Consider the following 140,566-nt stretch of genomic DNA (forward strand, 5'->3'; position numbering starts at 1 on the left):
CATTTTAGTGTGTGTTCTTTGAATTTTTTTGGGGGGGAGAAAGTGCCTTTTTCAGCTTTAGATTTCGCCACTGTCAAATGAGAAAAAAAAAGAAAAGAAAAAAAGATCAACTTTATTATTTATTTTTATTTGGGGGGGAGGGAGAGAGGAGGATGGGGTGGGTTTAATGTCAGCAATTGCTGCCAATATGAAGAATTTATGTTGATTTAGAACATGTAGATATGTACATTTTCTTTTTTTATTAATCATTGTGTATATGTGATTTATTAATTTAATAATCAAGAGCCTTAAGATATCATTCCTTTTTATTTATATGTTCTGTCTAGTTTGAAGGTTTTGATAGCTGTGGAAGCTTACCATTTCTTTCAATGACCGTTTTCTTCCAATGCGTTCTATAAAGCCAAATGTCAGAAACTACAGGCACTTTTGGCCTAAGACTTATTTTTTACACATTTGACATTTTGTTCATTTGTTGCCAGGACATTGACTGAAGGCAAGGGCAGATAAATAAAGGCTGCTTGCTGTGAGGGATGGACATGGTGGCAGACATATTGCTTGCCATCAGACAGTAAGGGAACAAAAATGTCCGAACGCAGCCTCAAAAGTTTCACTCTCACATTTCAAAGGCTGTCGAGATCCGGCAACATGACAAGGCAGGTCACATGACTACGTCAAGCAAGGATTCCCATCCGCATTAGTCAGCATGATATCATAAGCTAGACTGTGAGTACTTGAAGAGTAGATTGGCGATGGGAACACTGTAGAACCACATTAAAGACACTGCCTCCCTTGACAAAGTTTTTGATTTGATTTGTTTCTGAGCACACTTTTTAATGAGGCTCCTAAGACAAACATGTTAATCTCATTTGTTAACCCTTTTGAGATCATGGCAACATTTTTGTCCATTTTTGACTTGTTTGAACTTGAGAACAATGTGTTGATCTGGCAATATATTTTTGAAAGTTGTATTTATTAAATATTTTGTATGAAAAGAGAATTAAAGATGTCTTTGTTCTAGATAGCATGTGTGTGATGAGCGTGAGTCTCTCGGGCATTTGGGCTTTGAATATATTTAAGTGCTGGACAAGGTAAGGCTTACTTCTGCACTCGCTTAAAACATTTCTATTCTGTCAGTTACAGATTATTCTTTCAGTGCCAGGTCGAAATAGCCGACTGGTTAGTGACGTGCGCTCTTGCTCGGAAAGAACTTGGTTCGATCCCAGGTGTGAGCATAAACCTAAATGTACTTTTAGAATTGGATCCTCACTTTGTATGCGTATGCAAATATTTACGTGTAAATACATAAGGTGGCCCCACCCCCAATTTAGCGGAGCTAATGATCAATCAATGATCCGTTGATTTGTAATAACATGTCATTCGGACACTCTATTAGGTACACCGCCATTTTCAGGTGTACCGAATAACAGGCCACTTTGTTAGGGAAATATCATGGTCAAAGGACCTTTTGACTTTGACTTAAACTTTAAGTGAAAAGTGCCACGCCCGCCCTCACCCCCACTTTCTGATTGGCTGGTTGATCTGTGACTTCACTTGGACACTCCATTAGGTACACCGCCATTTTCAAGTGTACCTAATAACAGGCCTCTTTATTAGGAAAATATCATGGTCAAAGGTCACAGGTGTCAAGCTCTAGTCCTCGGGGCCGCGTTCCAATATGTTTTCCAAGTTACCCTCGTTAAACACACCTGCGTGAAAAGTTTTGGTCATTTTCACGTTCTGCAGGAGCTAAAACTTTTCACGCAGGTGCACTTAACGAGGGAATCACACAGACACTCCATTAGGTACACCGCCATTTTCAAGTGTACCTAATAACAGGCCACTTTATTAGGGAAGTATCATGGTCAAAGGTCACAGGTGTCAAGCTCTAGTCCTTGGGGCTGCGTTCCAATATGTTTTCCAAGTTACCCTCGTTAAACACACCTGCGTGAAAAGTTTTAGCTCCTTTCACGTTCTGCAGGAGCTAAAACTTTTCACGCAGGTGCATTTAACGAGGGAATCACACGGACACCCCATTAGGTACACCGCCATTTTCAAGTGTACCTAATAACAGGCCACTTTATTAGGGAAATATCATGGTCAAAGGTCACAGGTGTCAAGCTCTAGTCCTCCGGGCCGCGTTCCAATATGTTTTCCAAGTTACCCTCGTTAAACACACCTGCGTGAAAAGTTTTGGTCATTTTCACGTTCTGCAGGGGCTAAAACATTTCACGCAGGTGCACTTAACGAGGGAATCACACAGACACTCCATTAGGTACACCACCATTTTCAAGTGTACCTAATAACAGGCCACTTTATTAGGGAAATATCATGGTCAAAGGTCACAGGTGTCACGCTCTAGTCCTCGGGGCCGCGTTCCAATATGTTTTCCAAGTTACCCTCGTTAAACACACCTGCGTGAAAAGTTTTGGTCATTTTCACGTTCTGCAGGAGCTAAAACTTTTCACGCAGGTGCATTTAACGAGGGAATCACACGGACACCCCATTAGGTACACCGCCATTTTCAAGTGTACCTAATAACAGGCCACTTTATTAGGGAAATATCATGGTCAAAGGTCACAGGTGTCAAGCTCTAGTCCTCGGGGCCGCGTTCCAATATGTTTTCCAAGTTACCCTCGTTAAACACACCTGCGTGAAAAGTTTTGGTCATTTTCACGTTCTGCAGGAGCTAAAACTTTTCACGCAGGTGCACTTAACGAGGGAATCACACGGACACTCCATTAGGTACACCGCCATTTTCAAGTGTACCTAATAACAGGCCACTTTATTAGGGAAATATCATGGTCAAAGGTCACAGGTGTCAAGCTCTAGTCCTCGGGGCCGCGTTCCAATATGTTTTCCAAGTTACCCTCGTTAAACACACCTGCGTGAAAAGTTTTGGTCATTTTCACGTTCTGCAGGAGCTAAAACTTTTCACGCAGGTGCATTTAACGAGGGAATCACACGGACACCCCATTAGGTACACCACCATTTTCAAGTGTACCTAATAACAGGCCACTTTATTAGGGAAATATCATGGTCAAAGGTCACAGGTGTCAAGCTCTAGTCCTTGGGGCCGCGTTCCAATATGTTTTCCAAGTTACCCTCGTTAAACACACCTGCGTGAAAAGTTTTGGTCATTTTCACGTTCTGCAGGAGCTAAAACTTTTCACGCAGGTGCATTTAACGAGGGAATCACACGGACACCCCATTAGGTACACCACCATTTTCAAGTGTACCTAATAACAGGCCACTTTATTAGGGAAATATCATGGTCAAAGGTCACAGGTGTCAAGCTCTAGTCCTCGGGGCCGCGTTCCAATATGTTTTCCAAGTTACCCTCGTTAAACACACCTGCGTGAAAAGTTTTGGTCATTTTCACGTTCTGCAGGAGCTAAAACTTTTCACGCAGGTGCACTTAACGAGGGAATCACACAGACACTCCATTAGGTACACCGCCGTTTTCAAGTGTACCTAATAACAGGCCACTTTATTAGGGAAATATCATGGTCAAAGGTCACAGGTGTCAAGCTCTAGTCCTCGGGGCCGCGTTCCAATATGTTTTCCAAGTTACCCTCGTTAAACACACCTGCGTGAAAAGTTTTGGTCATTTTCACGTTCTGCAGGAGCTAAAACTTTTCACGCAGGTGCATTTAACGAGGGAATCACACGGACACCCCATTAGGTACACCGCCATTTTCAAGTGGTACACTGCCATTTTTAGGTGTACCTAATAACAGGCCACTTTATTAGGGAAAAATCATGGCCAAAGCTGTACTGAAAGTGAAACGTGCCACACCCGCCCTCACCCCCACCTCCTGATTGGCTGGTTGATCTGTGACGTCACACGGACACTCCATTAGGTACACCACCATTTTCAGGTGTACCTAATAACTTTATGCATTTTTTGTACGTGACAAGAATGTGTATTTGACTACTTGTTCTTTATTTTGGGGGACACCAACACACATTACACAACGTAAAACACATATATCACTCTTATTTATTCATTGTTTGTGCCTTCTTGTTTTTATTTTTTGTGTTGTTTACTTGTATGTATATTGTGTACTATGTCTTGTCACCGTGGGATAGTGGGAACGTTATTTCGATTTCTTTGTGTGTCTTGGCATGCGAAGAAATTGACAATAAAGCAGACTTTGACTTTTGACTTTGATATACACATTGTCGTATAAAGCACTTAACCAAATGTCAGATTTTTGTTTTGGGAGTTTAAGATCAGGGGATGCTTTGAGAATAATTGTCAATTTTTGTCTATGTGAAGCCCTTTGAGACTGCTTGTGATTTAGGGCTATACAAATAAACTTGACTTGACTTGTTTTCATGCCCAAAAAAATAAAAACAAGGAATAAAACACCAGACAAGTTTTAACATAAATGTTTATTTAAATATAATAATAATAATACAAGTAAATTTCAAACCAGCAATCTAATGTGAAATGGCAGTAGATCTATTGGATAACAATATTTAGGCCTATATATGCATACACGTTATTTAAAAACTACTATAAGTGTTATAAAATTAAGATTACCCAAAGGGAAGCATAATCTCCCTGTTGTTGCATAACGGCGCAACCCTTCATGCAATAAAGTTAGCCATTAGCTTGGAGAAATCGTGCATAAAAGAAGTGCTGTTTCAGTGAGTGGTTCTTTCTTTCCTTGGCAAATCGTAAATCGACATTCTGGCTTCCATAGTTCACGCCAGGAGACGCAACACGTTCACTGAATGATCCGTTGATGCACGGGAAGGCAGTTCACCCACTGGCTCGTTCGCAAACGGGAAAGTCAGGATTCGTTCTCTCGCTGATCCGTTCTCGCGATGAACTGGAAATGCAAATCACTGACTCGTTCACTCACAGATCCGTTCAGTTGGTGAACGGGAAATACAATTCACGACTCGTTCGTGAAAGGGAAGTTACGTCATTTTCTTCTTCGTTTTGTTTTATGGCGAGGTGGCACCAGCTTCAATGCGCATTACCGACACCTACTGGTTGAAGTCATATGAACTGAAAAAAGAACGAATCACTTTAGGAAGTGATTCTCTTCACTCTCGTTCACTGAAAAGATTCGTTCTTTTGAACGAATCATTTACTCACGAGTCAACACTAGTCTTTGTAGGCTTCGTTTAATTACGCCCTGCAGACTCGCTAGTTTGAGGGGCTTTAACAAGTTCATAAGCTTCTTACCTCTCAAGAACGACTTAAAACACATGAAAGCTTAAACACTTGAGTGGGTTTCTCAAAAACACCATATTTGCGCTGTCTTTATAAGATTTGGCCACTTTATATTAGCTCCAATTACATCAGTTCCTTCTGAGGAAGCCACCAATGATCTGATGGTTAGTGTTGGACAAACATTTACTGTCAATGTACTACGAGCATCAGGCTCCTGGAACGCATGAGTAAGACATTGAACAGATCTCTATCATATATCATCATGGTTGTTTTCCGATGACAACCGGGCAATTTACGTGCCTGTCAGTTTTTTTTACCCTGGGGAAAAAAAATGATTTATTCAGACTATAAAATGTCTATCCAGTAAAACCAAGGTTTATTAAAAGAGTATATTATCGGGTGACATGTCATCGAGTAGAGCATCATAAGTTTTCAATTGAGTTAGGAGTCGTTACCCTGCACTCTTAAGGAACGTGTGGCTCTTGGCAGATGCTCAGCTGGCACAGACTGTGGATCTTGATTTCTTCCTAGAGTGTCAAACGCCTTGGTACTAACAAATAAAAGCACACATTTCAATCGTGTCTATTGACTGAAACTAAAGTCTTATGCCGCAGTACAAGTGAAAGGTCTGGCCACATTGGTGGCATTTCATGTTGGGAATCGTAAGTGCAGACATGAGTATGAATGGAAATGATGTATGAATGAAAACGTTCTAACAATAAAAAAAAGAGCGAGAGAGAGAGAGAGAAATCAAACAGATGAAATAAATCTGGAAACAGCAATCAATCACAGCAGAGCTTGAGCAGGGAAAGCGGACAGTTTACAGACACATGGGAGCCAGTATTTCAGCCTAAAAGCCATGACATACTGCATGGCTCCTGCCTGTCTGAAATCCCCAATCTTTAACACAAAACCCGAGTCTAAACTCCAATTAAGGGTTTTTGACTTTCATTTGCAAGCCTCTCTTGACCACCACTACTTATGGGTGGAGGCGAAGTCTGTTTCAAGTATTTGACAAAACATAACTCAAAACGCTCATGTATCAATTATGTGCGCTGTATTGGAGCTGCATGTGTGGTTTTGTGTGAAAAGAATAGTAATTGTAGTAAAGGGCCATGTGTGTGTACAATTGCAAGGGCGGGCGGGGGTGATGGAGCCTGACACAATTTTCTTTCTATATGGATGGCGTCAGGCATTTTTACTGTAGCTTCACTGTCCCCCTCAGGACCTCTTCACTCGTCGTAATCTCGAGGTTCTGGGCACATTTTCACTTCCCTCCTCCCCGCCTGTGAATCTGGAACTAATCGAGGCGCCTGAGGATGCAAGCTTGACAGATAGGCCCCTCCGACTTGCGGCCGGCCTGTTTTGGTTCGTCTGTGCTGTGTTATTGCTTGCGAGGGGGAGCCTTTGGTTCCGTTTCCCTGGAGTAAGCAGCTCTACTTGCGCTGTGGTTTCCTTGTACTCTGCGACTGGGAAAGCCTTGGACGCTGCCTTGGTTTCGTCTGGAGGAAGGGGCGGCGGCGGCGGCAGACGAGGCTCGTGTTCGGATGTTTGCGTCAAGCGCTCACTGGCGCGAGTTGGCATTGTGGCTGAAGATCCTTTGAGGCCTGTCCTCTTGGCCTTCGGTGGGCGAGGGTCTTCGGAATCGCTGGGTTTACCTCTCTTGCTTCGCCTGGTTCCTGGACTGATTTCAAGTGGGTACAAAACTGCTGAGGCCAAGTTTGGCTTCTTCGTGTTGTCTGGGGAACAATTATCATTTTTCCTCTGATAGGTCAGGCTTTGGTTCTGAGTCACAGCATTGGAGCAGGGTGGTTGTTGCTCAGGTTTCTGAGGGGCCATACTTCCAGTACTGCAGACACTCACTGTTGAGCTTGTGTAGGAGTTCTGAGCATCACGTGTCCCGCTTTGGTCTTCAACGCAGGCTCTTTGCTCAACTTGCTGCTCCCCCTCATTGGGATCCCGGTGCTCTTGCTGGACATTAGATTTTTGGGCTCTGAACAAGACAAGCAGATACTTGAGCATCCTGTCTGACTGGAGGGGTCGGAAAGTTCTGAATTAGATCATACTTACATCTTTTGAAGCGCAGTCTTCTTTATTTTTGTGGCGCAGTTGAAAGACTCTTGGATTTCTCCCTCTCTGGAAAAATATTCCGATCTGCTTTGTTCGCTCAGCTCGGTCTAGAGAGGACAAACAGAATCCGTGTAAACAAAAAATATTATCCCTGGAAACCTTGGGAAAGTTTTGGCTCTGCTGCAGACAGCTGTCATCTTCTAGCAGTGTCGGACAACATTCAACAGAATGCATTAAAAAAACCACACACACACACAACTAGATCAAGTCAAACCCAAAAACCTGCACTGAATAGGACTACGTAAATTTATAGTTGATCGAAAAGGTCCATGTGTGTAAAGCAAAAAAACTTTATTACCGTTATTATTAAGTATATTCAACTTTTTCATTGTATTTTGACCCTCGCTACAAGTCACTGGAATACTAAAGTCAGAGTTGAAGCCCTTTTACCATTTACGCTTCCATGGCTTTAGGCTTTTTTTAATGACTTTTTTTTTTTTTTTAAATGATCGTGTAGAGTAAGGCATTTTTTTGTATAGTACAGCTTTTAAAAAAAAAAAAAGACCATGTATAGTAATACTTATTCAAATGACCATAAGACTATTTAAAAATGGTATCCTAGCTAGTATTTAAAATTAGAACCCTTTCAACTACAGTCAGAAAGGGAAACAATGTAACAAAGGTCCTGAAAGCTATTTGTGGGTGTACTATATTCAATTATCATACAATTATATGTTGACATAATACTGTGTCCTTGAACCAAATTAAAAGTAAAACCATACTATGGTTAAAACATTATTTTTCAGATCATTGCTAGACTATAAAGTGGTTGGTAAACTGATCAATCCAATATGAGAAAAGCCAATGTGGTGAGCTCTGGCTTGCCAAACTGTCTCCAGTCTCCAAACACATTAGAGGAAAAATTGTTTGTGACAGTTACATGAAATGGAAGAAGGAATACGGAAACTGGGGCATGGAGTCTGTGACCAAAAAAAAAAAAAAAAAAAAGAAGACTTGAAATGCATTCATATTATTTGTTGTGTTCTGGATTGAATGGAGGTGAAGAATGCGACACGGGACACCAAGCTACAAATGGGACAAGATAACACAGAATAAAATGGAAAAGTGAAATTTGGAGGGGGGCTCACATTAGGAAAGATATTCCCTGAGTTTGACCACTGCCAGCAAGCTGTCCATCTTGCCCACAAACAAGAATGCTCACACAGGAAGTCTTCCACAGAATGTCTTTTGTGCACAGATTGAGTCACGACGTGTAGGCAGAATGTCAGTCTTTTACGATCGTTTTGTTATTCGCTGGGGGATGACAGCCTTTGGATTGGGGACAATGACCCAAATACAAGCCCATTCCCAGCCAACACACCAAGAACAATTCTGAGAAAGGTGTGGGTGCAGTCAAGTGCACTGCAAAGCCTTGAATGTCCTTTCATCCGTTTACTATGAATAAACGGCGTTTGAAAATAAACTTGAAAGAAAAATCAACAAGAAGCCGATAGGAGGTTCTCTGAGAACGATGCCCGTCTTTTTGCGTCGGCGCAACTTCAAAAGAGTGGCAGAAGGAAGGAAAGCGAAAGAAGTTGGATATATATAGAGACAGAAAGATAGAGACTGAAAGTCGGTGACGGAAATGGGATGGTTCATCACCAGGGGTGTCCAGAAATTTCACTTTGTAGCAACTGGTGGAGGGAAAACAAAAGATCAGTTGGAGCATCAATAATAATAATAATAATAATAATAATAATAATAATAAGTCTCTACATTGCCATAACATTTAAACCTGTAATGTCAGTTCTATTGTTTATAGTGAGGCTCTGCACCCCCCTGAGACTTCTTAATTCAATGGAAAACTAACTACAGATATTTTGATGATAATGATGATATAGGGCTGACATGACCCAAAACAAAAAACACATTGAAACAATTTAATCCCTCACTCAAGTGGAGTGTTGAAATGATTTTCATTCAAATGCCTGAGAGCAAAATTATCGTGGCAAGCATACAAAAGGATTACATTGGCACCAATAATAATGATGATAAGAAGAAGAAAAACTTTCACTGCTGGAGCAGAAAATATCTCCCGCAGAGAAGCGAGTCCACTGCCTCCGTCCCTCACACTAGTGAAGAAGAATGCCCTGTTTGTCTAAACTCACCACATTTCCCTTGCACAAAATCAACAAACATGCTTGGGCATGGACTGGTGTTCGTGGATACACCCATACTGTAAGGATTAACAGTGTGCTCTCGTTGTGCAAAACAACCAAGGCTGCCATATGACACGAGACGGGACAGAACCACGTGTAATCTCTGCCTGCACTCGGCCCAGGTGGAGATCGCACGCTCGGGTCCCTTGGGAAAATTGCAGCGCAGGCTGTTGTGAGACAGCAACAACTGAGGCGTACTGAGGTGATGAGTAAACACAAAGGCCCATCCAGAAGAAGTGGTGGAGTGTGGAGGGGGGGGCTGTGCTGGAAACACATCTGCTCTGCCTTTGATCCAAACTTCTGCAGCCCAGCATGCCGCTCACCTCCGCTGCCCACTCTGCGCCAGACTAGAAAACAACGGCCACAACGCTAAACACTTGCTCTTCCTTCCCATGCTGCCCTACCCACTGCTGGTGCTGACTCACCATAGGAGCAACTCTTTAAACAGGATTTGAGTGGAGAAAGGTCAAGGGAAACTCTCATAGCAAAGTCTGTGCCTCGTGCGTCCAAAGTGCTGCGCTTCACTAGTGCTTTTCGACTAATACAACAAAATGGATTTACATTGCCCAAAGTATTTGCTTACCTGTCTTGACTTGTGTATACATTTGAATGGCATTCCATTCGTAATCCAAAGACTAACATCATAGTCCAACCTTTGCAGCTAGAACAGTTTCAACTCTTCCAGTCCAACCTTTGCAGCTAGAACAGCTCTTCCATAAGGATAAGGGGCGTGTTTATGGAATTATTTTGACCATTTTTCCAGAAGTGCATTTATGAGGTCATCAAAAAGATGTTCTAATGGGTTGAGGTCAGGATTCTATCATGGCTCATCAAGTTCGCCCACACCAAATTCCCTCATCCACGTCTTTATGAACCTTGCTTCGTGCTCTGGTGTGCAATCGTGTTTGAACAAGAAACGGGCCGCAATGGTGGAAGCATAGAATTGTGCAAAATCTATTTGGTATGCTGAAGCCTTCAGAGTTCCTTTCTTGACGGGCCAATATTCAGGACAATTTCAGGCCCCTTTACTGTTCTCTGAATCTATAAAAATCTATGCGTAGGTGGCATTTATTTATTTATGTGTTTACAAACGGAATCCGCTAAGAAGTTGAATATTGCGTTATTTCTTTGAGTATTTGTATATATATTTCAGAAACAGACAAAAACAAAAAATTATAGGGACAGCAAAATACCAAACTGTTCCTGAATAATTATGGCAACTACGGCAATCAGATTACTGTTCATTTGTTGTTTTTACAGGAGGATTTTTTTTTTGTGTGTACGGCATAAAAGGCAACATGTCATGTTTCACTATAATATAGACCACAAAAAGACTATGTTTATTTTAGACAGCAGGACAATCAAGTCTTGACACTAATTCTAAATGTCCCTGAATTGTTTTCAAGTATTTAAGTTTAAGACATGGAAAACTGCCTGTGATGTAAACAAATAATTGTTTTTGTCAACCAAGTGCAAGGTCCACCACAAAACGTCTGCTCTTCAATTTCACTGTATGTACTGTATTAGCCCAAGAACCACATCCTGGGGAAGGGAACGCCATCGACACCAAGGCCTCCTTGAACTGGAAAAATTGGTTGCACTGAACTTTTCACTGATGACTGTGCTCCACCAAAAATATTACAATCGCCGCTTTCATTGAAGGCCAAACTGCGGAGAGTGCGGAGACATTTCAAAGAGAAACAACAGAAAAAAAGCTCACAAAAAGCAGCGGGCTGTTGGTCGTGGAATGTAATGGGAGAGATGTCCATCCTTGATGTGAGTGCCAAGGTGAGAAGCTACACCAGCGATTCTCAGAGTGCACTGGGGAGTTTGAGATCAAATGAGCACCGGCCAAAAGGATTGTTGTCCGTAATATGAATGGACAAGAAAGAACTTGAGGGGCTTGTGATATTGGCAAGAGTGCAACATGACATATGCTGCATGCACTCCAACAGGAAATACTGGAAGCAAACCACATAATATCTCACTTCAGCCAATTGAATCTGCCAAATACTTCTTTAAAACTACAACGTCAGTAAGCATCGTATATTCAAAGTACACATGACTTTTATAAGTAGCGTGTATCCTGCTAGGCATTGTGACATTTCATGGGGTGAATGGACAGTTTGTTATTACGCTGTATATTTAAATGTCTTACGTACATATGGAGGATAAATTGTTGGTAATTTTGAGTTAAGGAAAGAAAATCCCACAATGGTCACTCAAGAGGGGCCCACCAAAATCCACTCAATCAATGAGAAGCGAGCAATAGATCTTTCTGGTAGAGCCTGTCATTTTACAACAAGGCAAAAGTTTTTTGATACAGTAGAAGGGCGACCAGAGGATGGATGTTGTCATTGCTGCAAAGCCCATGTCAGAAGAGCTCCTTTAAAATGCCCTTAGAATGTCAGCTCACAAGAAATGGGGAAAAATACATGTCAACCGGTGCAGATGTCTCATGTTTCAGAAATCATTTGATTGTAGTGACTGTTTCAACGGAATGTGCAACATGGGTACTTCAATCATGGGTACCCAGACTAATCTGAAGTTATTTCCGTTACCATTAGGGGGTTTTCCTTTTTATTTTTCTTCTTCTTGACTTGGAGACCACAAGCATATGCTTGGGAGCTGCCAGGGATCAAAATATGTCGTAACTTGACTGCTGCAAAAATATATCTTGCTGCTGTGGTGCTTTTGAGCAAGGCTCTAAAACTTGAAAAAAAAAAAAGGCTAAATGAAAATTTCCATTCTGGCGCTATGAAAAGATCCGTAGTTTTGCTGTTTCCTGTCATCATTTTCCAAGCAGGGTGCAAATTCCTCATGTACCTCCTGCTGTCTCTCTTTGGCCTTACTTTTTGAGATTTTTTTTTTTTTCATGTATTATTACTTTTCTTAGAAACGTTTTCTAACATTTTAAACATTTCTGAAACAGTCCTTAACTCCCTGTCAAGACCACCATCTATAAAATGACAGCAATGCTTGGCAACGACTTTTTTTTGCAGAGTCTTCTGCCAGGCGCCTAGAACAGGAAATATAATATTAAACAACACTCACTGTGGTTGAGCTCGGTTTTGTATAGTGCACTGCGGCATCCTCTGGACGGCTTACACACACAACGTAGCGCTCAGGAAACACACGCAATTCTGCAGGCAAGAAAAGTAGTAACACAGATCATAATAGTAAATAGTGTGGTCTCATCTTTGATCGTGAATCAATGTCAGACAGAACAAAATGTGGTGGGAGGGACAAACCAATACCAGTTACGTTCCCTCAGAAAATATAGAAAATGACAGCGTATGTCTCCAGCCGCTATGTTTTATGAGAAAGAAAATTAGTTCTCAAGAGTGTTACTTTCCATCATTTAAAACAAAACCGTATTGCCACAACTGCATCCGATTTTGTCCTTCGTTCATCTAAAAGGAATTTATTTGCGAATAATAATCTGAATTCTGCTTGTTTTAAGTTACATTGAATTTCAAATGAGTCCAAATTCTTTAAAAAAAGATGTAAAAATAACCGGTATAAGACACCAAACAGATCTGTAAATTTTAAATGGGCTGAAAATAATGTACCAGTACATCACTGTGGACCCAATTAGACAACCTCTGACCCCAAAAGACTGACTAATTTGATTTGTAACAGACCTGCAGAGAAAACCATCATCTCATTCTGCAGCAGGTCAATATCATCTTAACATCCCCTCCCAGAGGGAGCAGATATTAAGTTTGCTGACAGGAAGGGAACTGTGTTGGTCCCATGAAAAGGTGGCTAAGGGTCACGGACACTACATGGGCCATGGAGCTACATTTCCACTGCACTCGTAGACAATTTCTCTCACTCGCCGTCTCACAGTGGCCTCTCGAGGGAACCACTTAATGTGTGCTGGTTCCCAACAACACCCAGAGCAGGTAGAGACTGGACATAAAAGTAAGTGAGGGGGAGAAACATCAACATGGAGAGTCCAAATGACTTGGGTCTTTCGGTGGGAAATTTGGCTGAACATGAGTCATTGAAATTTCTGATTCTATGGTAATTGATTTGAAAACATACAGATTACATACCACCCTGGTGCTGCTTGAAAATACATCGAAGGTTGAAGTGGCGCTTCAGAAAATTGGCGACTAGGTTGAAATTTTTCCCTACAAGAAAAAACAAAGATCAGTTTAAACATAACTCTGAGGATTTCACAGAACAAGAAGCGTAAGGATGGAAGATTTGAGGCACTTAGGATACAGTACATTATTTGCGGTTGACTGGACAGAGCTGCTTGACTGACAGGCTGAGTAGGATAAGCAGCACAGAACATGAATGAATGGATGAATCCTTCATCCAATGAAACTCAGCACCCAGAACAGAATTTGGACCAGAGCACCCCTCGACCAATCACAGACTGAGGGATGTTTTAGTAAATCATTTTCTCCCTTGAGAGACTTGCAGAAACAACAGCCGTATTGTAGCTGCTCAGGTCCCGCAATGGCCCAAACCCCTGACTAAAAATCTTAAATCAATTCATATTACATACAAAAAATATTTTTACCTTCATTTAAAAAGATTAAAAGATTAAAGTCCCAATGATCGTCACACACACACCTGGGTGTGGTGAAATTTGTCCTCTGCATTTAACCCATCCCCGTGTGATTTTAATCCATCCCCTGGGGGAGAGGGGAGCAGTGAGCAGCAGCGGTGCCGCGCTCGGGAATCAGTTGGTGATCTAACCCCCCAATTCCAACCCTTAATGCTGAGTGCCAAGCAGGGAGGCAATGGGTCCCATTTTTATAGTCTTTGGTATGACCCGGCCGGGGTTTGAACCCACAACCTTCCAGTCTCAGGGCGGACACTCTACCACTAGGCCACTGAGCTGGTTTGTTACCCATATCCTTTATATGCCATTACCTTAATATGCCACCACTTCCACTTGATAATTTTATTGCTAGGTTGAATGTCCTGCAGGCATGTCTAGTGATGTGAATACACACCCACTGCCAAAACCATTCTTTTTTGAAAAGCTTTGTTGTCATAAACAAACCTCAAAAGTAGGCGTGATCTTAGAAACCTCAGCTCTATTTCTCATGGAAATTTCCTCAAGTTATGCAAGATACGCCGGGTAGACACAGTGGCCTGTTGCCTAATCTGCTAGGAATTTGTTGACTAAAAGCAAGAGTCCAGCTAACAAGCTATACAGTACATCTTTGTAAACTAGCTCTGAGTACTCAAGTGAGCCGGCTCATCGTATGGAAAAGCCAAAGTACTTGAGTAAGTTAACTAACTTAAACATCCTTGTACCTGTTTCCGTATTAGATTTATATTAGTACAGTGGACCCCCGCTATTCACCAGGGATACTGATCGGGCCAGCCCATGAAAAACAAAAATGACTGATGACGCCCATTGGAATGTATTGGAGGAAAAAATATACATACTTATTTCAACCCCCCAAATTTCTGTCATGTGAATGTAACGTCATTTTCAGTCATATTCAGCAAGTGCTAAAATGGTGTCCACGTGAGATGGATAAAACATGTGGATTTGGTTGCATAATTCATAGTCCACAAAGGCAGCATTAAATAGAATACTATGGTTCGACTAACGGTGCCACATACAGTAATTGTAAAAAAAAAAAAGACTTGACTTCCCCTATGAGGCTTAAGAAAATGCCCCTTGTTTAACATGAATCAGTTTTAACACGACAACCAGGCTAGAAGAGCGTGAAGATGCATGTTTGACTATTTTCCGTTTCTCTGTTATCTGATCCAGCACAAAACCTCTAATTATCAGTTTCAAAAAAGGAAAAAGCAAAGTTGTTTTTGAGATTCTTTGGATAATGGTGTGCAGTTACTCAGATAGCAAGCCACAATATTGTCAAAGGTCTACAATTAAGTTCACTGCCTAGTGCTAAATGATTCGGAAGGATAAGCTTGCTGTCAATGTGACAGAACACGTCAAGTTAGACCTTACTGGAATGTTTCTGATCCCATCGGCAATTTTAGGCACGACGCCTCGAGCCAAACCCAATTTAAAGAACTCAGTCAACAGAACATACAATATTATCCCCCAGAAATGAGACGGGATAATAGTTCTTTGCTCAAATGAGATTCCGCAAAACATCTTTGAAGACATGACAGGAAAAATAATTGTAATATGATGTCTATCTGTGAGCAATGTTACTGTTCTCTAAAAAAAAGAGGAAGTTGAAAGGGAAGGTGGGGCCCCCAGGGGAAAAGAAGTGAATAGCCCCTTTATATTGATTATCACAGTAGTGGTTGAATAAAAATAATCATACAATCTTGCATGAAATAAATATGGCCACTCAGGAATATTAAAAAGAATTAAGAGTGTTTGAGCCCAAATTTAGTCTTACAGTGCACATGGGTCAACGTCACACGCAAATCGCTTACGTCCAAATTTGACCAATTGAATATTTTTTATCACACATTTATGCTGAGCAACATGCTGATCATAAGATTAATCAATCAATTTATTCCGGAAATATAAGATGCCTATTAACCATTCTGGCGGTCTATTCAGCTGGAATGCAGATTTATATTTCAGGGTCGTTTTCCCGGACCATAAAAGCAACAGTGACCGTTCCAGCTCAAGTTTCCTTGCACATTCATGGCTTCCTATGTTTTTAGAAGCTTCAATTTAATCCATTAGTTTTATGTCTATTCTCATTGCATTCCCTGGTGGCTTGAGTTTGCCAATTCCCAGGACAAGCTTGATGGGGAAGTCTGGACACAGAGTTGGGAACCAGTGAAACAGCAATGCCAGAGACATCAGCTGTTCCTCCAACTTCATAACGCTCTGCACATCACAGAGTTGCTCTTGGCCCTCTGCCCAGGTTCTCTCATGCTAAGCTTACATCCATGTTTCTCTCCCACAAATATTTTCTCGGTACCTCCTTTTGACAATGTGAGGTCCCATTTTGTGGCAACTGTGGCCGACAGTGGTGAAGAACACAAAAATGCACAACATTTCATTGGTATACGATTTAAGAAAGGATATGATTGTTTAAATCTTTTGAAAGCCCGTACACAACAATGTTATGTTGGGTTAATCAAACTGTAAGCTAGTCATTATGTCATGTTTTCAGTCATGTGGTAGATGACGTTGTAACCACTTGTTTGGACGGACTCTAGCCGTGGCGTAATATATCACAAGACAAATACAGAAAGCCCACGGGTGCCGAGGCTTAAAAAGTGTACTTGAGGCACACGTCCACACAAACAAGCGCATATCCTTCCAGCTTTCACCACTTCCTTCAAAACAATGAGAGGAAAGGATAGTCAACAAATCAAAAAGACTAATGAGGGCAATAAAATGAAACGTGCATAGTGTAAGACCGAGGCACTCAAAGTTAGTCAAAAGCAAGGAACGGGGATTAGACTTCACGTGTTGTAGTCCTATCCTGATACATTTGAGCACAGTCACAGCATAGCCAAGATGTCACCACCCTCATTCCTGCCAGATCCTGTTGCAGCTACGACCTATGCTGCAGCTCTTATGCAGTCTAATCTTACAACAAGGTGTGGCATTCTTAAAGTTTTTTTTTTTTGTTGTTGCCTGTTTGTATTAGGCTTTAATCTAACTTTGGTGTGGGTGATCATTTTTGACACACCTGTGTGGGCACGTCTTGTGATCTACAAAAGAAATGTTTGAATAGCAGGATTTGTTCTTCTCTTGGTTCTCTTTGAAGAAATGCATGTTGGAACAAATTCTTGAATAGGATTAGACCTAAAACTAATGAGCAACATTTTTTTCTATGGATGAAGAAGAACAAATTCCATGGATGCAGGCTTTATGGAGCTTTTACTGTAGCAAAAGTAAAAATGAAACATTTAACTTTATGATTTCCAGAATGCAGGAACATCCCATGACCAAAGTTGGATATCTCTCCAATTAAGACTTTTCAATCCATATATCGATAGAAGTGTGCTTGTACATTTTTTTTAACTTTAAGAAGCAGAAAATCATCAAAAACATGATTCACGCCAGATTACTGTCGAACTTTTTGAGGTGGATTCATTATTTTGTGTACCAATGCACTCACATCTTTTACATCAAAACCGATTTTACGATTCCAATCTGTTTTTGTTACACCCTTAGTCATGACATGTTGGGAAAACAAAGTCCTGTGGACTCCTTTTTGAACAGGAGGTGAATCAGCAAGACAGCCAGACATCAGCACCTAAGAATCCTGCTCTTTTGACTTATCAGCTTTAAAGTGGGCCCCCTCCCTCTGTCCTCAAGTGTGGGTGGAGAGTTGGAGCTTACAGCGAGTGAGAAATGACGGAGGGAAGGATGAGAGAACATGAGGAAGTTACCCACATGGAAGTGGGGGCTTTCCTGGAAGGACATCACCCTGCGTGTAACTGTTGTAGCAGAGCACTCTGCCTTATCGTCCTGCACGACCACCTGAATCAATATTTGCACCACGGCTCAATTTAACATTTGGGTGACCCCTTTGACGCAGTTACAAAACACACCCCAGCATGGTAGCTCAGGCCAGCCCATAATGAAGCATGTGACCAAAGTGGTGGAGAGTATTTTGCAACATTTCTACAAAACCTAATTAGTCTATATTTTATGTTTTTTTATGTTATGGACATAAGACAGGAGGATTCATTTTGTTTCTGAATTTAATTTATGCAGTGTGTTGCAGTCGAAAACTCATAAGCTAACTCTCCTTGGATAAGAGTGGATCTACTTTCTGGGTGCAGGATGAAAAACAGTCCAACTTCATTCATTTCTGACAAAGTCGGTCATTTACCCCAGCATCCCTGGGTGTTGGGGGGAATTACTGATTTAGTCCGTAAAAAGAAACCCTAACAAACATGGAACTCCAAGGTTTGGCTACCAATGTTGAATATTAGATGAATTAATTATAATGGAACTTTGTAAAGCAATAGATGAACTAAAAATGTTTGAATAGCATGGTAGAATTTTGGTGAAATGTGTTATAGGGCACTATGAACATCTTGTCATTTCCTTACTGTAGAACGTGGGGCAAATTTAGCGCACTGCCCTGAAGTGACACTTGTCCACAAGCAAAGTCACACGGCCACAGGGAGCACATGACAAAGGGACATTTCTCCAGACCTTAAAGTAACAGACAGAAAAGGAAAACAAGAAAACACTTAAGTTCAAGAGAGTGTGTGCAGTACTCCCGCATAGTTTGTGGTGAACGGTCACATGAATGTGATCCGTGCTAAGGCTCAGGCCCTAATTATATGGGAAAAGAGTGGAGTGTGACAGCTATGGTAGGGATTGTGGTTATGTGTTAAGAAACTGCAGCTGACCCCATGGACGAGGTTAAGAAGAGAAGTAAGGACATGAGAGGAACTCGGGAATATAACAGGAGAGGATATGCCCAAAAAGTAGCCAAAAAAGTGAACGGCGCGTGTGATTATTTATTGGGCTGTAGAGTAGAGTCAGATTGACGTATAAGAAAGACAGGGCACATAGGCCAGCTTCTTAAGAGCTACATCAACACCACATAGCACTAGGAGGATGGGGGTTGCCCAGCAGGGGCCAGAGACAGGAGGGTGAGCAGGAAGAAGAGAACGCTCGCTGCAGCGCCTACGCCGATCAAGATCCATTCTGAGCCTTGGAATTCCTTTGTTCCCGTCACAGGTCTCTGTTTCACCCTTGGCTTAATCTTAGACTGCCATGCGCCTGGTAACATAGAGCAGGGCAGGTAAATCTGCCACTGGCATGCCTCTCTATTTACAGACAAGTCCCTCACATTGCAGCCACTCACATAAATAGTAAGAGTTGTGGTGGCTAAGGGCGAAACAAAGAGGAAAATAATTGGAAGAGCTGCATCTTTATTTCCTAGAAAACAGACCTCCAACAAAGAAAGAATGTGGGTAATTGAACAGTTTTGTTGAAGGGATATAGAAGGGATCTGATGGCACTGAAATGCAAAGTCATTTCTTTTTTTTTAATTCACAAAATCCACATCAGACATCCGCTGCCTTTATTGGTCATTTGTAACACATTTTCCAAGAGTAAAGAAATCCAACAACACTTGTGCTTTTGCTACAATGACCATGGTCAGGCTGCCTTAAGCCCCCTTCACAGAGCTGCCAAGAGGAGTCAGTGGTACACTGAGCAGCACTCGCAAAGCCCTCTCCCACGGCTATTAGTGACCATTCATCTGGGGAGCCTGGGAAAATGCCTTTACAGCCTGTAGTGACCATGGGGAAAGAGGCTGGCAGGTGTTCCCTCCCCTCTAAGCCCTGGCACCTGTGCAGGAAGAGCAAGAAGTACCCGGCCGTTCTGCCATGGGCTGAAATGAACTCGACTGTAAGTACCACCAAGAGCCATTGTCACAGCCACTCCAACTCTGGTAGGAACACTTCTCAAACATGCCGTTACATGAACTAAGAGGTCTTACATTGAAAGATAAGATAACCTTTGCTACATACAGTAGCACTTGAAAGATACGATATGGTTCTGTGATTAATAGTTGGATTTGCAAAATGTGCTGAAAGGGCCATCGAGAGAAATACCTGACTTTGTTGAGACGTTTAAAGTGGGAAGCTTGACCTGGGATCAAAAACATGGAGATTGCAATAGCTATCAGAAAAATTGCATTTCAGTCTTTTTCTGAAATCGTTCAGCCCCGACTTGGTAATCGAGCATCCACATAGATGAGAATTGCTATGAAACGCTTACAGTCATCACAGCAAATAATCACTCAATTCCTTACATACAGTATCATATCAGGCTCCCTATTATCCGTTCAGTTTTAATATGCAATTACTCAAAGAAACATTCTTGTGCGTCAAGGAGATCGGCAGCCTCTCCCAGGATGTAATGTTTCTAGCCTTCTAAAAGTCGGGGCTTGCTCATTCTTCTTGTACAGAGCCAAACTGTTTGGTGGGAAAAGTTCTCTCTGTTCATCCCTCTGAAAACAAATAAATCACATCACCATGAGCTAATCATGGAGTCAAGTAGCCGGTGGTAAAGTTCTCTGAACACATGGATAGGCTTTTATCTATCCCAATTTAGCTGCTGACTCAAATCCAAGAGAAAAAACAACATCCAAATGGTATTCATATATGGGGGGGAAGGGTCACTTATTGTTTACATAAATAGGAAACTAATGTTTTGTCATAATCAGATGTTTACTAATCACTGTTTGGAATCTTCACAATTATCAAAGAACGCCCATCTTCTGGAAGAATAATGTTCCATACAAAACAGTTCCACAGAAAAACTTGCACAGAAGGTCCTTGGAATGTTAAAAGCTGTTGATGACTTATTTGAAGATTGTTACATTACCCTTATAGCTGCCATTAGCTTAAATGCTACAAGAACAACAATGCCCCTTCACACCAACAGACAACCTGCAAGAACCTCTGTGAGGGGATTTGCGGGCTAGCATTTCACTTGTTTGCACAACTGATGATCCGAATATTTAAAACCTACTCTGAGGTTAGGTTGACTAAGCCTCATCTGTCGTCCTCTTTTTATGCCTGCCTGCTGACTTTGCACAGTCTCCACCTTTCCTGTTCATCTACCTCACTCACAAGGGACAATGAAAGGGCCAGAAATGTCATTACACTCACTTAAGAACTTTAATGGAGCCACATCGTCCCCTTTGAGGCACTAGACCTTTTCATGTTCTGAGAAGTGAACACGCAGATAGTGTTTGTATGGAGTCATGTTCCACTGCTTACATTCTTTCTGGCATTACGACAAGACGCTTAATCATTTTTACATGCATATTTCACTGCTGAGACACATTGGTAGTCACACATTAGTTGTTCACGCAACAGAGAGTGTATGTTTGTGGCTGTCTGTTGACAAGGGCATCTGCCTGTGGTCATCATTAGTGATGTTTCCCAGATAAGCTACTGCAATCCCAAAACATTTAAGTTCTGATTTTAAACTGCATTTGGATTTTTTTTAACTTGGGTTATCTTTATCTGATATTTACATTCATTTGATGATCTCGAAAATTGAAGTAAGGACATTTTGAGAGGAAGGCAAGGACTGAATGCTGACAGCAGACTTAATAACAGCTCATACAATATTGCTCCGTGGAGTACCATAGTCTGACGAAACCTGGTTTACACTATTAATGGAAGTATCCTTCTCGTAAGCTGTCGAAGTCTCAAACACGCCTTAGGCGACATCACCCACTGGGGTCACCCATTCTGACAGGTCACATATTTTTCCATGACACTGGCATTAAAGTTCAAGCATTTGAAGTTTTTTTTTTTTTTTTTTTTTTAAATGGGAAAAAAAATAGCCAAGATGGGACCGGCTTGTTCAGAACAAACAAGCACACGGCCCCCACCATTTAAAAAGTACATTTAGTAGAATGGTGAGTTGTATAATCAGTTGTGGGATTTTTGTTGTTTTTTTTGTCTATAAATTTAAAATGTCTATGTGTAACCAGTTTGTGTCGCAAAACAGTTGGAGATCACTGTCTTAACGAAAGGCAATCAAATATTTATTGCCAAACCATTGAAATGTGGATCATAAAATGATTACCTTTCACAACAAAAGCTGAAGCAGGTGCTAGCTCCTTTTTGTGTTTTGGCTGTCTTCCTTTTTCTAAGGATTCAGTGTACTGCTTAACTCTTTGGTCCACAGCATCACGAATCAGAGCTGTTACTTCCTACAAAACAGGGACATTTCATTACATTTTGCAACATGCATGTTGTGATTGCATTTGTGACAGTGGACAGACAGCCAGTGTGGAGGTCTGTTCAAGAAGCTAGGTGAGGAACAATAAAGCCCCGGAAGAAGAATGGACACAAAGCCGAAGGTCATTTCACATTCCACGCTACTGTTTTCCTTTCAAGCCCCAAAGCAGTACAGACGCTAGATGTTCGTTCACACACACGCTTAATCACACGCACGCCCTTCTCATTGTGTCCCTACCTCGATGTCGCTTGTAGTAAACCAGCTGGCGTCCTCTTGGCTCCCCAGGGGCAGGACGTGGAGATCCACCAGCACGGCAAAGTTCCCACACTGCAAGACAAAGAGGAAGGACAGCCGCAGGTTGCTGTAGGCCATTGAGCTCAAAGACAACAAAGGAAATCAGAGTGTGAGTGATTGACAGCGAAACAAACCACAAACGACCCCCCCCCGCCCCAACTCCAACATCACCCCGGGGCTTTCATAGCAGTCGCTTCACTCTTCTTTCTCTATCGGAAAATCTCTGATCTCTTATCCAATCATCTAACCTTAAATTAGGTGCTGTCTGTTGCCTTATGTTTTCTCTCACAACATAAAAAGTTGGCTTCTGGTTTGACAAGACTGCAAAGCTTGATCAAAGTTGTGTGTATATTGATACATGATCATTGTTGATTCAAAATTTTAGTTTGATGGTGTGTCAAGAGATTTTTCTCATGTAAAATGCATGCTTTGGCGCAATCGTAAAACACTGTGTATGTATATTGTAGAGGCCTAAGAACGCGGCTGCTCAGTGGATTTCAGAAGCTCAGCAAAATTGTGTCAATGACAATAAGCTACAAGGGCCAGGGAGGCCAGAACCGACGCGGCTAGTTAACTTGCTGATATATCTTTCTCAAGTTGGCCTGATTATGGTTTACACATGAATCTGCCTGTTGCAGAGTGCAACTGATTATGGGGCTCGTGTGAAGCCTCCTACAACTAAAACAGTAGCAACAAGCATTGTCCTTTAACCATGAAAATACAGCAAACTGAAGAAGAAAAAAAAAAAGGGAGAAACAACAATTTCCATAAAAAAAAAGATTTCAGGTTTGTTGTGTCCTGGTGTGTCCATAGAAGAAAATGGCACACTCAAAGCTTTGTTTTGAGCCAGGCCAATCCCCCGGGCTTAGGTTGCACACTAAACTCAACAACCTAGTCCTGAGGTATGTTCCCAAGGCCTTGTACTCAGAATGACGTAAGTAAAGAAATTAACAGGGGTAAAGTTGAAATTTCGGATGCAAGCCAACACCAAACCCTCCATTTGCCTGGTTGAACTCAATACATTGTCAAGACAAAATGTGATTCCTGGTTCCAATAATTTACGGTCTCAATGATATCATTCATATTGTAAATTGATCTTTTTAAATTCTTCTAGAGGTGGGAAAGACTTGGTGGCAAGCAGCATTTAATGACCAATAAAGCGTAAATACAAATACACACATCTAGCAAACCCAACCATCTTGAATTTTGTCTTCACTGTCGACAGTTCCATCATGTGATTCAGCATTAGCACATTGCCTCTCTCTGTCTTTGGAAAATTTAAATTCATAATAACACTGATAAATTACCAAACACCCATAAACATTTAATCTGTTCAGGATCACGGAGCTGGGGCATATCCCAGCCAGTCACAGTGACGCATCAAAATCATTTGTAGAAATGTGAGCAAGCTCCTGCAAACTATGAATGTCAGCTCTTCTTTACATATCAGTATTCTTTTCCACCCTTTGCTCTTTGTCTCTCATCGGTCCACGGTTGACTGGCGGTCTCAGCTGACTGCCTCCAACAATTACGAGTGCGTGGGAAAGAAAACCTAGCAACAGAGGATCAGACCTTGTCCGTCAAAACTGACAGAAAGACAAGGAGGAGTCCCACGGTGAGTTTTTGAGCTGCATTTGACATTAGCTCAGCTGGGTTAGGTATCTAAACCTTTAACAAGTCAGACCTCAGAAAGTAGATACAAAAAAGACACACACACACACACACACACACACACACACACACACACACACACACACACACACACACACAGACTGTTACTATAGCACTGAACTGAAAGCTACACATCTACTGACACAAGGTGCTCTACATATCCTAGCAGGGATCACAAGATCTATTAGATGCATGGCTTCAATTTAGACGAGCTAATGTGAGCTCTAAAGAAGAACACAAGGTCAATTTGATCAATATCTCAAAGGGAGCAGTAGGATTTCCTGAAAAAAGTCTTAGGAGAGGCCTTGCTGGGTGAGTCCCCTCAAGTTATTTCTTAGCCTTTGATTGAATCTTTTACTTGGGCAAACAGCCAGATATCTAGCAAACATTAGACTAACTTCTTTTTATCACATTAGAGGAGCAAACAAGACCTGATGGAAATAAGGCATTCATGATAAGCATCAGTCTATTCTTCGCTCACAAACAGCATGTGATTTCTTCTCCGAGACTAGGGGAAAACCGGAATGTAAACTAATGCAATCACACTAATGACTGAGAAAACAATTAATTCATCAAGCAAAGGTTTTTGACGGAGGCACAGAATTCCCCTTTCGGTGATAACGTTAAAGGAGTGGGTTGAGATTTTACAAAAGGACGTTGGTGGTGAGTGTGTGACAGAAAGAAGAAGGATGCAAGTGACAGAATCTAATTTGACCCAAAAAGTCTTCACCTTCCATCACATTTCTATCATGTGGTCTAAATTTGCCATCTCCTTGCACAAAGAGTGACCAGTGGATCTCTGAGGTGAACTCTGCCATGAACTATGACCTACACTTGTGACCCCCTTTTTGGTGATACATCCACAAGCAGAATGAGGTTTGAGTGACGGCACACAAGACCCGGAAAGAAGCCAAAATATTTCAGTGTGATTGTTCAATGCCGCAACCTTTTAAAGGAGCAATCTCAGCCTGAGAGTTTAATTAACCTGCCATATTCATAAATCAAATCCACCAACTATTTTGAGTGTATTTTAAAGGTAATTGTCTGTGAGACTGTTTCATCGGTTGGGGGGGGGGGGGAACCTTTGATAACGGTCCAAGTTTGAGAGGAAGTTACTCTTTTCATGCATACTAAAGAGAGCCGGCACTGCTTTGTTCTCTGTCTTGCACAGGCCTTTTCACATTATGGATGTAAGCTGAAGGCTGAATGAGAAGCGGCAACAACAAAAAAAACGCTATTTAATACCAAATCCTTTGTTGTGCCATCTTTTGTGTGCTGACACAATGTGAATGAATAGGAGTGCGTCTTCCTACAGGCAGAGCTAAAGCTCTCGATCCTAATTCTCCCTGCTGCCAATCTTATAACCGTGGCCTGTATAAAACAGAAACCAGACAACAGAAATATCTTAAACATAAGCTCACCGCTGTCCACCGCAGGCAAAACAAGAATCAAAACAACTCCATTATATTTTCAGCCCGTAAATAAACAATTCCTGTCACGAACCCACTGATGGTTCCCTTCTGTTCTACGGGGCTCTGGACTATATCACTTTCAGTTCCAAAAACACTCTCTACCTTTCCTTATCTCCCTTCCAGACCTGGCCGTCCGCTCTCACTGCTCCGAGATGGGCACAGGGCCCGAACACTACGAGCGGCTTCATCCGCTTCCCCACCTCGTTGCCCTTTGCCTTTGCTATCGCGGCATATAAGAGCCAGACCTTCTCAGACTGCACTTAGCTCAGAGGCTAACACTAACCAGCCACAGATGTTTACATTAGATGAGAAGGGGCAGCAGATGTGGTCTCGTTCGGGAAAACTTGCATCTATCCCTTTTTCGGACTTTCTCTCTCTGTCTGTAGTCTACAAACAATGTGGCGTAGTGCACTTGATCTGTGGGTGTGACATCTATTCCACAGGCTTTATTTGACTCATTCTAAACTCTCTCTGTGAATCACCTGGGTTTCCCCGTGAAAAAAATAAAAAAAGTTCTCCACTTAGATGTTTCAAACTGTCAAAGATATAGAGTGATGAGACTCAAGAATGTATTATTATCATTGTGTACGTCTGCATGCGTCGTGTAAATGTCAGCACACCTTTTTTGATCATAAAAAAGAGACACAACCCAGGAGTGGAATTCAAACAGCAAGAACGGACAGGAATATCTTCAGGAAAAGTACAGCAAGTAAAACTCAGGCAGACACTGCCTTCAGAAATTGGGGAATATAAATTGCTGGTTGGGAGGTGTTTGGTTTCCTTATGAAAAGTATTACGTACGCTATGAAGCAGTGTTTTTTTTTCTGCCCAATGTCAGCTCCTTTGGCTACTTAAGATGGATTCGCAATGTTGGAAAACGTCAAAATGTTTGCTCTGATAGTGTACAGAGACATGATGTGTGGTCCCACATGGGTTCATCTACAGAGTGACAACAACACTAAACAGTGCATAAAACCTCTGACATGAAAATGTTCTGCGGTGCCTCAAACCTTTTCTACAAACAAAGAAAAAAAAACAACAACTGGGTTTCTGCCACCGCTTTCTACATCAGATGTTTAAATGTCGGTGGTGCATTTTGTTAATAAAAGGCAGATTGCAGGGTTCTCGAGTGGTAATGTCCTGGCAGCCAGCACTTCAATGTTTTTGCCTGAAGGCCCTTTTCGGGAGGTCTGTGAAGTAGCGGGTGACTACATGGTCTAGGCCTATAAGAAAGTGCACCCCTTTCAGTTTTGCAGACGAGGGTGGGAGCTCCTTTGAAAGAAGGGGGAAAAAAAAGAAAGGATCGTAAAACTTACTAGTGAAGAGCCTAGTAAACATAGCACTGTGAATCAGAGAACATGATGCACAAACGCTTTCACTGGACTCGGAAACTGCAACAGGCAAACTGACTTACATACATTCCAAAATATAATGTTACCACGGAGAATGTTGTCCCAGAAGCTAATCCATTCATTAAAACCACGGTGACAGTGGTGTTGCTTTTGTGAAAGAGGAGCCAGTTGCAGTGGCATCAATGCTATTGTTTAGCCTGATCTCTTCTTACATGCTTGTTTGTGGTTAGTTGGTTGAGTGTGGTTCAGCCTCTGAGCATTTTCTCAGGGAGAATAACACAACTGTGTCATTATGTGCCCAGTGGGAAGGAACCCGCCGTGAACCTCTGGCTTTTTACTCTCCCACAACAAAATGATGGTTGGGGGGTGGTGGGTGGCCTGTATGCAGGCATGCATATGAAACAAATAAAGAGGAGTGAATGTAATATCTGGTCTGCAAAGCACACATGGAAGAGTTGAGGATGTGGAGATCAGTGCAAAATGTCTGAAGCCCTTGTTCAAAACGCTCAATAAATGAAACATCAACAAGAGAGAGATCATCAGCTTTGCCTGCACTTAACAAAAACATCTGAGTTGCATTATTGCCGACAAGGAATCAAACTGAGGATGAACGACTCAGATTTTTTTAATAGAAGTCGTTTCCTGTTTGGTATGCATTGACATTCTCCCGAGTAAAGACTCAGGTGGAGGCAATCCATGTTTGACATTTGCACCAAAGTTGACCAGCGCTCGAAATTAAGTGGCACAAAACCGTCACGCTTGTATGGTAGACGTTAAACGTGTGGTACTGCTTCCCTCTAGCGGCGAAAGATTGTTACTACGAAACAATAAAATTAATAGAACTGAAACCTATCTACATAATATATAGACAGATGAACATTTCCGCAGGTACATAAAATATATTTTGTAGTTTCACCTGTGTTCCTTGGTGGAAATAGAAGCAGGCACAATCTCTGACTGTGATATGGACTTCAGAGGCTACAGTATTCTGTGCACATACAGTATGTGAGAAATAGTTTGCCAATGAAAAAGAACGACTGGCTTCGTGGCTCCAAGGTTCTGGGTTCAAATCTAGAATCAAGCCGTCCCGTGTGGAGTTTGCAAGTTTTCTCCATGCTTGCGTGGTTTTCAGCTTCATGCCACATAGCAGAAACATGCATGTTAGGTTAAATGAATACTGTACTCTAAAGACCATGCTCAAACATGGCGAATAAAAAACTCTTGAATCTCGAATGACCAGCTATGTTACAACTCTGCATACAGTATAACATTTTCTTTCCACTTACCTTAATGACAAATTTGAGAGGTGCCATTGCAGTTAATGGAGTACACTAGTTTTCGCTTCACTGCAGTGCAGGATTAATTTTTACGAATTTTCAATTAAACATAAATCCTGTAAACAGCTGTGTTCCTTTGCATATATTTTGTACTTTGCAAATATTTTGTACTCAAGGCATGCATCTACAGTAAATTTTAAGATATTTCCTCCGTTTCCTACCGCTCATAGTTTTGAATTTCTGTGCTGTCATTGGGCTGCTGAAGATGACGTCACATTTCCTTAGCGTAATCTTGCGACGAAAACCAGTGTAAACGCAGTCGCTTTTAAGGCAATAAAAACCGCGTACTACGATAATTTTCTCTATGAGTTTGCTATCGCTTGAATTTTTACGCAAATTTATTATAACCGTAGGTTTGAAATGTTTTTATTTATGCGACCACCGGACAAGCAGGACCCGCAGGACCCGACGCTTTGGCAACTGCTATGGCAACAAGTATTCTATATAGAAGCCTGTATTACATTTGATTAAAGAAATAACTTAATTGATTTAAGCCTGTTCAAGTATGGTCATCGTTAAATTATATGTGATCCAAAAATAATGTTGTTTTTGTTTTGTTTTTATTTTAACGTGACTGAACCCTCATTTTCCGTTGTACTTTTAATTACAATCAGGCAGAGCCGTAGTTTGCAACACCGTTTTTAAACTCTGCAGCTTAGTCAACCAATTCATCCGCAAGAACCACATTTTCCCAATTTGGTGTTCAAATGAACATTTAAGGGAAATGCGATGTCTCGACTCGTTAAGAAATCCCCAGCGCTTTGCACGGATCAACCATTGGAAAACAGTGACATTTTGAACAAGCTTCATCTTTTGGGTCAGCTTCTCAGATCTTGTTATGGTCCCTCGGGTAGACTGAAACACATTCATAACAACATCGGAGGACAAGTTGTGACCACCTCAACATCATCAGTGCTACTTCCAGCCATTTATTCATCAACACCGTTACTAAATCTAATTTTAGCCTCTGTTCGCAGTCACGTATCTCGTTTTAGTGACTGCGGGTTGTTTGCAGCTATACTTTGTGTGACTCTTATTGAAAAAGTCAAAGTGTCTGGTCTAGGACAAAATGAAGCTGTCAGGATAAATAAACACCTTTTGGGTCTGTGTACCGATTACCTTCACCAAGAAGCGTGTGGTTGTAAAGTGAAGCTCGACTTTTGCAGTAGCCAAAACTTAATCAAGTTGGCTGACAGTATTCTCTGCAGCAAACCAGCCAGTATGCTAACAGAGTATGAAGCATTTCACATCAGCAAGTTGGCAGTGCAAGCCTTTTTACTAACTGTACCGTCTAACAGCTCTGGTACAGTAACTCTGGGCAAGACAGTAATTGTGTCCATTGAGGGTGTTTCTGTAATGGAATCTGCAGTGTTTCCAGGATTATTAATTGACATTCCAGATGGTTTTGAGAGCTTGGAGTTGATGACTCAACCATGCGAACCACTCCGTGTGGTATTGTTCAGCACATCCCTTGCTGGTGACCTTTCTGAAATAGGGGATGGACCGATTGAGGTCCAATACGGCGTTGACATGGAATCTCAGATCCTGGATCACCTCCTCGATATGGGCAAACAGGCATTGAAAGATGATGTGAAGCTATGTGTTTGTCAGAAGGTTATCCATCCAGTTCTGCAGCAATACCTAAGGAGTCACGGCATCATAGTCGTGGAGAGGGTGGGAATTAATCTCATGGAGCCGCTTACTCAACTCACAGGTATCCGCAACTTGAGACATTATTGCAACGTCAGCTATTAATTTACAGCCCTCAAATATTGCATACAGTATATAATTGGTCTAATGCTAGAATGTATTAAATCATTTCTAGTAATATCAGAGATCTGGGTAAATGTTTAACATTCTAATCCATTCCTTTACTTTAATGTGAATTGTATCTGTGGCTTTATTCATCACACTTTTTGTTTACCTCTACAGGGGCTCAACCTGTGGCGACATTACACACGACAATCCCACACAAGGCCTATGGAAAAGTGAGGAACGTAACCTCAAGACATTTTGGATCCAAGACTATGCTGCATTTATATCCTGCTGAGGAGTCTGTGATTTGTACCACAGTCCTCTGTCACAGGAATGAGACCATGTTAAATGAATTGAAGGTACGATTTAAAAAAAAAAAAGTAAAGGTGGTTATATTTTTGTTTATATTGTTTATTTTTGTCTGTGTGGCCTTGAAAGGTGGCATTTCAGAAGACGGAACACGTGCTACGACTTACCCTGAGGGAACCGTTTGCTTTACTTGGAGGCGGGTGCACCGAGACCCACTTAGCTGCTTACATCAGACATCAAGTAAGAGTGATTTCTATTTTGTCTTAATTGCTGTCTCTATTTCCTCTACTGATTCCCCCATTATAATCCTAGTGTGCCGCCACATCAAGCGCATCAGTGTTAGGTTGCCTGCAAACGGAGTACCTTCTTGGCGTGGAGGCTTTCTGCAGCTCTCTTGAGTCGGTGGCTGCAGCACTACAGCATGACACTCGGGATTCTCTCATTGATCTGACTTTTGCTCACCACTGGACTCTTCCAAAAGATGTGACACAAGAGGACATTGAGAGTTTCGACAGCAAGTGTGGCTGTGGGCTGATGAAGAGTAACCAGACTAAGAAGTGGTGTCACTTGAATACTAAATATGCAGTCTTCTCACCTGCATCCTTGTCTCGAGATGGAGCTGTTCATGTCGATGTGATTGACTCCTTCACAGCAAAACTAAATGCTTTACAAGTCGCTATAGAAACTGCAAATGTTGTCCTCGATATACGATATACAATACAAGATAAGAACTGACGAAAAATATTAAGAGTGGTTTATGACAACAAAACTACACCCTGGACTCGCCACCAGTTGATCACAAACCGCATAGAGATTCAAATGCACGATCACTGAGTTGGAGATGCTTCAAGCACGTACCACTGCGAGGAGACCTCATGGAAGAATCAGGACACGTTGGCTGACCTGGGAACATCTTCAAATTCCCCCCAGAATAGCTGGACAAAGTGGTTGGGGAGAGGGCTTCATTGCTAAAACTGCTGCCCCCACGACTTAACCCCAGATAAGTGGAGGGAAATGCATGGATGGACCTTATAGTACAACACGTGTTTTCCCCTTCCCTTTTAATTCAAAGCAATACAAGTACAGGAGGAAAATTTATATTATGAACTATCAATTTACAAAACATTAAAAACAACTTCTGGTTTCCTAAGAAGGACATGAAAATTGTTTTGGTTTATCAACTAAATGTGTGCCGTAAGATTGACTGAATATGGGGAAAAATGGAACATTTACTTTGCAGAGTTTCAACGCTCATTGTTTTCCCAGACCTTGCCTGAGGCCCCTTAGTTAACTAACCATTTACATAAATGCCAGAGTAGCAAAATTGCATCAAGCAACACTTACAGTATGCCTTTATCGCTAATCATTTTCAAGCCAGAACCTTTTGAAGCATCAAAAGTGAATGTTTTATCCAAAAATACCTGTGAGGCAAGGCGTATCTATCCTACAAGGGAAATTGACTTAAAAGTTACAGTATGGTTTAGATCTTTCCAAGTGACAGACTGTAAATGTATTTAGCTCTTACTGTCAGCAATACGCTTTTAACCAGTAAACCAGCTTTTAAACATGAACAAAATAAAAGTAGCAAATTCTGCAGCCCTTTCTCCATTATCACAATTTCTCAAAGTAAATATGGAATGAGAGCCTTTCGTGACTTGGGGTAGTCCTTGAATTTACCCTTGTAAAACCTAAAAAAAAAAAAAACAGCAAATTCTGTCACTCAGTTGGAATGTGATATGTTCTTTTCCACACTGCTACGTTTTTAGTAATAATCACCTGTGATGGTAAATAGCTCTTGGACCAATGAAGCATGTCGTAAATACAGCAAACGAGAGCGATGGAAGGCCCCATGTGGCTATAGCGTAGCCAAACCACTCCATAAGCTCTCCAAAGTAATTTGGAGCAGATACATATTTGAAAAGGCCTCCTGAAAGAAAACATGAAAAAACAATTCCACACATAGCTAATACTATATGAGTTAACTGGGGTATAAACTTTTTCTTACCTTTGGGGACCTTGTAAATCACTTCCCCATTTTTCCTTAAGTTACGTAGACAATAATCACTGTGCAAATTGATTGCCATTCCAGTGTAAAAAAATAATAAACCTAAAAGAAGTCCTCAGGATTATTCATCAAAAAATAGTTTAGCTGTAAAGCACTGCACATCTGAATGAAGGATTCACTTTATAATACAATGTAACAAAATGTAGCCTATGTGATACGCACCAATTTTAAGACGACAGTCGGTTTTCCACTCGTCCAGCTGTGCACAATGCAATAGGTAATGTCCCTGCAAGAACCCATTTGCAGATGTAAACATCATTGCTCCCATCATCACATTCAATGGGTAAGATCGTCCTCTGATCAGAAGTGAATAGATGAATGTCCTGGGGGGTTGAAAGAGGGTTCACGAAGCAAGTTGAACATTTACAGTATCTGCCAGTCTCCATTATTTATCACTTTTAAATATTTGTGCTCTTAATGCACTAACATCAGGTTCCTTACTGTAATTGTTTTGCTTGCACTCTTGCCAATAAAATCTAGTTATGTCATGGCTGTCTTTGTACTGTTATCTGCAGACGGAGCTCTTCACGACTGCTTTTCTTTTACCTGTGAAAATAGTGTAGGCAAAAGGTTCCAAGTAGAAGCATCTTTCCCACATTGTTGGGTTTATGCGGAATGAGCATCAGAAGTATTGGGATCACAATAGCTGGTAACTCCTGAAGGAACCAAGCCAGACTGGCTGGCACCAACCTGGTGTGAGGCGTGTGTTCCATGTGGCGACCATAGCAGGTTTGGATTTTCTTGTGGTGGTAGAGGTGCCATAGTCCTGCCAAGACCATGCCAAAGCTGAGATAGTTAAGCAAATCCTTATTGCAGTACATACTGTCAAGCCTGTTTTATTTCCCTATTGTAAAATCCTCAGAAATGTCAACCAGCCACCGCCGCGAAAGCTCTCAAAAGCAAAGAGAGGTGTGTCCACTATGACTTTGTGTGCATACACAAATGTGAATTACTTTTTTCACGCTCTTTGAAGACATTGGCCTTATGAAAAAAATGCTGTCAGCAACAACATCTTACGTAATTGTACTATTAATGTAATGCATAACATTATGGTTAATGTTGTTTTAAATAGGTTTGGAGTTTGCTTTTTCAAACAAAGGGGAGTTTATTAGGTTCAATTGCCTAATCTACAGTAAAACCTCCCGGGTACTTGAATTTCCTGTTGAAGGAGAAGAATCACACACAAAAATAAACAACTTTGAATATATAGAAGCTTAGAAATCAATTGCTGAGGAGCAGCACAGTCAGTGACTTACAGTATCCTGGTAGGACTTCTTTTCCTTTGATTTAAGTAATTTGAGGTTCCATTGTCTACTTTAAAGCGTAAGCAGAATGTTCTTTGTATCCTATCTTTATGTTCTATCATCTTTGATATCTGCATTTCATCAGATTACATATTTTGAGCAGTACTGTCACTTATTTCATTTGGATTTATAAGTGTATATAAGGAAATACAAGACAACATACTTGCTTTTCAGTATATTTTACTTGCTTTGTAACATAAATCCTTTGCCTTATCTGGAGAATCTCTTGCGATGCTTTGCCAGTGGAACCTGAGATCAAAAAACTCCGTTTCGGGAGTAGTATATTTTCGGAAAATGATGTAAGTTAGCGTGTTCTTAACAAGAAAAAAAATAATACACAGGAAAAAAAACATCTAAAATACAAATATTAGAAAGCAAAAGAACAGTGTTAAGGTTCAGGCTTTGTCTTAGTACAGGAGTTGGGTGAGGTGGCGGGGGGACAACCACCACTCCCTGTTGATGAAATCAAATGGGAAACAATTGGTGGCACTGGAGACCAACAGATGGGGGGGGGGGGGGGGGGGGGGGAGGGTGAGTTCACACACACGTGGACTGAAGGTGGCATTTGTGGGCACCAGGTAAAGAAGGCCAGGGTGGGGTGTGGTGTGGTGGGCAGGGCAGGGCACATAGCAAAAAAACGATTACACTTTCTAAATAAGACTATTTGTGAGAATACACTATAAATGTGTTTGTGCAATGTTGATAAAAAGGCACAACAACACAGTGTCATGCTTTACTGGTTTGAAATCAACACCAGACTCAACTTGCAGTCTGTGGCCACATTGTTTCAAACAAAAGTATTTTCTTTACTTTCATATGGTGGTGAGGACAACACCACCTACAGTGATGATTACAGCTCAACTATTCTTGGAATACTTTGAGTGTCTTCCAACTTTAGTTGAAATATTTTTCCCCAACTATGTTTTCGAAATGTGGACACACCACATCACAATTTCAGATTAGAAAATTGCCCAGTTCACAAGAATTTACCCACCTAATTGTCATCAAATCCAGAAACTTCTTTTAGTGTTCATTGAGAAGCGGCTAAAGCTTCCTCTTCAAAAGTGTGTGTGTGGGGTGGGGTTAATGTACTCGTTTATGTTCACCATTTTTTAAAAGTGGAAACATCAAGAGAATCCCCGTGTCAAAAACGGCAGGATGATGGAAACCGTGTGCTGCCAGAAATATATTGCCATGAGTCAATGCTCCCGTCACAATTAACCAACTGCTGGCATTCTGTTTCTGTATGCACTTAACCGCCTCATTATGGGGCACATTTCATTTAGCAGATGTAACTGCTAAATTCCAACTACAGCCAAGCATTATGGCTTTGTGCATATAAGGTAAAAAGCTTTAATGCCACTCGTGATTAAATTCAAACACTCCCAATGCTTTCTGTTGTCATATGTTAACAGTCTCATGATTCCAAATTTGAAATTGAACCAAAACATTCAAACAAATGCTGGTAATGTTCTACAAGTCCCTACAGTAAATGGGCAGGGGGTAAACAACCATCTTTTTCACAACACGATTGGCAATTTGCACACTTCATCGGAATTTGTAGCTTTAAAATGGAACGCTTTGTCGCACCACTGGTTTAATGGGGAAAATTATGTTGATGACTAAAAAGCATCTACGACAACACTGCTTGTGTCCAAATCTACACAGTAATCAGTAAATATCACAACTACTAAAACTAGATAGGGGATAAATACGATTTTGTTAAAAATAAAATAGATTAAAACAAGTTTAAGTAATGTGAGCTTTATCTGTTTTTGGTTTTGTAAAGCAGGGGGTTAGTGAACGCAACTAAATGCAGCCCTGTTGTTCAAAATGCCAACGTACTATGTGAAACTGGTTTGACACAGCTGAAAAAACACTTCTTTAGCTTTCCTGTAATATATCACTATTTTTGATTTCCATATCCTGCAGATTTGTTGTTTTCATTATTTATCTGAGGAAGATTACATGAGCATGAACCACCAAGTGTCCGATGATTGCTTACCACAACTCAAAATCCATTGAGTTCAGAGGGACAGGGGACGACTGTGGCCCTCACAAGAGCCCAAATAAGATCGCCACTTAATTCAAACCATAATCATGTTAAACGTTATCTGACCTCTACATTTTTCCATTGACCTATCGTCTCAGAATGTCGCTTTGAAACTGAAATATTCCACCTAATATTCTGAGACTGACAGCAAACTGGGAGGATAGTGGGGAGAAAGACAGGAGCGCTGGGAGGGTGACGTGGCTGAGTCCTTCCTGCAAATAGAAGGCTTTGCTTTTTTCTGAGAGGGGGGGTTAAGGTAGGGGGGCAAGCGTGTATAGGTCTGGTTATGGCAATAGATAATAAACGGCAGGGCTGCGATGATGCAGTGACCCCTGCGATCATCGACCTCAATGAACGATGAGCGCCCCCGCAGCGTAGCTCACAGAGCTGTCCTGCCAGTTTCTGCACTCGCTCGACTGAGCGTAGTTCAGAAAACTGAAGTTCATGTCTATACCGCTCTTCCTCAGCTCTGCCACAGCCTGAAAGACATCAAAACACACAACGCTGACTGAACATGCGCTCAGTGTTCTCATCTTGGCATGCTTTTCTTTAATGTTCCTTGACCGTTTGCAAAAAATCTCATCAACTTCACTTCCAGTACAGTTCAACTTGCTTATACATATCCATCTATTTTTATTAACACCATTTGATGGCGTAGAGTGTTTTGGCAGTAAACCATGTGGCAGCTATGTCTATTTGTTAAACAGTATATTCATCCCCATTTACTCACATTTAGCAGCACTCCAATGGGGTGACGCCCACAGATGGTATTGCGGTACTTTTTCAGGTAGTTGGTGAACGGCATGGGATCCAACTGTTCTATAATGCCCATCCCCTTTCAAGACAAAGAGATAACACACAATGGATGACTTTCACTCGGAGTGCATTCTATTCTGAAAACAATTATTTCTGAAAAGAACACACTCCAAAGGTTGACATTGTTTACCATTTTGTCAAGATGCTCAATTGACCTGTAGATTTCCCCTTGAGATTGATCATAGTATGTGTATCGGAACCGCTGACCTTAACAAACAAAAATAAGTCAACCTTTTTAAGAATCGCTAAAATGCATACGTATATATGCGCGTCATTTCCATTCTGACCCCAGTGGCAGAAGTCCGATGAGATAACGAAAAGGTTGGAAGGGTCTGCCAGGTACTTGCTGAGCAGCTTCCCGTACTCTTGTTCCTTGGACTCGCTCAGAGCTCCCACTAGCACGGGCACGATGCTGAAGTCATCTTTGTAGCTGACAAGAATTTGGAATAAATCAGTGAAAACACTCAGGGTGCAGTAATGTAAGGGAATGATTGCACCAATGTGATTCATGTTTAAGCATGTGCTGTAAAGAGCTCTTATAACGGCTGAATGCATGAAACAACCCACAAGTACACGCTCCACAAAATTATCCCCTTTATGCTGTCACGATACACCCAGATTTGTGTCCATTCAGCCTTTGTTTACATCCAGCCTATTATTTTGTAATGAAACATGAATTACCTTTCCATGGCTTTAGCAGTATAAGGCAAGTGCATTTCAATACTGTGCTCGTCTTCGTCCGTCTGCATGCTCATCCTCTCAAACAACCCTGTTTTCCAGAGGTCAGCATAAACTGAAAATCAAAGATTGATTGGAATTAATCGGATAGCCAAATAGCATTCACACGAAGGTGATTTTCATTTGATCCAATCATCTCATCATACCCTTCTGGTCGATTCTCAGGTCATACAAAGGTGTCCTGTAGACATCTGCTGTTGATAGGGCACAGCGGGAGAGGGGCACATGGTGAGAGGGTCCCAGGATGAACACCCTACGACTGAAGAGTAAAAGACATCGTGTCACTCCACAACCTCAAAAGTGCCTGTTAAGTTGTATCATTTGGAGGGCAAAGTCATAAAGGGTGCAAAAACTTAAAACACTTTCAAGCTTGATTTCACGCAATACTGAGCAAGTCTCTAGGTCTGACCTGAGAGGTTTCACTATACTTTTAAACAAAGACTCATCAAAGACTTACGTAACAGAAGGGTCAACCTGCTTGTAGGCATGCGCGGCACAAGCACCACAGTAGGTATACCCTGCATGCCTGCAAAAAAAAAAAAAAAAAAAAAATGAGATGGCTTGATAACATTTCTCTTCAGTTTTTCAATGTGATTACGGAGCTATGATGGCTCTGGCGGGTTTGATTGTAGACTGTGCTTGCGACAACCAGCCTTCTAGTTGTGCATTCAGCTGGGCTCCTGAAAATAGAAGGAAAAGACCAATAAAAGATGGCATACTTTTTATATTGTTTCAGCTAAGAATACTTTGAAATGGCAACTATATTGTTTACATCAATCCAATCAGACTGTTGTTCATTAAGGATTAAGGTCAAACTCACTGTTTTCCTAATGTTGGCCAATGTTGATACAGCAATTGAGATTTGGCAATTCAATGATACTTCTATCTTAATTATAAGTATTTGTATCAGTATATATCTTGCCGATACTGGGCCAGTATTTTCTTGGTATCGGATCAATATCAAACTATGCAGTATGACCACTTTTTTTTGTGGAAAGAGGCACACCCTTAGCGGCTATACTTTGCAGAGGTATGTAACTGCACTGCAAGAGACTGTGAGGTGTTTCTAAAACTGAACCGTCTTATGTAGCTAAATTAATAAAAACCTGAAATGCTTGTGTTAAAATAGATTTTTTTAAATTATTTGTAGTAGTTTTAACAGGTGTGCCTAAACTGCATCCAGGGTGCACAGATAAAATATTGGTTGAGGATACCATCCCTTACATATTCAAGTTAAAACAACAGTTTTTGTGGGTGCATCAATTCTGAATACAGTGATAATGCAGCTTTTTCATATCGAGCAGAAGAAACGATATATAGAACAAACTAGCTATCATTACAATGCAGACAGGGAGGCTTAAAGGGATAACTGGTTGCTGAGATGGGGGAAGGGGGGAACGTGGATGCGCGATGTTGTTACCCTAACCTAGCTGTTTGTCTCTCAGCAGGGACTGTTAAACGGCATAACTAAAAGCATTCCAGTGTTGCACACTACTAAACGAGGTCATAACAAGACTGAAATGTATCTTCATGGCATCAAGAGTTGCGGCCATGTTTTATATAGCAAGACTGTCACGCTGGCCTTTTTTGCTCGAATTGTTGGAAAATGTTGAACTGTAGATATCTTGTTAAACACAAACGAGAGTAAATGGTAGAAATTGACGAATGACAATGAGCGAGCAAGACAAGCTATTGCTAAATGTTAGCTATCTTATCTCCATCAACAAATGAAACGTTGTCTAAAGCTCTCGATTTGGGGGGGTTGCTTTTACTGGGTATTAAAGACGAAACTACAAAATGCTAACCAAGGCAGAACATGCAGTGCTGGGGGGGGATGAAAGACAAAAGGCAGCTATCACACGGTGTGCAAACGCCCGGTGCTGTGTTGACAATTACCCGAAGCAGAGTACCAGCTCCCGGCGTGACTTGCTTCTCTGCACACCACTCGGTTGGACATCTTGGTTCCAAAGCTGCCTATTTTGGTGTAGTTAGGTCTTGTCAGTCGATTAAAATCTAATTGTAAGCCAGTGTCAGCAAACACGTCTGGGAATTGATGGCTGTGGCTAACTTGTTAATGGAGAAGAGACAAAGAACAGTTGAGACTAGGGGAAACAGTCGGCTCAGAGGCTTGCGGGCTAAAGTGTTCCGTCAGCTGCTGTTGACCGGTTCGTCGAGAGAGGGAACCTACGTTCAGACAAGCAGCTGAAACTACAAAGTTCAAAAATTTAAACACATCGGGCGCAATCAGAAAGAACAACACTAGAATTCCAGATAGTTGTCACGGTAAAAAAAAGAAAAAAACACGAGGAAAATGTTGGTTTGATTGATGAGCAAGTCAGCCAAGGGGCGTCGCCGAAGTTGTCCTAGTGATGACTTTCAACAACTGTGATTGGCTGAGACACATGGGCGGAGTCTCGGACGTGACGTAACTGCTGGCATACCATTAATTTTTGTTTATTTAAATTTTTTATATATTTTTTGTATTTTATTTCTTACACGCACATGTAGTGTGGTGTGTTAAAACGCATATTTCCTCCCACATACCGCTATGTGGTAAGCCTGACCCTTTCTAAATCAGTTCCATATTTGTAAAAGGAATTTAATCAGTTGAATTGTGAGTGTCTTGAACACAAAGTACATCAACATGAAAAATGAACCGAAAAATTAAGAACTATCTCAAAAAGCAGTTATCCCCATACTATTAAACCAATGTAAGTGTGCTGCATTCTATTTCCGACTCCAAAACAAACTAAAAAATGGTATTATTTTGAAAATATCCACGGAAGTACTCTTTATTCGCTACGCAATAGGACAAGAGGGCGGGGCTTGAATGCGAAGGCGGAAGTTTAGTGATCGCTTTCGGAAATCAATACCGTACGTCCAAACTGTATCATAGACCACTATGAACAAGAATACAGTACTATTTTCGGTATAATCTTCCGATGAGTTAAACTATCGTAAATATATTGATGCCGACTTATTTTAAACTCCAGATGACGTATCGATCTGACTACAATGGTTTAGCCTAACTTCACCGCATGGTGCTAAATAATATGCTAAAGTCTGAGCTGTAGATTTACAAAAGGAGTGATGTCGGTAAAAACAAATGCGAGTAAAGGCAGAGATACTGGCGAAGTGGTTAAAAACCATCATAAGCAAGCGTTTGAGTATATATCCAAAGCACTGAGGATCGACGAAGATGATACAGGTATGTTTACGGTGCCCATGGGTACCATCTTGTTTGGGGTTCTGTGACAGCTTTCTAAGAACTCTTGTGTGGTGGCAGGAGAGAAGGAGGAGGCTCTACAGTGGTACAAGAGGGGAATTGTTGAGCTCGAAAGCGGCATCGCGGTGACGATCACGGGACAAGGTAGGAACGGAGCAATTAGGACAATACTGTATGCTTGCTTTTACGCTAATTTAGCTGTCAACAGGGGAGCAGTATGAGCGGGCCAAAAGACTTCAGGATAAAATGATCACCAACCTCACCATGGCTAAAGACAGACTTGCTCTTTTAGGTAAGAGACAATCTGATTTTGTCCCATATAATTCTCCTACGGGCACATCTTCTATACGGTTCTTAGCCTTTCTGTGTGGGGTTTGCACATTCTCCCCTTTTCGGTAGACACCAGTCAAGGTTTTTCTAACAAATATGTTAGGGTCTCATACATGCTGTATCTGCTTGACAAAATAATAATTAGTACTGTTGCTGTTTGTACAGAGAGCACATTGGCTTCCAAAGGGAGGATTCAACCCCAGAATGCTTCAGAAAATGTTCCAAAACAAACAAAACCTAAAAGTCAGCCTGCGGTCCAAGGGGGGTCCAAAAACTCCAGGCCCTCCACAGCAGGAAGACCACCTTATAGAGCCCCCGATTTAAAGGTAAATGACTTTAATAATCAAGTGTCTTGTTATGATGGAGGTTGAGATATTATTTGTCGTTGCGAAGGTAACACCACAAGTGGGTAGACATTCAAAGCAGCCCCAAAAGAAGCAGCTGAAAAATTTCAAGAATGTGGACAGCAAACTGGCAAACATGATCCTGAATGAAATTGTAGACACGTAAGTTGAAATAATGCACTTTTCGAGGAAAGATTCTGTAGTTATTCCGTGTTTTCATGTCTTCATTTCAGTGGGGCATCTGTAACTTTTAATGATATTGCTGGCCAGGATCTGGCCAAACAAGCACTCCAGGAAATTGTCATTCTTCCTGCCTTAAGACCGGAGGTGAACGTCTAAATATGTGTCATGGTCACCGTAATATGCACCACATTTCATGATTGGTCAATCTTTCCCTGTGTAGCTCTTCACTGGGTTGAGAGCTCCTGCACGAGGTTTGCTCTTATTCGGCCCACCAGGAAATGGGAAAACTATGCTGGTGAGTGAATTAGTAATGAGTGGTGTATTTTGTCCCATGCGAGACGAAGCATGGATGCACTTGACTCTCGCACCAAAACCAATGTTGTTGTTTTTGTGTTCAGTCAGCAATTGAATGCAGTTTTTGCTTCCTTTACTAGGCAAAAGCAGTTGCGGCAGAGTCAAACAGCACATTCTTCAACATGAGTGCAGCCAGTTTGACGTCAAAATACGTAAGTGCAGTCAAGATTGTACATGTGATCATTTTAATTTGTATTTTTTTTCCCCTGCAATATATTTAGTGTGATGTTCACCATCCACTGTAACCTCTTTTCAGGTGGGAGAGAGTGAGAAGCTTGTCCGAGCATTGTTTTCTGCTGCCAGGGAGTTACAACCCTCTGTCATCTTCATTGGTTAGTATTGTACACTTGGACTGGACCCTTCCACCCAAATTAGACCACCTTTATATTTATACTTGATATTCTGATTTTACGTCCACTTTTAGATGAAGTGGACAGTTTGCTCCGTGAGAGGCGGGAAGGAGAGCAGGAGTTCTCACGTCGTCTAAAAACAGAGTTCCTCATTGAATTTGATGGGGTAAGAGGTTTAGGACATTTAATGCTTACTATGCAAGATACGTGCTGTAGTTATTGCTGCGTCCTTATTGTCACATTGGTGTGCTTTTCTGGGTCAGGTGCAGTCTGGAGGAGATGACAGGGTGCTTGTCATGGGAGCCACCAACAGACCTCAGGAACTAGATGAAGCAGTGTTAAGGTACCTCACTGTACCCTTTTGTTCTGCACAACCATCACTCCTGTTCGTTCTTTTTTTTGTCTGGATCATCAGTGTTCTCTATATCCTGCAGGCGCTTTGCAAAAAGAATCTACGTGGCATTGCCTGATGAGAAGGTATTTACCATCCTTACCAAAGTCAGGGTTTCTTTTGCTGTCAGCCTATAAATGTTGATGTTATATTTTGTCAGACGAGAGTCACACTTCTGCAACATCTTTTAGCAAAGCATGGGAGTCCACTGAGCAATAATGAGTTGTGCTGGCTTGCAAAGTGAGTTTATTATAGTCACCATGTCTACCTATATTTACAACTTTACCCCGCAAGATTTTATGATGAACGTGCCACCCTTTCTGTATTAATAGAGCAACTGCAGGGTATTCTGGAAGTGATCTGACATCCTTGGCTAAAGATGCTGCACTGGGGCCAATCAGAGGTAGGAACCTTTCAACTGATGAATGATCGCATCTTGTCCCGTAGGTAAGATTTACGTTATTTAATGTGAAAATCTTCTCACACAGAATTGGGACCAGACCAAGTTCGTCACATGGCTGCTAGTCAGGTTAGTACATGCAATCAATGATGTTCCTTCTACTTAGTTTGGAAGTTAATCTAAGATATCCTCCTCTCATTTTCAAGATGCGCAACATCAAGATAAAAGACTTTGAGGATTCCCTGAAGCGCATCAAGCCCAGTGTTAGCCCAGCAACTCTCAATATGTACAACAAATGGAACAAGGACTTTGGTGACACAACTGCATTTTGAATTTGATTCATTTGCGTTTCAAAATAATGTAACATTAATAAATAATGTGGATAAATACTAACAACAGAGATCGTTTGGCAAACCTATGCTTGTACTATACTTATTTGATTTGGAGTACAAATTTGCATTTCTTGTAATACAAGGAAAATGTGTCTGACATTTTCTATGACTTTCAATATATTGTTATACTAAGAAACTGTTCTTGTATTTTATTTTCAAGAACGTTCTATTTTTGACCTTCCACAAGAGGGCAGCACACTGATGTAAGTCTGAATCGCTCTGTACCAGAATGTTATTTTGTGTAAAAATTATTTTTTTTCCGAAGGAATAAAATAGGACTGAAATCCTACTTTAGTATTTTCTTCAGTACTTGTTACAATTACCACATTTGAGTAACCTGCATAAAAATGTCTGGTCATGTGTGCAACACATACATTTGAGCATTTAAATTTCAATAATTGCATTACTGGTTGAATCTGAGCTTGCTGCAGATATGTCTGAAGCTTATCTACAACTGTGATCTTGCTGCATCTGGAATAAACCTCTTTTACAAGTATCGCTACAGATGAGTGGAATGCTGTGAAATTGAAAATAAATATCCTCTTTTGCAATCCTGGCCACTGAAAAAATATGTTGAGATTCTGTCGTGTGTTCATGCACATACATGTAGAACAGATCACAGAGGTGATAAGTGAAGTTAGGTACATCGAGACCTCACGACCAGTTAAAAAGAGAACAACCGGTTTGCAGATGAAAGTGTTGTGGAATAGTTTAGTGGGCTGTAGTAAATGTGTGTGGTCAGAGAGCTTTAATTTAATGCTACTTTTTCCCTCTTAAAATTTGAACCGAATGTGACGTGATTCCCACTTGCCTTCCTGTGGTCAAGCTGTGGTGTCAAATGCGGTTCACGTGGTCCGGCAGCTGCATCATCTTCTTTGCGGATGTTTACTCACTGTGAAAAATGCAAACATTTATTTATGGTTATTGATTTAGTGCCACAATGCTGTCCTCGGATTAGTATTTGCACTCTGCTGTCGCTTGCCAAATGAATGCAAGTATACACCGTGGGCATTCTGTTTTGTTTTTTAACTAACACTTCATGTCTGAAGAGCTTCTTTCAGAGTATTTAGCATCCTCCCTGTTTTCACTGAGTCCATCCAGCAAAGCAAACACAAGGTCCTTAAAGACAGACATGATGAATGACCTCATGTTTTCCACCACGTCTCTGTTAAACAACACACGGATGTACAGGAGGCGTTGTAGTTTGTGGCCTCAAACATTCCTGCAAAGAATTGATGCACAAATAATCTGTATTTATGCAGGCTGTTGGACCTGACAGATGATGCTTGTGGTACACCCTGATAGGCTTAAGACTCTCTTAAAAAAATGAATGCATTCACTGATGATTCGATTGGCTGATTTGACCACATCAAGTGAAGGTGTTATACGTACACATGGAATGACCAGGTCCACGTTTCAATCTATACTCTCTTTTATTCTATATTCCTACGTTCCTTTCAAGGTGTCCCTAAACGTTTATCCATATGCCTTTGGGATGACTGACTGCCTTCCTTCATGGTTGCGTGACACCTCTACAGTGCCTCATTGATGCTTTGACCACAACATCCATTTTAGGGAAATACAGAATAGGTGATCATTTGATACTACCAAGTGAAAGAGCCCACCCTGTAGACGGTCATATAATAGTCGACGCAGCAAGATCCCCTCTCTACTTGAACAAACAGTCTGGGAGTGTTTCTTCAAGTGGCTACTCAAGAATGATATGTGGTTGGGAGGGTCTCGTTGAAATGTGCTACACGGGCGTCACTCGAACTATTCTAGAGCTGTAAGGATTGTTTTGTGTGGAGGAATTAATTACAGTGTGGAAATATGCCCTTGAAGTTGTGCAAAAACGCAGAGACCGAACAATCATGGATGGATGGACAGACAGATGGAGGTCGACCAGCACCAACTGTGGTTGACTTGGTGCACTATAAACAAAACATTACATGTTGCTAATCTCATACAGTGGATAATTAGCAGAGAGGCAAGAAATGCTTAAATTCATTGCTAAAATCGAAAGATTTCTTATATTCCGGCCGCTTTTATTACCATGAGGTTAAAGATGTGATTCAGGCTTAGCACAATGAAGAACCTTCAGGAGTGACTTGTATCCACTTTCCACTACTGGATGCTTCTGTTCAAGTGGGCTTGCACACCTAATATGTCCTTTCATTCACCTTGGGACTGTTATCATTATGTCTCATGGGAGCCTGGAAGCCAAGCCTAATCGTGTATCCAATGGCAATATCTGTCTTTTATGAGCACATTTATTTTTCTTACTGTGTTTATTTACGCTATGCTCATATATGTGGGTGGGTCAGCGTGGAAAAACCGAGTGTCTTCACACTTGTGTTAAATGTGAGTCCTTTTAAATGTAACCAATTTTGGATCCATTTTCAAAACCGCTTATCGTCACTACAGTTGTTTTGAAATAGCTGTAATGACTGCTACATGTACACAATCATTACATATTGCCTTGAGAAACTGCAGTTCGAATCCAACATGTTGTGGTTTGTTTCTGTTGTCATCCTATGTCTACTAACCCGCAGAGACAAGCTCAGCGTGTTTCCTTTTCATTTTTGCCAAACCAAGCCAAGTCAGCTCTCAGCGCTGATATTGATGTTTTCATCCAAATGTCTGCATGAAAACAATACATGTCCTGCATTGTTGAACTCTCTGTGTTTAATTATTACAATCATCGTCAAAAAGAAATTTAAATAGTAATGCATCAATCATCGTCAACACGGAATAGCTTACTCAGTTGTTTCAAATATAAGAATGTAACATATTATACACATACTGATTTACCGTTTTAAACCACACAACACACACATACACACACACGAGAAATTTCGGCTTTCTATTTTTGTTCGGACTATAGTTACATTGCCGTGCTCCTTAAGAGACATATTGTGTGCATGTATACGGCTGTTGGTGTACATCATGGTACTTATCGGGGCCCCTTGAGTTTTTTGATTGGGACTTTATCCAAATTCTTTTAGACAGTATATATATTTTATGGCCATTCCTTGAAGTGAAGCAAGCTAATTATATGTATTTTCTGTCCAATCAAAACCAGAAAGCCGCAAAATGTGGGGACACAAGAATGAAACTCACTGCCGTGCCTTGCAAAGCCATAATCTTGGTAACGTCTGAGAGATCATATAGAGCCAAGTCATTGCAAACATTGACTTTTTGAGACGCATCACTTTTGTATAAACAGGGACTCTATTTGTTACGAGAAGAGCTTATTTGGATGCATCCTATATTTTCCATGTGACGTTGAAGATCCACATTTAAAATAGGTCGGAGATGGACGTGTCAGGACGGCGCCTTGATACAAAGGGAAATAGGGCACAGTCCTGTCATGCTGCAGGCTATCTAACGGTGCATTCCTTCAGCTCATGTGCAGCCAAGACTCTCCGTAAGATGCAAACGTGCTGCAAGGACAACACACTCGCCATCATGTTCCCGTTTGCTGTCCTTCTGTCGTTGTTCATGCAGGGAGAAGCTCGAACTCTGACCTCAATCAGGTTAATTGTACAGCAATCATGCAATCAGCGCATTCCCATGGGCACAGAAACTAGCATGCATATGTAAATAAAACTAAAAATAAAAGGCAGTCGTCAGCATGTTTGAGGTGATGATGAACTTCAGCTGCACTTTAGTGAGCTTTTGAAATGAAAGGGGCGGCCCTCTTTACACATTTACAGCTTGAAGATCACTGGAAGGTGTTGACACACACTTGCCTAAGCCCAACACAACCACAGTCATTATGATTTTATTGTCAAGAAAGCATAACCATGGCATGCACGGGACTCTCAAGTCTGTCTGCAATATATATATATGGTATATACATTAAAGCTCAGACATATCTGATTTATGCAGGATGTGGTACGGCTGCTACTTATGAGATTGTGAATAGCCGTTTTAGGAAGTACAGAAAGAGTCAAGCAAACCTCACATTCCAACGTTGGCATTAGGGTTAGGCCTGAAAGGACTGAGGCGGTTTTGAGGCTTGAGGCCTTGCAGATCTGAACATGTTGGCATATCTGATACGTATATCAGTCTGACATATGACAGGGGACTTAGACCTTCCATACATAACATAAAAGTAGAATGGCTGACATGAAAGTGTCCATTCCTTGCAAAATTAATCCAATTTAACACGAGTAGCTTCTTTCAATCTGAAAGTTGATTTTTTTTACTTTAAAGTTAAAATTTGATTTTTTTTTTTTTTATTGAACACAATAAAATAGACACCCACATGATTTTGTCATGTGGGAGGAAGATGGAAGTTCTCAGAGAAAACTAACACCTGCACAGAGAGAACATGTAAACTCTTTAATGAAACGTACAAACTAAGATTTAATCCTGAAATTTCTGTCCGCAGGGTGAAGTCCATTGTGGAATTTGTTAAGTAAAAACATTTCCAGAGGCCTAATAGGGATCTTGAAGGGGTCACATACACGTAAAGGTCTAAAGGGTGGCTAAGTGTTGCCTTTTTAAATAGGCGCAGGCATGTCTCCTGGGTCAACGCTCGCAGTCAGGATGTCATCTTTGTGTAGACATTTTTTAAGTGAGGCAGCAGCCCTCTAACCACCCATCACAGACAGGTCGGCCCAATGACCCCAACAGGATGTCAGGCCTGCTAAGGTGTTATTGATGGGGTCAGATATTTTAGAATAGATTTGAAACGCTTGCGTGATACGACTTTGAACGTGACTGGAGTCGTCACGCTTGGTGAATCTTTTCGCACCATAGACAGAGGCAACCTGGTGTCATAACGCATTACCTTGAGCGACGGTGATCACAAGAACGTAGGGGTCACAAGGTGCGATCAGGCTCACGCAGCTGCAGAAGAGCGAGGACACTAATCTCCTCAATCCACAGACGGTCTGAGAACAGGATCCACAGAGGACAGTGTCACTTCATAAGCTGCTCATTATTAGCAGCTAGGACAACAAAAACATTTATGTTGCTGCATGAAAAGCAACAGGAGTAAGAAAATCTGGGCAAGAAGTATCTTAGTCGCAGAGTCTGATTTCCGCAAGGAAATCTATTCATATTTTTGTTAAATATCCCCACGTGTCAGGGGCCGTATGCAGACCTCAGGGAAAAAGTGTTTTCCACCCTTAATTAGAGCTCCTTACATAAGTAACCTGCTGAGGCAAACACACAGAGGAGAAATGTTCAAACTTGCCCAAATAAATGTTTGTATGTGGTTTTGGGCCACATAAGCATCCTACCTCACCTCGCCACACGAGACATGCTTAACAATTGCCCTATTTTTCCCTCATTGGGGTTTCCTCAATGTTTATTTATTTTCAAACAAAAGTAAGCTTTTTTTGTCCTAGATAAAGACAAAAACACAAAAGGTACGAATTTGGTAGCCCGTCACACGTGGTTTATGTAAAAAATATTGCATCTTCATTATTATCCCAAGGCAAGTAACAAGTCGGTCGCGTTCGCTCCCTCAACGGCGCAAATGCCCCTTTTTAGCTGAGCCAGATAAATACCAAAAGAAAGAGAACTCCACCCCTGCACACGTACTTTGTGCTCAACAGACATAGGGCCCAAAGTGTTTCTTTGCTGCCTGCAATTTCAAGCAACTTAGTCTGCCAGCCAGACTACAGTGCTCACAGATTTCTAGTAATTGTACGTGAAAGCAGCGGCCTCCAACTTTGGCGGCAAGTGAAAAACAATCGACTTTTTGTACTTGAGGCTGAGTCATTGCCTCAACCGTGAGCCTCACACATGGAAGACTAGCTTTAAAGGAGCTGAGGAGTTCTCAGAGTGCATATCATGTTCAGAGCAATATCCTGATTGCATCAAGTGAAAGGCATTTGCGGCAAAACCTTGTCCACGTGAAGCACTGCTGTAACATGAACGACAAAAATGCTATGACGGCGCCGACCATCAACATCTGACACAACTCCTCAGGGATTTGGGTTCTTTGAGGAGGTGTGAACATGCCCAGGTCAGGAAGTTGTGGTTTATAAGTTTTTGTTATTGGATGTTTGCCATTCTCACCTAAAGGCCAGCTGAATGTCTGTCTGTATTAGTCCACCACTCCTTCAGAACCCTGTGCGGAAGGAAGAATTAGCGCTAATATGGTGGCATTTCCAGAAAGTTTTCACTCCTGTTCATCACATTTTCCTCAAGGGCAAAAGTGTACATTGCTGAAAGCCGTATGCAACGAAATTTCGTTTTGTACACACCTAGTGTTGACAAAATGACAATAAAGTTCTGTCTAAGTCTCTAAGTCTCTAAGTCTAAGTGTAATTGATGTTTTTAACAAGTTTTATTTTGACGATAAAAGCACCTATCCTTTTTTTGCTTTTAATCTATGTGCCAAAGGGACACATCAAAATACAAATCCTAAAGTTCTCTGTCATGTCAATGTCTATATCACACCGTTCTTTATCATCTGATGATTTATAGCCTGCTAATGAACAAACCGTTTTACAATTTTCCCTCTTATAAGAGGATTTCATTTTCTTATTTAGCCAGTTGACAATGGCGTCATTCCTGCAGCCTCCACTTGCAAATGAAATATCCATCCATCCATTTTCTGAACCGCTTAGTCCCCACGGGGGTCGCGGGAGCGCTGGAGCCTATCCCAGCCGTCATCGGGCAGTAGGCGGGGGACACCCTGAACCGGTTGCCAACCAATCGCAGGCAAATGAAATATGAATATTTCTAATCACTTATTCTGCAAAAAATCACAAGTTAACCTAATGAACAGACAATGATAAATTTAGCTCTTTGAGAAAACAGCACACAAATGAAAGAAATGGTAGTGTCCTATCATCACCCTAAAGTCAACCAGGAAGTGGCCCGCATTTGTACACATAGATGGACAAACAAACACAGTTCTGCCTCAGTGGAGATCCGCGCCTCATTGAGTACCGTTCTATTTTGACATGAAATGACACCTTACCAATATCATACAAGGGCCAAGCCCAAATTGACAGACAGGCCACTATGTGGAAGCTCGGAACAAGCACTCTCTGTGTTGGAGCAGCCTCGTTTGGAGACAAGGATAAAAAAAAAAAAGTGTATGGACCTTTTCAAGGAGATCCTGTATTGCCTTCTCCAGCAAGTCTATGTCCCAGTGTGAAGAGAGACTTTGTTGCTGTTTCACAGTTTGCACCCCTTTAACACACCTCCATAATAGTATCTATGTCTGTGCTTTTCCATTTGGAAAACTACGTTTATAATGTCATATCCCGGGCCTTAGGGGGGACAGAGTAAACTCGAGAGAAAGTAATCATCTTAAAGTTACAGTGGCTCGCTGTTGGTGCACACTTTGGTATCCAGTCTTACCTTTTTGTATCTTAACGTCAAAGTGAGTGTTGGACTGACAACGCAGACAGCGCTAAGTACTTCAGTCATGTGCCACACCTGCTAATCGCAGTTTTCTCTGTTGAACGTTGACCTTTTAGTTTAGCGACTGTGTAATCTCGTTCGCAGCTGTCCTCAGCACCGACATGCAGCACACACTTTCACTGACACATTTCAGTGGTTGAATTTACTCAATTTTAATAAACCGAATTAAATCCACAAAGGTGATTTTTGGGGGCAGATTTCCCAAATGTTTTCTCTGCAAGACCTGAATTAGAAATGAGCTTCCTCACTGTGATCCATGCTACCATCACAGGAAGAGAATGAGCATCTCTCCAATATCTACCAGCAACTTGATCATTCCTGCTGCACATTAGCATTTGGCACTATGAGCATGGTTCCAATGTAAAAGCGTTATGACATTATTTTAACTGGAGGGCTCGTTCCTCTGAGGAATCAGACAAGCTGCATGATTCTGTGGTGCTGCACATACAGCGATCAGTGGCGAGCTTGTTTGTCACGCTATGTCTCTCGGCTGAAGGCGGAGGCCGAGTGATGACTGGGCTCTTGTGTTTGCTGCTGGATGGGTGACAGCTCGGGTCAGAGGTTCTTTTTCCTCTTAGCTCCATTTCTCTCCCTCGGCCCGACGGCCCAGCGGCTCAAAGAAAGGATTTGATGGAAGGGACTTCGGAAGCTCCGAGGCGTCTGGCAGCAGCTGCGGCCTTCCCGTCTACATCCTGAGGGCCGGTAGGGCGGCTCTGTGGCGGGCAGCAGAGTGAAACAAGGTGCACACTGTGACTTAAACACAGAGTGAATGGGGCGGGCGCCTCAGGTTACCTCAGAGAGTATTACCATGAGAAGGGAGCAGGAGGGGATGATGAAATTTACATCGAACAAAAGAATGATAAATCATCCCAAATAACCATCCACCCAGGACTGTGCTTATTTACCGATGCAGATAGCAGATGATCCCACCGTCATCGATAATTATCTAATCAATCGGATGAGCCGTGACCATTCTGACATCAATTGCAGTGTGACGTAAGCCATCACACACCTTGTCAAGTTGAAGTGATTTCACCACTCTTGAGGAAAACAGATATGTTGTATGCCATGAAAAAAAAGGGTTTTAATAATGACTTGGACAGGACTGAAATTGCTGCCAGACCACACAACTCAGTGTGGGACCTTTGTGTAGCAGTTCTGTTAATGACTTCCTCCATGCTGGGATGATGCAAAGTGACAAGATGTTTTTGCTGTACCTCTCTTGAAAATCTGTGTTGTTACTTGGCAGTGTCAGTTCAGCTGAGGGAACAGCTGCTTGTTTGCCTCGAGTTACATGAGAGGATGTTCACCGCGGTCACGTCCAAGCGCAGAGCCAGAAGGGCCAGCTGCAGGATGGCGTCCTTGTGGGAGGGCTCCAAACAGACGGAAGCTGCTTGCGTGGCTTTGTCTTACGGGTTTAATCGATATTACTCCTCCGAGTTAATCCAAACAACCAGGATGCACGTTATCTTGGGAAGTTAGGTTTGACAGGTACTTTGTTTTTCTATCTATGCTGCTGACTCAAATACAAATACACCCACAGATGTATTTTGTGAAAGCAGCCACACATGCAGGCTTGCAGGAGACTGGTTTGGTGTGCCTTGCTCAAGGAGACCATCTCTATCAATATTTCTATCTGATTGTTCGCGTGTTGAAGTACGTACATTCTGAATACATATAAACATGCCATTTGTCTTCTCTACTCAGAGAAAGACTTTTGTACGCCATGGAATTAAATATTGTCTGCAAAACAGAATCCTAGTGATTGACTGAACTATTATTCCCTGTTGGGAAGGATTTTGCCCCAAAAGGTCTATCTGCTTAGCTGTTAACAAATAGCAAGGATTAGCTCTACAATCATCGGGACAGTGAGCGCTGAGGTATTAGTGGTCGTGTCTAAGCTGGATTTAAAACGAACAGACCGTTCGTCTTGACTGGAAGATCGCAGGAGTGTCGAGTGGAAGGAGAAGGGAGCGCAGCAAGACTTCATGCCTTGGCATCGACATTCAGGCCATGGAAATAACACTGAAAGCTTTTCCTATGAAGGTTGTCAATATTCCTTGGAGGAATAACAACCTGAGTAATCTGCATTCAGAGCCTCCGCTGTCTGAACATGGAGAGACCATCATTGGAGTCTACCTGCTGGTCTTAGGTAGGTCAGTTGTTACTTAATACAGAACTTGAGTGGTTCAGCGACTCATTCAAGTATTTAAATGAGTTGCTTATAAAGGACCTAGCTAATACACATTCCATTGAATAATCTTTGACGCCACTATGCAGTATAACTTCACCAATAATCACAATCTGTCCTTTCACAGGCTGGCTGTCTTGGTTTGGAAACAGCCTCGTGATGTTTGTCTTGTACCGACAAAGGGCTTCTCTACAACCGACAGATTTCCTCACTTTAAATCTCGCCATCTCGGATGCCAGCATCTCAGTATTTGGTTACTCCAGAGGGATTTTGGAAATATTCAATATCTTCAAGGATGATGGGTTTCTAATCTCCTGGATTTGGACCTGTCAGGTAAATCAACCACTCCAGTACAAAAAGATTCCTTTGTTACCCCAGTCTGTTGAGCTCACTTAGCCAATCATGATCTTAAAGCCTGTATCCCACTGAGCATCGAGGGTTAGCCAAGGTTTGCACAAGGCCTGAATGTTGATTTTTCATCAAGGTTCATTCAAGGTCGTAAAGTCACAAAGATGTTCGCCAGATATTCGCCAACAGTTTTAATAGTCTTCAGCGGTTTTTGTTGAGAAAGAAAAACTGTTTGCAACCTTTTAGTAACCCTGACAAAATTCCAACGTTCGCTATGGCTGCAAACCCTTGTGGCTCAGTGATGCCACCTGTATTCATCTGCTTCCTTCATTTCGCTAATCACAACTAATGAAGTAAATTAGTGAAATCTGTCTTTGAGTCAAGTGGTGCTGTGGATCCATGTGTGTGAAAGGGATTTTGAGCGTAGCTGCATGCATGTGAGCTGAAGGTTAAATCTGTAATAAGATTACAAAACGTGGAGCTTTTTACACGAGGGAACTCTGATCACAAGCAAACGGAAAAAACACATCAAAAGACGCTGTAGAATTGTTGCATAACATTCCTAAATGTTGGATATACCGTACCTCCAACATGCTGAGGCATGAACCCCCAAAGTTAGACGAAGTGATCTCACTGTGATGGAGAAAAAAATTGTAGAGGTTAATCTTGCTCTCTGTTTTACCTGAGAAAGAGAAAGGGAGGAGCTCTGCTTAATCCGTGAATCCTGCATTACATTTCTGTCATCCTACAAATGGGTGCTTACACAATTTGAAAACTGCTACTGTACCTAATTAAATTTCAATGACTTAATGTCACGTGTAAAATCAGACAAGTAGGCTCTGCATGATGTGAGGGGTGAAGGTAACGTGATGACGGACAGTAATAGGATTACAACTAAGAGAGATCAAGAAAGGGATCAAGTACGAGACCTTAACTGGTTCAAATCACCTGCAAACACAACGGGGAGCATCGGGGGAGCACAGTCAAAGCCAGATGGAATCATAGTATCATTCCCTTTAAAGAGATCTGGGATTCAAAGATAATCAGACATTTGTCTTTCTAAACAATCGACTTATCGAAGTAAAAAAAAAAAAATCCTTGACTCAAACCACACAAAGCAGGGTGCTTAAAATGTAACCTTAAAAAAATGCATATACAGTACATATGAACGTGAAAATGTGTTTGCAAATTTGAACAAATCAGAAGCATCTCAAAAGGAATCATGTTCAAATTTGGAGATTCCAAAGTACCGCTTAGAATAGGTACTCCTCCCCCCCTACAAAATCATGACAAAAATCTAAATAAATTAATTCTTCTACCCATCTTTGTGCTTCCATCTAGGTGGATGGTTTCTTCACATTGCTGTTTGGGCTGGCGAGTATCAACACTTTGACCGTTATCAGTGTCACAAGATACATCAAGGGATGCCACCCCAACAAAGGTCTGATTCTGCTCTCACACCAAACAAGCTTCTCACCCATGTCCACAGTACAGTCTTCACATTCCACTAGTTCCTGCCTGAGACAGGGGACTAATAAAACATTAATACTAACTTCAGCGATGGAAACAACCACCACTTCTCCCCTGTGATTCCACGTGCCAACATGTCATTAAGTTATTTAAAGTTTCTATTTTCGAGTCTGTGACTGCGGCGAATGTTTTAATCGTGCTCGTGTTTGCGGTCGTTCATAAAAGACAAATCTGTCTTGGTGGTTAAATGTGTGGTATCAACATTTTATGGACATCTGAGGGAGTATAGCTCCTAAGCATATTCTTGCGTTTGGGTTGGAACTGTTAGCCGCCCTGCAGTCGTTGCTGCAACATCAACAAAAGGTATTGCAAACTTTACTGTATGTCAAACGGCTTATTGACATATGATAAGTGAGCCTAGCATGAAGAAGTGCTTTTCTTCCAAAGAACACAAAGCTGCGTGTACCAAGTCAACGCAGGTCTTTTTTTAATTCCCTTCTGTTTGCTGAGGTTGTTATCATAAGAAAGAACCCATTACTGACACATTCTGGAATTGATAACAAGACAAGAATTTTCCTTGTTAAGTCTGTTATTTGTCTGATTCGCCTTCACTTATTCATGGGAGCTTCTTGGAGGTAAAGTTGCATAATAATTCATTGTATAATTAATACAAGTAATTGTATTTTTTTTGTAGGTTGCTGCATCAGCATGAACACCATCGCAATATCACTCATCTGCATCTGGACCGGAGCAGCATTTTGGTCTATTGCACCATTGCTGGGCTGGGGCAGTTACACAGGTCTGTTGACGGAGGATACTTCACTTAAAGGATTATCACCTTGATATATTCATAACTACATGTCTGACCCTGCAGATCGAGGATATGGAACTTGTGAGGTGGACTGGTCCAAAGCCAATTATTCCACTATCCACAAGTCTTACATCATCTCCATTCTCATCTTCTGCTTCTTCATTCCTGTGATGATCATGCTCTCCTGCTACATTTCCATCATCAACACTGTCAAAAGCACTAACGCCATGTCAGCCGAAGGTTACCTCACCGCCCGCCAAAGGAAGGTGGAGAGAGACGTGACAAGGGTACGCAAATACATCCCACCCTCCAGAAAAGTCATGCTAATTAGCATGTCTGAGTCACAGTTCTGAGGTTAAGAGTTCAAATTATGGCTCCAGTTTGTAGGCTCTCCCGGGGATTAAATGGTTTTCTCCGGGGAGCCTAGTTTCCAAATTCCCAAAACACAGTTTAATTAAAATCTCAAAATTGTCTTTAGGTGTGATTTTTTTCAATTTTACAAAACAGTCCCTCCCTGTTGGCCAATAGAGAGGAAGTCAATTTGCATTCAATTCACTTACTGTAACGTACACAGTCCAGATTTTCTCTATGTCTTCTGGTAATTCTGACTCATGTTCCTCTTTCCAGATTTCCATTGTAATTTGCACAGCTTTCATCATGGCCTGGTCACCGTACGCAGTCGTCTCCATGTGGTCTGCCTGGGGGTTCCATGTGCCAAACACAACCAGCATCATCACCCGCCTCTTTGCCAAGTCGGCCAGCTTCTACAACCCGCTCATCTATTTCGGCATGAGCTCCAAATTTCGCAAGGACGTGTGCACCCTCCTGCCGTGCGTCGGGGAAAACAGGGATGTGATCCGTCTGCAACGCTTTAAAAACATCAAGCTTAAGGCTCAAGCCGCCCCTCCACCCGCACCACTTCCTGCCCAGGTACTGGAGGCCAAATACACAGCGAAAGACATGATGCGATACAATCCTGACAGTGACTCGGGAGTCAACAGTCCTCCTCGGACTCCTCCATTTGAGAAACAAGAGATCTTCCATATTAATTTGCCCTCGCATATCGAAACATCAGAGTATTGCTGTGACAGACTCTAAAGACCGGGCCATTCTACTTAAACACATATATGACTTATGAGGGAAGATTAAAGAGATTTTTCTATTTTTTTTGCTCTTATCCATCTTTATAAGGATGTAAAATCCATTATTACTCTCAATAAATGATTTTTTTGTCTGAAGGGTCAATTTGTGTTGTCTTTCATTATTCTAACTGTCATTCAAATATTGATTCATACAATGACCGCATTGTTCCCATAAAATTGCAAACGTAGAACATTCCAAAATGTGTCATGAAGACAGAATCGAGTTTTAAGGCTCGGACCAGAACGTATGCCGCTTCAAAGTTGCTCATTGGCACCAAAACATCTGGAAACTGTCTCCAGCTCATCCCAAAGTATGTGATGGCACTCACGCACAGGCTGCCTCTGGCTCCTCATGCTCACGTACTTCCTACATCCTGCATTCTCTAGACCGTGTGGGTATGGTGTCTGCGCCACTAAAAAGAAGCTTTTATTAACACTGTCAGGGGTTCTTTGTTTGATAGTGGTCAAGTCTTGTACTCACAATCTACAACAATGTCAATCGCTGAATAGCGGCTAATCACAACAGGATTTTTCCCAAAGAACAACAAATTTAAACATTCAACTTTACGACTTAAAGTGACAAAGGAGTTTCCTACATGAGCAATCAGTTTGGAAAAGGCAAACTGCACCAAGAGGACCGTCATTCTGTTTTTGGGGTAAAGTTCATGAAAAAGGCTTTTTTTTCTCACATAAAAAGCACACCAAACACCTTTGCAAGACACCTGAACTGCAATTGTGAATCTCCTCACCTAATATCTGTGACCTCTGACCTTCTTATGGTTATTCTCGATAAATGGCCCATAATGGCCCTGTTACGTCTGCAAACATTAAATCTATTGTATTTTTTTTTCATGATCATTTTTAGTAAACCTGGACTTTGTAAAAATGGGGATCATGTAGGAAATGAAATGCTCACACTTATGTATGAAATTATAATTTACCATTGCAAATAGTTGAATTTTGAGGTGCTATGCAGCAAAAGAACAATGCAAGGAAGGTCAAAGCTCAAACTCAAACCTTCAGCCTTCGAGCTGTGACTCAGGTGTGTTAACTCCTGTAGTACAGTGATCCCTCGCTACTTCGCGTTTCGTTTATCGCGGCTTCACTACATCGCGGATTTTTTTTTCCAAATTAAAAAAACATTTAAAAGTCAAAATAAAACGTCTAAATTGAGGAAAGGTGTCTAACCTTTAGGACAATGTAGTATTGCTCCAAATGTTCGTTGACATTCCTTTAGAAGTCCATTTTCGCGCACGAACGCGAATTAGCATCTTTCCGCTAACTCGTTAGCCTGCCCAGTCCTTGTTGGTGACCGTACTTCGCGGATTTCACTCTATCGCGGGTGGTTTTTGGAACCAATTAACCGCGATAAACGAGGGAGTACTGTGCTGCCACTATTATGTATATTGCAAAATTAATCAACATGTTATTGCGATTGACATCGTACATCTCCAACACTGTGTGTGTTTATGTTGGTGTGACGTGACCACATCAGCCGTGTAAGTGATCGTGGATATGAATTGAAGAGTGCATCTGTCAAGCAAGTGTTGATTGTTGTGTGTCTGTGAGTGTGAGTGTGGAAGAGGAGGCGTTGACTGTGGCGAGAGTGAACGCTGGACACATTCAAATATGTTTTCTCTCCTGCGCAACAGAAAAACACAAGTAAACAAAGACTTACAAGTAAAGATGATCTTTGCAATGTGCTGACATGCTGCATGGCTGCAGGCTCAACGCATCCTCTCTGTGCGTGAGCGAGGAACTCGCGTGTCTCAAGTGGGACGGGCAAGTGAGGAAACTCTGGCTCCATCCACTTCTCCACTTTTAATCAGCAGCTCCGATCATGCACGACTAAAAAAGTCCAGGTGGAGGCTTCACTCACTTGAATGGAGGCGTCAAACTAGCGCACAAGGATTTACTTTCGCAACGTGAGTTGCTGCGAGATTACTTGAACTCATTGAGTAAGTTATTTTTAATAACTTGGTGGATGATGGCAAATTTGGCTGAATGAAAGCTATACTTTCTTTCTTTCTGTGCGTAATTGACGCGAGTTCAGGCTGATTGTGGAATGGTGTTCCGGCCGGTCTGTTTTTGTTGTTGTTGTTGTTGTCTTGTTTTTGGGGGGTTTTGTTTTTAACCTGTTAGAGTTACAAAAACGCTTTTCATTTTTATTTTAACGTCAATATTTATTTAAAGACTGCAACACTCTTTATTTTTTATTATTATTTATTATTATTATTTATTAATAGCAAAGATCCTCCCACTTTTTTTGAATGATTTTAAATAGAATGAATTAAGTTGTCCAAGGCAGCCATTCAAAGAGAAAAACTTTTCACGAGTGGTGATTAATTTTTACCCTCCAACCTCTATATTGAAAGACTGAACTTTGAGAAGGCATTTTTTTTTATGTTCATGCATTGCACACATTTCTTGCACTGTCCTGTATTTTACATGTCTACCAAGTTAGATCAGGGAAATGTTGTAAACAAAACTTCTAGAAGCAGACTGGAGCAGGCTGTGGCTTGCACAGAAAGCAGTGCCAGGTATTAAAGTATTCCAAGCTGTACTGGGTCTGATCACCAAACAGGGCTCATGGTCGCTCGAGGCTTTAAAGATAACTTTGAAGATTATATTTTCTCATTTTTTCCTTTCCAAACCTCCCTCAAATAAATCATTTACTGTCATAACATCCAGTAGTAAGTGTCATAGTTACATTTACAACTGTATGTCAGTGTGCGTAATTAAGCCCTGCAAAAGTACTAAGAGGGTAAAATGGCTATAATTATAATATTTTCAATTACATTATTATTTATGTGAAAGCCCTTAAATGAAAGCTGAAAGTCTCCGCACACACACGTGCACCACACCGTAAGATAAGATTTTACCCAATGACAAGAATCGCTGACCCAATCAAAGTATGTTTGGTCAAAGCTTTTAGAGGAGCACTCCCATGATGCTTTCACTTGATTTGTTGATACAGCACTTGGCACATGAAACATGCTTACAATACAACTGTGACACCAGTGAATGCTGGGATTTAGCAAAACCAGCACATCCCTGATGTACGTGTCATCTCTAACGATAGGATGAATATGCAGTTGTGTGCAAGGTTAAGTTACCATGGCACTGAAGTCACTTTTATTTATACTGGCAAAGTGGGTCAATTTGGGACAAAATGCACTTTTTCCACCTTGTTCCTTCTGACTGTGAGTATTTGTTTAAGGAGCGGGAATGTATAAAAGGCCCTTTCAACGCCTCAAGTGTGTACAATGCAGGTGTACTGTATGCCGACCGGTGAACTTTTGACTGGATTGCACTTTGAAAAAAGGCTCCTGCAGCTGCCCTTCATCCTGTTTGCAGCGTCTTTCCACCTGATTTCCAGGTGTCCCTTATCAAGCACAAGCCGATTCCTGCTGATAGTGCATCAAATGGAAATACCCCTGCAGCAAATTTTTACTCCTCGTGCAGTATGCATGAAGGTTTGGGAAGAGAGTTCAATTCTGTTTTGCGCTCTTAATCCACTTTGTGGTGAGGGGGTTACCCTGATGAATGTGCTATAATTCCTTCAGTTATGTGGTCTGTCTGAGCTGACAGGTTTACTACCGAATAAGTGAGAACTGTTGCGCAGAACCTTTCACCTTCTGAATTGGATGGGGAAAATTCCTCTGTCATTTCCGTTCCTTTTCTGTAGCATCTGTGGAGGGATCACTACTAGTGAACGAAGACCTATCAAAATTCTAACATGGATAGGTAACAACAGCTGCAGTTTGAATTTTTTTCCTTGATTGGAGAGAAGCAATATGAGCTGTAGACAACTTTTCATTTATTTCTATTGGGTCAATGGTATGCAAACAATGAAGAGAGCTCCATTGTGGGAAATTGAATGAGAAAGTCTTTGACAAGTACCCTCCTTGCAGTAGTTGACTTAACTGAGCAAAGTGTGATGAATTGTCCCTCCACTCCCAATGCAGGCCTGCCTTTTAGTAGCAGAGTATCTGCCCCAGCTTGCTAAAGTCAACTCATACATGAGGGAAATGGTCGTCCCTGACGATGCAGAAGAAGTCATCAGACTTCCAGTGCAGTGGAAAAATGAAGTCAGTGCTCATGAATGTGAGATCAAAATGTTTAGCTGCATCGGGCATGTTTTACCGCTGCTGTTTAAGAAGTTAAATCGGAACAATGTTCTCGGTAAAAACTATGTCGATTAAAGGGGGTGGAAGGGATTCGTAGTATTTAATTACTGTGTATTGGGTTTCTAAATGGAACATGTAAAGACAGCGGAGAACAGAATAGGGCTGTCACTCATGAATACTTTTAGAATTGATTATTCCATCAATTAATCAAATAGTGCGTTACAATTTTATTTTGCATGTAAGTGTATGACAACCTTTTTTTCTGTCCAGTTACTCTTTATTGACCAATTACTGTTGTATGTTAGATATTGTTTAGTGAATAAAAAAAAAAATTGAAACAAAAACATATTAATAAATATAAAAAAACATAAAACCTATAAAAACAATGATATTTTATTGTGTATTCTTTCTGACAAATATGTTTTGATTGGCGGTCTTTATCAATGTGATTGTTGGCTTCAGTCGCGGAGAGCAAGCTATCTTATGTCATATAATAGTTTGTTCCTTTCACATGGTTAAATAAGTCCATCCAAATATTCATATTAGTGAACCTCAGTGTGACCTTGGTCCTGAGATGGTCACATTGGTCCTCTTTCACATTGATCTGTGTGTGACGAGAAATCACCTTCGTGGGTGGTATGGCATTCCAGTGCCAACAGCGAGTTCATCCAACAGTCTGTCGGTGAAAAGCAGGTGAAAGAAAGTAGCTCAAAGGCCTTTGTGGCTGCTTATCAAGGCTTGAATCAATACTTCAGCTGACCTGCAGTGTGGATTCCATTTTTGCTCGTGTTCACGCCAGACAAAAATAACTGGCGTTCAGCTTCATGTGGTCATCACAGCCATCTGATCTGTTCAATCTAATTTTGCTTGCACTACTCTCTAATTGACTCCGCATGATTTCATTTGTATTCTTTTGCGACAAACAAGTTTGTTACAATTGCCAGCTGTGAGGTGTGGAGCCTCTTTATTTTGTTTGTCAATACACAAGCCGCGTTATATTTGATCGTCTTGTGTGGTTGAGGAGGTATGCAGCTTTTAGTCCAGGTCTTGCACAGTGGGAGAAGTATACTCAAATGTTTTTTGTCAAATGTTTTTGCTCACTTTTCAAAGAGTTTACACAAGGACATCTGGCCCACGGAACCAACATCCACTCAACCATGATCAGAACATCAGTAACTGTCGTCTGCCTTGGTGAGTTAAATGGGTTTTCTTTCACTTAATGTAAAAGACGTATGGCAAGATTCCACAAAAGGGAAACATTGTTAACACTGTAACTGATGCCAAAACACACACAAATACTGGCATCACACTTAAAGTTGAGTTAACGTGACAAGGTCTCACAGGCTTCATAATGCTTTTTTCTTCTTTTCCCTTTGAACTGAAGAAATGTTGCGTTCAAGTTTTTGAGCCCCAAAACACACATATGCGAGTGTTTTTATGATCAATGATCCTTTTGTATTTCTTTTAAAGTTGTGTTGAGGGCCCCACATCATTTGAAGTTCCTCTGGCTGAGGGTTTAGATGGTCAATGAATGGTCAATTTTATCATCATATCATTGTCATGATAATCTTCCTTTATTTCACACACAGCACTCCTTCTGTCCTGCAATTGTCGGGCCAAGCCGAATGGGTCAAAGAGTAAGAAACCAAAGCAAGGTAGCGATCATTGGCACGCAACATGTTATTTTATGTCAGTTATAATGTGGTTGTCTCCGCCTTCTCACTCCTCCACCACCTGCCTGACAACCTGCCTACCGCATAAATCATTTCATAATGTCAACGCTGACACCGTATTAGATTTATTAACTACGAGGTTATCCAAAGTGCTTTGTTGCCATGAAACTATTGCGTCGATTTGTTATAGCAGGTGAACTCTAAATACACTATACGCTTACTCAACGGATAATGCTGCATTTTTCTGAAATGGGCACCACGTGTATTTTTCCAAGATAAAAGTCATGTCATCCAATGGAGTAAATCATAATGCAGACTAAATCCTTGCAACAAATCCCCAATTAAATTGTTTGCTGTGACAATGAATTGATTGTAAGAATTGCTGTTTACAAGCCGCTTAATATGCGTATCTGCTTAACAAATAATCGGCTCATCGTTTTAGCAATTGCAATGTTGTCAAAACAACAGGTAACTACCATATCCAGTAAGCACGCGTCTCCTCTGTTCATAGTGGTTCCGGCCATTGAGTGCGACGTCAGAGCCGGAAAGATTAGTCTCCCGGAATTTATAGTCAAATGCCCCTCGCACTGTCGGGAGACCAAACAACAGGTGTACGGAACAGGTGTGTTCGCTTCCATCTCCAGCATCTGCAACGCCGCCATCCACAGGTACATAGAAGCCGCACTGATGATGATTATTAAGAGGTTAAAGGCTTACAGAGGAAGCTGAAAGGGAAAATGCATATCTGCCAACAGTGGCATCATCACCAATTCGGGAGGAAAGGTGATTGTGAGGAAAATGGCAGGCCAGAACATCTATAAAGGCAGCAACTCCAATGGCGTACGCTCTCTGTCACTTCCGAAATGGAGAGAATCCTTTGTTGTCACAGGTATGCGTAACAGCAATTTATTTTCGTGAACACAACATAACTAGATTGACATACCTTGCTGCTTTCTTTAGAGGGGAAGCCCAAGAAAGGTGTGATCTACCCAGCTACCCTCAACTTTGTTCCTTCAAGACCAACTTATGTGAAGACAAGTAAGAGGAAGGATGAGTTTGTTCGAAATGACGTTTGTGGAAGCTTCAGTCAAAATGTTATAAATCAAAGTCCAGGGCCACGGTAGACATTCTTTGTGCTCATCCATCTTGTAGACGACAGCCTTCATTTGTCATCTCCTCTTAGGTCAAAAGGACAAAGCGCCTACTGCGCTTCCGACAACAGCAACACCTGCACCCACTACCACCACCACCACAACACCTGAACCTACCACAGTCGTCCCCACGACCCAGGCTCCCACTCCCACCACGACGCCTCCTCCCCCACCGCCCCCTACCACTCTCAAAAGCCGCACTGGCGTTCATAAAGTCAGAGATGCAGGTGACCCAAATCAAACATGTTTTCTGATGGATCAATGCATGTCACGTGAAGGATTCCACAGTCCACACAGACGATCCATCGTGCTGCCTAACTAACATCTGAACAGCAGTGTGTCACTACTAGCTCTTTTTATTTTTTTTTGCCAAAACAGGCCTTTATTCATGTGATGGCAGCAAGTGTTGTCATGACAAATGGCTGCCGCACTGCCTTGCACTTGTGCTGCTATTTTGACTAACTGACCTAAAGCTCATTCGATTGCACCTCTCACCACCTCAAATACATGTCAACATTATCAAACACTTTGAGAACAAAAGCAGCCACAGTGAGTGCTCAAAGGTGCTGTGTGCTAAAGTAATGTGTGGCTCACACGCTGGAAAACCTCTTTTCAACTAATGATGTTTTCTCTCCTTGCTCAATTTGTCTTTCTTTTACTTAGGCAGCGGCCACCCATATCTTGCCCATGTAGCAGCTTCTAGTTCAAGTGAGTGAAGCAAATGACGTGATTCTATAGAGCTAATTTCCGCACAGCAAAATCATCTATGGCAAGCATTAAGTATTTGCTTCTTCGAGGCGCCATTCAGCAAAAGCCTTTTTCACAAAGTCGGCGGACAACTGACTCAAATTTATCTTGCTTCTATTTTAATGTATGGAGTGAAACATTTCACATCTTTAGGAGCTAAACAGGCAAGTGACTTAATGAGTTAAAAGTCAAGTTAAATAGCTTTGAGTCACATATTGTCTTATGTGAAAAAGGCTCACGTAGTCTAGAACTCAAATGTAATGCGCTATGACATAATTTGTGAATTTGAGATGATCGTAACCTGGTGGGTGGTGGATGCTGATGCAGTTCCATTGATTGTTGCCTAAATGTATTTATGTTATTCTAACACTGATGTAGGGCAATCACAGAGCGCTCAAGGCAAGAGTCCCAGCCAAGGTAGTCGACTGACTCTGCAGCTCTTAGAAAATCCTTCATGCCACATGTGGCAAATCTTTGACGATATCATGATGTTTCTTTAAAGTATTCCGTGGGAGCGCCTATCCAAATAGATACCCACAACGTGCCAACGCAGGTACTGTAAAGACAACTTTTGAATATCCCTGATGATACTTTTGTTTGCTTTCCCTTCTTACTAACTTATAAGCATAAACTTGCATGAACCTTTGTTGCTGTTTTATGGCCACAATGTTGTTGTTGTTTTTTTTTCAATACCGCTCAGTGACTGTTTTCAGCTTGCTTTAACTAGTAAGTATCATGCATTACAAAGGAATATAAAAACATTCATTTAAAAAAAAAAAGCTTTTGATGAGATCCAAAGACTTCATGTGTTATTTCATATGATCTCATTCTGTTTTTGTCTGCTCACAGGTCTGCGCAGACCAGAGGCAGGTTCGCCTATGAGGAGACAGTCGGCGTCTCCAGTTGGGCCGGGTCAGTCTCATTTTATACACACACATGTACAGGTAGACCTGGTGGAACCAACGTGGAATGTAGGTGAAGGTCAGTGGTGCTTGAACAAGAATGTTGGAGATGCTGTATGAGTGCCCTTGATGTCCACACCCATAATGCTCTGCTATCCTCACCCTAAAACTGCCGCTTATCCACCCAATCAAGCTCACATTCCTTTCCCAGTAGCCACTCTTTTGTTACCGGCCGCATCCCCAAATTCAGCTTTTCACCTCCCAAGATTTCTTTTTAAAAAAGAGACATTATTATTTTTGCTTCAAGGACAAAGTAAAACAGATTAGCTGAAATGATGGATGTAGCCTGTGCTTCCTCTTTCCCAATGATTTGTCATCTTCCTGCTCTCCATGTCTTCTACTTTATATTTTTTTCTGTTTCTTATTGCTCCAAGCAGCTTTTAACAGAGGTCAGCCGACCCCAAAGGAACGGACTCCAATCATGAGCCAATCCAATCCTGGTAAGTGACTCAATAGTACCAGCAGACACACTAATAGGTGGCCAAGGAGGCAGTGTTTTTTTTTTTTTTTTTTTTATCTCCCTGTACTTTTTTAAATTTGTTATGGGATAAGTTCCTGTTTACACTTACAGATTGACAGTAACATTCAAAGTGATAAAATGACTGCTTTTTATTGCTGATATTTTTGTAGTTGTACTCTCGAAGAATTTGAATCTAGATAACTGCATTTAGCTATCTGAGACTTGCTGTGGCTCAGTATAAGAGGGGAGACATGAAAAATGAGCTTTAAGTGCCTCTGAGATGACTGACGTGGAGATAAAAAGCATTCATCTCGTGCCATATCTGCACTGAAGAAGATAAGACTGTGATGAGAAAGGCTCTCTCTCAGTAAAGTAATTGTACCTTCCAAGAGAGTCCATCAGGCCTAGCCTCTTCCCATTCCTTGTAAAGAGAGAGAGATCCGGTTTTGCATACACTGTGGTTTTACTTCCTTGCTGCATTCAAACCAGAAGGCTTTTTGTCCTGACGTGGAAGTGCCTCTGTTTTTACTTCTGCGGAATTGAACAGCATCCAATACAATCCATCCAGTCCAATCCATCTCCATGATAATTAAATAACGTTTATCTGCTTGTGAAGTTTATTAGCAGCGGTAATGACGGTTAAAGGCTGGGTAAGAGCGCAAAGAGGCAAATTGTGTATAATAAAAGGGAATTTGTTTGACACCCGTCAAGGAAATTCTGAAGGGCAGAGTTGGAAGGTCAGAGGTGGAGATCAGCCATGCGAGGGGAAGAAGTGCTCAAATCGTGATGATTTATGACTTTCTTTTTTTCCCCTATTCGAAAATGTTACTGTTCATAACAATCTTCATCAGTATATAAAATAAAGTACATAACAAAATTTGTAAACAGAAGTTAATGCAAAGCAGCAATATAAAGTGTTGCTGCCATAATACATAAGCATTTTTTTTAAGCTTTAATGATTACCTGACTTTTTGGATTTAAGGTGATTTAAAAAAACAAAAGAAACACACACTCCAATACCATCACACACAAAATGTGGCACTCTGACCTTGTGACCGCTGGTGTTTTGCTTTGTTTTTTTTGTCTACACTGTCCCAACTTTAAAATAATACTCCCATGCTCCAGTGAGCAGGGAGTCAACACAGAGCTGGCCTGCTCGCTGCCACAGGATGGGAACCCTGAGCCCAGGCTGTGCGCTTGTGTAAGCTAGCCATTTGTTGCACGGAGTGTGCACTGAAGTGGCTTAAGTCCGTTGAGACTCATGTGATGCTCTGCTCTGTATGTTTGAACAGTTACTGTAGCTATACAAGAGTTAACATCCTTTTGTTAGAATTTTATTTGATTAGTTTTGATTTTTACAAAAAAGCTTAGTTTTAGAATTGATTGTATATTTTTTTTCTCCGCTAATAGAATGTTTGCTCAGAGCAAAATGGTCACCAAGTATTGTGTACTATAGTAAACTACAATTCTCAGGAAACTGTTTTTTTTTTTTTTTTAAAAAAGCATTTTCATAATGGAAAAACATTTTGATCCGTTAGTTTTTGTTAACTATAAAAACATTTTGGCACCAGCTAGCAATTACAGCAGATTAACAAGAACCAAACAGAAACAAGTAGATGCAGACTAATTACACAATGAAGTATTCATTCAGAGTAGGATGGAACTGATTACTGGAGACACACAACTTGGTAAGTATACGTAGATGCATGTTGGTTTTGCGCATTCTTTGTACCTTCCTCCATCTAGCGTAATGCAAACAATCGTAGAGGCTCAGCTGTCTGAGTTACTACGGTATGTTTCATGTTTGACTCAAGGCCGAACATCTTGTGTACACTCCACTAACGACGCGGAAGCTTTAGTGGAGGTCACAAGTATGCTCTCCCTCATGCTCTTATCTCCCCCTGCACAGTTTTTCCAAGGAGGGACTGGGCCTCTCCGTCCTTCCCTCGTCCTGAGTGGTTCCCTGGTGCCAGACGATCATCAGGTACTCCAACATAGACCAGAACATCAGTGCTCTGATGATAATGATTCAACAGAATTGACTTGAACTGTGGTTAACTATAGAAGTCGCGGTAATCATTTGTAAGGGGACAAGCACCTTAACTGCAACCCTCTGCTGTATATTTAGATGTTGTTTATGCAGCGCCAGACTCAGGATACACGTGGAGTGAAACGGACACACCGGAGATGACAGGTAAGTCTTGGACAGCAACTTGTTTGTATCATTGCATGCTGCATGTGCACATAGCATGATGCGTGATCATGTGACTGATACAGTTGGACATGTGCAGAGCATGAATGTGTTGAATGGGTGCCGTAGTTGCTCGAAGTAAAGAGCTGTAATGTGACGTGCAGAAGCAAGCCGCAAATTGAGCATGTGAGGTATGATGTTTTCACTGGTTTGGGATTGGCTATGAAGCATGGGATGATCAATCGCAGCCATGGAAATACTAAGTGCTTTCCTTCTGAAGTTTATTGTGGGAACACTAACAGGTTTTAAACCATCCTCCTCTAGTTCAGGATCACAGGCCCGATATCTCAGACTTTGAGCGCTGGTATTATAACATTGGATCATACCGTAAGTGTTTTTCTCTTCTGTTCAAAGCCAACTAACAGGTCTTGGGGGGGCGGGTCAGTCTTGGATTGGATCTCATTTAAGTTCATGAAAGATTCTTGTATAAAGCCATATGTGGTATGACTAATGCAGAGCTACCTGTAAAACATCTTTTGGAGTGGTAACTAATAACTTTGACAACATAACGTGTGAGTTAATATTTTTGCCTCTGTTAGATTCTACTGGCACTTGTGTTTTACGTTCAGTATTTATTTATTTTATGTATTTATTTATTTATCTAACAATTGGATTTGCCACACTAATAACTGACAACATAACATTAACATTTTTTGCCTCATAGATCGACTCTACTTGCACTTATGTTGTGTTTTCCTTTCAGTATTGATTTATTTAACAATTGGTTTGGCGGCACGGTAGCGCACTGGTTAGCACGTCCGCCCCCTTCACTGTTCGGAGGGTGCGGGTTCTGTGTGGAGTTTGCATGTTCTCCCCGTGCCTGTGTGGGTTTTCTCCGGGCACTCCGGTTACCTCCCACTTCCCAAAAACATGCATGGTAGGCTGATTGAGCACTCCAAATTGCCCGTAGGTTTGAGTGCGAGTGCGGAGGGTTGTGGATGGATGGATGGATGGATGGATGGATGGATGGATGGATGGATGGATGGATGGACGGACGGGCAATTGGTGTCATCTGTTTGCAATAAAATCGTGTCATATTTGTAAGGTCAAAAGTGACATTGTTCTTTGAACGAGTAAGGCTTTTTCAGACTGGAGTATTGTGTGTAGAGTATAGAAGTCCTTCAGAAGTACTCCCTCAAGTACGTTTAAGGGCAAACTCATTCCATTTGTTTATAGGCTCAGTTATGGCTCATTGGCAAGGCCCAAACAGTTGAGCAAACAGCCTTCGGTTCCCAATTACAGGTTGTAGCTGTTTGAAGACGCCCGCAAAAGCAATCTTAAAAGAAAGGAAATTCCTTCCCGGCATGCGCCACTAAATTTCTACCACGCATCCTACCAGATGGGAACCAAAACCAGCGGGAGTGGACCGACCAGCCGTGATGTTTGTGTTTGGCATGAGATGCGTGTCACAGATGTGCGATGACTGAACATGTGTTCCTTTTAGTGTCCCGAGCCACTGAGTTGGATGGCAACCGCCAAGCGCCGCTGGATACAACCGCTACGAGAGGTGAGCTGCGGTCAACATGGCTGCAAAACACCTGCTTGTATCCAGTCCGGCATTAGCTTGGAAAAAAAAACACATGATAAAGATCATCTCAGTTGACATGTGACATATTATCATGCCAAGCCTTTCGTGAGTATTGCTAGTAGTGATTTGCTTGCGTGATATCTGTGCAGTGGAAACAGTGGATGAATGGAGGCCTGACGCAAACCTATATCAATCAGGTGAGATCCTTATCAATACTTATTTCTGCCTCACAATGGAGTTGTCTTGGCACCATTAAGTCACCTGGGTAGAGCGTAAGTACAAAACCAAGCTGAGGTTATCCAAGGCAAAAGCATGTGGCTTTGTGGGAGACCTCAAATTGAAGGGATGTTGAGATAATGTCAAACAGCATGATGGCTTATGATCAAAGTGACCCCTGATTGGGTTTACGCAATACACATACACACATTAGAAGGCAGACAGCTGCTGTTATTTGGGAAAATTCCATGATAAAATTAACTTTTGGATTCTTGACTGTTTTTTTTTTTTCTTTCTGATCAACATGTTTCAATGCTTTGGGAAGGAAGGTCCAGTGCATCTGTAATTTAGACTTTTTCCAAAGTTGAAAATTAGTTGATTTCTGAGTTGTTGGCAAAAAAATTCAATATTTTTTTTACATGCTCTCAACATGGGGTATTGTGTATAAAGAATTTAACAAGGTTGGAAACCAAACTATAATAAGCAACAATTTATGTTCACGTACCCTTGATATTGTTCACATGTTCAAACGCTCAGTTATACAACATTCCCAGGAGATGAAAGGAACTATTTTTTGAACATGTTTACCCTAGTTTACCATTTAATAATGTGGCTGTACTACTCTATATAAGATATAGTTAAGAATATTTAACATTACAATATGTTTTTCCATTCATCAGATGAAATAACCAAATCCGATTTGATTACCATTTTAGAAGCATGGACCAAAACAAAACCTACCATGCATTAGTGGTTGAGATTTGATGAAGTCTCACTTTTCTTTGCAGGCTTCAGCATGAGAGAGCAGGCACCTGCACCCAGAGCACCTGAATCTGTGTCGCAAGGAGACCCAGGTATGGGTGGGGGTGGGAACAATTTCACACCACGTTTGCCATTTGAGATAGTCTTTTGAAGCACTTCAAGCTTTCCATGTTGATTAGACTGGTGATTTTTGTGATGTGTCCTTAGACTGCAAGGTGGATCTGGTATTCTTGATGGACGGGAGTTGGAGCATTGGGAAGCGGCGTTTTAAGATCCAAAAGGACTTCCTAGCCGAGGTGGCTCAGGTCATCAACATTGGTGTGGCTGGACCCATGATGGGCGTCGTTCAATACGGGTTAGTTCTCTCCTCTCCTGCCATGGAAATCAAAGCATTTCCAGATGGGGGAAAAAACAACTTCTGTGTCTATTGCTTGGTGCGCAGAGACGACGCTGTCACAGAGCTCAGCCTAAAGAGTCACTCCAACTCCAGAGACGTGAAGACAAGCATCGGCAAGATTGTCCAAAAGGGAGGCCTCTCCAATGTGGGTGAGTGCCATGCCTGCACGACACAAAGTGTGAAAGGGAAAAGGATGATGTTATTGTTTGGCTCATGAGCCGGATGCAATTTTCTCATGCAAGGATAGAATTAGATCTAAATTTGCTGCCGTACACTGTTAGTTAAATACAGTCTTGCATCTGTAAACAGTGTTTTTCTTTGGCTCAGACCAGAAAGAAATTGGTTTGAGGAGTGTGAGGGTGGACTTGTGGGGGCTTTCACTGACTTAAGAGTTGCGTCTACTACCACATGTGGCTTTGGGCCTCGCTTTAAACATTGCACACGAATACAAATAGCATTGTTTGTTTGCTCGCTCTCAAATCATGCAAACGTGTGACAAGTTATAAAAGTCACTAACAAAGCGTCTGCTGTTTCACCATTTTTAGAGCAGTATGCAGCCTGGTTAATGACAGGCTAAAGCTGGTGCTATATCGTTTATACGTAGACATACTCGTGTGGACTAGGATAAGAAATAGGCTACACGTGCTGATTATAGTTTTATTGTGTGAAATACAGTGAAAGCAGGCATGGTCAGGAAACACAGGCACAACTTCAAAACCGCAAGTATTTGATAAAGCGAGAGTTTGTCCTCACTGTATATTTAGAACATCCAGGTTCTCAAAGCCTCAAGTATTTGAAAAGTTATTTTTATTCCTCAGCATAAATCTGGAGGGTTTTTTTCCCCCCAGTGTTTTTGAAACAGCACCTTTGTCTGCTTGTTGTACCATGCTCCTATCTACCATTAGTTTTAATTGTACCATGACACGTGCAGCATTTTGGAAGTAGTGGCACATCTGTCTCACAATTGTAAAAGCACCAATACGTTATAATTTGTATAAAACTGAATCTATATATACTTATACCTCAAAAAGCTTGTTGGGTCAACCCTGACCCTAAAAACAGACGGATGTATTCTTCATGTTGCTGCCCCCTGGTGTCTAAACAGGTAAGGCCCTGTCCTACATCAACAAGCTCTACTTTAGTGACGCCAACGGGAACCGAGGAGGTGCTCCAAACGTTGCCGTGGTGCTGGTGGACGGTTGGCCCACAGACAAGGTGGAGGAGGCGTCCCGGCTGGCCAGAGAGTCCGGCATCAACATCTTTTTTGTCACCATCGAGGGTGCCGATGACAACGAGAAGCAAAACTAGTGGAGCCAAATTTGTAGACAAGGTAGGACCAGAGGGCAGTGATTCCTAACCACTTGTAGTCACATTAGTGGAGTTGGAAAAAGCTTAGTTATCAAACTATGCGAGCGACTTATAGTGAATGAATATTTACTTATTGTGGCAGAACAGATTTCAGACTAGGTAAATTTGTGAGTAAAAAGATTGGGAACTGACAGTCAAAAATCCGAAATTCATAAGGACCATTTCATGAAACTGTTTTGTCTTGCGGTCCCGCAGGCCGTGTGTCGCACAAACGGCTTCTACTCCTTGCCCGTGTCCAGCTGGTTCGCTCTGAGGAAAACCGTGCAGCCTCTGGTGAAGCGAGTGTGCGACACAGACCGACTATTTTGCAGCAAAACCTGCCTCAACGCCAATGACATCGCTTTCGTCATCGATGGCTCCAGCAGCGTGGGCACGGGCAACTTCCGCACCGTGCTGCAGTTTGTGGCCAACATCACGCGAGAGTTTGAGATCTCCGATACGGACACGCGAGTGGGCGCCGTGCAGTACACCTACGAGCAGCGGCTGGAGTTCTCCTTTGGCCAGCACAACACCAAGGCCGAGCTGCTCAACGCCATCAAGCGCATCGACTACTGGAGCGGCGGCACCAGCACGGGAGCTGCCATCACTTACGCCGCCGAGCAACTCTTCAGCAAGTCCAAGCCCAACAAACGCAAAATATTGATCGTTATCACAGATGGACGCTCATATGATGATGTCAGAGCACCTGCGCTGGCAGTGCATAGCCAAGGTGAAGACCTGCTTTAAGTCTTTGATGGTTCAACTGTGGCATCTGGAATCTTCTTGTTTTACCTTCAAGCCAAAAGACAGTTTAAAAATGTGGATATGGAGTTTCCCTATTCTTTCCTGGTGGTGGTTATACTCTGGTTGCAGTCAATCCATAGAAAGAGTTCCCACTGGCCGGTGAACGACCGATTGGTATGCAAACGGTCGTTCACCAGCATCCCTGGCAATAACCACAACAACTGAAACAATATCAACAACCATATTGTGACCACACCAACAAAGACATAGATTGGGAGACTCCAAAATGTAGAATTAAAGAACCCTTTTGGATTAAAGTGTGCTGTTAACCAGTGTTACGTCAGTACAGAATTTATCCATTGCGTGTTTTCATTATTTGAGGCCTGTGTGTAACTCTTCCCCTCCTTACCTGCATTCTAGGTGTGATTGCCTACTCCATCGGCATCGCCTGGGCCGCCCAGGACGAATTGGAGTACATCGCGACGGACCCAGACAAGGAGCACTCTTTCTTTGTGGACGAGTTTGACAACTTGTACAAATTTGTGTCCAAGATCGTCCAAAACATCTGCCAAGAGTTCAACTCTCAGCCCAGAAACTGAGGGTGAAACATGGTGGGCTGTTCTATCAGAACACTGACTTTTAACTTACTTTTTCTGCTAGCCACACGTGCCGCATTCATTGACGTATTTGAACAGAGGGGAGCATTCTACCACAGAACAAATTTTTGAGAATCAGTATTTGTTCCCCTACCAGTGGTGCTAATAATAGAGACATAGTGTACGTGCTCCTCGTCTTTTGGCTGCATTGAAGAAAGCAGCACTGTCCTACATGCCTAATCCTTTTCTGATGTACCACTCTCTAATCACCTTTTATGAACAGTACCATTCAATCCAAGGGTTTCTACCGCTTATCAATCAATATACAGTATTTTAGAGTAAATATTACAATGAAAGGAAAACAGCATTATCTCATGGGATGTGCATTACAGTATTAATCAATATAATAGAAACCATTTTTTCCCACCAATATGAATCACCAATTTGAATGAAATGATCCATAAAAACTCAAATAATCCATACAAGTGCATTTCATAGTAAAATTCATTAGACTTAAACAGAAAAATAAAAGGACTATATAAATTAGACGGCGAATTCCTATGTAATTTAAAACCATAATATTGTCATTCCTTTAGATCAGGGGTCGGGAACCTTTTTGGCGGACAGAGCCATAAATGCCCATTTTTAAAAAATAATTTACCGTGAGAGCCATACCATTTAAAAAAAAAAAAAAAAACGATAGGCTAAATACAATGCATGTATTTTAATTAAGACCAACGATTTTTTTTGCGTGTACTAATGTATTCTTTTTAATAACGTTTTAATATTGAAGCCTAGAAAAAAAACCTCACCATTAATGAGACTTCTGGGGCTGCATCGTTTTGCTGATGGCTTTGTAGCCCGGTTGATATGCGGTGAGGTTGAGCTTCATGCAGGCGTTGAGGCTCTCATCAGTCATAATGGCCCGATCGTGAACGGTTCTTGCTGACAGAGGCATGTCTTTTATCCGTTTGAGTATCTTCTCTTTATCCGTGAAGTCGTCAAAAAGTTCATTAGTCACATCAAGCATAAATGTTTTGAAATACTCGCCATCCGTGAATGGCTTTCCGTTCCTCACAATTGCTAATGCGCCAGCAAAACTAGCTGAATTAAAGTCACCTTGTCTGGTCCATACACATATGAGGCACGTAGCAGAGCCTCCTCTCTCTACAAATGCGAATTCTACGGTCCACTCACTAAGAAATGTTCGATAATCGTCATCTTTTTTTACTCTTCGCCATCTTTCTTGCTTGCCTGACACACACCAGCTAGCTAGCTAGCTGAAAATTTAAATAAAGCGGATGGAATTTAACCTCTCACGACCCCGTTTATTGGACCGTATTGTCCAATAAGAATCACGCATTTTTTGTCCGACCTGGTGTCACCCGAAGGGCAGCTGGGATTGGCTGATAGGACGCAACCGTGGATTTCAGCGATAGAAAACAGATGGGATGGATTGCAAACGTGATCATATTTTATATTTTGAAAGCTAATTTAATATTTTGATTTCAGTTGGTCTATTTTTTACTTTGATAATATCACAACAATTATTTACGACTTCAATTGTGTAAACAAATGTCAGATTTGTCCGCGAGCCATACGTGGTCACCCAAAGAGCCATATCGATATGGCTCGCGAGCCATATCGATATGGCTCGCGAGCCATAGGTTCCCAATCACCGCTTTAGAGGGTTAATTTTTGGTTTAAATTTGTTGTAGACTGTAATTATAATGAAATGTTTCCCTATGTGTAGTGGCTCTACAAGAATGCGTTTCGCTTTTTGAAATTACTGAAATGAACATTCCATATTTTTATGTATATTAAGACGCGCCTGTAAAGTCTGTGTAGCATCATAATGGCAACTGTTCATAATCGGTGGATTATTTGAAGGTGGAACCAAAATGTAAGTCTACACGATCTTATTGTGACGTGCTTCTTGCAGAAAGGCATACATCTCTTGAGGCTTCCTTGCGCTTTCTGTGGAGGTGTGTTTTCTTCCTAACAAGAGAGATTTGTTAGTGGGGACATTGTGTCAGTTCCTTTCGCAGACTATTCGTCATTGGCATGCTGCATTATTTCCTTAACATTGCCGTCACTTTTAAACATCTGTTGTTTCAAGAGTATTTATGATTGTCTCCCTATTTGTACATATTCATATAAAAGCATTTGCTCACAATGATTTTTTTTTGTTTGCAAGTTTTGATAAAATAAAGAAAATGAAGAAAACATTTAAGGGGGAAATGTGTTTTATAAGCAAGCATAAACATGACTGATATCAGAGCCAAGTTAATAGTTTACAGCAGGTTTTATTTTTGAACATTGCTTTGATTTACAAACCAGTGAATGAGAAAATGGCTCGTTGGACACTGCACTCTCCCGTCATTTGATTCAAACCCTCGGAACGTCTCTTCGCAGTTTACAGTAGGATTAGAAGTTGTAGGAAACGTCAGGTCATTCTGTGTTAGATGGTGAACGTGTTATGTCAAAAGTACTGCACTAAGTTCCTGCTAAACACTGGACTACTGTCAATAAGTGGACATGACACATCACGTTGTGATCAAGCATGTCCGGTGGGGAGAGGGAACTACAAACAGTACAAGCCATTTAATTGGAACAAGAGTAAACTGGCCAAAATCAATTAGTTATTTCTAAAATGAACACCAATAACCAACTTTGAATTGTAATAGTATAACCAAAATGGTTTACTTTAGACACATATTTGTACGCTAATCTTACTTATCAAGTGTACAATAATCTAACAAACAGACCATATAATGCATCTGCTCTGCGTCACACTACCAGCTTTGCCTGGAAAAGCACAAAACTGATTCCCCAAATACATTTATCAAAAAGGAGCACTCAATTCACACTACACAGTTAATTTTAAGACTGAATATATAGTTTGTTTATTATAAGCATTTGTCATTTTACACCCAAATGAGCAACACTGTCAACCAGATCCGTTTCTCAGTCGGTCCCTCCCTCCCTCCCTCCCTCCCGACTCCCCCAAAACAAGCTTGTTAAAATAACATTTCCAAGGCCTTTTAAAGCAAAGGCACATTTGTCAACAAGTGTTTTAAAAAGGAAAATCAAGGCAGGCCAGCAAGCAGAGTCAGTCCGAAAAGCAAAGGAGAAGTGAATCTTGACCGACAACACAAAACCTGATCTTGTAGCGGGTCTGGTCCGTTCATGGGGAGGAGAGGGCCTGAGGGGTGCGGGCGGGGCTGAAAAGCGGCTCGGAACCGGGTTTCTTGACTCCTCACTTATTTTCACACTTGTCCTGAGCCTCCTGGCTGTGGAGGTGAAGTCTGAGTTGCTGCAAGCAGTCACACCCAGGCCTGCCTGGATGCTAGATGAGGGGGAGGGCAGGAGGACAGTTCTCCCAGCCTGACCTTCATGTGGAGATCCCTGGCCTGTAAGCAGCAACAGTGTCTGCCGGTCCGATGGGAAACCAATGGGCGGGCGGTAGAGGGTGACATTGGACCCGTGCCTGAAGGTCAATTCCCTTCCGGTGCCTCAATTGGTCCCTGATCAGTGGAGGCGGATTCGGGGGAGGGGGCTATGGGGAGAGATGTCGCACTGCGTCATACGAACACCTTAGCCAGGGCGTCTGACCCGGCGCTCGCGATGTAGCATTTAGAGGGATGAAAAGCCACATCATGAATGGATTCCTCGAACTTCTTTCGGTGAGCCGTGAATTCCTGGATGCAGGTTTTACTCTCCAGGTTCCACAAGCGGATGGAGCAGTCGTGACCTGGATAAATAGTTGTCAGAAGCAAGAGAAGCAGATCAGAGAAACCGCATGTGTTCATTCAAATATGTGAACTACCACTCAATACATAGAACACCTGTGGGTTATTGTTTGCACCAATTGCTATACTCGGGATTTTTAAGCAAACAAATACAAGCATTTTATTGCACAAAACTTATTGTAGTTGTGATGGTGTGCATCTGCACTGTAACCTGATTGAGTAGTGTTCAAGATGTCATCCCTGGGCTGTAAATCTAATATAATCTGAATGTGATTTGTCCTGTTCAGCGCTAATTTGGACACTTACTGCCCGACATGAGATACAATCCGTTGGGGTCCACAGCTAAGCTGGTGACGGCATCCAGGTGTGCCACCATGGAGTGTATCAGTTTGCCAGTGTTGTTGTCGTAGAATTTGATGTGTCTGTCCTCCTGTGCTGTGATGGTGATGGGGAGCGTGGGGTGGCTGAGGATCTTGTTGATGTGAATGGGAGGACCTGAATGAGAGTGAACAACACAATGATGCAATCGGGTAGAACTAGAAATATGCGTGTGTAAACAAACACAATGTTCCCATTAAGCATCCTTTAATTGTTTGTGAGACTATAAAATGTTTTTTAAAATTAATATCATTATAATAAAAACATAACTGATGTAAATCAAGCGCATTATTAGCATTTCCAAACAGACCTTGCTCCAAATTGGACTCCAGGCTGAGGACAAGTTGACTCGTCTCCATGTTGAAGAGGCCAATCTCGCCGCTGGTAAAGGATGTGACCAGGTGAGCTGGTTCACTACACACCAGGTCCACTGAGGAGGGAACTCCCATCTCTGATACAAACATAAGCAGCCATGGGTTACACAAAAGCAACCCGTCACTGTGGATAACTCACAATTACGGGATTTAGATTGATTACTCTTATTTTCGTTGAACACTGTGAGAGCGGGGGAAATATTGTTGGCATCCCACAGTCTCACAGTCCCATCGGCCGAGCAGGAAAGGAGGCGCTGGTGTGCGTTGCTGTACACTAAGCCCCAAATGGAGTCTGTGTGTCCACAAAGCTCCCCACGCAGCACTGATGAGTCTATCACACACCACAAACTCAATCAATCACTAAATTCCATTCTCGTATTAATTTATTTGATAGAAAATGTCATCCCCGCATTACCGTAGGAATCGTAGGGGTCGATGTTGGGGTTGGGCATGTTCCAGCATTGGATGGTGCCGTCCACCCCGCCGCTAAAGCACTGCTCCCCGGAGCTGCTCATGACCACACTCAACACAGCCCCCCTGTGAGTTCCAGTATGATCAGACGTTTACGTGTTTGTCAGGCAAGACGAAAAACATGATTTTGTTTAACAGCACTATATTGTACCTGTGGGCCCTGAAGGTGTAGATTGGCTCCACATCTAAAGATGTACTCCTGTGGACAAAAAACATTGATCACCACACGCTACAACTGTGGCATTCACTTGCAGGACATTCAGAGATGCCAAGTTCCAGTTTGGCAGCATTTAACAGAGAAGAGATGAGAAATGAATCAATATCCTATCAGATACATCAGCCAAGAGGAAGGGCTCTAAGACAAAGTATATAAATATATAAAGTATATATAAAGTATATATTGGCAAATCTGCAACGTTGCAGTATTTGTTTGCGAGAGTACTGCCTTTTGATTTTCACTTTTGTGATGTACAAAAAGACATTCTCAATGTTACATATCGTTTATACTTTTCTTTTAAACAACGTTACAACCTGTCTTTCTGGTGGTACATGTCAAAAACAAAATGTTCCAGACAAAATATCCAGAATGTTCCTGAAAGTCGTTGATAGGGCCGGCATCTCTTGACATTATAAAAGTGTAGCTTAACAAGTTGTACTGATCCAGAAGTGTTTACTCTGAATGACTCCCAGTAGACAGCGCGTGGGAGTGTGGCAGAGCTGTGCTGCGAAATCACTTTGATGAGTGAGAACAATTACCGGCAGATGTCAACCCAATGGAAAGCAAGCATCTTCACAGATACAAGAGTGTCTTTCTCCAATGTGTCATGTTCTCCTACTTTTTGGCTGGAGTTGTCTTTTGAAGATTCCACATCTTGAGGGTGTGATCCTCTGAGGCAGTGACAAGGACAGGCTCAACAGGATGGAAGGTCAGCGCTCGAATTGCGTCGAAATGGCTCCGCAGGGTAAATTTAGGATTCCAGGTTTTTCTCATTGCATCTTTATTGTTGCCAATCTGAGGAAAGAGTCTCTAGTCAGGAACGTTTATAGATGCACTATCAAAACTAAAGGAAAAGTAGAGGCTTGTGATATATCTGAATATTGGCTATATATATATGAATTCTATGTTAGAGAAACACGGCCAGATACACTCTGAGCTCGAATCATCAAATGTTCAGAAATAGTTGTGGCCAGAATGATGGCCTTGTGGGATTTTTGGCACCCTCCTACTCACATCGTACGCCAGGCTGTCGGCCTCATTGGCAACAGTGAGCCCGGCCAGCTCGCCCAGGCCCAACTCACTCTCCATGGCCTCATCGGAGCCCATAATGAACGACTTCCCTGAGGTGGGCGGGAAGGTCAGCGCCTCCACTAGAAATAAACACAGAGCTCGAGTCGTCACAACGGTGTCGACAATTACAGGCAGGCTGAGGCATATTTGGCACGTAGAAACTAAAAGACTCGCTGACCTTCATCTGTTCGGCTGCCGTCGACCTCGTTGAAGCGTACAACGTTGGATCGGGATTGGGTGGCGGATGGAGGCTGCATGTGGGACACGTCCTCAGCATCTCTCAGATTAGCCAGCATGTCCTGGAGCTTGGACCGGTTGGGTCCTGTTGAAAGCATCCCATCAAAAAGATTAAGAGACAAAACATGAAAAGAATGGAAACGTAGCATCGAAAAGCAATAAAAATAAGGGATGCAGAAAAGATACATGGGATAGAATGGAGGTCAGCAGCACAGATGGGGAAAAAAGGTGGTTGATGTTCTTTTGGCATTAAATGCAGACTTGTGTGGATGGGGGTCAAAAGCAATATTGACTTACATTTTAATTCATGGGCACATACTAGAAAACAATTGACTTTTAAATGTCTTGTGTATTAAGGCCTCAGGAGTATCTGCCCAAACATCAAGTGTTGTAATTAAACGACGAGTAAATACTTTATTATCTGCCAATCTCTGAAAATGAGTCCTTGGGTGTACTTTTCTCAATTTCCAACAGACGACTTTTTCGTGGAGCAGTGGAGCTAATTTACATAGTGACCAATTTATTTATTTATCTATTGTCTTTACGCTTGCTGTCCACAAACAGACACACTCAGGGCTCCACTTCCACAAGTAGAAGCAGCTGGCCTTTTTCAGCCCACTAGCCTCACCATGATCATCATGGTAATGGAATCCATACCAGCCATTGGCCCATCAGCATATAGGGCAGGCTTAAAAGCATTCACTTGCGGAGGACAGGGCTGCCTGCCCCTTCAAAATGGGTATGAAATAAGCTATGTATAATGTGATATAATTTTGTGTCAAAACCATGTATTGTGCATTTTTTCAGAATTATCAGATCAAATTATCTGATAATTCTGAAAAAATGCACAATACACCTTGTCATTGTACCACACAAAGCAACACTCTGAAGCCCGACCTAAAACTACATCTACTTACTTTGACCTTGGCCACAGTGTGAAGAGTAAAACTAATCTGTACTGAAAGCAGACAAGTAATAAAAGCAGCATCGAATGAAATGAAGTAGAACGAGAATGGCCTTAATTTCCTTATTCAATCAAGGCGAGAAAAAAACTGCCGAGTGAAGTAGACTATGACGACTGAAGTGCGTTTCCCTAAGAGCCGTTTGAGACAATTGTGAAGTGCTGCAACTATTACAGAAGCATCAAGGCTGACAGACCAAGATGGTGGCAGTAGCGATAATGACATTATGATCACTGCGGAAAGCAGCGCTGACACAAACAGGCTGGGGAAACGACTTGATCCTAAAATGGACCACCTTTCATATTGCTCTGTGATATCTGCGACATTAGAGCGGGCGGGCGGTACAGCATGCAGCAAGCCAGTAAAAGGAAAAGGGACAAATATGGAGTATGCGGCACAAAGAACAGAAAGCATTCAAGATGAAATGACAGACAAGAATAGGTCAGAGCAAAGCCAAATAAAGGGCATTTGACTGGAGCTTTTCGAATGAACTCAAGGAAGTGAGACTCTACAAAGAGAGACGAAGGGAGGCAGCGACGCCTGGCAGGACTTACTCTTCACCCCTTTTTTCCCCTTGCGCTCCTTTCTGTACTGCTCCTTGAGTTTGGTTATCAAGCCCGGGTCCACGTCCCAGGCCTCAGAAATGGGACCGTGCTCGTTCTTGTCTACACAGGGGGGACAAAACCAAACGGAGAGGCTGCTGAAGAACTGCCAAGTGGTGAGCCTTAAAAAGCCTGGCAGGGTGGGAGAGCTACAGAGCCGTCTCTCCATTTGCTCCTAATGTGAAGGTTTCTCAAGGGTCACAGTGGACAGCATGAACGTCTTTTCTTTGAAAGACTTCACGCATTTCAGAGAGACTGTTTAGTATTCTTTGCATGTTCGAATTTGAATATTTAGAGTTTCCTATCATAAAGACGTTTGTCACAAAAGGATATTTTTTCAATTATTAATTGGATCCCAGCGAAACAATGAACAAAAGGATTTTTTTTTTATTACTATTAATTGGATGCCAGCGTGTAGGATTGATAAGGCGCTACAAGCAGACACACTTCAAACTAAGAATTTGCATTTTGTTAGGATTAACGCTGCATTTCCACAGACCTCTCCGAGGCAATTATGATACTGTGCAGCCCAGAAATGATGTCAAAATTGCAGACTGTTCAGTGTTTCCATATATGTGTGAAATTGAGATGTCCTATAGCTGTTCTTTTAAGAAACGCCACAAAATCCCAAACACTGGCACAACACAGGACCCCGTTACAAAGAAACAGCTCAGTATATTCTTGAGCCCATTTTTTTCTGGCTTTAATCTGAGGACCGGTGGAAGACAAACATTAGACTGATTAAACACACAAGATGTGAGAAATTCTAGTCACAGGCTAGCTTCAGGAACATAGAGTGGATGACATCGGACAATATGATATTAACTCCATAGGTTGTGATTTATGTACACAAGACAAATGAATGAAAAGTGTTAGGAAAAACAATAAATCACATTTACAGTCAAATTAGAAAGCTCCAGGTTTTCTTCATGTTTTCTAAAACCTGCATGCTGATGTGTTTTCGTTTTGTTCAAAACGCTACCAGTTTCAGCAGACTCACCCCAGTCAGTGCCATCCCCTGTGCCTCTGCACTCTGGTGAGATGTCCATCTCATCAGGGCTTGATAAGAAATCAAAGCCCTTGAGGGCATCTTCTGTGTCGGGGTCCTCACTAATGTCCATACTGGCTGGCGGCGTTGATGATGATGATGGCTTCTTCCTAATAATCTGGAGGGAGCATGCAGGAACATGAATCGTAAAACCATTTAGAAAGTGATGGTAGGCTTTTATTTTACCGTTCGGGACTCCACGTTAGTCCTGTCCTTCCCCTCACTGTCCTCGTCGTCATCGTCATCACTGAACTCAGCTGCCGCATTCTCGATGAACTTGAAGGCCTCCAGCACGGCGCTTGTGTCTGAGAGCTCAGCTTTCCTGTTGAGTATGAATACATCCATAAAGTCACGGCTGCAATAAGAGTTGGACTGCTTTACAATGTGATTTACAAGCAAGTCATCGGTATCTAGGAGCTTGCTATTCATTTAACTGAGGTTGTTACTTACCCTCTAGTTCCCATGCCCTTTGTTGACGTGTCTGTCCCATTCACTAAAGGCTCCGTACTCATACGTTCAACCGTCTTTGCGCTTCCATCGCCGGCTAGTCCTAGCAGCGCTCGGACACGTTGCGACTTCACATCTAAGATGGTGTCGGTGTAACCCACCTCCTGCAGGTACCTAGAAAATGACAAATGGGTTGTTTGAGTTGCAGGCAAACCTGAACAAGGGTGACTGAATTGATAGTGTTACATAAAAAAAAAACATGTCTTGGGGGAATAGAGATACCGCAGGGACATAAATGTGATCAAAGATGCAGAAAGAGATTCTTGCCTCATCAGCGAGCACAAATTGGATTAAAAGCATTTTAGGCAAAATGACTCAGCCGAAATTAGCACTTTGTTCATCAAGAAATCTGGGCTGCCAGGATGTAAAGCAGATGATATGAGAGGCTGCAGTGCGCTTAATTGATCACATTTTCCTTAGCTAAGAGGCCACATAATAGGCATGAACCAAAGAGTATCACTTACAAAATGATATAAGGTATAATGAGGTGAAATTTCATAAACAGATATTTGGCCACAAAAAGTAATAATTGCGTGGAATTGAGTTTCTGTGTTCAATCTTAATCTGGGTCACATTGCAATGCATCGTTATTTCAGGTGACAGGTTCTGACCTTACAATGTCATTTTTGTCATATTGAAAGATTTAATCAGATAAACGTTTTTTTTAAGTTCACAATAACATGCACTTAAATCAGGTTATTAAAAAGAAAGAGCAGGTAATGACTGATGCTGCCCATGTGAGGGAGCTCCCGTCCACACTTTTGGGTCCTCAACCATGCTGACAAAGAAGTGCACCATCATGCGCCAACTGTAATTTGCATGAAGTCAGCCATACGATATGCACCAGGGGAGCATTCCGAACAGCCGGGCAATTCAGTCACACATCATGTGTGTTTTGTAGCTAAATAAATAAATGTTTACGAGGAAAATCTAAAGACGTGTTCTTACTGCCTGAGGAGCTGCCGGCCTTGTTTCCAGGACGCTGATTGTTCAGCGATCCAGAAGTGTCGTTGCTCATTCGTATCGTCTGAAGGAGAAGAGACACACATTCAGCTTTCGGTTACATACGTGTGTCAATGACATTTTTCGATCACTCATAATACAACTGGTATAAAATTGAAATATTGAGTTTATTTGCGATTGTAGTTATTTGAATAATAATTATTATTAGTATATACACTTCTTAATATGGACGCTCGATCAAGGCTGCATCCCGAACTGCTCACATTCACTATGCCGCCAAAGCTCAAGTCATATTCATCTCTTTTACGCTCCACTTGTGAGTCACTTGGGACTCTAGCATGGGCCAGACGCATGTTAATAACGCTTGGATGGTGCTGACCAGTGTGTCACAGTGGCCGGAGTTGTGGCGTCAAATATTGCTAATTGCTGAAGAAGTGGGTCACATGTCAGGAAGGTGAGCGATTGGCAGCCGTGTCACCATATGAGCAACACTTCCCACTCTTTTCAGGCCTCGCCACCCACCCTCACCACCTAACAAGTCTTCCCTCACCTCCTGCCTTGCATCAACACTTCAAGGGCTAGGGAGCTTTGAACAGTCCTCGTAAAAATAGATGAGGAAATCGGAGAGGAATCGTCCACATATGATTTGATGGAAAAATACTTGAACATTACAAACCATTCAAAACACCCACTAATACAACGCTTATTACACGAATAGAATGCTACAAAGTTATTTTTTCTGTTTACACTGTGGAAACAAAGCTTTAAGGGCTACCACATTTTAATTAGCATGCTGATGTGAAAGAGTGCTGACCTTTCAGCTACTTTGCAGAAATAAGTCGCAGGTGGGTACCAGTCAAATAAAGGTTAGCCTGTCTGCCTCACAATATTGTAAGTTTTGATATGTGTTAGTGAATGAAGTTTCATTTATTGAGGTTCAAAATAAAATAAAGGGTGTAGAGTTTAAACGGTAGTAATCGGTGTTATTTCTTTACACTGGTTTACTGTTACATCGCTGAAAGAAATTCAAAATATTCTGCATTGAAAGAGTAGTTTAGACATATTGTTTTCACAGAGCACGATTTTCACAATGGAATAAACCAGTTCATTAGTCAAGACAGGACATAGGGAAACTATGGAGGCAAACAAGATCTGACATGAATGAGGCTTTGACACGCAAAACGGTGATGTCACGCAAAGTATGTCAGCACAACAATAACAGTAATTCAGACGAGCAGGTGGAGGTGAATGCCAACTTACCGGAATCGTAGCTTGGAGGTTTCACGTCACCTTGATTTAACTCTGTCCCGTATTTTAACTTATGGTACTTTGCTCTGTAAGTCAAACAAATACAAGCGTGTACAGGTAAATAAACATGGTTGACAAGACAAGATTGCATGAAGTCAGTGTATTTTACATCACCTGAATTTTCAGACCATCAAATAACAACATTTTAATTATTGTATGAAACTAGTTGTCACATAGGTGCAACTCTTTAATGAATCAATTTACTAGTATTGTAACATGTTCCATCGACAAAGTGATAATGAAAGAATAAAAACCCTCTCATTACAAGCAGATCCAAATGTATCAGCTCAGTACAAAGCGTACACTAACACCTTTCGATTCACACGGCTGCAGCTCGTGACTCCAGCCCCCATCCAGAAGAAGCTCCCCTCATGAAAATCTCACACTGCTTTTAAGATGTTCGTGGTGATGTGAGTGGTTGCTTAGCAACCAGCGGGAAGTGGTAGTAATTCTGGGCTACAAGCGTCGCTCCTGAGGCAGTCGTGTGCTCTCTCGCGAGGGAAAAGTAGATGAATACGCATTAAAAAGAGCTACAGGACAATCCCACGTGTGAAAGATTGGCCAGTGGAATTCCTCACACTGGAAAGGAAGGCAAAGGGTAAGTGACACCTGAGATGGCAGAGGAAATCAGAGCAACTCTCTCAGTTCTTTGTAAACTGTTGACACTCACGACGGTATGATTCACACACCCAGCAGCTCGAGTCAACAACTTGAAGTGGTCAAGAGCACTTGCTAATAAGATCACAAATGTGGCCTAGTCAACACTGAGAGACTACCTAATTATCTCCTGTCTAGGCAGAAATAAGTAAATATAATATAAGGGTTTGTTTTAAACACACTGTCTTTGACCCCCTGTGCTCTGAGATCGCAGTAGGTTGGCTCAAAAAAACAAAAAAACAAAGCGGTGCAGTCATTAAAAAAAATGGCCTCTAACTCATACAGTTCCAAAAGTAGTATCTGATGTTCCGAACACTGAAAAAGTTGGCTGAATAAATGAGGAGGAGGAGTGAGAGTATGACAAGCTGGTGCACAAACGAAACGAAAACAAAATCCTTCCAACAAGAGAAAGCTATGGCGCTGACCTCATTTCGGCTGGAGAAGGAATTCTCCATTCTTGCCCTCATTTTTTTAGCATGTTAAAATTCCAACGTGGACCTTTTTGCCAACATGTTCCCCAAGACACCAGACAGCTAAACCCAGGAGAATCTCACACCACAACTGATTCTGCTGACATTGTGCTTGTATATGTTTAATGTGAATGACTTTTGACTGCATGGGCTCTTAAAATGCACACAAAGGTATTATCTTAGCGAAATAAAGTCGCAATAGTGATGGCACTCACCTCTCTTGCTTCAGCGCATACTCCAACATTTTGATCCTCCTCACAAGGTCTTTCTTGAGATTTTCCTGGCCTTTCCGTTCTCCTTGTAGGAAGGCGATCTGTGCCTGGAAATACAAAGATAGGTGACGTTTTAAAGGAGTGGGAGGCAAATTCGCAATGTGTCTATAAAAAGAGACATTTTTTTATTTTATTTGCTCGCATCATCGTCATAAAATGTTCTTTCTTGGAATAAAGACAGCACATCGGCGAGCAGCTGCTTTTGTTGAGACTAAAATAGTACAATGTCAAATCAATATGTGTGGCAGGATGGGAAATAATACGCCTTACCTACTCACACTCCTACACAACGCTCCCTCAAAATATTTTCACTCTACATTAAGAGTCTCTTTTAAAGAGGCAGGGTTGCTGACATAGTTTGGTCTCCAACCTTTCACACAGTGGACTTAAGTTTAGGTGCAGCTTTATGCTCAAGAAAACGTAGATGCCATGCTCATGAAGCATTTTTGAAAAAAAATTGACAGGAAAAAAATTGTGAAGCAAAATCAGAATGTGAAATTGTCGATTTTTTGTTAGCTTGGTGTTAACTTCCTAGAGGAAACGAAATAGAATTTCTGCATTGGAATCTATATGCAGAGGGCGGTGTGAGTTTGAGTGGGCTGGATGACGAGTTCACACGAATAGCAAGCGGAGCTACTGTAGCCCCGCAACAATGAGTCATGACTGCACTTCAGTCGGCCTCACATTGGAAGCAGCATTCTAAACATCCACAGCTCTGTGCATACATACCAACAACTGCACTGTGGCAGTTATTTTCCCTAAAATAATGCTAAATTTAGACTTTCCATTCCTAAATATCAACAACTGATCTTCAGAAGCAACATATCAAATCGACCACTCTGTCTGCGGTTCCTTCACAATGAGCTGGATAGATGCATTCAAATGCATCCTACACAAACAACAACCATGTCACCAATTGTCACTTCATGCCAGCCTGAATGCGATTACAAAGAAATTGTAGAAACGTTCCCCTCCTTATCTCCATTAAAGCTCTTGTACGAAGACTCCTGGCTGGTGTTCTGTGGTGCTAGAGAGTGAGAAGAGTGAAGCTCTGTGAATCCCTGGCTTGCCATCTACACCCTGATCAAACATTAACCTTAGGAGGAATGTAATGAGTCAACGAAGGCTGTTAAGAGACACAGGAAGCATTTAATCCTGGCCTCACAATGACTGCATTATTGGGCTGCGGGATAAGAGCTCCTCAGTGTGCCCGAGCGAGGGACATGAGGATGGGGCATCTAGAGTGTTTGGGGGGGGTCAAAGGAGGGCATGGTGATAGGCTCATGGCTACAGATGAACACAAGATAGAACACAGATAATCCTGCTAGGACAAGACAGGAACAGGAGTCTCCACTTTTGCATGTCAATCTTAATCCGGCAAATGGGTCATTATTAAGGCTGTCACAATCAAATATTTTTAGAATCAATGTATTATTCCAGAGATTAATCTGATAAATTGGTATTTTGTATAAAGGTGCCTCACAATTAATCTCACACGAGAGAGGGATTGATGTTGTACTCATGATCCTTTTTGAAACTAATTCAGTTACTGGTTTGGTCATTGTCTTCCAAAGTAAATATGCAAATGACTATTTGATTAAACATAAAAGATAATCAATTTGCTTTTATGAGAACTACATTAAATCAGAGAATCATGACTGTCGAGGCTGAATCCAGAGGAGCTGGACCATTTTAAATCAAACAATGGTCCTAAATGATTACTTGGTTATTAAAATACATTAATGTGATATTCAGTTAGCTGTTGATTTTGACACCTATAGCCAATATATACTTTTTATTAATATTATTTTTATTATTATTTATTTTTTTCTTAGTTCCAGACATAAGTGAGACTAACAATAAGGACTATACTGACAAAGAATCTACTGATCAAGCTTGACGCCGTCAACACAGTGAATTGCAGTCTGACAAGGGTTTGATTTACTCAATTTTGCAGGATTTCACAAGACTCCTCATATGGCCACAGGGCTTCCACACATGGTGACCCTTTACGACCAGAGGAGGAACAGGGGCTGGTGTAAATCCCATATTTACAATGCAAACAGGCTTTCTTTGGTTGAGTGCAGTTAATTCACAGCAGCCCAACACAACACCACGATCAACATGATGGTTGACCTGATAATTCACCAAGTACATTCCACACATTCCATCACACTGACAGCAACAAGGGCGGAAAAAGCTGCAGAACTCTAGAAGCAAGACAGGTGCGAGGCATCCGTCAGTAGTAAACACATTCATTCCAGCTGGGATCGACCAGGAATTTCTTTGGGAATAAATCAAAACATCATCAACAAAGTTAACATTTCTGATATGAATAAAAGCAATATTAATGTCATTTGTGGAAATCTAGGCTTCAGAACAACACAGCTATACTCTCTTTAGAAAAAACAACATTCTAATACTGTTGCTATGTGTGAGATTCATCTGTAGTCAGAGTGGGGATTAAAAAACAATACTATCTCCATCACAATTCAGATCAGAGCAAAATAATATCTATATTTAATAATAACATTGTAATGCAATTGCACAGCTGGAGGCTGTGTGCTGTACTTGGTTATACAAACATGCCTTGTCGAATGGAACTGATCGAGAGCAAGAAAATAATTCACACGTTTGTCAAAACTGCTCAACAGCACTATACATAATACAAGTATGTACTTAAAAATGATGGTAACAAATCATGGGGGGGGCGAACAGAGAAGCCCATCACTATTTGGATTACCTTTCAGCATGTCTAACAGCTTCACTACACTTCATGAGACTGACATTTTATTCTCATGCAGCCGCCACCGTAGAGGTTGACAAATCATTTTGGAGCACGAGGAGACTCGGGATTCACTGTGGCAAGGAAATAAATTCTTACTTTTTATCAGAGAAACTACGCCCAGTGTGTATAGTTAAGCTCAAAGAAACTGGCTTTAAAAATGATATTTTATAGGATTCATTGTTATTTGTCCACAGTGGCTATTTGTCATTGCAACAACCGCTATGTGGTAACTCGAATGAAGCCTTAAAGCTATGAGTTTGTGGCCTGCTTACGTGAGAAAGAACATAAGTAGTCTGACTTCGGATAATCACAACTTTTGAAATGTTGCTTGTTTGCACTTTCCCAAGCTGATGCAAATACTGGAAAGTAAAAATAACAATGGCCTGCGTAGTGAACCAAAATATTGAGTTGATCAAGGAACGACGGTGACAAGCCATTTTTGAATGCCACAGTTAAGTGCAAGCCTGTGTTTGAGCTTGGCACAGTGCTTGTTTTTCCTGCGCTGTCGAGCCAAACTGGCCAGCTTTATGCCTTAACAGTAAGTCAACTTAAGAGCATTCTAATAAGCGTTTTAATCATGGCTCACTCATACTAATCTTATCTGCAGCTACCTGCAGTTGTTACTGACAATCTCAGACCATAAACACACCGAGTTGTTTTCCTTTTTTGGAATAAGATTGGCATTTCAAATGGGGTTCATGTTTCACACTACACACACTGGGAGCCATCTCACACCGTGAGTCACCTTCAACCTTCTCAGGGTGTCAAATTATGGAAGCTGACAGATTGTTCAGGCAAAGAGATATATACCATGGAGCAGGGATTTCCCCATAACTAGGCTGTTGAGGGTCATCGCGTACAGGAGTTTATTTTCTGCCCATAGATCCGAAAAGGATGTCAAGGACCTCAGAAATGTGATTTAAATAATGTGACAATCTTGACAAAAATCGTGTATCCCATTTTATCAAAATAAGAATGACTGATGTGGCTAAAATATTGCTTCTTTCTATCTTCAACTGGACTTACAAGTCAGCAATGAACATTTTTACATCACAACTGGGCCTACCTATTTCATGACGCACACCTCAAAAATGTATATTCTTTTTAATACGGAGGTAACAAACAAAATATTCTTATTTCCTCAAGATTGGCCTCAAAAGCCAATAAACAAAAGCAGAGCTGCATCATTTTCTCATCCCCACGTAAACACAAAATCAACCAGCCCCACTTGTTTACTTTGGCTAGCAATGTTTAGCAAGGCTTTGCAGTCACAACAACGTACACAAGACACAGTTTACAGAAAGGTGCTCATCATTCCACGTGGCTCCAACTGCTGTGTGATATGGACGCGATATTACAACTTGACGTACGGTAGTGTTCTTCCTTTTAATTCGATGAAAGGAAAAGTAATGGTTGTTGTGAAATGTGCTAGAAGATTTAAGCATCAGAAAACGCACACGTGTAGCAAGAATACTGTACGGTTCTGTTAAAGTTGATGTTGAGCAATGCCCAGTCCTGGTTCCGGTAGCTCCAACAGAGACTTCTAGAGTTTTTTCAAACATCTTCACCTGTCTAAGGTAAACTATGAACATTGAATTGCATCCTAGACATTTTGAAAAGAAGTTTGAAAATATGTGCTGATTAAATCCTTTTACACACGCACGCGTAGATTGAACGTGGAGCTCAGCATCTCTTACACGTTGACATTGATGAAGCGACCCACAAACAAAAGAAAATAAAAAAATATACAGAGATATACCAGAGAATAAAATGAGATGCAAACTTCCACAAACAAAATTGGACCTATCAAATCAATTTAGTGATTAATTACGAGCACATGACTTGAGTCTAATCTTAACGGACAGGAGCCTCTGCTTTCAACTCTGCAATTTGAGAAGCTGACATGTAGAGTAGTGTACAGTCAGCTTCGGGGCGGCCCGGCTAAAGAGGAGTGGCTCTTCATGTTTCCAGGACCTATCAGGCTTGCTGGGCAGCATTCTTGCAAACTGTGGGGCTTGCCTTCGGCCCAAACAAAGAAAAATAAGACATGTTGTTGTGTCAAATAGCCTCAGTTATATATTAAAAGCAAATAATGACAGAAATTATAATACATTTCTCAAGTGTTGTACATACATTTTTGTTAGGCAATAAATAATGTACTTTAGGACGCAAATTTGTAATTTGGGTTTTGAGAAGAAATCATATGAACCCCGTCCACTCTTAAGTGTACACAAGAGTGAGTGGATATAAAGTGCCTTCTAAAAGTATTGGAACGCCAAGGTCACTTCCTTTGTTTCTGTAGTGTACTGATGACATTTGAGGTTCAGATAAAATAAATGCACGAGACAAAAAGTTCAGCTATTTACGTCTAGATGTCTTGGACAACTCAGGACAGAGCAACTTTTGTTTGAACCCAAGCAAAATTATTGGAACATGTGATCAATGAGTGTTTCTACTTGCTCGGTCGGGTGTTGCATTTAGAAAGGATATTTAAATATTAAATAGTGATTGGTTTTGGCTTTGGGTTTCACTGAAAACTGCATTTGCTGTTAAGCAAACATGAAGAATAAGTGGAAGATTTTAGACTGGCCAAGTCAATCACCAGACCTTAACCCAACAGAGCATGCATTCCACCTCCTGAGGAAGATACTAAAGGGAAAAATCCCCTGAAAAACAAAGAAAAAAACAATGATACAGTAATTACGCGCGAGGGTTGTGCCCCCAAATATTAAATATTTCTATTCTAACTAAAAACTGAACTCTGAAACGCTGGAGTGCTAAGTGTGCAGAGTTTAAGATGATGCCCAGAATATCAACCAGTCATTAAAGACACCAACATTCTAAATTGATTGTGTGGCAGTTTGCCGCCACAAGCAAACTACCCTACAAGCCATTCGGTAACCTCACTGTGCTTTGCAAGATTTGTTGCTGCAGACAAGCAGGAAGTTAAAAAACAGCAGTGGCCACACAGAGAGCAACATAATTTGAGAAAAGTTCTCCCACAAGACTACAAAGCACTGTTTTTGTGCAACCCCCTCACATGAAGTGTCAATACAAATAAACATCTAGGATAAAACTTTCAGCATGAATCTGAAATTCAATCAGGAAATGGAACCTGCTATATTGGCCAATCTACTGCAGGAAGTCAATTACGTGGTTTGTTTTCAAACTGGCAAGCAACCTAAACATCATGTTTCACCGATCATCGTGTAGAAATATGTCAGAAGAAATATAAAATCGGTTATGTGGTTGTGGGGGCCCCGCCATGGACAACCATATTTTTAGCCAGGTCTCAGAATTCATTTTACGGGCTATATTTAAAGTGAGTTAAAGTGGAATTGATATAACAAGTGCAATCTATAGTCGGTGAAATTTATCTTAAAACGTTTATCTTATCTTATCCCCTTGATCCTGGGGAGTGGCAGAGTTAGCTATACAATCCGATCCGCTATATTGTGACTCCGGAGTCTGGTATGTGGTGTTTTGTAGAAGCAAGCTATTAACAGAACAAATGACCGACAACTAAATATGTACTTTGTCATCATTACCAATGCACCATAGAAACCTGGATTTATTGAAGGATCTTCTCGACATTTCGTCAACATATAAAAAACAACGCAGACGTACAGCGCCCGGTTAAGTTAGCCATGGCTTGCTAACAACAGAATCACTTAGCTACAGGAAATCAATACATCTTTATTTAAGTCCATTATCGAACACAATAAACGCAGTCAACTAACACACAGCAAGTTCAATGTGGATTCAGTAACTAGGTCGAAAACAGCCGTCGTTCTGTCGGTCAGAACAGGATGGGGGGGGGGGGGGGGCGGGGGGCTTAGAGCATTTAGCTGCTAAGCGAAAGCTAACAAGCTAGCCTAGTAACGAGGATAATCATTTCCAGAAGCGCAAACGGAATGGAATTATGTTATGCCTCGAGATTGTCATAAGAAAATAGTCCTGAGTGTGCAAAATATGGTGGATTTCACCTGTAATTCAGCACGCTCCACGTCCCATTGTGCCCTCTCCACTTCGAAGCGGGCCCATTCGTGCTGCAGGAAGTGTAAGATCCCCGGGATACTGTACTGCGCCCGAGCCGCCTCCCCTGCGTCGCCATCAGGCAGAGGTCCTTTACCAGCGCCGGGTAAAACCGAGTTGTTATTGTTGTTGAAGAACACGCCGGGGCCCGCCTGTTCGTCCATGGCCGGGCTCGGTGGGCTGATTTTTCCTCTGTCTCACCGTTTCTTGTCGCTAAATATAAGCAAACGGGCACCGACCCTTCGACGGCGTACCGTCCGTCTTCTCGAGTCCGGGGAATGAACTCACTTTCTGACAGCTAGCTGTCATTGAATGACGTCATCACACAGGCCCCGCCTACGCGCTAGCTGGGTGGGGGGCAAACTCTCATCGATGACATTACTCTCGCAATCAACATTTGAGCATAATGAGTAATTGGCAAAGATCAAAATACAAGCATTACAATCTCAACTAACAATCAACACAACCATGAGCGATTATTTATCTGAATTATATTTGTGCTATTAAATAATCTATGCATGGACTAACCTTGAAACCGAGAGCTCCCGCTTGTATGCTGATTAATGCAAGGTCTACCAGTTTGATACACTCCTGAAATAGCACATTTACACATCTTACCTGTAATTATGTCATTATTAATAATTAAAGATATGCATCTATGTGAATACTCTGGCATTAATGACTTAATAATGATCAAAAAATGTCCAAGGCTGGAAACAAATATCAATATGCAACACTTTATTTCTATAAACCTCTGCAAGTGTTTACATTTTGAAATGATGAGTTATACATCATTAATATAAAACCACAATGTCCCATCAGTATTTTTAGAACAGGCCAAGAGGCTACTCATGTGGTCCTAACCTGGTGAACATGTCACCATATTGTTGATCTCTGACCTTTACTATGGGCGTTAACAAATCTTCAAATTAAGTGTGACAGCTAATTCTGATCAAAGCTCTTATATAGGCTTCTTATAAAGATTTGTATGGGATAAGAATTCACATTCGGTGTAATCAGATAATTACACAATCAAAACGCCTGATGCATCAGTTCGCAGAATGATTATGAGTAAAGCATGGCATTGTAATACAATTCAACACAATTAAAATGTGACGGAAACTATTACTGAAAGGCGTAGAGTAATGTAAAAGTAAGAAAGAGGGTTTTGGGGGGGGGGGGGGGGGGTGAAAGGTACTAGTGGCAAAAGTACCACATGTCACAACACAAATATGTGTCAAATCAGAAGACAATATATCGTTGTGATCAACATGTACAACAGGGACAATCTTTTCATTGAACATTCAAAGACATTTTAAGGACTTTGCAAGGTTTAAGTCAGATGAGATTTAAAACAAAAACAATGTTTCTTTGTTTTTACTTGATCCAGACATTCATTTGACAAAAATCAAAGCAAACAAATCCATGAGAACATTTGAGGGTTTAGAAGAAACTAGTTTTGAGTTTGATGGTTGGTGCAACTTGGACGATTGGCTGAGCATGGCGTGCTGCATCTTTAGCTTTGTTGCTGGCTTGGTTTGCCCGGACAGCAGACTCCAGACGGGTTTTAAGCTCGGGTGCTGCACCAATGACCATCTTGAAGGCAGCTGGATATAGAGGGCCGATGCGCATTAAGTTCTGAAGGGCAAAGTCATGCAAGCCTTTGGAGACTTGGGATGCAGAAGGAAGTGCATTTTCATCCAAAAGGTATGAGATAAGGGTTGGAACAAGAAGAGCCACCAACTGGACTCCTATTGGACACATCCATCAGAGGACATAAAAAAGAAACGTATGAATATTAATAGAATACAATAACAGCAAAAATGCCAGTAAGCTGTAGTAAGCATTCTAAAAATAGCTTTTGATGCTCTTATCACTGACAGCACACATTTACAGCCACTGAACTAAATACTTTAATGGAAAAACACACAACACATTAGTGATCCATTAAGCAAAAAGACACTCACGGTTCTGCTCTTCACCCATGCCAACAAGATTCTCCAGGACCCTGATGCCCTCCTGCACAGCCTGCAGCTCTGCGGCAGTCTTTGGCCGACTGCGCTCCACTGCCTTCAGTTTCTCCACCATGAGTGGAGCCAGAGCGTGAATGTACGGGGTAGAAAGGTGACGGCTGGGATGTTGGAACACTGACAAGAGCAGCTGGTAACACCGTGCCTGAACCTGGAACCAAGCAAACAAAATGGAAGGAAAAATGAGCAAACCACATCCAGAATTTAGAATGTGCATGATGCAAGCACTTACCCAAGGATCACAAGAGTTGAGGGCATTGCGGAAACAGTCCACGCAGCCCTTTTGCAGAACGGTAACTCCTACAAGTTCACTACTAGCCGACAATAGGAAGAGTGTAATTGCTGTCAACATACTGATCTCATCCAAATCAGGTCTGGACTCATCTAAAGAAAAACACATTATGTTTGACATATATAGCATGTTGTTGATGGGTCATCATCATTTCGTATAGGTTTGTATGCACAAACCTGGCTGTGAGTCCTCTAGTACAGAAGCCAGGCTGCTTCTCACAAGGGCAGTCCACTGTGTCTGGAGACTGTCCACTCGAGCTAATGGGGACGTGATGATGGTCTTGATGCCCTGCAGGGCTGCAGACGCACATGTGGGCACAGAGTTGTCAGCAGTCTTAACTGCAGTTTCCCTCAGCACACCGGTGATTAGGAAGAGAACAGTGGGTAGGATGGTCATGCTTCCTGCGAACAGAAACCACAAGAACATGGGCATCATTTTCATGGCGAGTAAAAAATAAGGTTTTCCTGTAATATCTAAGAAGCACAAACACAGTATAGCAGAGGAAAATGTCCATCGTGAACAAACTCAACATTGTTTTTATGTGTGTGTCCGTCCGTGTCTTACCAGCTGGGGAGCAGAGTGAGGGCAGTTCTGCCAGAATGGAAACAGTGTTTGCCACCAGGCGTGCACTCTCCTCAGGTAGTCGTTGAGGCCTGATGGGCACATGGCTGGGTGACTCCTTCACACGTGTATTGAGCTGTGGTAAGTGGCGAACCAGGATGAAAACCAACAGCTCCATTGCGGCAAACACCAGAGAGGTGCCAGGGACCAGCTCGCCCGTTTCTCCCCCTTCCCCGAGGGTGACTTGAGAATCTTTTTGGCCTTCCTCCTCTTTGCCTGTGCAAAATATCATCATGACCTAGATCAGTAAAACTGACACATCATATTACCGCTCTGTCAGTATAAAGCAATCCAATAACCCATCCTCCCATTTTCTCTACCGCTTGTCCTTAATTAGAGTCGCAGCTAACCTCAGGCAGGAGGCGACGTACACTCTGGTCTGGTTGCCCAATCCCGGGGCACATTTAGACCAACAACCATACACAGTCACATTCTCATCTGCTTAAATCTACAACCAAATATTTAAAATTGACACTTGTAGTTGTTTGATCACATTTTCTGTAAAACCAGTAACTATGGAACAATGTGTCTGTCATGTGGACAAGTAAACCAAAGACTACAACGTGTCAACTCGTGACCTTTGTTATGTTGTTGCTGAAGATGGTCCAGTGCAGCTCTTATGGTCTCCTGTACTACAGTGGTAACCTGGAGCTGGATGGCAGGAGGGTCACGGGTCAACAACAGTCTGTGAAGTACATTGAGGAGCTCCACTGCCAGGAGCTAGAAGAAAAGTAACACTTAATTACACTCGGAAAAGAAAGCAGACACTGTAGTCTTGACAATCACTCAAATTTGTCGCGGCCTTTGCAATTTCTAAAGTGCAATCTGCTACTTTCGTTTCTCTTACAGTGTGAATACTAGGGCTATAACAACGATTTCTAAATGCATTTGAATCTGCTGAATTGCAGCAGGGAGACATGAAAACAGGAAGGATAGTTTGGACACCCCTGCTTTAAATGAAGCCACGACACAGCTCTTTACAACAAGTAACCCACTGGCTGCAAGGCCCTCTCCGATCTAAATCCAATTTCCTGATCCCAGTCCCTAATATTCCTTCCTCATCTTTTGTTTTCTTTAGTACCCCAACAATGGCAACCTTACTTGGTCTTTTGCGATGTGGGTCTTTGCACAGGGAGACTCGAGCAGAGTGGACAAGGCAAGCAGGCAGGACATGACATGCTCCATAGGTTCCTCGGGTCGGGGAAAGCAAAGAAACTCGATACTGACACCTGGGAGACAGAGGAAAAACTGGAGCATGTTCACACTATTCCTTAATTCTTCAGCAATTGATTCACTGTTCGCAAGTGCAAGTGGCAAGAGAGACAAAACAAAAACAATACACCCTCATGTTAAAAAAACGTGAGTGCTGAGTAACAATAACTTTTTTTTTTTTTTTTTTGACTGGTTAAAAATAATTGTGGGGAACTACACATTTCTAACGTAAGATACACACTTTCAAGTACATTTAATGTCTGTGTCTTTACCTAACATTAGGTGCATCCTGTCTTTGACCGCCTCTTCAAAGGTCTTAACAGTCGGCGAGGCTCCTGTATTGAGGACAGGAGCCCGGGAGAGTGCTGGAGAAACCTTTTCTTTTTCTTCACAAACTCCAAAGCCAGTGCTGCTTAGCCACAAGGCCACGGCATGCAGTACAGGAGCCCATGAGTTGCGGTAATGGAGCCTTGCTGTGTCTATCGTCTCTGGAGTATAAAATGCTCCACCTGAACACACAGTGTGAATTCCATTTTAAGCGTTCGTAGTGGAGTAACTCTCTTAAAAAGTTGGCCCAAAAATAGACAAAAGACCAATAAACTGCACTTGTGCGCATCCGCATGCAAGAAGGGATGGGGACCAGACATTAGACAAAATCTCAAACATTGCATTGTGATATTCAGTAATCAAAAGGCACAGTTGTGTTGTACCATCAGGGGGCAGCTGGCTGGAAAACTCTGCAGGCAGAGTAAGCAGGGCATAGTCTCGGAGCATGGCCAACCACAGTCGACTAAGCGAGGGCAGTTCAGGCTGCACTAAAGTGATGAGACTGTCAGGTGGAAGCACATCTGCACCCAGATCATCTTCATCTTCATCTCCGCTTCGAACCGGTTTGACAGGCTTTGATTCTGCCTCTTTCTTTATCTTCATCGCGACCACATAAACCTGTTAATAATAGCCATGACAACACAACAACCATTTGGTTACACAAGTGTTCTTTTACACAATTTAAAGCTCAACGCAGCAGCAGAGTCTTGAGTCACACCTCCGCCCATGCTTTGAGTACAGCCAGCTTCTCCATGGTGGTGGCACTCTCACTGTACAGTTGACTGGAGGAACCCTTCCCAGCTTGCACTTTGTCCAGTGATGACACGAGAAGGTTGTGGACTCGCCGCAGGTCATTGAGGTCACTTACTACACCACTACCAATCCAGGTGCTACAAACCTATGGACACACACATTCAAAGATGAAAGGAACCCAAATTACATTCAAGTCCTTTTTACAGATCTTGCTCTCTTTTTGAGCATGTGTTGAAATATTATTCAAACAGTTTTCAAAGAAACCGGATTTCTGATAGAATTTATATACAAAGAGTCATCATTGTGATTACTTCTGCCTAATAAATAACTCAATTGAAATAAAACAGAGCGAAAGGAAATGGAAAAACAAATTAATTGGAATATATTTCTTTCAAAGAAGAAATCACAAAGTTTCTTACCTGGCATGCTTTAGCCGTTATGTCAGATGGTGTATCAGGTGAAAAAGCTGGTCTCAGTGCAGCTCCAACCTTAACACACAAAACTGGCAGTTCAATTATTTTGGCGATTACAAACTGAATTCCTACAATGTAGGCTTGACTCACATTGGCCTGGTATTGTTCCAAGATAACATGCCCAGGGAACTCAGGCTCGGGCACACGCGCAAACTTCTTAATGATGTCTTCCAGGGCCTGCAGACCGGCCATTCTCAACTGGTTACTGTGGTCTGTGGCAGCCATGAAAGCCATCCGGATGAGGTCAGACAAATGAAGCACCAGCAGTTCTCCTAGAAAAACAGAGATATGACTATTGAATAAATGCATTTTATTCCTTTGTACAATGTATAGCTAAATTTACCAAGACCAACCTGTGAAAAAATGTCTCCCAATTGATGTATTGTGGCATGACCAGTTGTTGCTGCTGAGGGTGGCCCAAACACTTATTAGGATTTGGGGGTAACTACTTTTTCACTCAGGTCTGGTTAGGTTTATATTTAGTAGTTTAATTTTTCCTTCATAAATAAAATCATTTAAAAACGGCATTTTGTTTACTTAGGTTATTTTTCAGTCTGATGATTTTAAACAATAAAGTGGGGAAACAAATAAGAATTTGAGAAGGGTGGAAACACTTTTTCACGTCACCGTACACTCATGTGACACTTGAACCATCGGTTAGGCCATGGGCTCATATTCAGATGACAGCCGGAGGACTCTAATCTGGGCTCCATACCTTCCCATGCTGCATTCTAATGGCTAATTTTGAGTAAAAACTGTCAGGAATGTATTAATAGGTTTATTATCGTGATGATAATTTGTAGTGGAGTTGAAATGCACTTCGAAGAGAAATCTGTTTCTATTTTTTCCACCTCTGAAACTATTTAGGGGAAGCTATTTTTAGGAGCACCTCTCAGTATGACAGAGTAAAATTGTAGTCTAGTAAATACATTTCAGATATTAAAACAGAGCTACGACAAAATGTCCTGTACAACACCCTTCGGCCAGGTTTTGAGAAAACAGGCATGTTTTACTTTTTTAGCATAATCTTGCTGACAATGAGCATTATTGTTCAAGATAATGTGTCAAGTGTTTTGCAGAATTGTATTCTACCTTTAGGGTTTTTTGCTCGTGTGGAACGGGCAGTTGCCAGGTCAAAATGTGCTTTGTCTGCATTCTCACACAGAAGGATGATGCGGCACAAGCAATCTGCAGCAAACACTCGCGTCACCCAGCGAGGTGCCACTGATGGCTTCGATTTGTCATCGTCGCCTAACCCTGTAAACATGATGTCGTCGTCCAGCTCGTCTTTTTTCTCAGAGTCGTCATCTTTTTCCACCTCAAATGTAACCGCTCCTCCAACATCTGACAAAAAAGACAGACATGCTGAGGCATGCAAAACTGAAGACTTTGGAATTTTCTACAGACAATGATAATGGGCCATTTTATTCTCTTTTGTAGTCACCTGTTGTTGCTGCAAGGACATCCTTGCATAGTTTAAGCCAATGAGAAAGCTTTTCCACAGCAAGTGATGACAGCATGTGACCCAACGTGTCATGAATATCCGCGCACAGCTTCCTGTCTGTTTCGTGATCCAGCATACCAAATAGTGCCCCCTCAAGACCCGTCTCAGTGATGTTCAGATCTGAATCAGCAAGTAAAACATCAGTGTCTCCTTAGAAATTACGTCACTACGACATATTATTGTTCGTGTCCAGGTATGCACTTACTTATTGCAGTGTCTTTGCCATTACCTGCCTTCTTTGCAAGGCTCATGGCATACTCACAGACCTCGGAGGCCTCTCTCTGAGCAAGCTGTCTCAAGCAGGCTACAGCAGCGCGGCGCAGCAACAGGTGAGAGCTACATAAGTGCACCTGCAACAATGTGAAATATATGTTGTTATAAACTAATGTAGAGACCTCACCAAAAAAAGAAATCAATAACATCTATACAAAGTGAAAATGTTATAATAAATTCCAACTGGTCTTACACAAAGACACGGCACCAAGCTGGAAAGGTTGACGTGGCGAGGAGCAAACATGTGCAGCTGTTGCAAACACGAAATGGCAGCTGCCTGCACCAGCGAGTCGGAGTGATCCTGCATGATTGCACAGCCAACCAGGCAAGACGAGCGGATGGTGGAGATGGTGGCACCGTTCCCTTCATAATACATATGGGGGCAGTGTAAATGGGAATGACAGAATTGTTAGTGTCTGTGGATTAAGATTAACAATACTACCACCTGCTGGCGAATGAACCCGAATACAATCCAGGAAATACTCTCCGATAGATTTACCTTGTAATTCTGGTCCAACGGTAGTGATGAGAGCTCCCAAGCAGCGCCCCAAACACTGATGCACCTCTGTGTGTGATGGGGGCACAGTGAGAAGCAAGGTAAGGACTAAGGACAAGGTGGGTTCCACGTAGCCTCTATACATCGGACCACTTGAGTCCACAATGAGAGCCAAGGAGTGCAGAGCCCATGTCTGTCAAGGAAAAAAGAAAAAAAAAAAAGATTTATATAAAGCTGAATGAAGTGAAGAGATAAGTGTCACAATCGGTAAATGTTTGAGGATTCACTTCAAATTCAAGGAAAACCAACCAAACAAACAAAGTGGCAAACATCAAGGGAAATTGCAAAATATTTTCAAATTTAATTGTTTTTAATTATGATGTCATACTCTACCTGGACTTCATGAGAGGATCCATCCTGAGCCAGCGCCAGCAGAATACTGACACTAGTCTTTAAGTGCTGACCAGAGCCAATTCCTCCAACATATCGATGAAGACATCCGAGAGCCAGTGAATGACCTGTCCTTGACACGACGTCACGTGCTGACTTAAGTCTGCAAAGAATACAGTATATGAATCACTTGTTTAATGTTCACATTAATCTTAAGACTTTTTTTTTTGCTTGAAATCAATATTTGAAATATTCAAACTGCGTTTTCCCCACCAAAATAATTGCACAGTCTTGAGTTGCAGAAAAATGCTTACTTGTCAAAGCTGGTCTGTGCCATTCTTGCAATGAAAGTAGCCTCTCCCACTACCTGCGCCATCCTGCCGAGGGCCTCACCAGCAGCGCAGCGCAAAATTGGATTGGGATTGTCCAGGGCCCCCATCACCAGCGCCAGGGCTGACTTCCGGACCTCCTCTGGGCCCAAAGTACTCTTGTTCTCCGCCAAACCCTTAAAGTAAGACAGGGAAAGATGCAATGTCTCAAATGAAGGAACATGGGGATCAATTGATTCTAACCTTGAGGGCACTCAGCACAGCAGTAAAGATGTTAAGCTGAACGGCTTGCTGCCGAACTCCTTTAGCCTGCTTGATACATTCTGCAAAGTGGTCTAGCATCTGCAACCTGATTTATGAAGACAAGACCAAATCAATCTTTTTTTTTTTAACAGCAGTGACACAAACACAGATTATGCTCGTAATTAAATAGCTCACCTGTGTTTGAAAGACACGTGAGGGAAAACTACACCAAAAAGAGCCACAGAGGCATCAATGACTGATACTCCCAAAGGAAGAGGACCTGGGATGGCTTCACCGACAGGCACTCGCAGGTAAATGGAGGAGGGATCATGCTCCAAAGCGCCACTGCCAGATGCACTGTTAGGCTGCAGCTATTTGGAAGACAATACTTTGATTGAACTGAAATGAAAAAAAGACAACGAGCATTTTTATTTATCATCACCTGGTCTTCTATAGACTTGTGGTCGGTTTCCTGCAGCCACGAGCCCATGAGCACACTGTCATCGTAGTGACAGAGCGAGCGCAGCAAAGAAGTGGTGGTGTTGGATGAGTTGTCAGTCAAAGTGAATTCTGCCACCAGCTCCCTGAGGAGGGCATTGAAGGTACCTGGAAGAGCAGAGCAATAAATTAAAATTTTTAAAGATCTTCACTTGTTCCCAGAGGGAAGTCCGTGATGCATTTGTGTCTTGACCACTGCCAGCAAAAACAAAAAAACTATAGTGGAAACTGGGAAGTAGATTTAGTCAAATTTAGAGGGTGTATAGCGGACAATAAAATACAAAAAATGTATCTTACCTTCGTATGTTTTAGGAGGCAAAAGAGCCAAGATGTCGTAGAGCCTGAGTCTCACCATTGCTGCACTTGCTTTCAGATGTGCCCCGTGAACTTTGATGATGGCAGGGACTCTGAGGAGCAGACATTAAGTTATGACATCGCTTTTAAACAAATATTTCCGTACACCTTTACACAACTTTACCATATCTCGAACAAAACTGGGTGAAGGCATCATACTTACTGCGATATCATCGTCATAGCGCATTCAATGGGTGTCATCAACCTCCGAATAACATCCTCTGTCAGGAGCTCGGGACAGTGTGCCACAAAACTACGCATAGCTAAACAGCAAGTGACGGAATTAGAAGAGAGCATGCAGACATTTAGCGCATGTTTGTAAAGAGGTCCAAGGACATTCGTTTACCACATAGTGCTCCAGCTCGGCCTTCGAGGGTGACCTGCCAAGTAAAGGCGTCTCCCCTTGTCTTTTCTGCCTCCAGCTCCTTCTGGGACCGAGGAAACACATTCCTCCACAGCAGCAGCATTTTGGGAAGGTGGTAACGTACCAGGGACGGACCTTTGCATACATATAAATCAAATAGAAAGGAGATTGTATTAGACAAAGAGAGGATAGTCGACAAATCTCGGGTGAGATACCATTTGTGAGTAACTCACCCAAGGTCATGAGGGCGCCCAGCAGCAGCCATCCAGCTTGTGTGCGCTGCAAAGACAGTCGACTGTTCTGAGCCGCTGTCCGAAGGAGGTCTTCAGCTATGCTTACCACCAACTACAGGGACACAATAGATATTAAACTTTAAATCAACATATGCTGTTAAAATTAGGACCAAAAAATGAACTGAAATACAGAGATGAGTGGAAGATACAGTAGAACGTTTAATTGCGGTTTCACAGTCATGCGTGTACATACCATGCCCTTAGAGTGCGGGATTCCCAGAGGGGACTGGTGTACACCTCCAAGAAGAGCTGCCATCGCAAAGCTGTATCCACTAACAGCCTCTGGTGAACTCTTGAGATTGTTGATTCTCTCAGCGCAGCGGTCGAGCAGCGGCGTTAACTGATAGGGCAGTGCCACAGAAACACAGCGCAGGCACCAAGCAGCAGCCAAACGAGCGGCCATGCTCGGGTGTAGCAGCACTGAGGTTACTGTTTCAAGAAGTCCTGAGGGAGATGTCATTGAAAAACAATTAAAGATATTTTGGGTGTCACAAGCACATTCTGTTTATTAGGAAAGGACTACAGTAAGAGGATCACAAAACATGCATGTGGTACCAATGGAAGGCTCCTGGATGAGAGGTGAAGCTGTGGCACTCAAGCTTTGAACAAGGCTGCCCAACTCTTTTAGGGCACAAACCATAACATGCTGGCTGGCCGAAACATCAGCAGCAACAGTCTTGTTTTCTCCATTGAGGTCATTGACAACTGCCTCTGGATTCACAAGGGGCAGAGAAAGACAATACATTAACCGTTTCCCAAGATAACCTGCATATATCCATAATGTGACCTGTAGTGATAATGACATAGGCCAGACTAGAAAGTAAATTAGCCTGAAAATCATCTTGACGTAACTGCATAAAAATATCATTTAAAAAAAGGTGTTATCATATTAAATAGCTTGTCAAATCAGTTTACATTTCTGCAACCACAAAAGGTGTCCAGAATTCCCAAGACCTTAATTAAATATATGCAACTCACATGGTTTGCCATGCGTGCATTTTCTCTCCCGCTTAGCCACATGACTGTTGTGGGTGTCCTGGGGCCTCTCATTTTTTTAATGTTTTAATACTTACGGAATATATTTTAAAGCTGCTTTGTAAAATTTAAGCTTTATTCTTTTCCTGCTGCCGGAAACTGTTGTGTTTTGTGCAGATTAGTATTACACAGTACACACATTTCATAATATTATTCAAGTATTGTCTCAAGTCTATACAAAAAATCAAAAGCAACTCATTGCATATTTGCACAGTGTGAAGGTTACAGAGCAACCCGAGTGAACTGAAATGCCATTTTCTGTTTTTGTTTCGTGTTCAAGTTTATGTAGAGGAACAGAACCAATGAAATCTGATAGACCTACACGGGAAGATCATTTGGTAATTTAAGCAGAAGTGGCGTGTTCCTACTATGAGTGTGCGAATTTAGTGGCCAAGACAGCTATGTTTTGATCAGTGATCTGCTGATGTGTAATAAACCTTAAGACAAAAAGATCACAAAAACACTATGGCAGGTGATATGCCAATGTAAAAGCAAGTTCAGATTTGAATTCTGGTCATAGAATGATGATTGAAGCAGATAAGAAAATAAGAACTATAAGTGCAGAAGGTATTAATTATTACCAGTGCCACACACAGGATAAAAAAAATTGTATGCAACTCAAGCTCAAACCATCTGAAATATTAGGCAGCTGAATGGAAAGTGATTGACATCTGGTAAGGGCTGATAAGTGGTCTGTAATGCTTTGAACCGTGAAATGCCACCCCCCCCAATCCTCCTTACCCACAGCCCTCATTTGCTTGCTGATGGCTTGGCAGATTTCTTTGCCGGCTGCTATCTGCGCTTTCTCACCAAGTAAGCCGCCCAGAGTGGCACGTAGCATAAAGGAGACACAGCGCCGCGAGTAGACAGCTTCAACATGTGTCTGTGTAGCCCGAGGATGGGACACGAGGTCCAAAACATGGGAGAGAAAGGTGGCAAAGTTGCGCTCCAGCCACTGACCACCAAGCGTAGTCACAAACACAACATAAGCCTAAAGAAAAGAACATTTTATATGTAAGGTGGCAAGAAAAGGTACCAAACGGTATTTTGCTAAAAGAATTAAGCTGACCTGTGTGACACCCACGCGGACTTCTCTGCTGACAGAACCGCCTCCCTTCAACATTTCCCCTCCACTCTTCAAGAAACCAGATCCACCACGCAGAAAACCTGTGGCCAGTAACTCCAAAACTTCCTCAAGCGTCGCCCGTTTTACATTCTGACGCATCACTGAAAGAAAAAAAAATACCAATAGTGAGCACACTGTTGTATTCAGATAAAATTACCAAATTGGCTAGAAAATTCATATCTAACCAGCAGCTTGTTTAGGCATAAGAGCCGTAGCCATGACGGTCCCGAGGAGCTTGGCCACGGAAACCCGAACGCCGTAGTTGGAACCCTCCAGGGCCTTGAAACACAGTGTGGCCATGTTCTCCAGTTCTGTCGTCCACATGAATACTGCCTCATTCTGCAGCTCCAACAAACACTGGTAAATAAAATCAAGATGGAGTCATGTTAGTCGTATCTTATCAGCAAAGATACTAAGAATTTTTTTTCTCTCTTGCAAACCCATTTCTCCTGTAGATAGTCATAGATATACAACAATATTTTTTAAGCATAAAACCCTAACCCCCAATTACAATAAAGGAATTTTGTTTTTTACACTCAGTAAGTGATACACACAAGGGGAATAATACATCATAGTCACCGTTACAAGAATAAGTAAAAGGGTTTGGTGAGAGAATGTCTTAACGTGACATCGAGTTGGTGTTCTATGCTTCAGAAAAAGCAACAAATGGATGAAATGATGACTTATTTTTGATTGTCCAAAGCGAGCTTTATGCTGTATATTATATAGTGAAGACAATGGGACTTACCTTTGCCACAGCACAGCGCACAGCCATTGACCTGTCTGTGAGTAAAGAGCGGGCGTTCTTGTAGATGTCTCTGTGACATGAAGCTGCAGCGCCACCTAGTCCGCTGAGCACCTTCTGCAAACTGATGAGTATTTCACCTCTGCCTTGGGACTACATATATCGTGAAGATAAAATTACAATAACAAGCCAAAACAGTGAGTAAATTCAGTCTATATTTCCATTGTAGTCAAAAAGATGTTTTACGATTGGCTAAGAACGTCATACCTCTGCACTTTTTAATGCCTTTAAAAGATTATTGATGGTGTCTGGAAAGGAGCTTCCAAGCATCCTTCCCATCTTCTCATAAAAAGCACCAACACATGCCACCGCAGCACTAAGGAAACCAATAACAAAAAACATTAGATGAGTTATCAGTACTAGTAGATATTTTATTATTTTTCATTTCATTTTCATTGGTTTGGAATAATTATTTAATTAGGCATATTAATGCAATTAGCTCAATCCAGCTGGAAAGCTTACTGGTCATTATTTCAAGACTATGTCGTGCAGACTAAGGATGAAATAATAATTGAATTGTTAGGAATTCAGTTGGTTGATTGAGTTCATTGATGTTTCCTTCAGCACTTAGAACTAAAAGCAATGTACAAGCACAGTCACAACAGTGTGTGGTGAAAGAAGAATATTATGTCAGTTATGGGACATTGAACTAAAGCCACAAGACAACCAGTATGACACAATTTAACAAAGCAACAACAAAACAGGAGCTCAAAACACATTTTGGTCGATTGTCTGTCCCTTATCCAGTCTCCTCACAGTTACGCTCTACAGATACAAATGGGCCAGACACTGAGATAGTCATTATCAGGGTGCATTAATGCTTTCCACAGATCCCCTTGTATGCTTAATCCTCTTCCATTAGAATATGAACCATTTGGCTTAGTACTAAATCCTAAGAACGGAGAAATACTGTACAGCACATGTTTTGGAGTAAATGGATGTAAACCCGTCAGTGCAATATATGTAAAAAAAAAAAAAAAAAAAAAACACTTACAGTTTTGTTGGCAGGTATGCAGGTGTGTCGTCTTTGCTTTTTATGATATCATTGCATTTATCCAGAGTCTGGAAAACCGTGAATGTGTCGCCAATGCTGTAGAGTGTGGCAAGGTTTTTGGCAAGTAGCTTTCTTGTTGGAGGACCAGGAGCACTGCTGATCAGTCCTGTCAGTTGTTCAACAAGCTTTTTCTGCTTCTCCTTTACATCCACCTGTTGTTCAAAAACAACATTTTTGACTACCATATAATCAACACACACAGCGATCGGTTTTAAAAAGTCTTTCAGTCACCTTATTTGCGGCTACAACAACCTTATCCAAGAAACGGAGCCATTCGAAGATGAAGACAGGCCTCTTTGCCTCAGTGATCTGCGCCAACGCTTCCTCGTTGAGCAAGAGACTGTGAGCCAGCTCCATCGCAAGGATATTCACAGATGTCCTCGCAACTTCTTAATCGACAGTCCACTCTGCATTAGTGACTCATGTCAGAACAAGCTAGTCGCCTGCTTAAAAAAACATCTTGTTTTCGTTATTGTAGCACAACGTTAACGCATCTAATTTTATGGAAAGAGCAATAAACATACGCCCGATCGTTCTAATTGCCATGTTAAATGTAAGCCGTTTTACCGTATGTCTCGTCGTTCCGATGTTTCTCTTCTTGTGTGTTGACAGCTTCCCCCAGCTGTTAGCAACCTTAAGCTAGCGAATGCTTACGATCAAAAGCCACAATTCGTTAAAACACTTAAACTCTGAATGAATGCCCTCGTTACCACCACTTTTAATACATTTGTTTGTTTCAGATAGCAACTTCACAAACATTAATCCATGTTCCCATATCCTGGCGAGAATTATGGTGCGAGTCGATGGTGTTTCAGCGACACTCGTCCGATGAGACAAAAAACAAAAAAACTAATAAAGACCCAGTAGGTAACTCTGCCTCAAAATAAATTAGTAGGTAGTCATTTTAATTATTTAACTGTTGCAAGATGTTTTTAATGCATGAAAACCACAAAATGACTGCATTATTGGATTTGCAAACAGAAAATAGTTTATTCACGTTTAATTTGTTGTTAGTCGGACTGTATTGTCAAAGAACCAAACATTAGCGGAACACCGGAACGAATGTCACTCACGTCAATCCATTCACTGAGCTGGAGTAATAAAGCATTTTGGGATTACCTGTTCATCTTTCTTTTTTTAAACTATAATAATGGCCGATGGTGAAGATGATTATATGTCCGATACGTTCCTCAGTCAAATGTAAGTGTTTTTTTTGGACGGTAGACTATTTTAATTTAAACGAGTGTCGATATTGTTGTTTTGGTTTGGTTCCTACACGCTGTATAATGTTTACGCGTACTTAAATGGTTTCTTTTCTTCTTTGCTCACAACACAATAAGGTCCAACAATTTATGGCAGGGTAAATACGAGACAACGAAATGTTGTGTATGAACCTTTCAAATCCATTATATATGAAACCATCTATCATTATCCGAACCGTTTTAACCTCACAAATTGAGCCTTAAACTGTAAACGTGCACACATAGAATTATAATAAGATGTTCATCTTCTAATGACTGTAAATCCCACTTTGTTACTGCAATAACATTCGTTTTCTTCTGTGGCAGACAAGATGTTAAACCAGGTGTCTCCATGGTAAGGCGAGTAAAAGAAGCAATGAAACGGGAAGTAAAGCACAAAGAGAGCAACATTAAAAACCGTCAAAAAACCTTCAAGGAGCAAGAAAAGGAAAGCCGTGAAACAGCTTTACAGAGTTCCATCAGTAATGATAATAAGGGATTTGCACTATTGCAGAAAATGGGTTACAAAGCTGGACAAGGCCTTGGAAAACAAGGCAAGTTTTCCTATCTGCTTTACTGAAATTTGATCTGCTGCTGTATTCTGTGCATGAGTTGATGATTTTTTTTTTTTTACTAATTTAGGGGCTGGCAGAGTTGATCCAATTCCATTGAATATTAAAACCGGTAAGAAGGCATTTTGCTATGTTTATGATATAACTCAGATGTTCTCTTAATATTCTTGTCCTTTAACAAACCAGACAGAGGTGGCATCGGGATGGAAGAGGCAAAGAAGAGAAAAGCTGAGGAGGAGCTGGATCAGTATAGAAAGAAAGTACTGGCCAAACAGCAAAATGAGACCAGATCACTGGAAGACTTTAGGTGATGAGCAAATGAATCTACGGCTCTGTGCAAAGATATGCCCAGCGAGCCCAGTGTCTTATTGTTTCTCTGTGCTCATGATGTCTCCTTTTAAGGTCAAGAGTAAGAACCGAGAGAGAGGACCGAAAAATTGAAGGTGACCTTAGACGAAGTCAGCGAGCCTGTGAGCAGTTGGATTCTCAGAAGGTTGGAGAGTACTTGGTTCTAGCTCAACATAATCTGAACATCACTGTCCCAGTATGCATGCAAAAAATGACATGTACTGTACATTCACAGGATGTCATTATGATCCTAGCATTTGAGTTTTGGGTTCTAAATCATTTGCTTTTTCATTTCAGGGCATCAAAGTCCCCAGGGAAGAATGGTATTGGCCTAAAATAGAGATTGAAGAGGAGCTAGATGAGCCTAAGGAAGAAGAAAAGGAAGAAGATGACATTTTGGGATTAACAGTTAGTTCTTATTCATTTTGTAAAAATATTTTTCAAAACAAAATTATGTCATCCTACGTATATGCTTATTCACTGGACCACTACTATTCCTGGGGAATAGGCTGCCCTGCATGTGATGAGAATCTGCATATAATTGACACCAATTTAAATGCATTGGGAAGGGATGAGCAATTTAAATGCTGGAGGGGGTCAGCACGTAGGACCAAGCACTTCCGAAATAGATGTATGACAAAATTGATATTTTAATTATGGACAAAATATATGCATGTGCTTTCATTTTTGGTAGTACCTTTTATCAATGCATGTACACTATCCTAACTCAGCAACAAAATGTTAGAAGCAAACCGAAAAATAACCACAAACTGTAATTGTTTTGTTCCAATGCAAAGGGCTGTCTAGCAAAAAAATACCAGAAATTGAATATTATTGAGGGAGCAATTTTTCCTGCGTATCATTCCAAATACGCAAAAATTATTAGACCTGCTTATACATATACAGTACAGTACAGTATAGAGCAGTTTAAGATCTTGCTTAAACACAACTAAGACAAGTAGAAATGACTTCTAAACATTTGCAATAAAATTTGAATTTAGTATTGATAGATTCATTGCCAAGTGTCGAGGTAGCGACTGGGTTGGAAATTTGGTGAAGATGGCAGATGTCACCCCGCGTAATCTGTTTTCCTTTACAGTCCTTTGATCAACTGCAAATACTGACGTCCTATTTAAGAGGGATTCATTTTTACTGCATATGGTGTGGAACGGCCTATAATGGTAAGCTTGTTCATATACATAATATTGCATTATATTCCCTTTGTTCATTAGCTGAAATATTTTGTTCTTTCCAGATGAGGAAGACCTGTTCTCAAACTGTCCCGGGGATACAGCAGCAGAGCATGAGTGATTTTAACATAATCAATATATGTACGTATAGTGTGCAGTAGTTTCAGAGTGAAAGGAACAATAACAGACAGTAAAAGTAATGATGTATGGAGGGATTGTTATATATGATGCTTTTTTGATTTGTTTTTACATTTTTTTGTAATGTTTTATTTAAATGAATAAACAATTAACAGTACCATCATTTCTTGTAAATGTCTCAGTGTTCCCATTGAATTACATTCGCAGAGTATATATTATATACACAATGTTATGTATGTTCATATATTTTCAGAAAATACTGTTCTTTTGTAAAGGTGAGGTTGAAAATTTTTTTTAATATGGATCTTGGACTGAATAAAAATTGCAATATATACAAGGATTTGGTGGAAAATATCTATGTTTGACAATACAGGTTTTCAAAAGAGAGAAAAGGGTAGAAAAATCTGTAAAAACTTAAATATTGGATGCAATCTGTGTGATGATTACATTATTAACACAAGAATTCAGCAGGTACGTGTTTATTTAATTCATTAAATAATGATTTTGACATCTTTTCCTGGGGAGACCCTGGTTCAGGACCTTGGACCTTTGTTGCAGAAGACACCAATACTTAAATAGCCCCATCTCTAGTGGGTGGCACTAACAGTGTTTACTCATATGGGTCATGTACAAAGAGTATCTTCATCTTTTAACAAGTGCAAATGACATAGATTTGATGCACAATTTGTCTTCGCGGGCCACAGAAAATTATGTGGCGGGCCTTGAGTTTGACATCTGTGCCCTACAACATGTCTGGACTTGTTTAGTTTGCAGAACGGGGGTGGGGGGGATCGGAAGTGGCATTTTGGATGATCATATAAGGGCGTAGGCGGATGTGAGGTAATTTGTAGCGTGGACAAATGGTTTTAAGCCACAAAAAAATAATAACATTTAAAATAAATCCCGTTCTTTGTACCGTTGTAGTAAATCATTCTGAACTTTGCTTTTTTATTTACTTTTGTTTTTGCCTGCATGGTTAAGAGCGTATTAAGCTTTTGTGGGTGGAGTTAGTTACCCGCGCGGTTCAAAAAGGTGTGTTATGAATCTCGTGAGACTCACTGCGGTATACAGCTTCCCATTGCAACACCTCCTTGGTGATGTGCATAGCGAGTATATGAAAAACTAACCTTATTATTATCCACATCGCGAATAGAGGCTACGGATTTATCCGGGTCATTAATTTTATTGAAAGATTTTACCGTGTGTTCGGGGATTCCGTAATTTTGGATTGTACATGAAGGCAGCAAGCAAGGGCAGGAAGTTTTCTTTTCGCGAAAGTGAAATCGAAACCGTCGAAATCACCAGTTTCGGGATACTGAAGTGGGGTTGACACCGCAACGACATCTCAATAGGAACGGTGAATATATATATATATATATAAATTGCTTTTATATACGCAAATTTGCATTATCCCATAATGTGATTAATTATGGTGTGACGTTCCATTTGATTTTAGATCCAGTTTTCTGATTTATGATGGACACTGAAAATTACGTAGCGAAATTGAACGAGTACTGTCAGAAAAGAAATCTGAAACTAAACTACGAGGATGTCGGAACCGATGGCCCGGATCACATTAAGACGTGAGTTGAGAAAAATTACAGTCGAGTTAATGGCAAATGTTTGTTTTATAACTTTTATTATTATTATTATTACTGAAAAATGATCTAGTGGGTGGTGGGTACTGGGGATTCTGGTTTTCAGTGGGTTTCGTTTTAAATGTTTGTTGCCCTAGATTTTCCATTAGAGTTGTTGTCGATGACAAGGCATATCCAGAAGGAGTGGGAAACAATAAAAAGGAGGCCAAAAAGAACGCTGCTAAACATGCTTTACAGATCTTAATGAAGAAGGTGAATCGCGATTGCGAATTTGCACACACAATTTTGTGTATTCATTGTATGGATTTTGAATAGGAATGAATTTAATGGAAGGTGTGTTTTGTTTTAACAGACGCATACATCAGAAGGTTCTATTGGTCCAGTTTGTCCAAAAGAAACAAATTATGTGTCCTGGCTCTATGAATATGGTCAGAAAATCAAAATGAGTGTCAGATTTATGGAGTCCGCAAGTCCTGAATCATACAAGTCCTTTCAGTAAGCCTCAATAATGCTGTCAAGTTATGAATAAAGAGTTGATATCATGTTTTGTTTTCAGATGTCAGTTTTTTGTTGGGGAGATTGACTATCCACTTGGCAATGGGATAACAAAGAAGGAAGCTAAGGAAGAAGCTGCAAAGCATGCATATCATGCCATATATGAGGCGTCAGCGGTAAGAAAGCTCATTGTAAAACGTCTGTGCATGTGCCTGTTGCTCCAGACCACAGGTGTCAAACTCAAGGCCCGGGGGCCAGATACGGCCCGCCACATCATTTTATGTGGCCCGCGAAGACAAATTGTGCATCAAATTCGTGTGTCATTACTAGAATTGCAAATTGTTTTCATTTTTGATAATATATATTTTTTTAAATATTTGACCAGTTTTTACTCGTCTGATTTGAAAACGGGTTATTTGTCAGTTTGATTTGTAGCTTTTACTGTATATAATATGAGGTGTTCATACATTTATTTGGGTTGACAGTCATAGTGGCCCTCCGAAAGAAGCTATGACTACAATGTGGCCCGTGAAAAAATTGAGTTTGACACCCCTGCTCCAGACTGTCTGCCAAGGAAATTGCAGAATCACACAAAACCACCAAATGTTAAGTAGGCTCTACCATCAATCATTCAAATTACTGTATTTCTTTTTAGACTGAAGGTGAAAACCCCTCTGGTTCTTGTAATCAACAAAAGGAGGAAATGTCAGCAATCAGGTGAGCACCGTCCATGGCACATTTGTGTTTGAAATCACTGGACTAGCTTTTCCCATTTGATCAATTTCTATGCCTTTGGCTCCCAGCAACAAGACACTGAGTTCAAAGACTGAAGATGATGTCGTTGTCGAGAAAAATTATATTGGAATTATAAACGAGTACTGTCAGAAAAGACAGCGCAGGCATAATTTCATCGAAGTGGAGAGAATTGGCCCAGCTCATAACCAGAAGTAAGATCAAGCCTTCATCTAGGCACATAAAATACGCAAGCGAGCATCCCAATTTCTTCACTAATAAGTTAAAATGTTGCCTCTCTGTTGGCACAGATTTTCCTTCAAATTAGTTATCGATGACAAGGACTACCCTGTGGGTAGAGGAAAGGCTATCAAGGAAGCCAGGCAAAATGCTGCTGAGTTGGCCCTTTCTGTCCTTGAAAAAGAAGACAATGAGGTATCGTTTTTTTTTGGCTTCTGCTGTTTTTCAAGATCGCGGCTATAGCGGAATCATGGGTTTTCTGGGATACTCAGCAGGAAAAAAAAGTCTCGTAAAGCTCATTTGACTAAAGGCATTGTGCTTTTTAACTTTTTAACAAGCACTTATTAACCTAACTTCAGTAACTTTGTGCCCAATAGGTCTTACAGTCTCCTGCATGTGCCGATAGTACAAAAAGCAGCCCAAACTTGTGGTAAGTCATTGACCGAGTACCACAAGTTTATATGTATGAGTCGCAATAATTTTTCTATTTTCATTTTGAAAGTAAATCCCTTGCAACAACTTCAAGCATTTCAGTAGAGTTTGCTGAGTCTTCTCCCAAAGATCAGGTGAGTTGTTACCAATACAATAAACGATATGCATACCGCATCAGGGAAAATCTGTGATCCTTACAATAATGTTTCTGACCGTTTTCTTTAAAAACACAATCTAATCTGTCTTATCTGAAGAACTGTTTTGTATGTTGTTTAGATCACTCCACCCAAGAGTCAAAGTCCAGGCTGCAAAGCCAGAAGGAAGTAAGTCACCATCTAAGTTCAACTATGAATGAAAGTATACAAAGTATACGTATATAGCCTGCACCAGACACCTTTATTTAAACTGATTTCTCTCTTTTTGTCTCCTTAGAATTGCAGCCAATTTTCCAAATGCTAATAGACAACAGGTAACAAAAATTCAGATGTAATTGAAATCAAATGTCTAATACATTTTCTTTCATCTTCATTCCACAATTGTATTCTTCAACAGATAGATTTTAAAGGCTGTGAAGATAATTGCGGACGAAATTCACCGTCAACCACTTCGAGGTGTGTCAGTTTGACATGGATAAATGCTACTCTTTTGACAAGGTTACATATAAGTACACTCAAGTTCCTGTTTGATTCAACAGGTTTAAAGAAGATTTTGAGTGTCTAGAAGCCATAGGCAATGGAAGCTTTGGATTTGTTTACAAGGCAAAGCACAAGCTGGACGGAAAGCACTATGCTGTGAAGAAGGTTAGCAGTGAAGAGTAAGTGATGTTTTTTTTTTTTTGCTAAAAACAGTCAATGGACACTTTCTCCTAATGTTATCTTATGAACAAATCTGTCGTCTCTGTGCTCAGAAAAATCTAAACCGAGAGATAGACGCTTTATCAAAGCTTCAACATAGCAATATTGTAGATACTACACGTGTGGATGGAAGATTCCTATGAGCAGTGAGTCTTATTAAAATATTGTACATTTTTGCTCTGCAGAACATATGACACACACAAAGCGTTGAATTACTTTTGTTTTGTCTTTGCAGACCTATCCCAAATTCCTCTCAAAGGTTCCTCTATATTCAGATGGAGCTGTGTGAAACCAAACCCTCCGAGATCGTATTGATGATATGGAACACCGAGAACTAAGGAAACTCTGCAAAGAAGGAATCTCAGTGTTTGAAATTATACAGCAAATAGTCGCAGGAGTCGAATACTTTCATGCCAAAAATTAATCACAGAGATTTGAAGGTGAGTTTATTTGCTACAGTTACAGAATGATTGTAAGAAGTAACCTTTAGCCCGCAAAGACAAATTGTGCATCAATTTATGTTAATACTAAAATTACAAATTGTAAACATAATGATATTGCTGGCAATTTTTATTATCATTCATCTTTTTAAAATATTTGAACAGTTTTTACTAGTCTCTGATTCCTAAACTAGTTATTCATCTATTTGTTGTCTAGCATATGTTGTATATAATATAAGGCGTTGACAGTCATAATGGCCCTCCGAAGGAAACTATGATTGCGATGCGGCCCGCGCCAATAATGAGTTTGACGCCCCTGGTCACTACAATTTTTTTATCAACTTAATTTATTATAATTTTAGCCCATTACACCTTATCCACCCACCCATTTTCAACACGGCTTGTCCTATTCAGCCTTGTGACGTGCTGGAGCCTATCCCAGCTGACTTCAGGCAAAAGCCAAAACCTGGAATGGTTGCCACTCAACCACAGAAAACATATAGAGACGAATAAGCATTCACACTCACGTTCATGTTCACTCATGGATTTTGGGTGCCAAGTTACCGACATTGTGTGTTTGTCTTTCTAAATGCTTAGCCTGCCAACATCCTGTTTGGACTGGATGAAATAGTGAAGATTGGGGATTTTGGCCTCGTTACGGTTGATACTGACAGTGAGGACAAAAGCTTGAAAAGGGGAACCCTGAGTTATATGGCGCCTGAGCAGGTAAAAAGAAATCTGCACACTTGTAGAAACAGCCAGTATTTTTGATGAAGACATAATCATCATCATCATTTCAGGGGGGTTTAACATATGCAATTGTACTTTATTCTGCATTCTTTATTTATTACAGAAAGACAAAGCTACTTACGGCAGAAAAGTAGACATATATGCCTTGGGTCTGATTTATTTTGAGCTCCTCTGTCTACTGTTTACCCCATACTGAAAGAGAAAAGGTGAGTTTGAGCTGCTATTGATCCTAAACTGTAACCTTTTAAGGCAACTGTAAATAAAGGCGACAGCTTCAGACGATGTGCAATTAAAATAGGGTGAAAGAAAAAGTTTAGGAACTTGTTAACAATCACATCAACATAGATAGCAGTGAACATTTCCATAGCAGCAGTTTTTAATCTGCAATGTATGGCATATAATGATTAAAAAAATATAAAATCAGGCGTTCTGGTTGTCACAGATATATATTTGTCCAATTGTGGTCCAGCACATCTCTTTTTCCTTGCGTGCTTGTTAACCAGTATCCTTGACATAGTATATCTTTAAATTTACTTTTTTTTTTTTTTAGAAAAGATACAATATATTTGCAGTTGTGTTATAATAACAGCCTCTGCCTTGGTCACATTATGTGGAAATACAGTACAATAAATCGCACAGGCGCGTGATCTAACAGATTTAGCATTGATCGTGTGTGTCTTCATAGATGTATGATTTTCACTCAAACTTTGTTCTTACTCTGTTTTGTCATTCATTCCCCTGTAAACCAGCTTTGGGATGATGTCAGAGACCAGAACCTCCCTTCAGAGTTTTCATACAATTTCCCCATAGAGGTACAGCACTTCAACACTTAAACAATATGTGATGCATATTTGGGGTTGTATTAGAATAGAATAGAATATTAATTAATATTAGTAATAGAATGTTAACACTAATATTACAATATAATAGTTTATTGTCATACAACAACAGACAAACCGGAGATACAACAAAATTGCTGGGGGCTGTTTTCTGGTATAAATAAAAATAAATAGAAATAGTATCAATAGTGTAAATTGAGTCGACAGTTCATCGACAGTGAGAGGTTTCCTGAGAGTGCTCAGAAAAAACACATTCCTTTGTTTTGTTTATTTATTTGTCTATTTATCTATGTACTCATCTTTTTATTTTTTTTTTATTTTTGCAGCAACAAATTATCAAGTCAATGCTTTGCTTGATGCCAGAAGACCGGCCTGAAGCCAGTCAACTCCAGACCAACCTTAAGGAGTGTGCTAATGCACTTAAACTTGCAAAAGAGAGAAAGACTCTCTAATTCATCCATTGCTTCGAGAACAGGGGTTTTCAGCTAGTTTTGTTCTAGGGACCACCATTATAACCAAGAAGCAACTTGGGACCACTGCTTTAGCAGAATATTATTTTGTTTTGCACCGAAGGAAGATAGACCTATACAGGCTATTTATTTGCATCTGTATGACTATTTTGAGAATCTCAGCTACATTTGACATCATTTGGATGGGTAAATGATTCACAAAATTAGCTGGAAAATAAATCAAGTCTAAATAATAACATAAATACCACGTTGACACAAAAATGCTCTTGGAATTAATGTTTGTAATTTTAAAGGTGACCATCCATCTGAATATTTCTTTCCATTGTTTTATGCATAACATTGTGTCAAGACTAGTTTGTTATATAAGGTAAGACATTTAATATCGAGTTGATATTTAACTGCAGTCGTTGAAGCAACTTCTGCTTCAATGATATAATTTTGGGTGTTTGGGGAAAAGAGGCACACATTGAAATTGCAATACTTTTCACAGTCACCTCTGGTGAAGTCATGGTTATGTTTTATTGGCTGATTGGTTACATATTGATGGAAGTTGAAAATTGTTTCCAGCATTTGTAGAGGTTTTACTCCTAAACTAATAGCTATTTGAGCACTTTATTGGCTAAAATCCCAGTTCTACAAACACACTCAAACATGATACTGCCACTGTAAATGTTAATAATTGGTACATGGAGCCATAAAGTGCGAATGTTTTATATACATATAGTTCACATTAAAATAGTGAGGATTATTGTTCATCTGTAATGTCATATACATTTAAATTACAACTGTTGGAAATACAGTAATCCCTCGTTTATTGTGGATAAGTGGTTTCAAGACCACCCGCAATAGATGAAAATCCGCGATGGAGAGAAGATATATTGTTACAATATCCACACAAGACTTTTATGAACCTTTATTGTATTCTCAAACACTTTATTGTACTTTTAAATGATTTTTTTGTATTTCTAATCACTATTGTAAACTTTTTAAATTCTGTAGTAATTTAGATTGTGTGTCTGGTAGTGAAACCTTGATTGTAATCTGGATGGGACAAGATAAGCGAAATTGCTTTCCCCCGTTTCCCTTTTTGACAAGTCATGTCAAACAAATGAATCTGTAATAAGTGTGTTCTTTGGGTACTTGCTGAAATAAACAAATCAAATACTAAAAAACTGACTTTCAGAAACATTCTTATTTATTGAAATAAGAAAATAAATAAGAGTAAATATTACAATACTTTACAATACAAGACTTTTATGAACCTTTCATGAAGTGTAAACGTGTCACGGTTCCTCACTGCTCTTGCGTGCTGGCCGGTTGACGCGACCCCGCGGACCACCGTGAGGGCATCCGCACAAGACTTTTATAATTTTATTTTGAAACACTTTGTTGTATTTTTAAACCCTTTTTAACATTTTAAAATGTAAACGTGTCACAGCTCCGCTCCTTGCCGAGCTGACTGGCTGACGCACCCCTGCAGCCCAGTGCGAGGGCATCCACACAAGACTTTTATAATTTTATTTTTAAACACTTGATTGTACTTTTAATCACTTTATTGTATCTTTAAACACTTTTTAAACAGCTTTAATAAGCTCGCTATGCCCATCTGCTTCGTTGACGTGCTACGCGAGCTCGCTGACCGGCTCGTCAGATAAGCGTGCATGGTTAGAACTGCTCTTACAGTTCTAAGCCAATCACGGCAAGGATACACATCAACATTGGTCTCGTCTCCTGTACCGGCCAAGCGTGTGCTGTAAAGTCATATGGGCAGATAAAGCCCCGCGCTCCAAGTGACGCCGCAAAAAGCCGCGATGCACCGACTATATGAACAATACTTGTTTTCATAAAAACCCGCGATGCACCGAGGCTGCAATAGGTGAAGCGCGAAGTAGCAAGGGATTACTGTACATCATGAGGTAGTAGTTTGAGCAACAATTTGAAAATAGGTCATGGGGATTCTGTTCTATTAAAAAACACAAATGAGTTGCTAACATGTGTGTATTAAATGACTGTTGCAATGTGTGATTTAATTCTTTTGCTATTAATTCTATTATCATGAGAATACTGTAATCATTTTATTGCCATTTCAGCCAAGAGGGAGATCCCCATTTTTATTTAAAAAAAACAAAACTCATGAACACTCTAGAAACTGGGCCCGCTCTTGCCACATCCCAAATGCAACCAACGGGGGAGCCTGTGGCTCTGTCTTTGGTGCACACTTGAGCTTTCTTAACTTGTGGGCGTCAGGGGCTCATTCACATTCTGAGAACCAAAACGCAGGGATCTGTGACATATAATCATCTTTACGGCACATGTTGATCATTTGCATCCAGCAGGGTATGAGTTTCAAATGCAAGCTCCTACAAAGTCACCTGGTTAAGGAATGTCTCTGATGCAGTCACAGATCAATAAACTGCAGAGAGATTAATATGCAAATTAACCAAACAGTGTTTTTTAAGTGAGCAGTACTATTCTGTAAATACTTTTAATGAGTCTGTATGTAGTAGGCAGTGATTTATGATTCGTTGGACTCCATATTAATGTCACCCGTTAAAGTTTGCCGGTGAAAAATAAATCCTCATAAACTGAATTACAAATACATTACAAAAAAGGTTATATTCTATTCGCAATGGTGCACCTAAAAATATTTAACTGCCATGTTTATTTTGTTACTAGTTATTTGACTGTTTACATGACAATGCATCATCTCTCAGACATTAGCACAAAAGTCTAAATTTCAGCAGCATCTTAGGTAAGAAACCTGCTGTTCCTTCAATCTTGCAGGACTGTTGCACACGTGCGAGCAAGGTTATTGGATGTATTGAGGTCACTTCCTCTGAGAGCAGCATGAGCAGTGAGGCAGTGATCTAGATCTAGTCTGGACCATGTTGCCGGAAGGTAAAATGGACTCACTCAGCAACACACAAATCAAGAGGGTCATGGAAAAGTGGTGTGTGCAGCTTTAAAAGCATGCAAGCAATAGATTGGTTGCTCTGTTACTCTTCATCCACCAGCACACATCAAAATCACAGAGACAACTGTGGATGCACATGACTTGTCCGACTGTGCATGCATCTATTCCACAAGTTCTGCTTTTTGGAGCACTTGACCTCTGGTGAACTCAGTGACTAACTGGAGCATGACCACATGTCATGCCTCGCTGTGGGCTGCAATTTCTTTTTACAGCGGACGGTCAACCGCCACAAAAGCACATACTTATACTGTCTTCGCGTATCATGCATCTCGATGTTTAAAGGACATGTTGCATTTTTGTTCTGCCTGCTCCAATCTACAATATATTATTCCATGCCTATATAAAGATAAAAAAAATTCACAATATAGCCAGTAATTATTAATGATTGATTATAATTTACAATGGTACGGAAATGCACTGCTTAACCCTAAGTCTATTTTGCCAATTGTAGGTAGATGGGTACATACATGGAATAGTCTATCATAAATGTAATAATGAAATAAATAATCATTCTCTGGTGATTGCAATTACGTACTATTTTTATCAAGACTGAAATGTTGGTGGACTCTTTGGCCTTCATTGAAATAAAATCCAAATCTTATTATTAAAAATCCATGTTCTTGAATCAGATTACTAAATTGTAATCTATATACCTTGAAGTACCTTTACTGATGTTGTAATGACCTCAAAAGTGTGTGTCTGCGTGTAGTCTTCACGGTAGAATTGTCTTCTTTGAGACGGCCGAGGGATCTGTCAGTGCGAACTTGACTTACAAGGCCTGTAATTTACTACAAATGATATTGCATTCTCTCTGCTGACAGCCTGCCAGTGCTGTCAAGTGGCAAACCCAGCAAAGTCGTTATTCAACTTCCTGCCCCTTCACATTGCCTCAAACACCCACTGTCTTTGTGCAGTCGCTGTATGGAAGGTCAAGGGTACAACACCAGACTCATCTGGTAAATCTTTAATAAGTGAGCCAGTCTGCTCCATCTGGAGTTCAGTAGTTCATATGGGAGCACCAGGGGAGATGACAGTGTGTCAGAAGCATCTAAAAGCTCTTTTTTGCAAAACAAACAAACAAACTAACTAACTAACTAACTAACTAACTAACTAACTAACTAACTAACTAACTAACTAACTAACTAACTAACACACACACACACAAACAAACTAACACACGCACACACATACGCCAATCCCAACTAATCCAAGCACTCTTAACAAGGCTGCACATACGAATCATGGATGCTGTCACACTCATTAGATATGTTATTGAATTAAAGATGAAATGCATTGACAGCAATTTACATTTATTTTGTGGATTCATGTTTTTCCTCCTTGGTCAGTAGAAATGACACCGCCCCAGCTACGGGAGGAGCATCAGGGAATGAGATGAAAGCGGTGGCAAAAACCAGGCTGGTGAATAAAGCCAGGGACAGATAGAAAAGCTTGGACACCATGCTATGACAGACATCCTTTGGGCCTGTTTTATTCAGCTGCCAAGAGCTCTTTGTGGGGTTTTTTTTTTATCTGCGCTGCCTTTCCAGCCATGTGCACGCCCACCCCTTCTGGATAATGCTCCAAAAATCGTTCGCGTTCAACTTGCTCCACTCGCCTCCCAGAGCCACTAAAAACAAGCACGCTCGCTGATATCAAGCTGTGTGTGTGTCTCGGGGCCGTTAAACCTTTCTGGGCATGTGGGATTTATCCTCAACTTTTGGCCAACCCGGTCAAATGTGTTTTGAAACTTTAAGGTCCGTTTGTTATGGAAGCAAAAACGTTCACGTTCAGTCATTGAAAAAACAACAACTGAGTAGGGATTGGAGGCAGGAGAGGGGTTTTGTCGTCTGATCTTTGGATACCATCATATGTTTCTAATTATAATTCTTACTACATAATCTTATGATATAAATCTTATTTTCAATTCTCATTTTGATTATATTCAAGTTTAGTATCGAATATCATAACTGTATACTAAGAACAGTTGATGCAGCTCCTCCTGCATTCAAAATAATTTCATTGTTGTGTACCTAATGGCATAAAAAAAATAGTGAGTCTATAAGCTCTTGCATCAAATCAGTTCATTCAAACTGCCCACTTCATTATGACCACAACCCCTTTTGAACTCCTGCAATACTGCAGAAAATCATACAGAAACTGCAGGTTGGCTGTATTTGTCAGTGGGCAAAGTGGGTGGCATCAATTTAAATTAGTATCACTCCACACACATCAGTATTGCGAATGGTACACAGTCCTTAAACAGCAGGGCACAGTACTGAACATTTTCTAGACTGTGCTACGACCTCTCGGGGGCACTGTTGTATCATGTTCCCCAACAACATAAGTCTCTTGGATGACAAGGGCAAGGGCGCCTACTACCCTTTTGTATTGGTGTCCTCACTGTCAAACAGTGGCAACATATTCTTGTCCAATCTACCTGGACAACAACCTTAATCAGAATTCTATTATTAAGTGCAAACACGTATGACCCTAAAAGGAAACGTGATGACTGCCCGGTTATACTGTAGTATATCATTTGAAGACTCCATTAACTGATTATATGCGTTATTGTGAATGGTAGCTGCGTTTGTCATTCTTATAGTGAGTTATGAATTAGTAGTAGCAACAACAGGTCTGACCTCTACCAAGGGAAAATAGTTCTCTGATGTGGCATGACTGCAGCGCACATAATCAACCGTATATGTCATATTGTTATTGTAAAAGCGGAACAGGAAGCTTTTAAAGCATGCATAATGTGCTGTATAATTCATGTGACCTTGTCCCTTACAAATTTATTGCGTCGCTCCCCTTAAACTCTTTGATTGGCCTGCTCCTAAGATCTCACCCTACTCTTTCCAATACCTCTTTACACTCATTCACTCATCTGGTATTTGAATATTGACGCCATCTTTCACGAGGATATTGGCCTCCTTTCCCCCCTTGTCCTTCATTACAAATGATCTCTCAGCACTAATGAGTACATGTCTAAAAATACCCTCCTTATCCACAGAGCCGGATGTGTCATGGTGCATATTGGGCTTTTACAAATGTTAATGGGTATGCAGCATCAGAGTGGAGGAGAAGATGGTGGCGTGCATACTCTGACTTAATTTAAACAGAATATTAATATTCAACATGCATCCTCACTCACCCACAGAATTCCACTGCCATAGTTTCAGTTTAGACGCGCCCACCTCCAACCCCTTCAGGCTATCTTTTTAACATATTTCTGGTGTCCCGTGTTGCCATAGCAACACCACATAACCTTCCCAGGGAGGTCGAGGTATGTCAGTGACGTTGCTCAAAAGATTTCATCAGGCATCAGTGCGGGTGAAAGAAAAGACGGACGGAGACATCACCGCCCTTGTCTAATTAACTGACAGGATCCCCTCATTTCCAGCACCAAGCTCCAAGGACCCATTTCATGAAGAAATGTACGGGCATGTCTTTTTTTTTATGCTGATGCCAAGCCATACCACAAAGGGCAAATTAAGTTATCTTTATGTTCCAGCACTTGACACTGCGGCCAAAAGACAGTTTGGAGACGAGCTGTTAATTTTTCAGCTTTTGTAATGTTGTTGCCATGAAGACAACCAAAATATATGTTGACTAATCGGTCCAGATTTTTCTGTTGTTGTTAGATAAATTATCGGTTTCATGCCAGGACTTATTTAAGGCCAATGTCTGGCTAGCGCTAACCTTGTTTGCGATTCAGTTTCAGATCTATTGGGGGTTGGATCTATTGGATTTATCTGAAGGATTGGGCATTTCGTGCAGAGACAAGGCCTGTAAGGCAAAGCTGCATGTGGACACACTGAGTCACACTCAAGTGATGAGTTCAAAGGCTTTCCACAGGCCGGGAGCCATGACACCACTTACGAAACGAGAGATTGCACAGTGACACATGATGACTGTTGGTCCACGTGGTGGACAACAGCCGATTTCATCAGACCAGTGAGTTCATCATGAGCAGATCTGGAGTGGCAACGCAGCAAAATGTTTGCAGAATGAGAGTCAGCAGAAGGCAGAGGAGCCCACACCCTTTCCTTCCTTCGTGAGAAAGCGAGGAGACATCTAGAGCACCCTCCCCCGTCCCTGCCCAAGGCTTCGACTCTAATTCACACAAGATGTTCGATGTTCAACAGCCTCCTGTTCTTATTTGCGGTGCAGATCAGGATGAAAAGGTGGCGAGCGGCATGAGTAGACGTCTCTGGAGGGCTTTCATTAGATATTCCAATCTGAGCTTCCTCCAAGGCCAGGGTCAAAGATGGCTCCTATTTGCACCTTATTTCATGGCCAGGGAGATAACCAACCCACGCTGAGTCCATCTGGTTCACATGAAGGATTGCCTTTGTACCACACAATGCAGCACCGGTCCCTTAACCATGAAAGAGAGCCAAATAACAACCAGGAAGGTGGAATTAAGTTTTCCTAGAGAAGCTTGAAAACAAGTGTTACAACCGGATGAAAATATTTTGTTGCTCTTTACTTTGGAGGTTTTAGGGTAGTAGAGACCACCATGTGACTATCTCATGAGTGCTATCAGTGTGTGTCCGTTGTCTTTGCACAGTCTCGCTGAGCACGATAACGCCGAGGTCACCGCCCCTTCTGTCCTCATGCTCTACTTTTTGTCCTTCACAGGCGGTAGGTAATCAGATACAGTGAAGCGATTGTGTAGCAAACAACCCGAGGCAATCCAGCTGCACAGGAGTCCATTTTCAACCTTAAATGATGATGTCATCGCGCCCATGTGACAGGGCTGAGTTTCACAGTCAGATCAATTATTCACAGGGTTTAATTGGATCAGCTGAATCCAGATTGCACAAGGGATTCATTTCCAGTAACGGCAGCTGCAAATAAACCCTGAGCCAGCATACAAGGCATAAGCGTTAGGATCGATACCCTCTGTCTGCAGGCTCGGTAAAAACGATACCCAAATGACAGTTAAAGTTACTTAAGGGAATCGTCTATATGCTAAAGTATGCGTCTTGTTTTAGAATACATCCCGGCTGCTGCACGCCGTAATGGAAGACGAGGGTGTGGGGGTTGATGAGCTCAGCGTGCAGGGTGAAGGCCAATCTGTGAGGATGCTGGCTGCATCCATTAATCACACAGTCGAGTACAGTGTCGTTCACAGACTCTTAGTCATCACGTAGTCCCCCGGCCTCGACTCCACTCCCGCCTTCAACTCATCAGGGGCCTCACGGGCATAGGTGGTCTTTGTGCAAAACTAACCGGAACAGCACTCCTCTTATTAGTGCTGGTTTTCAGTGCAGACTATAGCATAGAGAGCCTTCCATTCATGTGGTGGAGGCCTATATCTCTCTCTGGACATGTCGAAAGAAACCCATTCATCTTTTAAGCTGGGGAGTCTCACATGGCAAGGTCTCCACCCTCCTCCACCTCCCCCTCCCAAGTAAACACAGTCATCTCTGATTTCACATGGAGCCCACTTATTATCTTGTCCTTTTTCCCGTGAATGTCCACCATCAGTTATCCCTCTCCTTGCTTACACAGTCTTTGCTGCATTTGATGGTTGAAAAATGATCAGTTAGGTAATCCTATGTACTGTCTAGCGAACAGTCTTGTTAATCAGTGTAAGCACATTACTTGCTGAAAAGATTTATAGGAACCCAGGTAGCCAAATTGAAGGAGCCTTAGGGCATGAATACACCTCATTCATTCCCTCTGTGAACTCACAGAGTCCTGAGTGTCTTTTGGCAAGTTGTCAGACATGCTTGGGTGTAAAATAGCAACAAAGGTGACCCGAGCTGTGACCCTACAGGCATGTTGTAGCTTTGGAAAACATGACTGTGCTTGATTCACACTACACAAATAGTCACACACTGAACTCAGTGAACCGTAATCCTTTAGAGGGCAATCTTTGGAATAGTAGAAAATTCCCAAATGAAACCCAACTCAACTATTGTATGTTTCAATACTTGAGAACATATGTATGAGTAAACGTAAAATGACATTGTTAGTATAATACTGGTTTCTTGATCTTCTTTGGAAGGGGTGCATTTTTGTCCGTGTCTTTAGCATGTGGTTCTTCAACTACGTACCGGGAAAGCAGCAGTGATGCAAACATGATTCCATATGAGAGTTAAGCATTACTAAAAATCAATGAGGTTCCTGATCGATCCAAGCAAGTGGGTGGTACTGATCAATGCGTCCCAGAGTATGAATCTATTAATCAAATGGGCCAAGGAGACAACAAACAGCAGGTCCACATAGACACACTGACCTTGTGATGAGTGACCTTTTGTGAGGTACGCTTCAACCTGAAGAGACATGCTGAGGAGACATAGCTAATCTGCTTTGTTCACCACTCAGCTGTGCCTCGAATAAGACTATTGATTGGAAAATGCATTGATTCAGTGCTCTGGAAAAGGTTGGCCTGATTTGGCAGGTTGTTTGGGTAAGTGGTGGGTGGAGACAGGTCTGGATTTGGCATTATGAATGAATCCAATCAACGGATTTCTTTTAAATGATTATTGGGTTTCAGTGTTAGGGGAGTTCGTTTTCCACACAAGCTAATTCAAAGTTCAGTTTACAAAAGTAAATGGATTGAGATGTCTTTTACTTTAATGAATTGAAACAAAAACGTGGTCCAGAATATGCCAACACAAACAATCTGCTGTTGGTGCCAAACTATGTTTGGAAATAAAGGATGTACAAATGAAGGATTCAATGTGCAAAACGTTTTTAGTAACATTATATTTGCGTTAACTAACTTTTTGTTTTAGTATTTGTTTTTCTTAACTTGTTTGCCCAAAGAACCAGAAAGCGTTTAGTTTGAAAGCGCATTCACAAAAATCTCACGTTTCGTCCAAAATATGAACGAGTTCATGAAATTTCGTTCACTGAACGTGTTCAGGTACGACACTGTTGGGTTTATTCCCGAATAATAAATGTCAATGCTTCCCGAGGGTTGCGTTTATGCCGACACAGTATACCCTGTACATCGGTGTTGTGGATGGAGGCGGTCAGTTTGCTTATTCATAATGTGTATATTGTGAAAACGACATCATGTTGGCTCAGAAGAGACATTCTGGTGGAATTTTCTGACCGGCCCTGCAATAATAACGTCATGTGTAAAATGTTGAGCGTCAAAAGCAGTTGTTCTTTTAAGTACTGAAATACGTGATTAAATGTTGCACTTGGGGAACTAAGCTCAGTACGTGCCATCGTGTTTAATCATTCCTATGAGACATCGTCTATATGGAAGTACTCATATCATAAAACTGCATCGTGAACAGTTTTCATAGTACCCTGAGACCATATTGCTGGGATGTCCTTATTTGTTTGTATTTTTAGCCTTGCTGGAGGCATAACAACTCTAAACCATCCATCACATTTAGGCATGAACATGATTCCATTAGCTAATGCCTTAGAGCCTGTGAAAATACTACTTTGAGAACATACGATATAGAGACAGCCTTGCATGTGAAAAGAGGAACTGTGGATCATAGAACCTCCCAATGGGACCTTGGGAAATACTGCCCTGCTTGGTAGAACAAGAATCAGGGAACAAAAGAAGCTGAAAGTGAATGACAGTCTGAGCAAAGATCTTTAGGATAAAATATCATTGAAACTAGATGCTCAGCATGGACCATCGGATTGGGGAAGCACAGGAGAATGGAAGCATGAAACCTGCATGATAGTGTGTCATCATCTGAGCATTGGACTATTGGGGGGGGGGGATATAGGATCCTCGGAAGAACAGACCACAAAACCCCTATGGCAGCATAGGATCCTGGGAATACAGGATCATACAAGGGGGCACCTTGGAAACCTACACACTGAAATCAATCAAAAAAAGAAGTAAATATAAATCATACCAATAACAAAGTGAAGTTGATTGTGCTGTCTGTTTTTGATACAAACATACTCTGTCCTGTCAAGACTTGCATTGATCATGAGCGACACATACAAAATCGTCTGAAATAGACGGACTCAGATGAAGTGATTTATAAAAAAGAAAAGAAAAATGTTGACGTGAAATTTTGTCGATGATCCCAATAGAACCACACCTTGTTCACAGATTTGGTTTTCTTTGTTAATCACAAACGTGACCTGACATGGAAAAAGACTCGGATAAGAGGGCATGAATACTCAGAGCTGACATTAGCTTAAATACATTTGAGCTGCAGAAGTGAATTGGTGCAAAAGGGAGCTCAAATGGAACAGACAAGCCTCAGTTTCTCCGGGGCGATTATGAAACTAGCCTTTACAGTAGAATGATTCCCCATTCTGATGTTTTCATGAAACGCTTCTATTTCTGGACTATCCTCCCTTCAACCCAGGCTAAGCAGGCACACGAAACATCAGAACATACTCAGTGCATTGGGCGTCAACTTGAGGTTGATCGTGGATGTCAGCTCTAGTCATCTGAATATTAAGAGCACATTACAAGTGTGTACAGCTGATAGGCACACACAAGAACATACATGCATGCATGCACAAAGTGAATAGAAAAAAATATAATCACATTTGCCATACATGGATAGTTTTCTGTATCGATGAGACTGCAGGAAATAAATTAGTAGTTTTGTGCAAAAGCAGATGTTCCCTACTCAAACCTTGGCACACAGTGCAATCCTTTTCCTGGTGTTCACATGACAGACTAATCAGAGTTGAGTAACACTGACATTACATAAGTTCTCTTTGTTTCCCTTAGTGTTAGTGTGGAAACTTGGCTGAACAAAAAGTCACACAATAGTCACAATAATATGTCTGATTCTCACTCATGTCCCAGCCCACGCGAGGATGTCCCCACACACACAAAACACTTTTGGCCCGGTAGCAACAAATATTTGTTCACTCACATGTTTATACGATGAGATCACCAATCTCTCCCTGTATGATAGTTAAGTATTGCAGACAAGATTTGCTTGACCATGACAGACAGTTAAAACCTTGTGCATGTGTGTGTGTGTAATTGTTGCCCTGGTAGACAAGCAAATAAAAAGTAACAGTTGGTCTGCATGTGTATGCCAGTTACTCATGCCAACAAGTTTCCTTTTTGCTTTCTCTCATTGTACAATTATGTGTGGGTGTGGAGTGCTTTGTATATCTGAATATGAAAGCTCAAAAAGCTTTCTATCAGCCGCTTCTGAGCACTGACAGATATCTGCACAACCAAAACATACAGGGGAATATTAGAGCCACACTGAAAGAAAAAAATAATACTAATAAACAATGAGTCCGAATCAAAGCTATATTGCAAGATAACGGCATTGCAATCTAACAACATGAATTTGACTTGATTTCCAGTGTGGTTTTTCATATAAAATTGAAAATGATCTGACTCTTTTAATTGTTCACTTCTGGCTGTATCACAGAGAAGACAAGATGGCGTTGCTAGGAAGATGATGTGCATGAAAGATGGAAATAAAATGGCAAGCTGAAGAGGAGGAGTCCGGGTGTAAAACCCTGTTACGCAAGCCTTTTTCCGGCCAAGTGGATGTTTGTAAAATGGAGGCGAAAACAGCTTTGCAATTAGCGCTTGATGTCCTGAGGGTGCTTGTCTCCCCCAATCACGTCGCTGCATCCCACTCTCTCCGGCGTGCTTGTTGCTAAGCAGATGATGTGACTCAGGAACACATGCCGCCATTCTTCTAGTGTCAGCGTGGAGCACACTCACCGATAGCGCCCCTCTGCCTGCATGCACGCCGATGTTTCCTGGAACAAATTAAACCGAACGAGCCGCTTTGTTGTTTTCTCCGCAATTTGGCCGTCTGTGCGTCAGCTGCTCTCATAAAAGCTGCGAGAGGCTGAAATTTGCCTGAGTTTTCCGTTTTTATCTTTGTCATTCATTTTGGGAAAAAGCGCCTGTTTACAGACACTTTGGGTGGGGTCGGCACTCACGGGGGCTTCCTCTGCGGTAAGTGGAGTGTTTATGGGTCTGGTTCTGTTTCCTGACTCTCGGATAAAGACCACCCACCAAGGCCTCATCGCTCCATAGCAATCGGCGGTTAATGATATCTGAGCAGGAACATGTTTACAAAACAGAAAACTATAATACCGTAATTTTCGGACTATAAGTCGCGGTTTCTTTTCATAGTTTGGGTGGGGGGGGCGACTTATACTCAGGAGCGATTTATATACATATATATATATATATGGTTTTTTTTCACTTTTTTGGGCATTTAATGGCTGGTGCGACTTATACTCCGGTGCGACTTATAGTCCGAAAATTACGGTACATGAAAGCTGTTTTCTTTTGTGCAACACCTTGTTGACATACCATTCCACACACACTGTGGCAACCATTTTTCATAAATACAACACATGTCCCCGCAGGGTGAGCTTTTATGAACGTCAACCGTAGCTCATGCAATGCCTTTTATCTTCAGTGTTCTGCTAAATATAGTTCTTCTCTGAGGTTAATCCCATCTGAAACTAGGCGAGTGTGTAATCCGAGCCAGAAAAATTCAATGTGAGATTTTTCAATTAGGTCAGGCATTACCACTGGCGGCGGTGGTTGTGGGTAAAGACTAGTGTTGGAGTATGCAGAGTCTGCATTTCATTGTTAGCGCATGGCCATGGCTAATGGTAATCACACCTGCTGTGAATGGGAGGGACTGGAGCCTATTTGTGTACGTGTGTGATACGTTATTTAAGAGGGAAAAGGGTGGAGACAGTGAGGCCCGGTGGTGGTGGGGTCGGATTGATCGTGACAGGCCAAAGGAGACACGCACACCTCTCCTAAGCGTCTGGGGCTTTTCGCAATGCCCCCACAAATCAACTTTATTGCTCCTGCTTTGGAGTCTCCCTAGTTAGCAGCCTATCAGGCAAAGCAGCTCAGCAGAGATAGCCTGCGGCAGCCCAACCCCAGGCTTTAACTCGACCAATCCATCATTCATCACCAGTCCCTAAGAAACAAAAACAAGCAGGCCTAGGACAATTCGAGAAGGCAAGCAGCCCAGGAAGACTCTGTCAAAACAGAGTGGAAAACCCCAGTTGGATTTTATTTTGTAATCGTCCTGCCGTGTGCAGCCTCAAATTGAAAAATGCGTGGCGGAAAGAGAGAAGAAAAGTAATGAGAAAAACTTTCGGAAAGAGGTCGAATGAAATGTGCCCCCCTACTTTGTGGTTCCCTCCCTCCTCCTGCACATTCCTCTCCCCTCAGCAGATCTGGCATGGCCCACGGGAGGCGGCGGCAGCAGCACAGTAATCTTTTCAAAAGGGCGGATTTGAGCGGCCGCCAGGGCACCCGGCCAACTATTTCTCATTTGGAGCTGGCCTGGAGATGACCCTCCTGTTGGAGCACTCGCTCTTATAGGAAAAACAAAAGCGGCAGCGCCGAGTAAGGGAGCACCTTGGCAACATTGAAGAGTTGGGAACAGACGAGCTGAAGGAAAACAGGGAAAATGCAAGCCAGCTCTCAGGAACATCTGCACTGCCTTCCTGCGTGTAAAAAAAAAAAAATTAACTTAATACTGTCTGCATGTGCCTGAGGGATGCTAACAAAAACATGGGATGGCTGTGTTTAATTCTATTTTTTTCCTGGAACTGTCTGGATGTCTTTTTTTCTTCCCTTTGTCCATTTCCCTCTCTGTCAAACAATTTCCTGAGCCCAAGACCCCCACTGCCTCTGCACTCAATGCAAGCCCACCCTCAGCTTGGGAGGAACTGGTCTAGGTCGCTGTTATGCTTGCTCAATGATGGATGGACAGGAAACCTAAGAATGTAGCATTCCTGCGTTTGTAGTGGGGGGAGGGTATAGGGCATCCGGGGCAATTCCTAAAAGTTTTTGTAATCACTGTATGTTTGACAGCAACCGCACAGACCTCCATCAAAACCTGCGGTCAACCCCAAGACAAGTAAGACGAGCAGATAGCTTCTTTCTAAAGTAACAGAAAGGCAACAAAAAAATAGGCAGACTCGATTTAGTCGGCAACGAAAAGTCTTTATGACTCAGACCTTAGACATCAAATTCCACATGGCGGGTCCAGATATCGTGACTGCATGCGATGTTTACAGCCACAGTCAGCCCTGACTTGGCCACAGGGCCAACAAAACACTCCTGTGGCCAGCTTTAGGGAGGGATCAGGGGACAACAACAAAGAAAACCCTTGTGTTTTCCCTCTAAACCTGCTTCCCACCCCTACAAGCTCCCCACCAAAAAAAGCGTAAGTAACACACACACATACACACACACAACACACACACCCCAGTAAAAACTCATCACACATCTGCCAGATCCGCTGAGGCCTGCCTCCAATTATCCGCCCACCACGCTGGAATCCTAGGCAGGCTCTGTACGGCGGAGCGTTTGATGTTGCCACGCAACATTTGACGGAGAACAGGGTGGCTTTGAAAATCAGAGTGTAAACTTGCCTGCCAAGGATTGACGTGAAGAAAGAAGGGATAGTGGTGGTTGGAGGGGGAAGAACGTGGGGGGGAAGCGGGTGCTGTTGCCATTGGGGAGACAAGAAAAATGCCACTAAATGGAAAGCAGCTGCCTACGGTTGAGTAACATTACTTTAAATGGGCCCAAATGCGGCAGAGGCCGACCAAACCTCGACCGAGTGGTCAGCATTACCAGATGGAGTTTACGTAAAAACGCTTCCGGTGTGTGACTTTTGAATCTTATTTTGAAATGCAATGTAAATCCGGAGGGGGAAAGCTTGAGCTTTCAAACAAATCACAGCGTCATGTTCAGGATTTTTTTTTCAGCTTTGTAGGTCTGTATTCCTAGTGCCATTCTAGTTTGTTCATGTGTAATCTGTTTGTTTGTGTGCAGGATTACACAAAAACTACTTAACTGATTTCCACAAGACTTATCTTGTGAAAATCAAGAAGATTACGTAGTACTCGGGGCAGCTCAGGCTAAATGTGCACCTAGATTTTTTTTAACCCAGTTTTGTTGACAGCCCTTAATTGATTTCTGTGCACCCTGGGTGCTCTTGTTTCTTCTGCTATTTTTAAACAATGTGAAGTTACCGCAAGGTCATTTGAAATGCCATTCGCACTAATTATCGTTTCGGAGCACAATGATGACTGTAAAGTGAAACCACTGCGGTTTTGCTCCGCAAGCAAATGAGGTCATCTAGTTCCAGTTTGTTTGGAGTCTTTTCCCATTACAGTATCGACACAATCATCAGGTGACACATAGGAGGCGTGACTGTCACGAGAAGCAGCGACACCTCAACATACAAAGCCTTTGGACACACAAAAGGCAAAACGTTCAGTAGAGGAAGCGCATTCTTTCCCACGACTAGCAGTAGAGCAACGTAAAGTAAGCCAGATTAGTTGATAAATGCACATAAAGCACGCTGCCTCGTTGAACTTTTACCTGCTCCAGTTCAAATTTCTTTGAAGTATTTGATTAGAAATGAATTAAATAGCTCTTAAAATATCCACAGGGCAATTGCATCATATTGTGATGACACCATTAACCTTCAATTTGAACTCAAACCACGCAGACACACCTATATTCCCCCAGCATGTTTGCAGAGTAAACAGTAACGCTGGCAGATTATCCACGGCACCAATACTGACCCGAGTTTCACAGGCGCCATGCAAATGAACATCACATGCACTATTACTCAAACATTCAAACAAGCTCAACAGGATTTTTGTACTTCACCACTGCATACACGTGACGTGAGCGCAAACAGTGATAGGTATTCCAAAAATGACTCTCTAGAGATGGAAAAAAAGCAGAGTGCATTAAATCAGTCCCATCTCAATAGTGGTGAGGTCACACCACGTGGTGAATAACTAACTTGCACAAAGCAGCAAGGGGGACACAGTAACTTGATCATGCCCACCCGCTGTTGTCACAAGCGCTACATGACCGTCCCCTTACTGTTTAAACTGGACACGTATACGTACTGTTGCAATCTCTGTTTAGGTCAAAAAGCTGCTCAAACAGGTCACAGTGACTGACCATAGTTCACACTGGCCTGATCCACAGACAGGCAACATGTGACCTGCTTAATGTGGAGCTTAACCCACAGCAAAAGTCATCTTGGGAACAAAGGGCTTCTTTACAAGGAAGTGGGGTATAGAACTTCAACTCACGAGTGTTGGTTCACTTTTCCCTCCAAAATTCAAAATACCAACAGAATATAAACAAAAAATATTCGGAATGATTCTATAAAAATGATTCAGTTGAATCCCTACTAAGTGTCGTGCACTTTGAGTCGAGTCATTGCATGCGTGACCAAGTCATGTCAGTCACATATTATTACTATCGCATGGGTTAGCCGCTTTGCAGGCATGATTGGAATGTGATGGATGAAGTTAGATGTCTGTCTAGCATGAATGTTGTAGTTCTCCTTTTCATGATTTTATGTGAAGGGGACTGGAATTGTTACGTTTTGCTGCGTTCTCCAACTTGCTCTTTAAAATAGTGTCGTTTTTCTTTTTCTTTTTCTCTCTATCTTGTTTTTTTATTGTGCTTGCTTGAGAAAAATCAAAATCAAATCAACTTCTTAATGTTGTGATGCATCTCAAGACATATGACCTCACTCGCCCTTTCAAAATGGCGCATGCTCTTTATGAGAGCAGCGTGGGTGACTCTTCCTGCACTGAAAGGGAAATAAATAAATATAGAGGTAGCCTAAGCAAATCATGTTTGAAAGGATTTACCCAAAGGACATCAGCTGACTGGCTAAAGCTGCTCTTGGCCCTTCCAGCGGTCACCATAGCAACAGACTTTCCAAATCTGGCCACTGCCAGCCTCTCTCCATCACAACAACGAATCCCATTGATGCGTCTCTGGAATGTGTCGGCCTGTTCCTAGGGGAGACGAGGGGCCATTTGCACAGCTGCTCAACAGGGGGCAAATGTACAGTTTGAATGTTGTCTTCACTACGCTCTAGTCACAGAAAAAAAATGAACAAATCTTGCAAACAAAAATGTTTTGGATCTGCAGAATGTAAACATTCTTGGGCACACAGACATCAAGTGACTGAATTGAAAACGACGCAAGAGAAGAAGGTGTAGACTGTCATTATTGGCTTTTACTGAGGCTTAAAAAGAATGTAGTGCTCCATCTGCATCGACTTAAGCTTTTGCCTCATTAAGATGTAATTGCTATTGTCAAACAAACGGCATATCATCGTCAAAAATTAATTACTTCTCTGTGTAAATCAGCCATCCGATATTAAGTCAGTGTGTAAATAAAGACTCAAGGGGCTCTTGATGTCACACTAGGACAAGATGCTATGCACTGTACTGCGACTCTACCAAAAGATAAGTCATAAATTGACAAGCCTAATGAGAGTAAACTTGAGCTATGGAGGTTATAGACATTTTGTCTGATGTCTGATGGTGGTTTGCATGCTTACAATTAATCAAAGGTGATGTCAGGGGAAAGCACCGTCTACTGTGTTCGCTGTGTGGTTGCAGAATGAGGCAGAGGTAAATGTGTGTCACAGGGATATAGGTTATTCATGCTGTGTGGAACTGGGTAATGATTCTTTACGCATGTGTATTTATAAATGAGACAGACCAAGGGGTCATAAAAAAAGCAATTCTGGAAGGCAAGTAATAATATCCAGTGACTCTAATCAAGCAACTATTGATCCTGCTTGCTCATGTGGTTGTTTGAGGAATGAATGGACTTTCAGAAAACACTACGGCCTTTGTGTGAGATCCCCTCCCCCCCACCTCCCTCTATCCGACGTGGCGAGTAACCCAAGCGCAAAGTCACGAGCTGCCCTCTTTCCCCTTTTAAGCAGGTAAGACCGCCTGTCACCATGGTTACTAGCCACAACCATGCCTCGTCTCAAGGCAGGGTGGGGGCGGAGTATGTGTTCCTAACACAAGGACGTCTCAATTACACCGGCTGCACACAGACAATCTCGTTTTCCACCCACAAGATTTAACCGTCTCCCTGCCACTCTGCTAAATGCTGCAGGGCTCAGAATGGCACAATAAAAAGCATCAGAAGACATACTAGAATAAAAAGTGCAACATAGCATGTTGAACATTTTGTGTTAGATTGCAATATTTCCCACCTCATTACATCCAGAACACTTCAGATGCTCGGTCATTACGTGAAACCAGTTTATGGCACAAAAAAATGTCTGGATTTTCCCAAGCAGCCGTGTTCGGGACCGTTGTACTATGCTGAAAAAATATCAATGACATCATCCACTTCCACTCAATTTAATAGCGTGTTCCTAAGTCAAATGATTTACTGGTGGTATATTAATTTTTAGATGTTGAATTTTAGGGGTAGAGCGCTTACATTTTCTCTCCATTAGTCACTCTGCCTACCCATCCATTCACTAACTCTGTTAGATTGTTTCCATGGCAACTGAGAGAAGGGAGCCTGCTTTGAAATGTGATTCCTCCATAAAAATACAATGAATCCTATTCATATGGAGTCTTCATCGCCAGCATGGTGCGTGACTAGAATTCATATCCACCTTTATAGGTGAGCTATGAGATGATGCACTAAACATTAAATCGGGACAAAAGATGATAACAATGACAAAATAATCAAATGGAAGACAGCTTTGTAATTCTGTCAAAGCGTCACAATTAGCATTTGCTAATTGCAAACACAGTGTACATACACAATCCTAATAACAACAATACTCTTTGAAATGCAAAGCGCTTTGTCTCGAGCATGAAAGACGTTTAGACAGCAAAATCTAAATTCCCCATAATGCCGCTCTCATCAGCATTTTCATTGTTCACGAATAAGGAGACAGAGCTGTTGATGAGTGTGCCCGATGAATCACTTCACAGCCCAGCCCACTTGTCCTTCCGCATAAATTGTTTTTTGTTTCTGCATTAACGTGATTCTTTTGTAATTGTTATATTTCTGATGATCAAATGATGACCTTGAGGCAGTGACACGGCGTGTTTAGCACATTGCCGAGCTTCAGGGCACTGGGTAAAGTGGATTTTGTCGCTTCCTGAGAACCAAAGTAACAAGATAGTATTGTTCAGGACCTTGGCCAATTTACCCATTTTATTCACGCAACTGTTCAAATCCGCTTCGTAATAGCGGTTAAAAAAAACCCCCACAGAAATACAGTACAACCGAATATGGTTCCCATATGTAAATGTTAACCTACGCAATTTCATGAGCATGAAGTAAGTCTGTGCCCAGGAAGTGCCGAGTCCATGTGAACTGATGTGTGAATCATTTTGGAGATAACACACAAGCTGTTCTCCTTTTTGCAAACGACGGTCAGCGTGGAGAGCCAAAGCAAGTGTGACGAGTAGCATGTAATTACCATGGCTTAGTGCCCCCCCCGGAGCCGGATGCTCTCATGCAGCCCTCCATATAAACAACAGCGACAACATTTAAATGACCTTGAGTGTGTCACCGGGACTGCAAATGTTTCTCTATCTGAGGCTTCCAGATTTCATTGTCCATTCTGTGCTCGTCTTGCTACAGTATTCGCTTCAGAGGGGCTGCGAGCAAGCAAAGCCCTCAGGAATGGAGCGAGAACTACCGCTTCATTGCTGCTTTTAAACAAGGGTGCTGTGCGGCGTGAGTGGCAGAAACGCTCGAAGAAAACGAGGCGCTGCGTGATGACTGAGGAGGGGGGGATGAGTGGGCTATGAAAGCGGGGACTGTTGAGGGTGCCAACAGCATATCAACAAGCACCTGAGTGCAGGAGGTGATAGCTGCAGGCGTTCACTTCCTCCCCACATGTTCTGTTTTCCAAAAGTGTGCAGAAGGAGAGAGAGAGCGAGAGAGCCTTGTGCACGTTTTAAATCATGCGGGATGAATGTAATGAAATATTGATGTAGCCGGCTGCCTGCAGACTTATATAAGTTTGCCCGCATGTACGAATCAATGAATATGTCTGCGACGCTTCGTTTACAGCGCGTGTGGATGTTTCGCAGCTCTGCACAGCTGGCGTGTGGAGAGATAAAGGGGAGTCTGTCTCTCCCCCTTTATCTGATCGAGGACCTGATTGGAATATTAATGGACTATGCAGATCAAGCTATGCACGAAGGCAGATTATACAGCAATTGCAGCTCTGTAAAGGACTACGTGAATAAAGTCAGAGTGCTAGGAAACACTTTGAACTGCATTTCCATACATATAAATATGTTACAGGTTTTGTCCCTCGAGGTGCGTAACAGAAATAGCTTCCCGTCATGGCCTTGTTTCGTCACCGACTCATTCATCAAAAGCCGCGCCACATGCTCGTTCCTCCATGTTGTACGTTTACCAGCGACACTCCAGTATCAATCATTCACCCGCACACAAAAAAACACGACCAGCATCAAAGCTGTCGTTGTATAACGGCAGTTAAAGAGTAACAGCTTCAAATGAAAGGGCATCTTGAAATTGGGCAAACTCATAATGATGAATGAATGCGTCTTTTAGGTATGCGACACATCCATCCAGTGAGACAAGGTAAGTATGTTTGTGATGCTCACCCACTGTAAATAATTCTATTTTCGTGACTGCGTGAGTGTCTGTCTGTTGCTGACAAGAAAATGAATGAAGACAATTGTGTCACCCACACAAAGCATCCCTTCTGCTCTGAGCGTGTTTACCATGGCAACTGCCTCCCCATCCTGCAGCATCACTGCCGCTCGGTAAGTGGCCAGCCATGACAACGAGATGCGAGAACAAAGACGTTTTTACCGCATCCGTCGTACAAAGCGTTTGCCTCACCACAACAGCAGTTGTGAAAAGCATCAGGACACCCCGTGTATAAATGTGCAGCATGTTTTTGTCCAACATTGATATGCTCCTGAGGGTTTGGTGCAGGCTGAGCCGTGCAGCTTGGTGAAGCGATCCACTGCAGTGGTCTTTGCTGGAGCCATGCCAGTCTCATTTGCGAGTGCTATCAGCCTTGTAAGCTAAGACGGTAGACACTAGACCCTGACCAGCTCAAATGAATGGGATGTCAGTTCCGCTTAGAACCACAAGCCCTGTCTTCTACTCTCCGTGTGTGGATTCTAAACAGAGAGGACATATCCAATCCAAAGGTGAGGGGTAATAAGATGCCCCTGACACACACAGACACACACACACGCATTTTCACTGAGAGAAAGAGCGGGGACATCTGTTCAGTGATAGCTGATTTTTAATCTGCTGTGTGTAATTGCTCTACAGCAGAGGTCATGTCCGAT

The 140,566-nt window shown here is 41.6% G+C and overlaps 12 protein-coding genes and 1 long non-coding RNA gene across 15 annotated transcripts in view; 7 read left to right on the forward strand and 6 right to left on the reverse strand.

Annotated features, from left to right (window-relative positions):
- Window positions 1-1,022, forward strand: part of jag1b (jagged canonical Notch ligand 1b) — a 25,887-nt gene extending 24,865 nt beyond the window's left edge. The window contains exon 26 of the mRNA XM_037271233.1: window positions 1-1,022. This exon is cut by the window's left edge and continues 879 nt beyond it. The gene's annotated coding sequence lies outside the window, so the exon portion shown is untranslated.
- A 4,519-nt stretch (window positions 1,023-5,541) lies between these two features.
- Window positions 5,542-28,476, reverse strand: LOC119135061 (SLX4 interacting protein). Its single transcript, XM_037272387.1, has 7 exons — window positions 28,211-28,476; window positions 22,373-22,462; window positions 21,980-22,106; window positions 13,539-13,616; window positions 12,532-12,620; window positions 7,259-7,365; window positions 5,542-7,181 (listed from the first exon to the last, which is right to left on the reverse strand). The coding sequence occupies exons 1-7, from the start codon at window positions 28,235-28,237 to the stop codon at window positions 6,410-6,412; spliced, it is 1,290 nt and encodes a 429-aa protein (XP_037128282.1). The 5' UTR covers window positions 28,238-28,476; the 3' UTR covers window positions 5,542-6,409.
- A 433-nt stretch (window positions 28,477-28,909) lies between these two features.
- Window positions 28,910-32,020, forward strand: mkks (McKusick-Kaufman syndrome). The gene is made up of 4 exons (XM_037271867.1): window positions 28,910-29,975; window positions 30,194-30,375; window positions 30,455-30,565; window positions 30,638-32,020. The coding sequence occupies exons 1-4, from the start codon at window positions 28,991-28,993 to the stop codon at window positions 31,058-31,060; spliced, it is 1,701 nt and encodes a 566-aa protein (XP_037127762.1). The 5' UTR covers window positions 28,910-28,990; the 3' UTR covers window positions 31,061-32,020.
- On the reverse strand, window positions 31,661-33,744 carry srd5a2b (steroid-5-alpha-reductase, alpha polypeptide 2b). Its single transcript, XM_037271869.1, has 5 exons — window positions 32,937-33,744; window positions 32,553-32,713; window positions 32,331-32,432; window positions 32,102-32,252; window positions 31,661-32,013 (listed from the first exon to the last, which is right to left on the reverse strand). The coding sequence occupies exons 1-5, from the start codon at window positions 33,209-33,211 to the stop codon at window positions 31,947-31,949; spliced, it is 756 nt and encodes a 251-aa protein (XP_037127764.1). The 5' UTR covers window positions 33,212-33,744; the 3' UTR covers window positions 31,661-31,946.
- Window positions 33,745-33,857: 113 nt separating this feature from the next.
- On the reverse strand, window positions 33,858-39,649 carry memo1 (mediator of cell motility 1). The gene is made up of 9 exons (XM_037271868.1): window positions 39,198-39,649; window positions 37,900-37,981; window positions 37,759-37,827; window positions 37,448-37,560; window positions 37,245-37,356; window positions 36,851-36,993; window positions 36,694-36,770; window positions 36,478-36,582; window positions 33,858-36,226 (listed from the first exon to the last, which is right to left on the reverse strand). Exons 1-9 carry the CDS (start codon window positions 39,256-39,258, stop codon window positions 36,095-36,097), a joined length of 894 nt encoding a protein of 297 aa, XP_037127763.1. The 5' UTR covers window positions 39,259-39,649; the 3' UTR covers window positions 33,858-36,094.
- A 470-nt stretch (window positions 39,650-40,119) lies between these two features.
- spast (spastin) lies at window positions 40,120-43,557 on the forward strand. 2 transcript variants are annotated; one of them, XM_037270921.1, is made up of 16 exons: window positions 40,120-40,509; window positions 40,588-40,671; window positions 40,736-40,819; window positions 41,023-41,183; window positions 41,251-41,363; window positions 41,435-41,528; window positions 41,605-41,679; window positions 41,819-41,890; window positions 41,995-42,070; window positions 42,163-42,254; window positions 42,352-42,431; window positions 42,523-42,565; window positions 42,640-42,719; window positions 42,812-42,882; window positions 42,968-43,008; window positions 43,086-43,557. In XM_037270921.1, exons 1-16 carry the CDS (start codon window positions 40,392-40,394, stop codon window positions 43,209-43,211), a joined length of 1,410 nt encoding a protein of 469 aa, XP_037126816.1. In that variant the 5' UTR covers window positions 40,120-40,391; the 3' UTR covers window positions 43,212-43,557. The 2 variants fall into 2 exon arrangements, with proteins under 2 accessions (XP_037126816.1, XP_037126817.1); XM_037270922.1 differs by lacking the exon at window positions 40,120-40,509 and having other exon boundaries at window positions 40,726-40,819.
- On the reverse strand, window positions 43,531-58,426 carry LOC119134344. Its single transcript, XR_005100310.1, has 2 exons — window positions 58,307-58,426; window positions 43,531-44,163 (listed from the first exon to the last, which is right to left on the reverse strand). It is a non-coding gene; the product is annotated as an uncharacterized LOC119134344 (long non-coding RNA).
- Window positions 52,587-56,731, forward strand: opn6a (opsin 6, group member a). The gene is made up of 6 exons (XM_037270923.1): window positions 52,587-52,818; window positions 52,985-53,190; window positions 54,547-54,646; window positions 55,370-55,474; window positions 55,550-55,773; window positions 56,114-56,731. Exons 1-6 carry the CDS (start codon window positions 52,680-52,682, stop codon window positions 56,582-56,584), a joined length of 1,245 nt encoding a protein of 414 aa, XP_037126818.1. The 5' UTR covers window positions 52,587-52,679; the 3' UTR covers window positions 56,585-56,731.
- A 13-nt stretch (window positions 58,427-58,439) lies between the features above and the next one.
- LOC119134331 (vitrin-like) lies at window positions 58,440-74,781 on the forward strand. The gene is given in 24 exon segments (XM_037270914.1): window positions 58,440-58,586; window positions 61,869-61,949; window positions 62,348-62,413; window positions 62,943-63,099; window positions 63,187-63,320; window positions 63,392-63,469; window positions 63,615-63,809; window positions 64,246-64,290; window positions 64,708-64,746; window positions 64,832-64,882; window positions 65,179-65,241; window positions 65,669-65,731; window positions 67,661-67,735; window positions 67,880-67,945; window positions 68,267-68,329; window positions 69,447-69,509; window positions 69,680-69,727; window positions 70,535-70,600; window positions 70,716-70,863; window positions 70,951-71,054; window positions 72,011-72,206; window positions 72,208-72,235; window positions 72,469-72,982; window positions 73,417-74,781. Coding segments are annotated over 23 exon segments (2,475 nt in total). The 5' UTR covers window positions 58,440-58,586; window positions 61,869-61,915; the 3' UTR covers window positions 73,596-74,781.
- Window positions 74,782-75,820: 1,039 nt separating this feature from the next.
- strn (striatin, calmodulin binding protein) lies at window positions 75,821-94,018 on the reverse strand. 2 transcript variants are annotated; one of them, XM_037270915.1, is made up of 17 exons: window positions 93,656-94,018; window positions 86,825-86,928; window positions 85,435-85,508; window positions 84,160-84,238; window positions 83,155-83,325; window positions 82,891-83,026; window positions 82,657-82,822; window positions 81,609-81,719; window positions 80,034-80,177; window positions 79,799-79,935; window positions 79,404-79,579; window positions 78,719-78,766; window positions 78,512-78,633; window positions 78,260-78,427; window positions 78,033-78,173; window positions 77,651-77,839; window positions 75,821-77,346 (listed from the first exon to the last, which is right to left on the reverse strand). In XM_037270915.1, the coding sequence occupies exons 1-17, from the start codon at window positions 93,866-93,868 to the stop codon at window positions 77,177-77,179; spliced, it is 2,349 nt and encodes a 782-aa protein (XP_037126810.1). In that variant the 5' UTR covers window positions 93,869-94,018; the 3' UTR covers window positions 75,821-77,176. The 2 variants fall into 2 exon arrangements, with proteins under 2 accessions (XP_037126810.1, XP_037126811.1); XM_037270916.1 differs by lacking the exon at window positions 81,609-81,719.
- Window positions 94,019-94,427: 409 nt separating this feature from the next.
- Window positions 94,428-109,011, reverse strand: heatr5b (HEAT repeat containing 5B). The gene is made up of 36 exons (XM_037270910.1): window positions 108,744-109,011; window positions 108,408-108,583; window positions 108,117-108,328; window positions 107,330-107,438; window positions 107,066-107,215; window positions 106,503-106,674; window positions 106,261-106,418; window positions 105,933-106,182; window positions 104,712-104,867; window positions 104,350-104,600; window positions 104,097-104,208; window positions 103,846-103,998; window positions 103,663-103,762; window positions 103,443-103,552; window positions 103,090-103,253; window positions 102,843-103,018; window positions 102,648-102,753; window positions 102,390-102,580; window positions 102,079-102,238; window positions 101,689-101,878; window positions 101,383-101,552; window positions 101,122-101,266; window positions 100,857-101,036; window positions 100,505-100,756; window positions 99,503-99,684; window positions 99,359-99,427; window positions 98,905-99,084; window positions 98,570-98,804; window positions 98,132-98,368; window positions 97,749-97,876; window positions 97,226-97,367; window positions 96,591-96,863; window positions 96,203-96,427; window positions 95,967-96,118; window positions 95,672-95,885; window positions 94,428-95,455 (listed from the first exon to the last, which is right to left on the reverse strand). Exons 2-36 carry the CDS (start codon window positions 108,531-108,533, stop codon window positions 95,148-95,150), a joined length of 6,138 nt encoding a protein of 2,045 aa, XP_037126805.1. The 5' UTR covers window positions 108,534-108,583; window positions 108,744-109,011; the 3' UTR covers window positions 94,428-95,147.
- Window positions 109,012-109,193: 182 nt separating this feature from the next.
- On the forward strand, window positions 109,194-111,939 carry gpatch11 (G patch domain containing 11). Its single transcript, XM_037270926.1, has 8 exons — window positions 109,194-109,376; window positions 109,745-109,971; window positions 110,060-110,101; window positions 110,176-110,296; window positions 110,392-110,482; window positions 110,635-110,745; window positions 111,437-111,518; window positions 111,593-111,939. The coding sequence occupies exons 1-8, from the start codon at window positions 109,327-109,329 to the stop codon at window positions 111,646-111,648; spliced, it is 780 nt and encodes a 259-aa protein (XP_037126821.1). The 5' UTR covers window positions 109,194-109,326; the 3' UTR covers window positions 111,649-111,939.
- A 778-nt stretch (window positions 111,940-112,717) lies between these two features.
- Window positions 112,718-118,620, forward strand: eif2ak2 (eukaryotic translation initiation factor 2-alpha kinase 2). The gene is given in 24 exon segments (XM_037270928.1): window positions 112,718-113,022; window positions 113,122-113,248; window positions 113,401-113,515; window positions 113,616-113,758; window positions 113,820-113,934; window positions 114,414-114,475; window positions 114,562-114,705; window positions 114,802-114,925; window positions 115,108-115,160; window positions 115,233-115,296; window positions 115,439-115,485; window positions 115,595-115,631; window positions 115,715-115,773; window positions 115,857-115,980; window positions 116,070-116,121; window positions 116,124-116,171; window positions 116,254-116,307; window positions 116,310-116,433; window positions 116,435-116,456; window positions 117,054-117,182; window positions 117,310-117,412; window positions 117,556-117,557; window positions 117,956-118,018; window positions 118,372-118,620. Coding segments are annotated over 23 exon segments (1,920 nt in total). The 5' UTR covers window positions 112,718-113,022; window positions 113,122-113,138; the 3' UTR covers window positions 118,498-118,620.
- The last annotated feature ends 21,946 nt before the right edge of the window (window positions 118,621-140,566 follow it).

This window comes from Syngnathus acus, chromosome 15 (genome assembly GCF_901709675.1).
Source record: "Syngnathus acus chromosome 15, fSynAcu1.2, whole genome shotgun sequence".
Lineage (NCBI taxonomy): Eukaryota > Metazoa > Chordata > Actinopteri > Syngnathiformes > Syngnathidae > Syngnathus > Syngnathus acus.

What these genes read in the sequence shown, in the direction of transcription:
- opn6a (XM_037270923.1), top strand. Translation starts at nt 52,680, where the DNA reads ATGGAAATAACACTGAAAGCTTTTCCTATGAAGGTTGTCAATATTCCT. An exon ending in AGTCTACCTGCTGGTCTTAG is followed by an intron (nt 52,819 to 52,984) that starts GTAGGTCAGTTG and finishes GTCCTTTCACAG; the next exon opens with GCTGGCTGTCTTGGTTTGGA. An exon ending in CCTGGATTTGGACCTGTCAG is followed by an intron (nt 53,191 to 54,546) that starts GTAAATCAACCA and finishes GCTTCCATCTAG; the next exon opens with GTGGATGGTTTCTTCACATT.
- srd5a2b (XM_037271869.1), bottom strand. Translation starts at nt 33,211, where the DNA reads ATGTACTGCAATAAGGATTTGCTTAACTATCTCAGCTTTGGCATGGTC. An exon ending in CGACTGTCGTCTTAAAATTG is followed by an intron (nt 32,433 to 32,552) that starts GTGCGTATCACA and finishes GACTTCTTTTAG; the next exon opens with GTTTATTATTTTTTTACACT. An exon ending in GATTTACAAGGTCCCCAAAG is followed by an intron (nt 32,253 to 32,330) that starts GTAAGAAAAAGT and finishes GTTTTCTTTCAG; the next exon opens with GAGGCCTTTTCAAATATGTA.
- strn (XM_037270915.1), bottom strand. Translation starts at nt 93,868, where the DNA reads ATGGACGAACAGGCGGGCCCCGGCGTGTTCTTCAACAACAATAACAAC. An exon ending in AGGGGATGGCACTGACTGGG is followed by an intron (nt 81,720 to 82,656) that starts GTGAGTCTGCTG and finishes CCCCCTGTGTAG; the next exon opens with ACAAGAACGAGCACGGTCCC. An exon ending in ATTGTATCTCATGTCGGGCA is followed by an intron (nt 77,347 to 77,650) that starts GTAAGTGTCCAA and finishes CTATTTATCCAG; the next exon opens with GTCACGACTGCTCCATCCGC.
- mkks (XM_037271867.1), top strand. Translation starts at nt 28,991, where the DNA reads ATGTCTCGACTCGTTAAGAAATCCCCAGCGCTTTGCACGGATCAACCA. An exon ending in CCATGTTAAATGAATTGAAG is followed by an intron (nt 30,376 to 30,454) that starts GTACGATTTAAA and finishes TGGCCTTGAAAG; the next exon opens with GTGGCATTTCAGAAGACGGA. An exon ending in CTGCTTACATCAGACATCAA is followed by an intron (nt 30,566 to 30,637) that starts GTAAGAGTGATT and finishes TTATAATCCTAG; the next exon opens with TGTGCCGCCACATCAAGCGC.
- heatr5b (XM_037270910.1), bottom strand. Translation starts at nt 108,533, where the DNA reads ATGGAGCTGGCTCACAGTCTCTTGCTCAACGAGGAAGCGTTGGCGCAG. An exon ending in CCGAGCTGGAGCACTATGTG is followed by an intron (nt 103,763 to 103,845) that starts GTAAACGAATGT and finishes CTTGCTGTTTAG; the next exon opens with CTATGCGTAGTTTTGTGGCA. An exon ending in TAACGGCTAAAGCATGCCAG is followed by an intron (nt 99,085 to 99,358) that starts GTAAGAAACTTT and finishes GTGTGTCCATAG; the next exon opens with GTTTGTAGCACCTGGATTGG.
- memo1 (XM_037271868.1), bottom strand. Translation starts at nt 39,258, where the DNA reads ATGTCCAACCGAGTGGTGTGCAGAGAAGCAAGTCACGCCGGGAGCTGG. An exon ending in GCCAGAGCCATCATAGCTCC is followed by an intron (nt 37,828 to 37,899) that starts GTAATCACATTG and finishes TTTTTTTTGCAG; the next exon opens with GCATGCAGGGTATACCTACT. An exon ending in ACTGCTAAAGCCATGGAAAG is followed by an intron (nt 36,994 to 37,244) that starts GTAATTCATGTT and finishes AATTCTTGTCAG; the next exon opens with CTACAAAGATGACTTCAGCA.
- spast (XM_037270921.1), top strand. Translation starts at nt 40,392, where the DNA reads ATGTCGGTAAAAACAAATGCGAGTAAAGGCAGAGATACTGGCGAAGTG. An exon ending in ATAGAGCCCCCGATTTAAAG is followed by an intron (nt 41,184 to 41,250) that starts GTAAATGACTTT and finishes GTCGTTGCGAAG; the next exon opens with GTAACACCACAAGTGGGTAG. An exon ending in GAGTTGTGCTGGCTTGCAAA is followed by an intron (nt 42,720 to 42,811) that starts GTGAGTTTATTA and finishes CTGTATTAATAG; the next exon opens with AGCAACTGCAGGGTATTCTG.
- LOC119135061 (XM_037272387.1), bottom strand. Translation starts at nt 28,237, where the DNA reads ATGGCACCTCTCAAATTTGTCATTAAG. An exon ending in TTACTACAAGCGACATCGAG is followed by an intron (nt 22,107 to 22,372) that starts GTAGGGACACAA and finishes CCTGTTTTGTAG; the next exon opens with GAAGTAACAGCTCTGATTCG. An exon ending in TTCAGCTTTTGTTGTGAAAG is followed by an intron (nt 13,617 to 21,979) that starts GTAATCATTTTA and finishes TTTTTCTTGTAG; the next exon opens with GGAAAAATTTCAACCTAGTC.
- gpatch11 (XM_037270926.1), top strand. Translation starts at nt 109,327, where the DNA reads ATGGCCGATGGTGAAGATGATTATATGTCCGATACGTTCCTCAGTCAA. An exon ending in TCCATTGAATATTAAAACCG is followed by an intron (nt 110,102 to 110,175) that starts GTAAGAAGGCAT and finishes TTAACAAACCAG; the next exon opens with ACAGAGGTGGCATCGGGATG. An exon ending in GTGTGGAACGGCCTATAATG is followed by an intron (nt 111,519 to 111,592) that starts GTAAGCTTGTTC and finishes TGTTCTTTCCAG; the next exon opens with ATGAGGAAGACCTGTTCTCA.